This window comes from Acartia tonsa, chromosome 4, assembly GCF_053477335.1.
Source record: "Acartia tonsa isolate MP-2025a chromosome 4, ASM5347733v1, whole genome shotgun sequence".
Lineage (NCBI taxonomy): Eukaryota > Metazoa > Arthropoda > Copepoda > Calanoida > Acartiidae > Acartia > Acartia tonsa.
The window spans coordinates 7,806,937-7,951,115 of record NC_137263.1 but is presented as its reverse complement, the minus strand read 5'-3'; the positions used below and the strand labels follow the sequence as shown (position 1 = coordinate 7,951,115).

General features: G+C 33.5%; 5 protein-coding genes and 1 long non-coding RNA gene across 15 annotated transcripts; 4 read left to right on the top strand and 2 right to left on the bottom strand.

The window, feature by feature from the left end:
* Positions 1-45,929: 45,929 nt before the first annotated feature.
* Positions 45,930-70,358, bottom strand: LOC145315893 (serine protease 33-like). Of its 2 annotated transcripts, none has more exons than XM_080156031.1 (11): positions 70,208-70,358; positions 64,049-64,111; positions 58,170-58,249; positions 57,355-57,401; positions 56,666-56,810; positions 56,099-56,164; positions 53,504-53,593; positions 51,900-51,999; positions 50,749-50,842; positions 48,401-48,756; positions 45,930-48,242 (listed from the first exon to the last, which is right to left on the bottom strand). In XM_080156031.1, exons 1-11 carry the CDS (start codon positions 70,267-70,269, stop codon positions 48,176-48,178), a joined length of 1,170 nt encoding a protein of 389 aa, XP_080012157.1. In that variant the 5' UTR covers positions 70,270-70,358; the 3' UTR covers positions 45,930-48,175. The 2 variants fall into 2 exon arrangements, with proteins under 2 accessions (XP_080012157.1, XP_080012158.1); XM_080156032.1 differs by having other exon boundaries at positions 56,666-56,802; positions 57,356-57,401; positions 70,208-70,357.
* A 3,131-nt stretch (positions 70,359-73,489) lies between these two features.
* On the bottom strand, positions 73,490-104,574 carry shep (RNA binding motif single stranded interacting protein alan shepard). 2 transcript variants are annotated; one of them, XM_080156028.1, is made up of 11 exons: positions 104,472-104,574; positions 104,083-104,128; positions 103,518-103,753; positions 89,914-89,971; positions 89,053-89,130; positions 88,291-88,401; positions 86,208-86,269; positions 85,530-85,701; positions 83,721-83,967; positions 81,749-81,913; positions 73,490-77,733 (listed from the first exon to the last, which is right to left on the bottom strand). In XM_080156028.1, the coding sequence occupies exons 2-11, from the start codon at positions 104,089-104,091 to the stop codon at positions 77,471-77,473; spliced, it is 1,401 nt and encodes a 466-aa protein (XP_080012154.1). In that variant the 5' UTR covers positions 104,092-104,128; positions 104,472-104,574; the 3' UTR covers positions 73,490-77,470. The 2 variants fall into 2 exon arrangements, with proteins under 2 accessions (XP_080012154.1, XP_080012155.1); XM_080156029.1 differs by having other exon boundaries at positions 103,518-103,746.
* Positions 100,202-103,379, top strand: LOC145315892 (uncharacterized). 2 transcript variants are annotated; one of them, XR_013878172.1, is made up of 5 exons: positions 100,202-100,416; positions 100,793-100,876; positions 101,270-101,354; positions 101,541-101,606; positions 102,428-103,379. It is a non-coding gene; the product is annotated as an uncharacterized LOC145315892 (long non-coding RNA). The 2 variants fall into 2 exon arrangements; XR_013878171.1 differs by having other exon boundaries at positions 101,270-101,606.
* A 267-nt stretch (positions 104,575-104,841) lies between the features above and the next one.
* GatC (glutamyl-tRNA(Gln) amidotransferase subunit C, mitochondrial) lies at positions 104,842-109,652 on the top strand. The gene is made up of 4 exons (XM_080156027.1): positions 104,842-105,588; positions 106,686-106,852; positions 107,963-108,037; positions 109,324-109,652. Exons 1-4 carry the CDS (start codon positions 105,564-105,566, stop codon positions 109,474-109,476), a joined length of 420 nt encoding a protein of 139 aa, XP_080012153.1. The 5' UTR covers positions 104,842-105,563; the 3' UTR covers positions 109,477-109,652.
* schlank (ceramide synthase schlank) lies at positions 109,641-116,602 on the top strand. 7 transcript variants are annotated; one of them, XM_080156020.1, is made up of 10 exons: positions 109,641-109,769; positions 110,432-110,535; positions 111,257-111,392; positions 111,590-111,656; positions 112,037-112,194; positions 112,721-112,878; positions 113,655-113,777; positions 114,065-114,257; positions 114,704-114,769; positions 115,110-116,602. In XM_080156020.1, the coding sequence occupies exons 1-9, from the start codon at positions 109,698-109,700 to the stop codon at positions 114,755-114,757; spliced, it is 1,065 nt and encodes a 354-aa protein (XP_080012146.1). In that variant the 5' UTR covers positions 109,641-109,697; the 3' UTR covers positions 114,758-114,769; positions 115,110-116,602. The 7 variants fall into 7 exon arrangements, with proteins under 7 accessions (XP_080012146.1, XP_080012148.1, XP_080012152.1 ...); XM_080156022.1 differs by having other exon boundaries at positions 115,083-116,602; XM_080156026.1 differs by having other exon boundaries at positions 115,074-116,602.
* Positions 116,603-130,044: 13,442 nt separating this feature from the next.
* LOC145315886 (uncharacterized) lies at positions 130,045-138,238 on the top strand. The gene is made up of 4 exons (XM_080156017.1): positions 130,045-131,649; positions 134,470-134,628; positions 136,828-137,101; positions 137,630-138,238. Exons 1-4 carry the CDS (start codon positions 130,543-130,545, stop codon positions 137,866-137,868), a joined length of 1,779 nt encoding a protein of 592 aa, XP_080012143.1. The 5' UTR covers positions 130,045-130,542; the 3' UTR covers positions 137,869-138,238.
* Positions 138,239-144,179: the final 5,941 nt, after the last annotated feature.

The following is a 144,179-nucleotide window of genomic DNA, read 5'->3' as shown; positions in this document are numbered from 1 at the left end:
CCGATCGGGTCGAAGGTTTGGGCGGCGAACCTGTGGACCATCTTCTTTGTCAGATTCTCGTCCAAGGCGTCCTGGAGGTTGTACAAATCAGCATCCTCTTTCACCTTCTTTCCCTTGACTTTACCATCTTGGTTGACTCTTGTGGCGATGGACAACACATCGGTGGCTGGCTTCCATATCAGCCCGAGAACCTTGGTAGGCTGGCAATCATCTCCAGAATAAATGACTTGTTTGAAGGAAAAACTACCTTTGCCGATAATTCTGTCGGCCTCTTTCATCATCTCCTTGGCTTCTGGCTTCGATCCTGCTCCCGAAATAACGTCATCTATGAAGCTGTGCTTCTCAAGCTTGACTGCAACTGGAATCTGAGGTAACTTGAATTCCTCATCAGGGTAGGTAGGTATTTGTGGCTCCTTCCATAATTCAGGTTTAGCAACAATTTCACTACCGTTTATCTGCCCCTCTCCATACATCTCCTTGACCTCCGCTTCACTCTTTCCGCCGAACAGGCGGGACGTCAACTTCAGGGCTGTAACTGCCAAATTTCCCGCAGCTAACTCGCCAAAATTCACAACTTTAGTCAGGTAAATTTCAAGAGGACCGTCTGGCGTCGGGGAAAATAAAACTCTCTTCATCTGGCTGTCGAACTCTGTGGCCAGGATGGAGTTATAAAACTTGGAAATATCCGCGGTTATACCAACCTTGTAACCGCGGAAAAGCATCAAATGATAAAAAATCTTCTGCATTGGCGGCGGGCCTCCCAGCATTATGTTATTAAAACTGGTACCTTTGAACGTCAGAGAACTATTTGCACACAATCTCATGGGTGTGGAACTTGAATCCTCCTTGAAGGCAACCACTATTGATGAACAAGACTTAGGTCCTTCATACTGCAATTCTTCAGGCGTGGCTTTTTGAAATACGCCTCTTTTTATGGCGTCGTTGAATACCTCCACATACATTCCATAGGTACCTTCCTTGACCATCTTGGCACGATCCTTTTCAGCAATTTTGCGGGCTAAACTCTCATTGTAGGGTAGAGTGTGAGGATCTTCAATATAAGCATATTGACCTGTCCACTTGTTGGACTGCAAGTCTAGTGTTAAACCTGCCTCAATTATCCTCTGCCTCTCACGCTGGTCCCAGGTAGTGCCGTCGGCCATAGCCTTGCACTCTTGACAGGCAGTACATCCTGGACAAAGTGCCTGCGGCTGTACGCCAAACGATTCAGACGTCAGAAAGTCTGGCAAGGTGCCTCCACTGACACTGACAGCCTTATAAGCTGACTTTTGATCTCCAGCTCCACCGTCAGCACTCGTACAGATAAAACCACTACCAAAAATGGTTCGCCACAACATAGACTGGCCCACTTTCTGGTAGGTTGAAGGAAACACGTCAGGATGTGTATTTCCAATGATGATATCTAAGCCTCCACTAATATATGTAAACCTTTCTGGCGGCATTTTAAATATCTCGGCGGCAGTTTCGGGGTGGACCGAGCGCATCTCGTTGGCCCCGCCGAGGGTAGGCATGACAGCTGCCTCAAACTCCCTCAAATTGCCGTCCCTATCCTTCAGATAAAACACAACATTGCGGCAGGAAGACTCACTGCCGTCAGCTACAGAAATAGTTGTATATCTGCCGGTAGATTTCAGCTTCAACTTGTTGGATAATTTCTCAGACACAAGTGGCAAATTTGCCCCAGAGTCAAACATCACAGTGGCGTGGCAGGTGCCGCCGCCAGGTGCTACAACAGGAACTAACTGAAGTAAGAAGGTACAGGGACTGGGTGCAGAACTTGACTTGTAGACTGTATTCACACCAGCACTGGCCTCATGGAGTAACCTAGAATGGTATCTGTCGCAATTATTGGTACCACAAACACCAAGCTTATCCGATTTATTACACTTGTCAGCAGTATGGCCGTCACATAGGCAGAGTTCACATAACTTCTTCTGCTGGACAACTTTCTTTCGGTCAACCACATTCATTTTCTTAAACGTGAGGCAACGGAAAATCGGGTGTTTCTCCTTGCAGCTCTCCACAGGACATGTACTGTTCCACTTGGAAGCCTTGTCCTTTCCAGCCTTTCCATTCTTATTGTCGCTGCGGCCAGATACTTGCGCGGCGGCAGCTCTGTCACGATTTCTCTTGCCGGCGTGAGTGTCATAGGACATATCACCGGCCAACATGGCACCCCTGGTCCTCTCCAGCAGTTCTACAATCTTCTGGATGTCTGGTTGGTTCATGCTACCTAGCTCCATCATAATTTTGTCTCTCAAATTTTCAGGGCACTTGTCTTTAAAAATATGAATAAGAGTTAGGTGATTGTAATCCTTAGCTGCAGAACCAACGATGGTTTCTACTTCCTGCATCATGCTCTTGAAGGTAGCAATTGCGCTAACCACGTCCACAGGTTTATCCACAGGTTTCATCTTGTTCAGCTTAGTTAAAATCCTCATGAACCGGCGAGTGTTTGATAAAAACATCTGATCAAGAAACAACCATTGTTCATTATGATCTCTAATCGCTGACACTTGCTTGCGTAGTTCCGGGTTGGTTATCACCTTCTCCATACACAACATCAGACTTAACCTCTGGTCAGCAAATCCATAACCAGAGCATAGATCTTTAAAGACCTGTTTAAAGTTTGGGTAATCCGTGTCAGTACCGTCGAACGACGGCAACAAACTGTTGTCCCAGCGCCCATACTGCGGGTTGGAACTCCGAATATCCACGGCAGACATACTTCTGGAGAGCATGGCAGGTGTCCCACTCTCATCCAGGTTAGATGAACGACGTTCCATCTCTCTAAGCCTTCGGTACATATCACGTACTTCTTGGCGCAACTCCACGGAAATTTTAAGCACTCCCATGTCCATCTTCACCTTCTCAATGACGTCGAGGTTCCTGGCGACAGTGCTTGACCTCGCGTCGTCTGAATCATTGTCAAGCCAGTACAGAATTTTTGTACACTGCTCCAACGACGCATAAACTTTATCTGCAACAGTTTTCTGCTCACTAGCTTCATCCAAATCACGCTTGAACTCGCGCAGCTCACTAGTCTCCACGGCAGGTTTTAGACTTTTTATTAGGTCAGATTGGTCCTTGACCTCACTAAAAATGTCACGAATTGATTTTACATTCACATTTTCACATGAACTAAAACTTTGGCAGGCTTTTAGATTGTCATAAAACACTTTTAACTGTTCGTCAAACACTTCTAGCCTTTCACTGCCAATAGCGATAGCTCGCTCAATTTTCTGCTTTTTGGTTAGTGGCATAATGATTCACTAGGTACTTATTTCACAGAAAAATTGTCACAGTTTATTGCATCAATAATTCACTGGATGCTATTGATCTCTTGATGAATGCTAACGCCTATTCATCAGATACTTTGAAATTGTCTCAACCATGACACTTTGGTTGAGTTTGACTTCCGAATTAGCGGGAAGTTCTCGAGATCTGTTGGCGAACATACAAACCCCCAATACCAGGAACCATCAAGTTTCAACAGCAGGTTTGAATATAGATTTATTGATGAAATTATTTCAAAGTCCTGAAATTACAAAATCAATTAGTTCATAATTCCAGTTATTTATAACCACGTAATCTTAATTGTTTTTTAAAAATCATTTTTCTCTACGGTTAAGAATCTTTGGAAACTTTGGCTTTAAAAGAAAATTATTTGGTTTAATAAATCATTGTTAAATGCAAAAATAAAGGCACATAAAAATACTAAAACATATATTAATCATTATTAAGTTTCATGTTTAGCTGGCTAAAGCCTTTTTAAAACTACATATAATCGTTCTATACACCATTCTTCTTAATAAAAATAACAAATTCTACCTGAAGTTCTTATGGTTTCAAATCCCTGATATACTAGGGTCGTTCACACACTATGAGACCAATGATAGGCCCAATTTTGTTCTCCGAAATCTTCACACACTCATATCTCATTCAAAAGTAACGAACGTGCGCATCAAAATATACAAACAATCCATGCCGCGCCACATTATGAAAGGAAAGCCATAAAAAGACGACATTTGCGCTTAGTTTTAGGATAATGATAAGGAATTAATTTCGAACTTGATAAACACAAAGCTTCCTCGAAAAGAGGTTAAGACACCTAATTTGTAAAAAAAAAATGCTCTGTACAAAATAGGTCCCTGTATTAGCTCTCCATCGAAATATGACCGGCTTAAAAAAAAATACTACTCAGGATAGAGGATGCAGGTTAGGGGACCTTTTGAACATTTATCCTATTTGTAGCTCTAAAATTTTAAAACGGGGAACACGATTTTAGGCACTCTCCCGTAAAACTCATTTTGAAATATCCTAATAGCTAACAATCAATTTGTTACTTTTTATAAACAGGCATTAAGCTCGCCGCTTTCCCTCAATTTGCCTAGCAAGCACGTCACATCCCCCCCCCCCCTTGCTAATTTTTAAATAAATTAAAAATATGGGGGATGTGGGTAGTCTTTTTCTTGATTGCTAATATTTGCCCTACCCTTGCGGGACTTCCATGCACTAAATATATGAACTTAATCTAAAATAAAACAATAACACATCCCCCCCATTTTTAAAACTTTTCGAATTAAGGGGATTATGTGTTTGATCAGAAACTTTGAGAGAGACCGCTGAAATTTGTCGTTTTTGTTACTGTCATTCAAGTTTGAAATCTGATAAATAGCCAAACTCAATGCAAGAAACCAGGGGCGTCCAAGCTTTTTTTTGGGGGGGGGGTAAAAAATTTTAGGGGGGGGGGTAATTCGTGTTTGGGGGGGGTAAAATGGCGCGCGAAGCGCGCCGAAATTTTTTTTTACCCCCCCCAAAATTTTTACCCCCGGGGTAAAATTCGATTGGGGGGGGTAATTACCCCCCCCTAAAGTCTGTTGGGGGGGGGTAAATACTCCCCCCAAATCTGTTGGGGGGGGTAATTACCCCCCCTAAACTAATTTACCCCGGGGGTAAAATTTTTGGGGTGGTAATTTAATTATGTAAAAAAAGCACCTACCTAATCTATTAAGTTAATAAGTACTATCCTATAACATAAAGTAGTAAGTAAGGTTTATTTGACTATAGCTTCAGATTTCATTACTTTTAATACTGAGTTCTCCTTTTTAGGAAAGCTTCACATAGATCCCATGATGGTTCCACACTATTATAGGTCAATCCTTTGAGTGGTTTTAGGCTATTTTTCTCCTCCCTTTTTACCCTTTAGAAAACACGAGTTCTTAGATGCTAAGGGCGCCACTACTATTCAAATATATAGTAGTATCTCATTCTTTAGAACATAAAAATACAATAATTAACTCACTAACCAATGAACCAATATGATTATACTTTAAAGTGAAGCGTCTTATAGGACCTGGTAAGTTTTATAACTAGTTTTGAGACACCCTGACATCCTCCCAAAAGAAATCGCCTATAGAAATTCTTTTTCATTATTTAATGAAATATTTAATTTAGTTAGGTATCTATTTTATGGAATCTTCAGTGCTTTACAATTACATCATAGATCCCCGGGATGGTTTTAGCCCTTATAAAGGCCCAAGCAAATAAAACATGATCAAACTATTAAATTTTTTGTTATCATGGTTAAGAACTGTTTTAACTGGTTGGACTATATTGGGGTATAGTCCCTTTTGTGGCAACGCTCTTTAAGGGGCGTTTCTTCGTTTTTTTCACACAAGCTTCTCTCCTATTTCTAGCCCCTGCGGGGGGCCAATTGCTTAACCATGTGGGGCAATCACCTAAACCAATATAACCTATCCTAAAATTAACTATCAGTAAAAATTTTTTATAAAGAACATTCAATTTGGGGGGGGTAAATACCCCCCCCAAAACTTTTTTTTTAAAGAACATTTATTTTGGGGGGGGTAATTACCCCCCCCAAAATGGTTTGGGGGGGGGTAAATACCCCCCCCAAAATCGTTGGGGGTGCCTACGGCACCCCCAAGGTAGGGGTAATTTTTTTTTGGGGGGGGGTATTGTTCACAAAATTTTGGGGGTGCCAAATGGCCCATTACCCCCCCCCCTTGGACGCCTATGCGTCCAAGCTTTTTTATTTGGGGGGGGGGGTAATTTGGTTTTCGGGGGGAGGGGTAATCACCACTCCCCCCCCCCTTGGACGTCCTTGCAAGAAACATTTTTTATATTGAATATCAAATCTCACGTTTATGTTAAGATATTATTAATATTGATTTTACATTGATTAAGATTTTTATAAAAAAAAACATTGAAAGTTTTGAAAGGAAAATAAATATAAATAAAATATCTGATTTGTAATCCACAATTTTTTGCCCTTTTTCTAATCGTCAATAGACCTAATTAAAAAGTTTTCAAGAATCAACAGAAGAACTTATATATGAAATTTATATAAACTATGAGTAAAAACTTGATAACGCACAACACCCAATATTAAAATTAAAATTGTTAAGGCATGCCTTCCCTTTTTCACCTCTTGTTGACTGCTGTGCACGCCACTAGGTCCAACCATCTGACATTCATTTTTTTGAGAGGGGGTGTCAGTGGGGGATGACTATTAAAATAAAAGGTGTATTTTTGACAGCCTATTTTTTTATTGAGAATATCAGCAACCTGCAAAATTAAGAAATTTAGAAATGAATCATTTCAATAACAAAAACAAATTTGTTTTCAGGGATAAAGAAATAATGATTAATTTTGAAATGTTGTGTCAAATCAACCCTTACTGACAGACTTACTTAAATTTTCAAATCCTGATGATAGCCTAAATAAGGAATAATGTATTAAAGAGTAAATACGTATAGAGAAGCAACGTCAGCTGAAACGCAATTAAATCTTACTTATGTCTTTATTTATAGCAGAGTATCCTATTCAAAGACCTTAAGTATGAGAAAGCACAGGACAAAGATGTCCTAGATAATTCCTTTTAAATATCAACAATAGGGCCGTCCATAGGGAGGGGGGGGGGGGATAAAGATCAACACTTCCCTAACGTAATAGAAGGCTGGCACTAACTATTCTTTCCTCTCCCCTTCGCAAATCTTAATGAAAGCCCTTTTTAGCAGTGAAGCTACTCTATAATTCACTTTATGGGGAAAGCGTGATTTTCTCGGCTGCTATACAAGACACACAGCTAAAATTTTTAGTGAAGATTCCTATGACATATGCCCATCTAATGTATACATTGTTTTGTCCATCTGTCTGTTATTTGGGGTGCTAGATCGATTCCTAGATTTTCAAGTTTTCGTGATTTTCTCAATTCCTTTTCAAGATAGAGGGCTGAAAATTTCCGGGATTCAATATTGTTAAACCCCTCAAAATCTTATATGAAGACACTAATCACCAAAGAAGGACTAAGCTTATTTTTAAAGGGGGTGAAAATAATAGTTTCAAATGTTTGAGGTGGTTAAACTAATATATTTTTAAAATTTTCAGTGGGCAACTCATTTTACCTACTAATACGTTTTGATGTGCAAATTTTGGTAATTAAAAGCTTCATTTTTAATTAGAACTTTTAAGGGACAATAGTTAACTACACGAAATTATTTGTAAACTAGCAGCTATGACCCTAGAGGCGTCTGTAGCCACTTGAGGTAAAGGAAGCCGGTCCTCCCCCCCCCCTTTTAATTTTAGTTTTGAGATATTTTGAGGCAAACCCTCTCGAAGTTTTAGACTCAGCCCGATGTGGTTCTCCTTTATAGTGAAGCTTCTTGTCCAGAGATGGTTTTAGGCTAATTATTTTTAGACTCAGCCCGATGTGGTTCTCCTTTACAGTGAAGCTTCTTTAGAGGTCCTGAGATGGTTTTAGGCTCTTTATTTTTATAATTAAGTCTGGTTATGGTTTTAGGCTATTTTTTAGCTCTTCCATATCCATTCAAATATATAGCCCCTATATGCTAGGGGGCACAACCGCTAGTATTGTATAATGTATAGAATATAATGTATGTATGTATATTTAATAATGTGACTCTGGTGCAAAATTTATTATCTCCCCCGGGAGCAATGCTTTTCTACACAAATTAATACGTGTTCAACAGAGTCAACCATAGATACAATACACTTAGGATCAGATACACAAACAATAGTTTTATTCATATTCAGTCAACAGATATAGAAAATTCACCAAATGTTTGTGTTTTTTGCCCAAATGAGTCATACATGTTTATCTTTTACAATGAATCAAGTCAAAGCAAGGATGACAACATTTATAAAAGCGAATCTCTAAAATCAGGTGGTAGGATAAACGAACATTTACACTTGTAGAGTGTCAAACTTAAAAATATTCTAAATATTCTAAAAGCCTACTTTTTACACATAGAAATATTAGAGGATTTTGGTAATTTTAAAAAGATTCAATTCTAAACATTACTTTAAAAATTTACTATTAAGCTGAGGATTTTCTTTGATTTTTGATTTATTGAAACCATCAAAACGTTTTTTAGTAGCGAAGCTACTCTATACTTCACTTTGTCTGTCCTTTCGTCAGTCCAACTTTCAGATTGTCAGTCCGTAACGTGCTATGGGGGGAAATATGATATTATCGGTTGCTATTGAAGATGGACTGCTGATTTAAAAAAAAATATACTTCTTAGCATCAAATATACAACATACTGGATCAGCCTAATTAATACTTTACAATACATATATGTTATTTTACGGGTTGCGTGATTTTAAATTATGCATCGTGCATATTTCTTTCTTTCCTCTTATTCTTTTTATAAAAGCAAAGCTCAACAAATCAGACAATAGAACAAACGAACATATAGATTGTGCTATTAAAAAAGAAAAAAAGCTAAACAAAAATTCGATGTTTTCCTGAAAATTTATATAATCAGGATCCTTAATGTATAGGTACTTTAGTTGCATGACATTGTACCTTAGATTCATAGAAATCACCATGTCAAAAACAGAATCTATAATAAACTGTTAAGCCAAAACGCCGATAATAATAAAATTATTCAAAATGTACGTACAGCTATTCTGGTATTCATTTTAGAGTTTCCATGCTTCCAAGATCGATAGGACGATTCTAACGTAGAAAAAAAGCTTTTCTATAATGTAATGTAAAAGATTATAAACTGAAAAAAAGAATAATCTTAACAATTTAATTTTATTCCGAAACAAAGAATAAAACTTTTGCTAAGTGAGAGAAAAGGGTGGCAAAGGGGTAGAGTCAAATTCAACCAGGGACGAACATGGCACCCCAATAAAACTATTTTTCCTCCAACTTTTCCGTCTTAAGGTGGCAAAAATATTCGCATCATTTACAATAAACGTTTTTTTTCAAATAAAATTATGGAGTATAGTAAGAACGGTAATTGACGGTTGGGCATACTCTTATCGAGTAGCTGCACTACTAAAATTTGAGACAAAAGTTTATATCGTATTATAAACAGCTTTCAGTAGATAATAGAATGAAAAAAATTTAAAGAATGAAACCAGTTTTGTTAGCCAGGAGGGGCCGGAGGACGGGTTAGCAAAACTGTTAAGTTGTAATACAATCCAGGTGATATTAAACAGTTTCGAAGTCATACAGGAAAAAAATTCTTTCACTGTCATATCCTTTTCCCTGTATGAGACTGCCTGAAAATATTAATTTCTCAGTTTCAACTTTCGCGTTCTAGGAATTAAATTAAATGAATTTTGTGAAGAATTTATTAATACAAAATATAAATGCTGGAAGATGCTAGATATTTTGTTTTTATAAAAGCGAAGCTTTTCACCTCTTAAGGAAATGACAGAAAGTAAAAATCATTTAGCAATATTAAGTTAATATTTTTTACACAAGAAACCAAAGATATAGTATAACTGTATAAATATTTATATTTTTAAAATTGACTACAGGGTGTTTCAAGAGAAATGTCTTTTTTAAAAACTTAATTATGCATTGAAAATAAAACAATTATATAAAATGCTTCATATATTTTGAGAACTGATTCTGGTACATTTATGTTTCAAGTATTTAAAAACGATTATTTCAACAAATTATGCTGTAAAAACCGGTTTTTGCAAAGGCCTTATTTTTGAAGATTTATGGATTTAAAGGTTGTGGAAAAAATGCGCACATTTTTAAATTCGAATTGCACAGCTTGTATTTACATTAGAAAAATGTTATGCATACCGCTAGAATCGTCATAGGCCCAAGTTTTTAGAAATATGAGAACCATTTTTGTGCTATGTATAGTATAGGAGCTAAATGGTAAAATGTTCCAACTCACTTTAAACTTTTTAACCTTTTTCTCACATTTTTCAACGTAGCTCCTAAACTACAAAGAGCACAAAAATAGTACTTATATTTCCCAAAACTAGAGTTTATGACAATTCTAACGGTATGCATAACATTTTTCTACTATTAATACAAGCATAAATGTACCAGAACAGGTTTTCAAAATATATAAAGCATTTCATAAAATTCTTTTATTTTCTATGCATAATTAAGTTTTTAAAAAAGACATTTCTCTTGAAACACCTAGTAGAAAAATGTTTTAAAACAACGCATTCAATTCAAATTAGTTTACTTTTACTTGAATGAGTATACAATGCTAAAAGGCTTCTACATCAATCCTTTTCAAATAATTTTATGTAAAATATTATTTAGCATTTATCTCTTCTTCTGGACTATGGGCGCAGCATACATTCAACAACAACAAAAGCAATTAAGAGTCCAAATGAACCGCTGTGACTCAAGAATAAAGTATAGCTATAAAGCGAAATAAATCTAAAATACTTTAAATGCTACTAATTGTTGCCCCCCAACGGTAGCTGAAAATCACGAATAGGTTGTGTGATTTTTTTCAAATCAATTTCTTTGTTGGTATAAGCTGGGTGTGACATCTTGTTGCTCTATTTTAGTTTTGCCAATCCTATTTTCAATTAGAGAGCTAAGTAAACGTAATAATGTGCCTGGATATGTTTATACTGATCTTATCTAAATAAACCCATCAGCACCCCCCCCCCCCCCTCACAAGCCCCCTGATCCACCACATACACTTTATACTTAATTTATTGTATAGATCTACTTTTACAAAAATCAATATATTTTTATTATATCAGAAAAATCAACATACAAATCTTAAATGTTTTAGAAAATAAGAGTGCAATGAAGTTGCAATTTTGCAATTAAAAATTTTTTAGCTACCAAAGGTAGAATGTTTCATATAGGAATTGAGGGATGTGAGAAGGGTTAAATATTTTCCATTGTCCTATCCACTTTAAAATCCTAAAATTACATAAGCTGTTATAGGACACCTATCGAAAATTTTAAAAATTCTATTGTTTTTCTTTAAAGATGTTTTAATAAGATCACTTAGAAGTACATAAAAGATAAAATTTGAATTAAGAAAAATTACAAAATATCTTACAAATGAACAGTTACTGGAATTTTATGTAAAAATATTAACAATAGAAGATATTTTAATTTAAAAAAAAAAAAATTATAATCTCAATGAATTATTTAACCTCTAAATAAAACAAGAATAGATATAAGGGCTCGGCAGCCGTCTGTAAGCCTCAGGGAAAACAACTTTTTGCAATTTTAAAAATCAGCTTGAAGTATAAACCTAACCAAATATAGTAATCCCTCTTTTTTTTATTCAAAGCATCCAAACGGGGTTAAATTTGAGGTTTAGTCGCGGCGGACGTACGGCTGCCGAGCCCTGATAAATATTTGCATTAGTAGTGCAGAATAAAGGTATAAAAACAGATTAAAAGAAAATCAATAAATAATCATCATAATTATGCCTTTTGGCTTAGCGATTAAAAAATAGACTCTTATACTACATATGTTCAATCTAAGTACATCTCTTTTTAGCTAACGTGATACTAAACGAAAGGACATGTTTTATAGTAGCTGCGCTACAAACAAAAACGATACATAAAACACTGTGGACTGGTAAGATGTATAAGTATACATTATTCCATTTTATCTAACTTAACCTTAACTAAAAAGTATTTTTAAGTTACAATTCAAAGAATTTTTTTTAAATCAGGAGATATGTAAGTGTATTGCAATTAAACCTTATTTTTTGAGTCCCTTCTTACGTTTATCCAATCTCATTATAAATGTATCTATTTCTTTTCTGACAAATTACTAAACATTTAAAATTTTTCCATTTAAAAGAATGGATTGATGATTCAAATTGTTGTTATAATCGCACTGATATTATTTAGTTCATGTTCATATAGAACAATTAAGGTAGAAAATGTGACAGCACCAGGAGAGCAATGCAGCAGGTCTAGTTCCAGAATTCAGGTAGATAATGTGACAGCACCAGGAGAGTGTGCAGCAGGTCTAGTTCCAGAATTCAGGTAGATAATGTGATAGCACCAGGAGAGTTCCAGAATATACATGGAGTTAGGGTCCCGCAGCGGGTATTGTCAAGCAATAACAAAGTTTTAATAGCTGTCAATGCAAGACAAGTCCCGTCGCAAGATTACCTTTGCATCAACCCTTTCCCTCCTTCTCTAAGGGCCAACATTCAGATTGTTTCAATTTCTAGGTTTGGTCTTCACTCAGGGGAATCAACTTTGGTATTGTATTAACATGGGTATACAAAGATAGGTCAATGGAGTATAAATCAATATTGAGCACATTAGAAAACTATTTTTATATAAGAATGTTTATAATTATGAAGTTTTTGACAATTAGAACAAGGGGCAAGGGATACCGTTTTCATAAGTAACTATTAACAGCATGCAATTGTTCAATAAAAAGCTAAAAAAAATCATTTGAAACAATAATGTTAATTTTAGATAGACTAGATTTTTCGTCAAGTATCATACCAGTTGTTACTGATTAGTGTAATTAACATTTTTGGTTTTTACAATAAATTTGCAACATAGCAAAGTTTTTATCATATGTGAAATCAATCAGGGTAGGATATGGCAATGATTTATACATTAATCTTCTCATAATTATTATAAGCACATCCATGTCTCTTAAAGCTTCAAAATATTGATGGGGGTAGTTTGAAAGTATACAATGAGAAATAAATATTAATAACCAATAAAAAAGTGATACACATAAGTATTGGGACAAAGATTAATTTACTGTCAGTGTCACCCCTTAGCTTTGAAAACAATTATGTTTTGTTTTACTTTTCCAAAAGCAAATACAATGTTTTAAATAATTTTAGGAAATAATTTAAAAATATCTAAAAAAAATATTAAAAAGTTTAAAATGCCTCATGGTTAACTTTCTTCAACTGTAAATCCATTTCTGATCCATTCGTTCAGCAAGAAAAGAAAAGAAAAGGTCCTGAAAGAAAACAATAACAAGTTAAAATCTTATTTCATAACATGTTGTCTAAAAAAATACATTATGTATACATCCATGGATATTTTTGGTAGCGAAGCTTTTCTATTAGCCTACCTTTTCTGTTGGTCGGTATATATCATTGTATGATTGGTACAGGCACTAAAACATTGTAAAAAAAAATTATTGTATCATTGAGGAATAAATTAATATTGAATGAAAAAACTTATTAAACTGTCAAATTGATAAGACCTTCCCACTTTTTTATCATCTGTAGAGTTTTAGCATATAATTGGAACGCTACCAACTGATGTAATCGTCCTTGTTTATCCCCAAATAGATCCCCAGTTTCAATCTACTATAAATACCCTGCAAATATTTACAAGTTCTTTTATTCTCATATAAAAACTAAATCATAATAATAACTGGCGGAGGGGGATGGGGGGGGGGGGTACAACACCAGGAAGGGAGATGACAATTTGACAGTTAATTTAATTAAAACCATTCTTTTACCTGACAAGATGTCTTACAAGCAGAATTTCATGATAAAATATTGAATGGATAAATAATTTTCTCCCATGGTCCTGTCTCTGTTTCCCTGTGGTGTAAAAATGTTGTGTTTACGTCAAATGAAACTGATAAGGCAAGGCGTGAGTGTTTGTGGGCGTGTGTGTGTGTGTGTGTGTGTGTGTGTATGTGTGGGTGTATTGGTTGAAAGGAGCCGCTGGGCTAATCATCCTGTTTTGCCATTTCTACTCGTTTACTTTATATAATGTCTATTTTTGGAGGGGTTTCTATTGTAAAAACAGAGAAATTGAGGATATAGATAGTCACTGACACAAACACAATCTAATACACCCCTCACCCCTCCCCCCCCCCCTCTCCCTAAATGGATGACATAAAAATTTACGAGTTTATTTTTCAGGAAGGAAAAGGATAACACTAATATAAATTTTCCTTTTTATTTTTCATTATTTTTGGACCGCAAATTACAATAATAAAAACTGCCCTCCACCCCCTTCGCTTTGCTATTATAAAGAAACACTACATATGATTTATTTCATATTGTTTGTTAAGCCATTTTTGGCATTTTGCTGATATATTAATTGAAGAAAGTGATGATATTTATTTAGGTAACCTAGCTATGACTCATCTATAGTTGAATTGCTGATATGTCAGGTAAGTGACTAGGAGAAGAAGGACCTTTCTTGGAAAATTAGCGTGAAATTTTGAAATAGTTGTAAGGACTTTAAGGTGAGAGACGTGCTATGAAAGGGTGGATTTGTCCATAACAACAATACGTTATAAAATATAAAGTTTTCTTGTTTAATAACCTTTTTTTTTATAAAATTTACTGCGTCCCTAGCATCTAGGAGCTCTTTATCCAAAGGGATATGAGAGACAGAAAAATACCCTAAAACTACCCAAGGAAATATGTAAAGCTTCCCAGACATGAAAAACTCAATTTGGTCAGTGGTTATGGTGATCTTAGCGGACAAACAAAACTATTACTATTATTGTCTTTATACTCGGCTACTTTTACCATAATTGTCTTTATTTAATAAATTTCATATTAGTCTCTTCGTATAGAGATTTTACATCTACATTTGTGAGTGAAAACTCAATTTTATGTTATATCTATTGTTTATAACATTACTCAAAATATTTGATTGCAGTACCAACTAAAAAAACAGCATACATCGATAAAGATGAGAAATAAAATTACAGTTTCGCTTCATACGGATGAATTATTTCTTGTTTTGAAATAATCCACACAAAAAAAAATCCTTTCCTTGGCAAACATGGCCATTTATACACATTCAAATTTTCAGAGGTACCAAAATATTTTGCATAATATTATTTTGTCCTAGGGGTCGCCAGCTGCCAGGTAACCATACATAGTCTGCAATGATAGCAACGCTTTTGAACACTGTGAAATATATTGCAACTCGAACAACCCTTCATCTATAACCTATAAGTAGCTAGGCTGCAATGAATTTGCGGCAGACTGGCGGTTGCTAAGCCTTTCATTATTTTCTCCCTATTTTAAAAGAATTTTTAAAATAAGAAAAGCGCAATAAAGATTTGTTTTAGTAGATAGAGATTGATTAAAAAAGAAATAATTAAACTTTGTTTGAAAGATTATATTAAGGATTATTCAATAAAATAGGTTAAGGAAGCAAAAGGAAATAATTTTAGAATTAATAAACAACAATAAAAAATTAGTTTTTCTCCCTTAATATCAAGATCCATGAATAATTATTTACTTTACCCATTTACAATAAATAAACAAATATATTTGTTATGAAAATATTTTATCCAAGAAATAATTAACTTGATAATAATACTCACAAAGCTTTATGTACTGTAAAAAATCTCAATTTTAGACCTTTTTTTCAGTATTAGTCGCATAGCAACTCTATTCAAAGGATTTGTCCGTATGTCCATCTGTATCTCAGTAACGTTATAGAAAATGGCGTTTATTCGGCTACCAATTTAAATATAATCTAAAGCAGGCTTTATAATGGTCCTGCGATACTTTTTTAAAATCTTCCTTTCCTATGAGAATTTAGTCTATAGGAACATATTAACGCCACCTTAATTCATATTAGTTGGATATATCTATGGGGTTGTACTAATCTAACATAAATCAACCTTTTCTATTAGATAGTTATACCTAGATTGAATGTAATACCACCAATATAATATCAAAAATGTAATTAAAATTTCATACAATAAAATATATTCTTACAGTGCAGTGTAGCATAAAAACTAAGGTGAGAATATGAGTGTGTGTATATGTGTGGGTGTGTCTTTGTGAGTGAGGTGTGTGTGTGTGTGTTAGTGTGTGTGTGTGTGTGTGTGAGTGGGTGTGTAAAATGGTTTTGTATTACAGTTTGTTTGTTAATAAATGTGTTGTGAATTGTGTAAGATGATATAAATATTGGTTAATTATAGATTATACTCTACACACATAACTATACACCATCTCAAGTTTATTATCACTTAATAGTAGCGGAACTACTTTATAATTAGGGCCTGTTTTTCCGTACTTCCGTCACAATAGAAAAGCCCTCTTTCCTCTCTCTCTAACTCAAAAGATTTGTTCCTCTTTTTTTGTGTTACAATAAATTTGACTGAGTTTTTTTGTGCTACTTTTGGACAAATTAGCTCATGTTTATAGCTAAGGAATTGTATTCTGATAAATTTATGCAAACAATATTTTGATTAGATATATTTGTATGATTAGAAAATTTTTAAACAGTTTTAGAAATTTAATTAAAAAATTGTTAAGAGCCAATGTGCTACCTATGGTTTACAATTTTTGTTTTGTAGTTATAGATTGAACCAGCATAATAAATTTATTTTTATCTAATTAATAACTAATTTATGATCTTTAGTAATCTTTGATGCAATCATATAATAAATCTAAATATAATATAATATAATTCTAAATCTTAAAAATCTACAATTCAAAGTTTTAAGAAAAAGTACTTTTTTAAAATACCAATTTAAAGACAATTAATTCTTCAACTGTATCGTTAAGGATATGACTGATGAAATAATGAAAGATTTAATTTAACATCACTTTAACTTTAGTAATGCATTTGACAATTTTTCCCTTGCTTGAAATTTTATACAAGGAACGGGATATATGATACGAAATCGTAAAACCAAGTGTTTATTACAAATAGTACATCCTAGGCAGCTAACAAATCATATAGAGCTTTCTATAATTGAAAATAAATAAATATCTAAGAACATGTTATTTATTGACCCTTACAATATCATAACTCGTTATTTTTCATAATTTTATCCATTTATTAACATTTCAACTTATCTAAATTTCTAATTCCTGTTTATTGGGAAATTTACTCTTACTTTCTATCATAAAGCTTATAATGTTTTGATAATTATTTAAGCTGCGTCAGTATTAAAAATTCAAAGTGTATGAAATGGTAATTAATGAAAAAAATTAAGAAAATTAATTCTTATTTTAAACCTACGTCAATGACAAAGAATGACTTTTAACTAATAATTTAGAAAATTCAATTCCTACGTCAAAATATTAGAAAAAAATTAAAGGCAACTTAAATTTTCTTTTTGAAACGTTTTTAAATAGGGCTGCCACTTTATAAATAAGGTCCCGAAGCCCGTTTGTATAGAACAGAGAGAGAGTCGGGCACACTTAAGGCACAATCTAGCAATCAATTACACAAACAAGATATTCTAAAATTTGAAAACTTTTTATTCTGAGCTAGTTTTGAACATAATTTTTCTTGTTTTTATTATATAAACCCTATGTTTTATTTTTCACATTTATATTCAATTGTACAAGGGCATGCATAATAGTTAATTAGTGGGGGGGGGGGGGGGAAGGGAAGTTCAAAAGCAGGAAAAGTCTACATCCATAGAATATTTATAGGGGGTCAGGGCAGAGGGCGGTTGTTGTATACCCCCTTTTAGAAATTTTTCCAAGAAAGTGTACATAAACAAATTGTTGAATTAGTTAGATACAGTAAATGTCCCAACCTTCAACCAACCCCCCCCCCCCTCCCCATATGCACGCCTATATAAAATAAGACAAAGAATTGAAATCCTTGGAATCAACATTAAAATATATATATATACATGATACAACCTAATGATACAACAAGAATTTTAATAAAATTTCCCTTCTGCCCCCTCACTGAAAATTTATACACATACACACAAATTACTGTTTGTATTTGTATCCTCGTATAAAAGTAACAGGATCTGTTTCTGTATGTGTGTGTGTGCTGCTACCAACCAACGAACCGATATGGTTCTCTTTTACTGTGTAACATCTCAAAAGTCCTGGTAAGATTTTTAAATATTTTAAGGGAGGGTACCACCATCCTCCCAAGAGAAATCGCAACCCTCCACCCCTACAATTTTAATTTACTATAATTGGAAGTAGTGGGTGCTCGACTACACCACCCCCCCCCCCCCTCCTCAAATGCCCCTAGAAGCCTATAGGGGCGAAGTCGCTAGTTTATTATAAAAGAAAAGCTTTTTGTAGTGTCTGAAAACGAAACCTTCGTAGGAAAGATTCTTATTGAATTTTTCTAATATTCACAGCTCTATAACAAAAATAATTTTACTTTTATACAAAAGCCTCCCTTTATTTTATAAAAAAAAATATTTAAACAAAGGAGTTTCAATGTTTTAGCCTTTGCCATTTACCTCTAATCATTCATTTTAAGCTATTTTTAAAATCTTAAAAAATAAAATAATCTTTAAATTCTTAAATATCATTAAATTTAGTTTTTCATACATTTTTTCTGTAATTTAAAAAAGGTACATTAGCTTACAGCCGAAAAATTAAGCTAATTAAGCCCTTTCTTTCCACTTTTAATTTTAAAGCAGCTGTAAAATGACAAAAACTGAGCCCTAATATCTGGCGGCTGAGGTGATTATTTATCTTAATTTTGTTCTAAATTCTAAAATTATTAACCACAATTTTGCATTCAATGCCCGAAGTTTCTTAAAACTGAAAATGTAGCAATAAAAGTTGGAATTATAACAATTGCACTTATTTCCCCCTCTATTTGTAAAAAATGGTTTGACTCTATAAATGTAATTGGATTATTTGGACTATATATACATACATACATATACTCTACATCCATATACATTCTAAACAAGCAATAAAATTGTAATGATTTTATTAGTAAATTATGAATACACAACCTTTATATATTTGTATTTCTACAACTAAGGCTGAGATAAGCTTTGTAAACATTATTGATTACATGTAATTGATTGGTTTATATGAGCAATACACACGTAAATGTCCTAAACATATATATTTTTATCAATACACATATTTACACAAAAAAAGATAAACTAATTTCAGGGGGGGACGACAATGTAATAATAAACGCATGTTTTTCAATGCAAAGATTTTCTACATGAGAGTGTCTTAATTTGTTTGATCATACAGCTAGGTTTGGTAGAATCACCACATTTTTTAATGAGATTCCTGTAAAGATAAAGTATATTCTGAGAATTCGATACATCCACTATAAACATTTTAGCTTTTTAAATTTAAGCTATTTGACGCTAAAATCGTCAACTATTTTAAATTTGAAATGATAAATCCTATTGCAAAAAGGTACAAAGTCGCATACTTATCACCGATCAGTTCTAGTTAAAAACAAAGGCCAATAGGAGAATGAGAAAATGATAGTCTAAATTGACCAATGACTGAAATAAATTAAGATCACAGCAGATTGAAAGTTATTATTGATCTATGAAGTAGCTTTGCTACAAAAATACAAATATGTATTTTTTTAATCTGTACCCAATTTTTTACCAAGAAATGAGAATCTGCATGTTGTTTTTTTTTTGTGCTGTGATTGTGCTTGATATAATTGTGCTATGTGTAATTAAGTTGTTATAAGATTAGATGAATATATCTGCAGTGTGGGCGGGAAACAACTCACACATAGATACATTACAGCCATCACTTTTCTGTGGATTGCAATTCTATTATTTTAAATCCTTATATAAAAGTAACAGGATGTTTGTGAGTCTACGTGTATGTTTGTACTACAGGATCTTGCTAACCGCTGGACCAATATGGTTCTCCTTTACAGCGAGGTTTCCCATAGGGTAGGTTTATATCTGTTTTTGGGGGTACTACCACTCTCAAAAGATAAAACGTCCCCCCCCCCCACAAAAAATAACCTTAACCCATTTTTTTACTTTTTCTTTATAAACTAAAATTGGAAATGGGATGAGTCGACTTTCCTCCCCCATCTAAAGTGCTCCTAGAGGCAGTAGCTCCTAGTTTTATATAAAACGAAACAATTGTTTATTGTACCTTTCTGGCTTTTCAAGTTTTTGGCCATTGTTTAAAAATTAGTTCGACTTTGACAACCACTAATTTTTTGTGAGACATATGCTGGGAAATCTTGGTGACGTGATGCACCCTATACTAAGCCAATGCATCACCTTTTATTAAATGGCCAATTTCAAATATCAATAAATTATTTAAAACAAGATGTCTATTTCGAGTTTGTAGAAGCAGCGTGATTTTTTTTAAATTGGTGTACTTTGTCCAGAAGTACACTAGGTAATGATTTTTTTAAACTAGCGGCTTCTTTGCCCAAAAGGTTTGATCAAACCAATTTTTTGTATTTTATATTTAAAAGAAATTTTTTTCTTCTCATTTTTTTGAGGGGTTTTTGGTGTCCCACCTCTCAAGAAATTAGTTATAAACCTTCCCAGGACCTATGAGAATCTACCCTGTAAAGGAGAACCCGATCGGTTCAGCGGTTAGCGAGATCCTTCGCTACAACAAACAGACAAACAGACAGACAGACATCGTTCTACTTTGTATTTTAGATTAAGTATAATTTTCTAATTTTAAATATGGCATTTTGGTATAAACACCTTTAACTCTGCGTATAGTGAGAATAACTAAGGAAAGATGGGGTGAATGTATTATATTTTCATGAACAAGTGTCTTTATAACAAGCTAAACTAGAAACCCGAGAAGACTTAACTAGAAATCTTTTTGTACTAGAACATTTCTAACAGATAGGATCAATAGTTAAAATATTTAATAAACTTATAATATAAAATAGGGGATAATCTCGGAAATTGATGGTCAGAATTAGTTATACTTTTTAAGTAAACTTTTTAGATAGTTTTGGGGTGGTTTTAAGGCTTTGATCTATGTTTAAAGCACTGGGATATATCTATACCCTTGTATAGAACAATGGAAGATTATTCTTCCTCCAAATGTTCAAATTTGCTGCTACTCAAAATATTTTGTCTCGGTAGTTGATCATCGCAATGCCAAACAATTTGAAAGTAGTAAGTACACACAAACAATAAACTTAATAACTAAATTTAATCTAACCAAATAAAGAATGAAATTATAGTAGAGATATAAAATTAATATTCCAGTAGTCTAGGTATTAATCATAATTTCAATTTGTCACTTCATGCATTACGTGACTAGGAAATATGAATAATTCAAACAGGGATACAAAGAGATAATACTTTTAGGATACAAAGAGATAATAGTTTTAAGATACAAAAAGATAATATTTTTAGGATACAAATAGATAATACTTTTAGGATACAAAGAGATAATACTTTTAGGATACAAATAGATAATACTTTTAGGATGCAAAGAGATAATACTTTTAGGATACAAAGAGATAATAGTTTAAAGATACAAAAAGATAATATTTTCAGGATACAAAAAGATAATACTTTTAGGATACAAAGAGATAATAGTTTTAAGATACAAAAAGATAATATTTTCAGGATACAAAAAGATAATATTTTTAGGATACAAAGACATAATACTTTAAGGTTGCAAAAAGATAATACTTAGTAGATCCACCTTAATTCTTTTATTGAATTTCTATCTATTTTCTAAATTCTTAGGGAAAAAAGTTTGGTTGTGTTTAGTAATTCAGTAATTATTACAAAATATTGCCCTTACTGGAGACAAAATTTTATGAAAATATTTTAAAATCACGTTTCTATTTTATTTTTACTTGTAAATCAAATATATAACAGGATTATATAATTAATATTTGCCTATTTTTTTTTCTTTTCAAGAAGATTAAATGTGTATTTATTTGCACTTTGTTTTTTTCTATATGAAAAACTAAAAATTTATTTGAGATGGCCAACATTGACTTCCCCTAATCTAATGCTAGTGTAACATTATCCGTTTGACAACTCCCTCCCCCCCCCCCCCCCCCCATAATAAAATAAAATCTGTTTTCCCCTGGTTCTGTAACTTTTCAATGAACAGAAACAACATTAGCATACTTGCTAAATATGCAAAGTATCAGGGATACAGGGAAACAAAAAAGTGTATAAATATTATTTAATTGAGCAAAGATATAACACAGTTTTAATTTTTTTATCCTGGTTTCTAATAGTTTGAGCGAAGTTTAGCTTTGCAATAGTGTTTAAATGTGTGTTATTTATTAATTAGAATAGCATACAATTGGATTAACATATTTTAAACACTAAAAAGGGTGATAAATAATATGTTTGGAGCTATTTAAAAACAATAAGAAACCTACAATACTATATATGCCTTTATATTTTTAACAATCAAAGTACATGACATTAAAATAATGCACAATTAAAAATTTTGATTCTAAGAACTATTCAACTTATGATTCCTATTATAAGTTGCCCCTTTAATATTATTATATATATTTGGTAATGAGCGTTGTTCTGTTTAATTTAAATAACTTTTTGTTCAATCCCTGGATCCCTGGCAAAATATATTGTGTATGTATATAAAATGTATATTGCGACCACCGCCTCCACATGCTATTTCCTAGTTTAATTCATGGAAAACAGAAAAAATCACTTAGAGTGATTATATTTAGTGTCGCAATCATTTGTTTAACATTAATAAAGTGTGACACATGTTGGGGGGAAAGGGAATAGTAATAAAAGATAAGATAAAAGATTTAAAGGTATAAACAATGCATTTAACTTTATTTGCTTGCTATGCCCCTAAAAGTGATTCTTCCCCTGCTTAAATTATTTTAAGAACATTATTCAGATATTTTGCATGATTGCATATAACGCAGTCAAATAATTTTTTTAACAATATAAGAACCCGAAGTTTTATTTCCTTCTAGGATGAGATAGACATAGAAAAGGCTTATATTGTAGGAATCCTTATACGATTATCTAACACTCCTAAGTACAAGCAGGCAAAAATTCAATATGAGTATTACTTAAATAGCCCAAATTATGAAAGATTATCAAAATACAATCCTAGCACTTAAGTAATACTTCAAAAAAATCTTTTGATGTTTTATATAAGTAAAAAAAACTAAATAATTTATCATGTATTGTCAAATATCATCTTTTCATGTTTTCTGACTTTTTCCTAATCTTAAGCATCTACTCTGCAAAAGGACCAATATTATCTAACCCCACCTTCCAATCTCAAAAATAAAATCATCAAACATTCTGAGTTATGGATAAAACAAAGTGAACAAAACACTACAATTCGAAAAAAGGATAAATCAACGAGTTGATTTATAACTTTTATTAGAAATTATAATCATATAAGCAGCAAATCAAAGACTATATTCACATATAACTAAATCTTGAGATAAAGGTTATCTAAAACAATAGAAAGTATAAAAAAAACCTATGGAAATGCACCCATTTAACATTAAGGCCATTAGATATGCTAAAGTTATGTTATTTACAGTAAAGATTGGATAGCTAAGTTAGCCCGCACTCCCGCAGGGTTAAATAACCCCTTCATTGTCTAGGAGCATAGTTACAGTGGATTCACAGGGTAAAATTCACTCTGACGTCCTTATGGATCCATATAAATTCCATGGACTTTTCAGATAATTAAAAACATTAACTCTAAGATAACTTATACCCAAAGCTAGATTTTCAGTGCAAACATTCAAATAAAGAAATAAAGAAATTAATGATAAATTTTGTAATGACCTTTACACAAATTTTTATATGTACTTTGTAAATTGAGTTCTACTGGAATAAAACACATCTATTCATGGATACACAATACACATGCTTTATTAATATTCATGATATTCAAGTATTTCAAAAATGCTATGAACTGAATAAATAATATTATTTTTTTTTTGCAGAATTTAAATTTTACTAAGATAATTTAAGTTGATTCTAAAATTAGTATAAGATAGTCTTAATAAGTACAATTTAATATATCTTTTTAACCTGTACACTTTACTGTGACCAGGACTCGAATCTGCAGCCATCCATCCCAACAAGCACAAACTTAAGTCCATTCTGGCGCAGCTCTTCACACTGATTAACCATATTGTATGGTCTGACTTCAACTCTACAACATTATTATCATGTTGTGTGTGTGTGTGTGTGTGTGTGAGTGAGTGTGTGTGTAGTGGGTGGGTGGGTGACCACCCTCTCTGAAGCTCAGAGATGGTCTGTTTAATATTAAGAGGGGTATTTATGTGTATGTGTGTGTGTGTGTGTACCCGTAGAACAATCTGTTGGATTCCGTGTTGTTCCCCCTGTTGCTTCCCACCATCTTCTCACCTCTAATTCACTTACTCACTCCTGCACTTACATCCTATTCCATTCCTCTCGGAGGTTATACCAAGTGTGTGTGTGTGTGTGTGTGTGTGTGGAGGAGATATATTCTCTTATTTCTGTAATTATCCCGCCATATTTCCCCCTTCCCTTTCATTTATCCCTCTATTACCTTTCCCTAACTCAGCCTCTGTTCTCCCTTTCCCCCCCAAGCAACATACTCCTGGGATTAATATTCTAAACCATTTCAATTCTCTCTCTTTCTCTCCTTTCAATCTCTTTATCTCTCTCTAATACTCTCTTTAAAAAGCTCTAGTTTACCCTTTTCTCTTGCTCCAACCCCTTATTTTACACACTATAACACCCTTTAAATATAAGACTCACATACACAACATAACATACATTTTTAGTAGCGCACCTTCTCAATAACTTGGGTTTGTCAGACCAACCGACGGACCGACCGTGTAGTGAAAATGACCAGTTCATGACCATTTCTTTTCCAAAAAAAAAACATAGAAATTTTGTGTGGCACACTACATATAGACATAATTGTTCTTGTTAAAAGAAAACTTGTGTGTATCTTTGTGGTGGTTATGGGTTTCTTTAGAGGGGTGGTTCAGGTCAGAAAAAAGAGGTTAGTCAAGTAAACTAGGATAGCAAAAAGAAGGAAGGCAAGGGAAGGGAAGGGCAAGATAGTTTCTTAGTTTTAGTTGGGGATAGAGTTTTAAATTTAATTAGGGTCGGTCCGTTCGTCCGTAACGGTTAGCTCTTTTCGTTAATTTAGACATATTAGAATTGTCCTATCGATTTCAAACTTTGTATGATGATTTCACAACAGTAAGGTACAATTTAGAAAGCGTAGCAAGTCCGTACGTCCATTTAAAACATGCTGATTTTTTACTTATTCGACAACAAATTTTTATACGTTATAAGTATCCTATTCATCTTATTTTTGAAATATCGATTCCTATTACAACAAGGTACAACGTTGTAAGCTAGGCATCTCTGTAATCAAGTCTTAAAAATGTAAGTATGTTTTTTAACAGTATCATGTTATCAAGCAAATTTGCAACAAATTTACTTACAATTTTGTTTGGATTTATGCATTAATATTCTGCTTTTTCAGATCTGACTCTCTTCAAAAGTTAATGTTCGTTTGTCCTTCCACTTCAGAGCTTCGTCTTCTTTGGATGTTGTCATCCTTGTTATTACAGGAATTCAACATTAATTGTATTGTTCCTGAAAAAAAATTGAAGTAATGTTCTTCATTGTTTTATAAGTAGAATTTATTTCAGGATAACAATTTAAATTCTTTTCTTATCATGGAAAATAACAAGAATGTGCTCGATCAAGACATACAAATTTATGATATCCTCTTTCCCTAAATTCCAGCTTTCTAAATTAAGCAAAAAAGTATGTAAAGAGCATTTTAAAATCTTAAACATTTTTTCTCCAGGACAAGAACACTTAAAATTAAAGCTCGAATAACTAATTTACCTAATTACTAGTTGCTATGTCCTCTAGCGATTGTGCCTTTTAGGGTATTGGCTAACAATATTTCAATATATATATACTAGCTGCTTCGCCCCTAGCCTCTAGAGGCTTTGCCCCAAGAGGTATAATTACATCTTCTATTACTTACCCAGCAAAACGGATCGCAAATTTTCGCACCTACCCAGCAGGAAAACATTTTCTAGATTAAATAACGAATTCGCAAAATTCGTAAAAAAAATAGTCTAATGTGTTCTCAAGAAAATTACTACTGGTGCTGCTCATAGTCTAATGTGTTCTCAAGAAATTTTTTTTTGGGGGGGGGATAAATTTTCATTTTTTGGGGGGTTGGGGGTGTCCCACCCCCCAAGAAAATAGCTTAAAACCACCACAGGACCAATAGGTAGATACCCTGAATAGTAGAATCCGATCGGTTTAGTGGTTACCAAGATCTTAAGGGACAGACAGACAGACGGACAGACGGTCAGACGGACAGACAGACATCGTTCTACTTTGTATTATAGATATAACGGCTCCAAATACCACCAAATCGGCTTAGTAATTAACATAAAACAAAAAATCCTTACTACTTATTGTTCGCTAATATCATCTAGGAACTCTGTATTCGACGGAAGAGAGGAAATTCAAAACATTTAGTCTACTTTGATTTATATAAAAAAAATTGCGAATCAAGTCAGGCAGAGTGTGCCAAACACAACAAGTAAAGCAAAGTGTGCCAAACACAACAAGTAAAGCAGAGTGTGCTAATATAAGTAAAGCTTCCATTATTTCATCAAGTAAAAATCGTCCCTAAAATGGTAAACTCAATCGATATATTTGTCTAGAAAGGTTAATGGACAAGAATAGTTATTTCTCGTATCGTATTATAAACGGCTTTCCGCGGATATAGAATGTACAATTATAAGATTAAAACTAGTTTTTTTAGCCCCGAGGTGCCGTTAATTTAAACTGGTTAGAATCGTCCTATCGATTCCAAACTTTGCATGATGATTCCTGTAGTAATTAGGTACAATTTAGAAAGCGTAGCAACTCTATAAGCAATACCAGAATGTCCGTGCGTCCATTTGAAACATGTCGACTTTTTAACTTTTTTGACAACAAATTTTTGTTACAAAGTTACAAATATCCGATTCTTCTGATTTTTTGAAAACTGATTCCTATTACAACAAGGTATATTGTTTTAAGCAAAACATCTCTATAAACAAGTCCCAAAAATGTAAGTATGTCCTTAAACAGTATCATCTATTTATGCAGTTTTGCAATAAAATTTACTTAAAATATTGTTTGTACTGATGCATTAATATTCTGCTAATTCAGTTCTGACAATCTTTAAATGTTAATGTTCGTTTGTCCTTCCATTTCAGAGCTTCGCTTTTATGGATGTTGTCATCCTTGTTTATACTACAAGTTTGTACAACCCAATCAATGTGAATAAATCCTTAATAGATTTAAGCCAAAAAATGAGAGATGAAGTAAAACTTTGGGTACAAGAATGAATTTATATACACCTCTCCTCCCCTCCCACCTGATAAAACTTTTAAAAATAAAGATTGTTTAAACAGTCTGTGATTAAGAAAGTGTCTCAATTTGACCAAAACAATTTTTTGCCTAAGAAGAGGGCCGAAATAAGACATAACTGCTCCTGATAAGAATAACTGCAAAAATAAATTTTATACGTTTTTTATGATTAAAAAGAATTGAAGTGACGAATTCATGCAACATTCAACATCATTTTTTCTAGATGCAAAATTGCCCCAATTGTAAATATTTTTAAAAAACACATTGATCAAATAACATTGGTTCATCTTATAAAAGATTTTAAGATAAATGAACTAATATTTTTACTGTTTTCAAATAAAAATAATATAGAGGATAAATAAAAAAAATATTAATGATTTCCACTAAAATATTATGTGTTTGTTTGTGTTGACAAAATTTTCGTATCGCATCATAATAATGGAGATATCAGTTGGGGGTAATCTCATTTAATGGGACCAGGCTCTTAAACACAGCATCGAATGTATGCGATGGATGAGAGGGGGGGAGAGGGGGGGGGGGTAACCCTTTCTAAAAGCAGATACAATTGTAATCTGAAAACAGAATTATAGGTAGATACACACAGAGAGAGAGAGAGAGAGAGAGAGAGAGAGTCCATTATGTAATTAAACTAAATGCTGGATTGGAAAATACTAGGCTGATATCAATATAGTCATCGATAATAGATCTATTTAACTCATAGAATCAGTTTTAGTTGCGACGCTACTCCATAACTCGTAACAATCCCACTGTCTGTCTATTCGTCCTTATATACTTTGCAAGGATTTAAATGTGATTTTTATCTGCCTGTCCATCTTTAAATGTGTAGCCGTTGGCGTGGCTGTAGCCGTGGCCGTAGTCATGGCTGTAGTTGTGGTTGTAGTTTAGCAACGCTTTAGCCACGCTAACGGACTGTGGTCACTTTTAGCGTGGTTAACCACGCTACGACTACGACCACGCGTTGCCAATATGATTTAAAGATCGCATTTTTTTTGTGGCCACGGCAACGCGTGGTTAATATGATTTAAAGATCGCTATTAGGTTGGTGGCTGTAACTCTGACCACGACTACGGCAACAGCTACGCTTTTAAAGATCCAGCTCTGATTTGCTGTGTTTTCATCCTTGTTTGTATCTTTTCTCGACATCCGTTAAAGTTATTTATTTAAAATAAGACTACTTAAAATAAATATAGGATGATATTGATAGGGGAACATTTGTCGTCAATTTAGATTGCTAATATGGACATCATTTATTGGTCAGTTGGTTTATCAAGTAGTAGGGGAGGGGATGGAGCAAAGGGAGTTGATGGGGATTATCGTTATTTTAGCCACCTGCGAGCATTACTTTATCGGAGTACATAAAACATCCATATCGGTGCAACATCCAAGTAAAAAAATATTGATTCTACTTAACTTCTTTAGAGATATAATATTTTAAAATACAATGTGTCTTTAAATCATTTTAATATTTTTTTTTCAATTACTTTAGATAAACTTTGTTGAATGTCTAGGAAACTGAACATATGTACATAAATATACCTTAATTTAAGAGTAGTTATGCTACTAAAAATAAGAATGTTACCTTACCTGGCTTAGACATTTATAACCACTTGAAATGGCAAAGCATCAATCATTTGATACATTGAATATGAATCAACAATCTCGAAGAAAACTGTCTTAAACTATTTTCTCGTATTAATTCGAATCCGGTGGATAGGAACCGGTTCTCATCCATACGAAAAAACTATGTCTAGCATCGTATTATATCCAGCTTTCTACAAATATAAAAATGTACAATCATAAGATTAAAACCAGTTTTTTTTAGCTGGTGCCTTCGGCACCTCGGGCCTAAAAAAACTAGTTTTAATCTCATAATTGTACATTCTATATCCGCGGAAAGCCGTTTATAATACGATGCGAGAAATAACTATTATGACACTTTAAGGATTCATATGAAGAGAAGAAATAAAAAATACTGAATTGTAAAAAATAATAATAAAAAATGCACAGGTGAGGTTAGTTTACAGTTAAACAGTTGGCAGTGGAATAACATTTCTTATTTATAATTAGTATTTGCATATCTAGGTTCTAGGAGCTCTGCAGTAGAGGGGGCAGTAAGAACATATTAAACCATGCAGTAATACTTCAATTAATAAATAAATTGTCTAAACCTTCCTGGGACTTAATTGATTACCTCGTTGGTGTGAGGTTATCCTTCGATTTTAAGACATCTATGTACCCCAAGAATCCGCTTGAAATTGGATGCGATACACTAACGCTAATACAAACAACCTTTCTCGGTAGTGAGTTCCGCCTATTTGTGGGCCAAGGTCCCCCTACTGACATTTTTGGTGTTAAGCGCCTGACATAGCAGCTAACGTTAACATTATTAACGTCTTTAGTATTATACCATGTTGTCCAGAATCAAACCTGCTACCTCCAAACGCTGCATGCACGTCATAATTTTCGCGGGCTATGCTTGTGTGGTAATACGGCAGCATACGGACGGGCATTCTACAGAGTTGCTACGCAGTGGCTTATCAAGTCAAGCCTTCTGCACTAATCCTATTATATCACCATTCACCTCATGACCGCAGATGACCCCACCGGCAGCGGTCAGATTGGACTGGCTAAATGGGGGAGGGACACGGCCACTGAGCAACCCCGCGCCCCTCAGGCAACTATCCTACCGGGAGGTGGTGCCTTCCCCTTTACTGCAGCTTACCCCACAGATGCCTACCGCCGCGGGCTACGCCCTTGTCTCCCACACCCCCTTCAAACCTAACTCATTGTTATCATCTATTTTTGTATATATAGTAATCACCCATTGTAAATGTATTCAGTTTTAAATATAATTTCTGTATGAGTAAATCCTGCTAGTTTGTTATTGGTAGAATACTTCAAGGCTAGGGGCTCGTTGGATTCGAACTCGCAACCGGTAAGCTGAAACGCTTCGGCTTACCACAACTTGGTGTCAGCGTGTTTCAATCGAGCCCTGCAGAAACTAGCCAATTCTACCCCTGATTGGACCCTTTTGCAAGTAAGGGGACAGTCAGCCGCCAATTAAGAAGCCAACTGACCCGCGAGACGGCCTTTTTAGTTCGATTTTCCATCATTTTGAACGCATTATGTAGGCCTCTGGCCTACGGCAAGCAGATTTAGCCTGCTAAAAGCGCCAGTTTACGGCGTTTTTCCGTACCGTGCGGGAGTAGCGCTAGGTGCGCAGCCACGGTAATCGGATAATTTAGCTCAGACGGCTACAGAACTGAGTCTAATTTGGCAAGTGTAGCTGGGACAAGCCCCAGGACACCCAGGCCAAACCTACGAGACGGACAGCTGCGTAGCTGGTCTCCCTGAGAAGGCAATGTGTGGCTGCGAAGCTTCAGCACACAAGTAAGGCCTACCACTGCGACGGATAGCAGAATTTGAGCCCAAGGTGCGGCAGGACAGGACATTCCCTGCCGTTACCCCCAGGATTCGAACCCGCGGCGCTGCAGGACGGGCCATTCCCTGCCGCCACCCTTCGGGATTCGAACCCGCGGCGCTGCAGGACGGGACATTCCCTGCCGCCGCCACCCATCGACGCTTGCAGGACGGACATTCCCTGCTGCCATTGCTTCCAGAATCACACTTAGAGCTCCTAGAACTACACATAAGTGTTTATAAATGTCAACCAAGTGATAAAATTGTTGACCCAGTGATAATTGATAAGCTCTAGTGATTCGAAGCTACAGTGTAAGCCACCACCAAAGGTTTACACACACTATGGTAGGCGATAGCACCATAGCTGCGGTTCTGCCACCGCCGAAATTTCGCCCGACCCCAGCCGAGCGGGAGGCCCCCTTGTCTCAAGGGCAGGACCTCCACTTCCCCTGCCATATCAGGGTGAGGTTCCCTACTCCTGACCCTGCCCAGCACGTACAGGTTGATGCCATGGTAGATTCTGGCAACCGTGTACCAGGGTCCGCTGTTATTTCTGAGCACCTCATGCACGCAATGGGCGTGCAGAGGATGTTGGTTCCAGACAACACCCAAATCCTGACTGCTAATGAGGAAGGGCAGCCCCTTCAGGTAATTGGAAAGTTATATGAATTAAATATGGCAGTCTCACACACTCTTATACTCCATCTGTACCACATGACCGTGGTACGGAACCTCTCACACCCCCTGAACTTAGGGGGGTACTTTCTCAAGGAGTTCGGAACTAGGCTCTGTTTTGACATGCAACCCCCCTGCTTGTGGGTGCGTGGGGAGTTTATCCCACTCCGTGGCGTCCCCATAGACCGGGAGACAGCCGAGAGAGAGTTGAGCTACGAGGGGCCTCTGCCAGGCCCACTGCCGGAGCAGCCGCGCGTAGTCGAGAAAGGCACGCACTGGGTGGATGCTGCGCTGAACACCCACCAGGGGGACCAACCTGCTAGCCATGGGAGTGCCCCCAGTGCCCAAGGTGCCTCTGGAGAGCCTGCCAACGACGTTCCCCGAGATTTCAAGCCCTCCAGAGCCTATCTTCTCCGCCGATACCTTTATCAACGGCCAGCCGTGTCCACCTGGCCCTCTCTACCTGGGCCCCCCAGCAATCCAACCTGCCAAGTCCGAGACCAGGCCCGTCAAGTCGCGGTCTGATGCACTCGGAGCCGCGCCCAGCACCCAGGATTCAGCCTCTCCCGGCGCCGTGCCCGTCAAGTCGTGGCCGCACGCCCCCGGAGCCAAGGCTGGCCCCGACACCCCGGCCTCTCCTAGCGCCGAGCCCGTCAAGTCGTGGCCGGACGCCCTCGGAGCCACGCATGGCTCCAATACCTCAGCCTCTCCCGGCGCCGAGCCCGTCAAATCGCGGCCGAACGTCCCCGGAGCCAAAGCTGGCCCCGACAACCCAGCCTCTCCTAGCGCCGAGCCCGTCAAGTCGTGGCCGGACGCCCTCGGAGCCACGCATGGCTCCGATACCTCAGCCTCTCCCGGCGCCGAGCCCGTCAAATCGCGGCCGGTTGCTCCCGGAGCCAAAGCTGACTCTGTGCCAGCCACTTACAGGCTAAGTGCTGTCACTCCAACAAATGGCCAACCACCCCAACTCCGTACGGCCAAGCGGGTGGTCTTGCCTGGACGCGGCGTCATGGCTGTCCCTGTTGAGCTAGTGGGACACCGCACCAAGGATGCCATCCAGCTGTCTGCCCCAGAACAGAGGTTTGGGGAGTATCTTGTCATACCAGAAGGCCTGTATGCGCACAGGCCTGGCTCCGCCAGCGTGTTCCGAGTGCTGGTGGTAAATGAGGGGGAGATGCCTCTCCTGCTGAACGCCGGCCTCCCCGTGGCTGGGGAGCTGGTGAAGCCCGACATTCTGGAGGTCTCCGACAAGCCTCCCCCTCGCATCCATTCCTTCCAAGAGCCTGTTGAGCCCCCAGATATGCAGCAGCTGTGGGCAGATCTTGAGATGGAGGAGAACGAATTTCTGCGCAAGGACCCCCTGCTCAAGAAGGAGGTCTGGACCCTGCTGTCGGAGTACAGGAACATCTTCTCCAACTCCACCCCAGGCTGCACTGACGTAGTAGAGCTACAGCTGCGCCTCAAGCCAGGGACCCAGCCGATCCGCCAGAAATTTAGTGATTTGAACCCACGGCAGGAGGCCGAGCTGGAAAAGCAGCTGGACACATGGTTGAAGGAAGGAGTCATAGAGCCTTCGGACTCAGCTTGGAGCAGCCCCCTGGTGCCCATCAAGAAGAAAGACGGGAGCACCCGCTGGGCAGTCGACTACAGGGCCCTCAACAAGTGTCTTGAGCTGGACAGCTACCCCTTGCCCAGAATCCAGCAGCTGGTAGAACGAGCTGGGGGACACTGCGTCTACAGTGCCTTAGACGCGGTGGCTGCGTACTACACCATCTGAGTGTCCGAGGATAGCCGGCCCTGCACCGCCTTCACCACCCCCAGGGGCTTGTACCAATGGAAAAGGATGCCCTTTGGCCTAGCCACCGCACCGTCTGTCTACTCCAGATTCATTGCAGGGGTCCTGAACCCATTGGGCACGGCCAACCTCCAGTCATATCTTGATGACGTCCTGACCTTCCACCACGACACCTGGGCCCACCTGGCTAGGCTCCGGGAAGTCTTGGAAGCCCACCGCAGGGGAGGAATCCGCCTCAAGCCCTCCAAGACCAAGCTGTTCCGAGCCAAGGTAGACTATCTGGGCCACACCCTCAGCCGTGAGGGGATAGCCATGCAAGAGGATTATATTGACCGCATCCTTGACTGGCCGGCCCCCATCACCCCCAAGGACCTGTTGGCGCTCCTGGGGTTCTTTGGCTACTACCGTTTGTTCATCCCGGAGTATGCCGACCTCACCTACGAGATGAATCGGCAGAAAACGGCCAGGACACTGACCTGGACAGCCGAGATGGAAGCCCAGCTGGTACAGCTCAAGGACAAGTTTCGCCAAGCCCCATCCCAGTTTGTTATTGGTAGAATACTTCAAGGCTAGGGGCTCGTTGGATTCGAACTCGCAACCGGTAAGCTGAAACGCTTCGGCTTACCACACTTGGACTTAATGGAGAACCCCAAATTATACACTTTGTTTTTTATTTTGATAGCTTACGGTTAATGGATTGAGGAAAAGATTTAAAGAGGAAAAAAGAAGCAATAATAATTCCTAAGTCAATACGGAACAACTTTATATTTGATGCATCTCTACTATAATCATATCTTGGAAAAAAAGCAAGTCCTGTTTAAATTCTATATTCAAGCAATTTTTTGATATTTCGAATAATATTGAATTTTTTAACAGACTTAAAAATGATATTCCGTTTCTACAAATCTAGAAATGGTGTTATTCTATTTTGCCGTTTGTCTGACGGTTTGGTTGTTGAGATTTGCTATTTTGATGTTATGATCCTTGTTTTTGTAGTAAATTATTTTTGCTAAATATTTTATTTTAAAGATTTTATTATTCTTAAGAGAACTAATATTGTATCACTTACCTAACTATTACAGGAATAAAACATATTTTTTTCGCTTGTACAAATGTATAACTACAATGAAAATAAATAGACAATAGAAAACAGAAAGTTTAAAAGCGAAGCTTTTCTATAATTAGGGTCGGTCCGTCCGTACGTCCGTCCGAGATAGATAGCTTTTATTCGTTAATTTAGGCATGTTAGAATAGTCCTATCGATTTCAAACTTTGCATGATGATTCCTGTAGTAGTTAGGTACGATTTAGAAAGCGTAGCAACTCTATAATCATTACCATAATGTCCGTATGTCCATTTTAAACATGTTGATTTTTCTACTTATTTAACAACAAATTTTTATGTGATTTAATTATCCGATTGATCTGATTTTTGGTATATTGATTCCTGGGACAACAAAGAACAATATTATAAGCGAAGCAACTCTATAATCAAGTCCTAAAAATGTAAATATGTCCATAAGCATTATCCTGTATCAAGCAGTTTTTCAACAAATTTTCTTACAATTTTGCTTCAACTCTTATACTTTTATATTCTGATTATTCAGTTTAGACACTATACAAGTGTTAATGTCCGTTTGTCCTACCGTTTCAATGCTTCGCTTTTATGGATGTTGTCATCCTTGTTACATGTAGAAAATAATCTAATGAATTTAATATATGATTATAACTTATAAGGGTTCATTTGAATTTTCTATATAGCAAAGTAATATTCGATTCCCATATTGCTCCAAAGCCCTAAGCCCATGCGGGGTGATTAGCCCCAACTTAAGTCAATCTCTATGACTAACACGGCCCAATACAAACTAAAGTAAATTTTAGCTAACAAAAGTAAACATATATAATCTTTATAATAAAGTAACAGGATGTCTATCTGTCTGTTTGTACCGAAGGATCTCGTTAACCGCTAAACCGATATGGTTCTCTTTTACATAGACAAAAATACCACCCCCCCCCCCCCCGATAAAAAAAAAGTTTTAAATGGGTTGGGGGAACGCCCCTCCCCCAATAATGTACCGTTCTGACACTGATATGTTTTTTATATCAAATTATCTCTGAGATGTCTAGTATAATTAAGAAGTGTTTTTTGGGACAGTCTTTATAGGTCTTTGGGTGGTTTTAGGTCATTTTTCTCAGGTTCGAAGCTATTTGCGCAGCCGCTAGTCTTATTTTTATAAATGGACGACTCACAGAAACAAAGATAAAGATGGTAATAAAATTTATAATCAATTATTTGTTTTATGTAAGATTTGTGTATAGAATTAGCAGGTGCACACCACCACACCACAGGCAAATATGAAAGTAAGCACACTCTGAAAATCGATTGTCCCGCATTAGAGGGAGAAAAATGTTTTGTTGTTGAAACAAATATTTTCTACAATTGTGGCTTAACATTTTTATGGACACCGGTATTGCAAGCTGAAGTTCAAAATTCAAAATATAAAACATAAGGAGAAAAAATGTAAGCAACTATAAAGATAAAATATTTTCTCGTGTTCATTCGAATCTGGTGAATAGGAACCGGTTCTGATCCATACGAAAAAACTAAGTCTAGCATCGTTCTATATCCAGCTTTCTACGAATACAAAAATGTACAATCATACCCCATGCCTTCGGCACCTCGGAGCTAAAAAAACTGGTTTTAATCTTGTAATTGTACATTCTACATCCGCGGAAAGTTGTTTATAATACGATGCAAGAAATAACTATTATTGTTTTATACAACTTTACAGCATTGGCGTGTAGAGGGTTTTGCCATATCAATTTCAATTACGGGGGGTGTAGACACCCTATCTGCATTCGTTTTAAAGATAGTTTTTCGTTTTGTAATATTCAGGGAAGGCAGGGGAAATTGCATTGAAAACTTAACTGGTCCCAAAAGTTTCATAAATAAGTCCCCTTTCTCGTTGGCCTAAAAACCATATTAGATTTAGATTTTGTTCTAGTGATCTTAATCTACTCAAGGGATAATAGAGCAATAATTTGAAATGAACATTAAGTTATCTTCCATTGTCTGATCTCTTAAAGTCCCTGATAATAGCAAATCATAATTGTACTTTATGTCTAAACTAGCGGCTTCGCCACTAGCCTCTAGGGGCTTTGCCCCAAGATAAAAAAATGATGATAAAAAAAGTTAAGGTGAAATTAGTAAAAAAAAAAAAGAAGAACCAAGGAAATCTCCTACAAAAAAAGGACCAAGAATATCTCCTACAAAAAAAATGGGGGGGGCTTTTTTGTTTTTGGAAGGGTTGGGGGTGTCCCACCCCCCAAGAAAATAGCCTAAAACCACCACAGGACCAGTAGGTATATTCCCTGAAGAGTAGAATCCGATTGGTTCTGTGGTTACCGAGATCTTAAGCTTTAGACGGACGGACAGACATCATTCTACTTTGTATTATAGATAAACTTGGATAGGACAATTCACGTTAAATTTATGGTTACATATTCTGCATTTGTAAGTATGATATGCCTATCATTGACCTCTCCCTCCCTAGTAAATTAGCCAGCAGAATTAGAGTCGGCACCTGTGCAGTATTGTGTCCCATCACTTCCCCATAAAACCACAGAAATATTAATATTGCAGAATAGCCAATTATTAATTTGCTAAGTTTAATAAAAGCCACAAGCTACAAATAGAAAATGATTAAAAGCTAAAAAAAATTCATTATAGCCAAATATCGAGATAATTTTTATTTGGTAACATTTTTATATAATCATATGCTTATCTAATTTTTTTTAAACGTCCTCTATTATTTTATGACCCTGGATTTAGTATCGCAGCTACTTTAAACAGGGCTTGGCAACTGCGCGTCACCCGCTACAAAGACTCAAATTTGAATTTTTGGATTTCCATATTTAAATCAGTTTTAGCCTTTATCTGATTTTCCTCAGGCTTACAGGTGACTGCCGGGACCTGCTTTAAAACTAGATTTTTGTCAGTAAACTCATTGAACATCTTTTAAAATCAAATTTTGTTGTAAATGGTGCATTATTTGCCAAATGTACCACTTTTCTGCACTACCTCTCCGATTTTGTTAATACTCTATATTTTGGTCCGTTGGGTCATTCAAGGATGCTGGATAGCCAAAAAAAAGTTTCAGAGTCCCTGGATGTCTAGATATCTAGCTATCTATGAAGGTAGGTAACAAAAATGTAAAAAACACCCATTCTTTCACAATTTTAAAAATTAATTTTTTCATCAATCTTACATCCAATCTATACATTTTATACACCAAAATGATCGTTTATTCATGTAAAAAGCGCACATAATGCTATTTTGGTCAAAACTCTAATTTTACAGGGACCAAAATATAGAGTATTAACAAAATCGGAGAGGTAGTGCAGAAAAGTGGTACATTTGGCAAATAATGCACCAAATGCATCTTTACTTTCTTATCAACCATTTATATCTATGTTACATTACTGTCCCATGATAATGATTGTAGTGTTGCTACGCTTTTGTGTTTAACTTGATTGTTTTAGTAAATCACCCTGGATGTTTAGAAGTGACCGTAGAGGTTGATATGCATATTGATTATCTCTTTTATATAATTAATGAATCGTATCAATGTAATTATTAGAATGTATTGAATGGCTTCTAAAAGGAAATAAAAGAATCCAAAGTAAATCTGGATGTCAATGTAAACAGAAATATTGCTCAACAAACAATAAGTTCACAAATAATTATTTTTGTAAAATTTTAACCCTTTTTAATTATTTCACGTAAATTTTTCCGTTATCATTTTTAGGCCATTTTTTATACTTGATTTCCACCTATTTTAAAGAACATCCAGTAGAACAAGATTGTTATTTCTAAAGGGCAAACCGTACTATAATACTAATAGTTAAAATTTAATTTTTATTAGAAAAAAACGTATTGAATATGTACTGTGCAAAATAAGACCCCAATTTTTTATAATCTAAAAGTATAAAATTTTCTAATACTTCAACCTTAATGTATATTCCTTGATATTGCGTTGATAGAATTAAGTTCCTGTTTTGTTAAATGAAGCCTTGATTTTAATTATTTTTGGCTTCTTTTTATATTCATACACAAATGTGTATTTTTCCTCTCTAGTAATTTTTCTGTAAGTTTGATACATCAAATACTTTTGAGGGTTCTATGTCGTCAATTTGTGAGAAAAAAAATTTCTTAGGATTCTTTAAAGACTTAAAATCTGACGGAAAATTTATATATGTATAAAAACGTCTATTAAATCGAATCACAAAAAAATTCGCTTTCGAAAGTAATATGCCAAGATGATTTAACTTTAAATATCCTAATTTATAATTTGCCGCTGATATGAACAAAACATGCGTCTCCTTTGTCACGACATCCAATAATACGCTCGTTTTTTTATAAAGTGGCTTACAGTGTATAATTTAGTATAAGATTTTACAGAATATTTTGTATTTCTTTTTTTCCAAAAAGTATTTATGGGTAATGCAATTTGAAATTTTGCATATTGTAGCCGATTTTTATCAAATGTTTAATTCTTATTTTAATCAGATATCTTATTTGGCATAAAATATTAAAATCAAGCTGTTCAATGCAGTAGTTGGATATCTATCTACCAAATCAAAAAAGGATGTATGAGTGTTTGTCTTTATGATATTTTGCATATCTTGGCCATTTTCAACAGATTGAATGTTCTCGGAAACTATTCTTATAATTACATTTCATAAATTTTGACGAGAGCATCCATATATTTATAAATCTATTAAAACCTGAATATTTACTCTTTTATATCTAGCACATCAATGAGAATACTTTATTTATTTTCCATACTTCTAGCTGCTTCATTAGATACTTGAAGGTTGAAAGCTATGAAACTGCTCATAGGCGTCCAAGGGGGGGGTAATGGGGCGATTACCCCCCCCCCCCATTCAAAATTTACCCCTACCCTGGGGATGCCGTAGGCACCCCCAACCATTTAGAAGGGGGTATTTATCCCCCCCAAACAATTTTTGGGGGGTAAATACCCCCCCCAAAATAAATTTTGGGGGGGGTAAAAAAAAATTGCGGCGCGCTTCGCGCGCCATTTTACCCCCCCCCCCCTAAAAAATTTTAACCCCCCCCAAAATAAAAAGCTTGGACGCCCCTGAAGCTGCTGAACAATGCTTAAATTGTTTATATTATTGCATATGTTGAAATACATCTATCTTACATTTCCACTAGCGGCTTCCCCCTTAGCCTATTTGGCAAACCTCCCATTTGTTTTGACGAGAAATAAATATTTTTTTTCGGAAAGAAATGTCCCACCCTAAAGAAAACAGCTTAAAACCAGCATAGGTCTTTAAGTACATTCTCTGAAAAAAAACAATACAATATAACAACCAATAGGTCATGTGAAATGGGAAAATTACACGTCTGTAGTATATACCTACCTGTATCCGTTTCCCAATGAACCCGGTCAGAAAAGTTAAGTTTTCAAAGGAGTGAAATTAAAAAGTTATCTATACACACGTATAAACATCAAACAATTGTTCTCAATGGTGTTCTAACAAAAATATTTTTAATATTTGTTTATTGAGGTAATCCAATCCAACTTTATTATGAGAAAGAAAGCTTTGGGGCTTGTTTTGAAGATTTCCCTCAATAAGAATTGGAAGATTTCATTTAAAGCAAAGCCAAAAATAAACTTTCATATAACTAGACATAGTTAGGGATACGAATCTTTTCATTACAAGCTATGCGTGATAATAAGCATATTGACACTTAACTTGTACTTTCTAAAATCTTAAAAGTACAACTGAAAATTATGAAATTTCAACGACTGAAGTTTAAAAATGAAGCATTTATTTGCATAAAACTTTCATTTAATAACTTCATAATGTGTTTCATACAAGTGCTTAATATTTATCTTTTTTGAAAATCAAACGTTTAGACTGCTTAGATAAATCCCTAAAACTCCTTAAATAGTAAGATTACTTCCTATCGTATATGATTTCAGTTCACGGTAAAATGTTAGTGAAATCGAAAATAAAAACAACTAAGAACTTTAACGCCTGCTAGAGGCCAACTTCAATGTTCAATAATGCTCATCTCGCAGCGAACATAAATGCGCGTAAAAATTAATTTACGCGTTTTATGTCTAGTTAGGACCTCCACATATGTACATTAATGAATATGGCCAGCAGCAGCCTTAAAAGTTCAGCGATTATTGGAAATGTTCGATTCGAGCATCTAATACCAAAGGTACCAGATCCTAATAATCTTAACAGACATAAAAGAAGTGAAATTGAACAACCTACAAATGAATCATTTACTTTTAGAGCACCTTCGATATTAATTTTTATGACTATTAGAAACATTAATTATAAATTCTTAGATTTTATTCTTCATATCTCCCCTTCAACAACCTGTATCCAGTTTCTGTATACAACAAGGATGAGAACATTCAAGGAACTTGAAACATAATGCATACAGCTGACGAGAAAATTATAATTTCCCCACAAAATTTTGTCTCTCTTGTCGGTTATATGGACAAAGTGAGTTATAGAGTAGAAGTTCATCAGTAAGAGAAATCTTTTTAAGAACTTACTTTTTGTTTCAATAGTAACCGAATTGAGTAAAATCAACATGTCCTATTAAAAAAGTAATGCTCCCTAAAGCATTAATAATTAACTGCTATGAATTTGGTTTCCTCAAATATGACCCATGATGATTGATGGGGACTAGAAAAATCCGAGCTCTAGCGTCAATTGCAGCTGACTGAGTAAATCTCTTTTTCCCAATAGCGTTGGAGACAGACTTAGTGAATTTTAAAGTGACTTCGATGCTAAAAAGCTACTGAGAAAAACATATTTGAGGGACGGACAATTGAAGGTATAGAGTATTCTTTCTGCTTTAAAAAATGGAAAATTACGAGGCATTGGCATTATATAATGTGTCATTAAGTGAATATAATTGTAGGAAACACTACATTATGCTCCACACTATACCATACAATATATAAGTAGACTTTGTAATTAAACCCCAGGCTCAACACAGGGGGCTGGGGGTGAGGGGGGGATCTATATAACAACTACACAGCTGGAAATAATAATACACAATATCTCTCTCTCTCTTTTACCCTTTCCTATAAAGATATTTTATCTTAATGTAATATGATATTAATATAATAATTTTCTACTGATCGCATAATTGAAAGATTATCGTGATAAAAATGAAGATAATTGTGTTTACTTATCACAGCTTTTAACCTCGCATAAACAGAGAGATTAGTTTGCTGGACTTTGCCCCCCACCCTCACCCCTTTCCCTCCTTAGGGATTGAGGATCGCTTTTTTTTGAATAAGCGAAATTATAATATAACAAGGATGACAACATCCATAAAAGCGAAGCTCTGAAACGGTATGACAGACGAACATTAACTCTTGTGAAGTGTCAGAACTGAATATACAAAATATAAATACATATGTTTTGACAAAATTATACGTAAATTTGTTGAGAAACTTCTTAAATACCGAATTCTGTTTAAGGACATACTGACATTTTTAGGACTAGATTATAGAGATGCTTCGCTTATAATATTGTACCTTATTGTAATAGGAATCAGTTCTCCAAAAATCAGATCAATCGGACGATTATAACCCATAAAAAATTGTTGTTGATAAATATAAAAAATTAACATGTTTAAAATGGACGTACGGACATTATGGTAACGATTATAGAGTTGCTACGCTTTCTAAATCGTACCTAACTACTGCAGGAATCATCATGCAAAGTTTGAAGTCGATAAAACAATTCTAACATGCCTTAATTAACGAAAAAAGGTATCCGTTACGGACGGACGGACGGACCGACCATAATTATAGAAAAGCTTCGCTTTTAAAAATTAAGGCTATGATATAAAAACTTCTATTAGTTAGATTCCCTAAATTTTTCTCCTAAAGGCATATTGTGTTGTAGATAAAATTCTTTTCAAAGCTTAGCTGACAGCGCGACCTTCTTACTCTCTTCCGATTCTTACTTAACCTACCCTAAAAAAAAAATTAAAAGTGTGTTTCTCTTTTTTTAAATTATGCATTTCCTTAAAAGTTAGAGCTACGTCGGTTTTTAATAAACCATTATTGAAATGCAGCTTCGAGGTTTGAGTGTGGTTCGAACCCGATACCATATCGAAAATTCAAAGCTTTATTGCAAATATGAAAAAAAAAACAATAGTTTACTATATTACATCAATTTTGATTCTAAAGTGTAAATTTAATTATGTATATCTTTAGTAATAAAACAATTACATAATTTCTAAGGGTAAAATATATACTTGTATTACAGCTATTAAAACAATAAATGCCAATTAACAGCAAAACTTAATTAATTACGTTACATGATATGTAAAAATGAAAAACAATGCTATAGTGACAAGGATAACAACATCCATAAAAGAGAAGCTTTGAAACGGAAGGACAAAAGAACATTAACACTTGTAGAGTATCTAAACTGAAAAAGCAGAATATAAATGTATGAGGCAGTGAAAACAAAATTTTAAGTAAATTTGTTGAAAAAGGGTATAAATACAGGATAAGGACACACTTGCATTGTTAGTTCTTGATATAGAGATGCTTCGCTAAAAACATTGTATCTTGGTGTAATAGGAATCAGTATTCCAAATATAAGATAAATAGGATAATTATATCACATAAAAAATTGTCGTTAAAAGATTACAAGACAACATGTTTTAAATGGATATACGGACTTTCTGGTAACGATTGTAGAGTTGCTACGCTTTCTAAATCGTACCTAACTGTTATAGGAATCATGCAAAGTTTAAAATCGATAGGACAATTTTAACATGACTAAATTAACAACAAGAGCTAACTGTTCCGGACGGACATACGAACGGATAACCTACCCTAATTATAGAAAAGCTTCGCTTTTAAAAAGATAAAAAGTGCAGGTATTATGATTATAAAATCAATAAAATTGATCTGTATACCCTGTGTAGAATTATGTATACATACATTGTCAAAATATAATACACATGTTTTTAAAAACGAAGATTTTCTATAATTAAGGTTGAAATTTGATGAAATTTTTACATATTTTTTTTGCTCAGCTTTTTCAGAAAAAAACTTACATTATGTTAAGACTTAAATATACAAATAAAATGGTCTTAAAACATTTATGGGACCTATGTGAACTTCTTTAAAATGGAGAACAAATTACTTTATTGCGAGATCTTAAAATAGTAATATGAAATGCAGGAAGCAATGATCAATGAACGTGTGTCTGTCTGATTTCTTAAGGTATGCTTCAATGAAGGTTATCATACTTGTTATTAGATTTACTTGATATCAGTTTACACACCCGCACACAATATAAACATTCCTTTAAAAAGCGATGCTACTCAAACTTTTGTTGGGGTCGAAAATACATAATCATCTAAAGATGAGATATTTGAGTTTAAAGTGTGGTATCTAAATTATCTCAAATAAAAAAAATCATTTTGAAGAGTGCTTTAACTGACATGGCTCAACAAGGCCACAGCCACCAACAGACAAGCGGCTTTGTTCACCACCAATTAAGCATCTCTGTCAGCTGTTTAACTATCTCAGCCACCAAAATTTCAAATAAGCAACTATCATCAGCCTCAACCACACTTACCTTGATTTAGTCTCAGTAACACTCAGCCGCACCATACAGCTTAGACCAAAAATATTAACAACCCTAAGCCACAGCAACCATAATCTACATAACTAGCGGCTACGCCCCTAGAGGCTTCTAGTGGCACCCTCCCCTAAAATAGTTATAAACCTTCCCGGGACCTAAGAGAAGCTACCCTGTTAAGGAGAACCCGATCGGTTCAACGGTCAGCGAGATCCTTCGGTACAAACATAAAAACACACAGACAAATAGACAGACAGACATCCTGTTACTTTAGTATAAGGATTACTTGTTCTTTAGTTCTAAATTATTGTTTTAAAAGTTTCGATTTTGCTTTTGCGAACCAACCAATCAATATTAAATAAAAGAACTTTGAGTTTTTAACTGAATTCAATATTTTCTGAATACAGTTTTATTATTAGATAAATTATTTGTATCTTACATATGTAGGTGTGTGTTTTTGTTTAATACACTGAAAACTGAATGACCCAAGACTAGTACAGGACATGTTTACTATCTTTTCTATGAATTTATATGAGGGAAATAGAAAAATAAAACACAAATTTGAACAAAAATAAATTAATACAGAAAGATTGGGGAATATTCTTTAAAATGTAAAAGAAATAGAAAATGGTAAAAACTTTTTTTAAAAGTAATGCTATGTCATTAGCCTATGATAAGCTAAGTTAATTTAATAATTAGTCGTCAAACAGAATTATATTTTATTTGAACAAAGGTTGAGTGATTTTCAACAAAAAAGGCTTTTTGAAGAATAAGGTATAAATCAGGGGTCGGCAGCCGCGCCTTCAGCCACGTAGATACGACTAAAAATGTAGACAAATTGTTGCTGTGGCTCTGGCTGGGGCAAAAAGTTGGGTGGCTGCAGTTAGACTGCCCATCTTTCTAAAACCACGAAGTTTGTTGCGACTTCGACTCCAGCTTCTAAAAAGCCCTGTGGACGAGGGAGGCAGTGACTGAGAGTGAGGCATTGCAAGTGGCTCAGAGAGCTGCGTGGCCGACACTAACACAGTAATAGTGTCTGACTGATTATGACGTAACAAAAAAAATTAGCCAATGAGAGGCCGTTATTGACCAACGGTAAAATTTATAGTGGCCTCTCATTGGCTAATTTTTTTTGTTACGTCATAATCAGTCAGACACTATTACTGTGTTCGCCGACACTACATCTTATTATAAACTGTGCAGCTTATTAAGTTGCTTAAGATTTGCTGAATTGCTTAACTGTGTGATTTCTGTGGGTGTCTGTTGCACTGGTATAAATCAACAATCAAACGGAGAAATATTCTTATTACAATAAACTTTCTTTTAAACAGGGAAAGAAGTAAGAAATTCAAAAGGAGCTAATTTCCTTTGATTATGTGTATGCTTGTAATTTTCAAGATATTGTAAAGAAAGGTTTTACTGTGAAAATTTGTGTTTACTGTTATGAATATTTACATTATTAATAAACTATGATTAAACTATGTATATAGGAAGGGATGTTTTATCTGAAGAAAAACTATTTGTCGGCAGTTGGGAAAACAATTTGCACGTCAATTCACCTTGGACACCTTGTGGAGTGTATCCATCCCTGGCATTAATATAACCTCCCTCTTGTTGTCTGAATGACACCCCCTATATTTTGAGTATCAAAAATGTTAAGGAAGCCTTATTAAGTTCCAAAAAATCACCCCCTGTGACGTCATAAAAATTAGGGATGAGAGAGGAGAAGTAAGAAAGAAAACCCCTAAAAAAGAGATAGATAATCCCTATTTTTTTTAATGATGTCACATGGCTGATTTTTAGACACTTTTGCACTTCGCGCATTCCCTAACCAGAAAAAAAACCGTAAACACTGTTTGGACTTCTTGCTTCTAAAAAACCTTTGATAAACCTCCAAAAACGACAAATAAAGCTTAGTCAAACTGAACATTTTATGTACCTTATGTATTATTTTTAAAACAATGTAAATTAATAGAACATTTAATAAAATAAAAAGTAATATTTCATTTATATTTCATTTTATTCCTTAAATTAAATTAAATTTATCCGACTTTAAAATAAAGCTTTTTCTAACAAATAATCATAAAGTATTTTTAGCAGGGCTCGGCAGCCGTGCGACATCCGTAACTAAGCCTCAAATTTAAACCCATTTGGATATTTTTTTATTGCCATATTTGGGTCAGATTCCGATTTTTTGTAAAAAGTTGATTTTCCTGAGACTTACAGGCGGCTGAAGCGCGGCTGCCGAGCGCTGATATTTAGGATAAGGTAGTTTCTAAGAGCTGCGCTGCTAAGGACTGAATTTAGCATAATAACAAGGTTCAGTAGAGCTAATGAAACACGTACTGTGTGTATAGAGAGCGTATTCTATGAAAATAAAAATTTTAATATTTTATTATAAGAGAAATCTAGTACATTTAATTATAACTAATTTCTTCCAATAATCAAGATGTTTTTCAACAAGTTTTTGACGTCATAATTATAAAGGGTGTTTAAATAAAAACTTCTTTTTGTGTTGGTTACCCCTAAAATATTTTTATTAATTGAAAGCATTATCGATAAGGCTCTTATGTCCTCCTATAATAATGATAGTAAACAGAAATATTATCCATTCCTGCCAGGCGTAGACTTCCAGAACTAGAGGGAAGTGGAGGGGTTGCTACCCCCATCAAACCTTTCATTTTACCACACTCCAAAGTCATTAGATTACTTCCTCAAAAAAATCTTGGACGTCCTTGCTGCCAGGTTTCTAGCTGTGGAAGTCAATGAAGGAAAACATGTATAACTCATCCCTTATCAAGGTAGGTATATATTTCCTTTTATTTAAGCACAAACTTGGTGATTTTAGGTAAATATTCGACTAAAATTTTTAAAATTACTCTCTCTATATTTCCAGTGACAGTTCATTAGCTGAATTGTAGTATTTACAATAGAAAAAAAACTAAAAAGCATGTTAACAAAAACAAAACAATATAAATCAAAACCGTTACATAAATCTGAAAATATACCTTAAAAAATTTTAAATTTAGTTTTTTCAATGGTAAAAAAGTTCCAAATGAAAAACTGTATACACATAGGAAGACAAGTTGATATTGATTTGTGTTGCAATTCAATAGCTAATCATTGAAGCTCTTTGTAGTGCATATAAAAAATGTCGTCATACAATACAAATGAAAAATTATATGCCGGATACACAGACTAAATTACAAATGACAGGCCAATATACTTTTTAATGACCATTGGTAGGCCAGTACAACTTCATTTTTATCGGCACTATAAAAAGCTTCTAATAATTATTTACAATTTTTATATAAATACAAATTTTTAATAATGGTGTGTTATAGTTTCCACCAAAATGTAATAAAAATGACATAAAAATAATGCCTTACTTTATACATTGATTTTAAAACATCCATATTAAACTACGGAAAAGATAATTTTCACTAATATTTTACAATAATGTGCATGATATTTTTACATTTATGATGGTGTGCTGGTAAGTTTTATATATTTTTGACTAGTTCAATTGATAGCCCAAATCACGAATAAGAGTTTTTTAGGGTTAGGTTTGATATAAACACCAGAAATGACACTGGCAAAAAATATTTTCGAATATTTATATATTTTACAAGTTGTGTCTTTGGATAAATATAATAGATTGAAATTTAAATAAATATTTAAATTAAGAATAAGCTTATGGTAAAACATAACATATTAACATAAATAAATAAGACAAATTAATAACAAAAAATAACTTATAGCTTATGAAAGCTCTATTTCAAAAAATGCCCCAACAGTATAAAATTTGATTTTATATCATAATGCTCATAAATTTAAATTTACAATATTAAAATAATGCCCTTCGAATTCTATCATTTATATTAAAACATACAAATGACGAATTTTAATTTGATCCATTTTTCTTTTATGATAAGAGTAAGATAATGGCTGAGAGTATTTTAAAATACATTATTAAAATAAAGTTTAACTAAGAATAGTTATTTCTCGTATCGTATTATAAACGGCTTTCCGCGGATATAGAATGTACAATTATAGGATTAAAACTAGTTTTTTTAGCCCCGAGGTGCCGGAGGCACCGGCTAAAAAACTGGTTTTAATCTTATGATTGTACATTTCTTTATTCGTAGAAAACTGGATATAAAACGATGCTAGACATAGTTTTTTCGTATGGATGAGAACCGGTTCCTATCCACCGGATTCGAATGAATACGAGAAATTAGTTTATCCTCTCCCAGGTTGAAAACCTCCATTTACAAGAAAAGATATCCAGGCGGCTGTGTGAGATATTCTAAATATAAAAATAATATGAAAATTTAATAAAATGTCTGTTTTTCTGTAGGAAAAAATATTTTTACTTATTAGCAAGGTATTTTTAAAAAAATCAAAATGTCCATTTAAAAAGAAAAATTCAAAAATGTTATTTATAGTTTCTTATCTTTTTATTACCTGTGATAAATTCCCGGCTGTCCCGGTTGTCCACAACTGAAGCCAGCAGAAACCAGCCCCACCAGCACCCACCTTCCATCCTTCTGTCTGACCATCAGCGGGCCTCCACTATCTCCCTTGCACGAATCCTTCCCTCCATAGGCATACCCTGCACACAACATCTCTGGATACAAGACGACATTTATCCCTCGCTTCTTGTGCAAGTTTTCACATTCCTGGTTTTCTATCAATGGCACATCCACGACCTGCAGCACCTTGGGCCGTTTTTGTTCCTTGGGTACGAGGAAGGCCAGTGGTCCAAGTTTCTCGTCAGGTATGATGGCACCCCAGCCTGCTGCATATGCTATTGTGCCAGCCTAAATAATGTACACTTTTGATATCTAGGTATTAATTATTTCTTTTACTAAATTTTAAAACACTTTTTACATTTTCAACAGTTATAAATCTATCTCAACCATAACATTTAAATTAGTAACTACTACTACTTTATAACGAAATATATTTCAACAAAAATCTTCATTATCAATCGCATCTCTTAATGAAGTGAATCAAGCAAATTGAGCTTGGTCAGTTTACATTTTCACACCAGTCCTGATCAATAAGAAAAGTCAATTTTCATTAAAATCAATAAAAATGCAGAAGTTACCTTATACAAATAAGGATTTATTAAAAGTGTATTTTCTCAATATGAAACGCCTAAAAACATCGGGTTTTTAAATCTAATAATTTTTGTAATAAGTTGTACTAAAACATTAGCTTTAGGTCTTATTAGAATACAAATAACGAAAAACTGCGACAAATCTACGTTTTAGAAATTGTCGCCAATAAAGAAAGAAATATTTAAATAAAAAAAAATTAATGTAGGTTAAAACGTGTTCTACAATTAGTCTCATATTCAATAACTTTCAAAAAAAATTATACTAAATACAAAAAAACAAGGATGACAACATCCATAAGTAGCGAAGCTCAAAAATTATGAATAGACATCTGGGGAAAATGATCTATAGAGTTTATTTATAAAAAACTTCAATAATAAAAATCACGAAACCTTTTAAAATTCCACCCGTTTATCTTGAACAGGAGTTAAGAAATTTACAAAAACTTTAAAAACTAGGAATCGATCTAGCACCCCAACTAATAAGGGTATCGTAATAAAACTTGATGGAAATATGTAGAGTTTAAACTTATTCAATCCCTGAAATTTTCAGCTGTCTACATTGTATAGGAATCGAAAAAATCAAGAAAACCTAAAAATCTAGGAATCGATCTAGCACCCCAACCAATAAAGGCATCTTAATAAAACTTGATGGAAATATGTAGAATTTGAATTTATTTAATACCTGAAATTTCCAGCCATTCATCTTAAACAGGAATTGAGAAAATTGCAAAAAAGTAAAAATCTAGGAATCGATCTAGCACCCCATTTAGTAGACAGATGGACAAAATAATGTATAGATTAGATGCGCACATGTCATAGTAATCTTCACTAAAAATTTCAGCTGTCTATCTCTAATAGAAGCCGAGAAAATCACGTTTCCCCCATAGCGTTACTGACTGACTGACGGACAGACAAAGTGAATTATAGAGTAGCTTCGCTTCTAATAATATTACATCAAAATAGATCAGCTCCAAATGGATTTCCTATTCTAGCCCTAGTTTCCTAAAGTGTACAGCAGATAACCCAATTATTGCAGACCCTTTTTTCAGCTACTCCGGAAATTTGTGAAAACAAAGCGATGTATACATTATACATTCAAAATTTTAATGTTTAAAATTTTAATTTTTTTTGGAAGTTTGAAGCTTTTTTAGCTAATAGCAAATTTCGAGATAGGACGCGGACGCTAGGTACACTTTCGGAAACTAAATTGGAGTTCATCTCAAAATAACTATATTGTTTATAAATGAACCAGGAATAAAGGCTAAGGTAAATCTTTAATTTTTTCACTTTAATAATTTTGCAGTATGAATTAGCTTTCCTCAAAGATTGTAATTTTACAGAAATATATTTTAATCCTTTTTTCTTCATACATTTATCCCTGGTGATTTATATTTTATATCATTGTTTTTAAAATTTAGCAGACGAAAGCTGGTATAAGACATTCTTAATTGGGGAAGATAAGATGAAAGAAAAGTGTGATTTAATATCAATTTGATATAATAAAATATTTTTTTAATTATGAATTATTATTTAACTGTCTTTAATAAAGTTTCTGCAATATCATTCCAAGGAATAAAAAATATTGACTGCACCTACTGATCAATCTTGTTTAATTCAGAGGGGTTAGACCTTAATATATTTATTTAAATCATGATATGGGTGTTGTAAAAATGACTTTGATGAAACTAACCTCTGGATCCAATCCTGCCCTTGGAAGACAAATAGGAGCAATGTGAGGCTCATAGTACACAGGTCTCTCCAACCTCAACACAGCCACATCATACCTACAAAACAAGATAATTGGCGGTTTCCCTCAAAGTGCCTAGTCGAACACAGAATCCTACTTATTTTGAAATAAATTGAAAATATTCTTAGCTACTTGGCAGCCCAAGAGTGAGATCACCGTGGGTATAGATCTACTGGGTTATAGAAAAAATATACCCCATTAATTCCATTTTTTAAAATAAGGGGCTCAATACTCGATAGGCAAATCAAGAACCTCAACACAGCAACATATACATATACATGCTAGATTGGCCAAAGACTATGATACACAAATCCAGTGGCTGCGTGCTATTTTAAATAATTTCTACCAATTGATTATTACAAAGTATATTATGTTGTTGTTTCGGTAAAAACATTTGAAACCATCCAACACTTATCTTATAACAAACAGTTATTTTGTGTACACAGGATATTTTTTTGTGTGATTTCCCTTATTTAAAAGTTTTGGGTTTTTTTCTGGCAATATACATCAATTTGCCTTAAAGCTCACACAACTGTACATTCCCTTAAAAATAAAATAAAACCAATCTTGTTGTGTAAAATACCCTACCCTTGATTTTGATTTAAAGGGATGACAAAAATTTGGTGGTTGGTGGTTTTATACAATTTTTAAAACAATATATAAATTGGTCATTTTACATAAAAAATGTGCGTTTCCCCCACTTTCAAAAAAAGGGGAAACTTTCCTTCTGTTGAGATCCTGTACCCTATCCCTTCTCAAAAAAAAGGTGGTGAAAAGGTATATTTTCTGTAGTTATTTTTGCATGATGAATTTTTAGTTACTATCAACTCCAGTCAATAGAGATAAGAAGAAGCCTAAAATCAAGTAACCCAATCCCCTTAAAACTCCCTGATTTAGAATTTTTATAGAAAATCAAAATATTCAATCAATCCCCCCCCCCCCCAAGACAAAGTGTTTTTCACCCCACTGAATAAATCCGTTTTGCCTAAAACTTTTTTGCTAGTCTAAATAACCTCTGAGAAATACTCTCTCAATCAGTATTTCCAATCTAAAGGCACTTCCAAGCTGGACCCGTCTACCATATAAATGCGTACCTGTCAGCTGCTGGACTAAATTGAAAATGTGGATGCACAGCATACTCTTCAATATTGTATGTTGAACTTGGTAAGAACTCAACTGCTGCAAGATTCTCACCTGTAAGAATATTAACAGGGAAATATTGGCTTTTAAGTATTTTTAAAAATTCTAACAAGATTTGGGGTGGAGTATTTAAAATCTACATGTTTATTTCTAAATGTATAGATAATTTTGGAAATCTAATTAAAAAAATAACATAATAGTAATAAAGTTAAAGTATCTTTTTAAAAAGCTGCTCAACAAAATTTTGTATTGAATATAATCCAAAACTCATACAACACTGACTTAAATGCGGATAAAGAAAAATCGCATAATGACCAAGCATCAAAACACTAAAAGATACATTTTAAAGAATAACTAATAAAAGTCCCTGAAATACCCTTTTTACGTAATAGATCATAGAAAATGATAAATAGTGAACAGCTGTAATTCAAAATTATAAATTAATTTTTAAATTTGAAGCAAAAAAAGCATTTAATTGATATACCTTTGTCTCCAAGTCAATTAAGTTAAGAGAAGAAGTCATTAATCAAAAGTTAAATAACAAATTAGCAAGATCGTTTACTCGGCTACCGTTTCAATTCATATCAAATTGTAATTTACAAACAAACAAACGAACACAGTGACTCACACACAAACAAACATACGCATACACACACACACACACACACACACACACACACACACACAAAAGCGTACAGACGCAATACTTATTGAGAAAATAACTGAAATGAACCGCTAATCAAATGAAAAGATTGGACCATGCCATGATTTACTTTATTATGTATGTAATTGATAATCATTTTATTATATCACAAGCATAAATATAATATAATAAAGATTGGGACGTATGTAAATCAGAAAGAATTAAATCAGAGAAAGTTAGATATTAATAATTTAAAAGCGAAGCTTTTCTATAATAAGAGTAAGGGTCATCTTTTATCGCCAATTTAAATTTAGAATTGTCCTATCGATTTTAAGCTTGCCATGGTGATTACTGTTACAATTAAGTTGGATACCCTCTTTTAGTTAGGCTTGGTCAACTAATTACAGGATTATTTTTACCATCTAGTCTACTATTGTATATTAAGATATATAAGTTTTCCGGAATTTTAAAGTTAGGGGGAGATTTGAAATCTGCATCAATTTTGAGGATTTTTTATAAAATTCGTTTTTTCTATAATTCTTTATCTAAAAGCGGAAATGCAATTTAAGTTAATTAATTTTGGCATCTGTGATTGGTGGATTTAAAAAATCTGCGCTCTGATTGGATGGCGTACATCATTCAACCAATTAGAGCGCAGGTAGTTTAAAATCCACCTATCCTATTAGTCAAAATTAATTAACTTAAAATGCATTTCCTCTTTTAGATAAAGAATTATACAAAAAACGAATTTTATAAAAAATCCTTAAAATTTGATGCAGATTTCAAATCTCCCCCTAACATTAAAATTCCGGAAAACTTATATTTATATCTTATTGTATATGCTCTGTAAAACATACGTTAAACAACAGACAGACAGAATAAATCATAGCGAAGCTACTCTACAAAAATGATTACCTATATGATACTCTCCTAGGGTGACGTTGATGGTATGTTTTTCTTTATTTTTCACACAATGTCCGGCGGTTATAACGTGCTGGTGGTTTACTGGGCAGTTTTCATTTCTTCACATTATGAATATGCAGACAAGTGTTTTCAAAGAAGCTTAATCTAATCATGGTTCTTACGTGGAGGGGTATAATTCAACTTAAGTTTTTTTAAGGAAATTTAGTCCTATTATATTAGGAAGGCTTACAATTGTTTGTCAGTTATAAGGTATAGCTTACCACTGAACATATTGCGTTTTTCATTTTAGGAAAGCCTCACATAGATTAATGGATAGTTTTAGGCTATTTTACCGTCCTCTCACTCTTCCTTTTTGTTGAACATAGCCCTGGATGCTAGAGGCCCAGCCTTTATTCAAAAGAAAATAATTCTTATTTTAAAAGATTTCAGAGGCTGTGCAAAAAAAATTAAAGAAATCAAGGGGACATTTAACTTTATCATACTTGAAAATGATGATTTTTTTTAATGAAGAACATAGAACACTAAAAAGATTGATAATAAAAAGACTAAATCTAAATAACTAGATTATATAATGAGCGTGAATGTTAATTATATTAGTATTACTGATTGTATCAATATAAATCTAATTAAACATTAACAGAACATAATATATACACTACCACACTATAATCAAATTTATATAAATTAACAAGGATGATAACAGTCATAAGAGCAAATTAAACAAACAGAAAACCGAAAACAAAAAAAGTATGGATATAATGAAAAATAGTCACTTATTGCATCGTATTATATATAGACAGCGTCTCGAGAAATTTATTTGAAAAATTATAAAATTGATTTTAATTTGAATATTTGTGGAAAATTGTCTTTAATTCGATGCTATACATGATTTTTCAGTATGGCTGAGAACTGGTTCTAATCCACCGGATATTATTTGGTTTCGAAGCCATACTGGAAAAAATAAATGTTGATGTTATATTGTTTAAAATGTAAAATGCTTAATTGTATTATCTTAGATTTACTTGAAAATATGTGTAAATTTGCCTTTTGATTATGGCTTTATAGTTGAAATCTTTCGTTATTATACTTTATCGTTACAGGCATTAAGTATTTTAAATTAATGGACTATTTTGTTAAATTAACTATAAGATTTATTACGCACGGACGAATATGTAGGCGGACATATCCTAATTGTAGAAAATATTCTATTTTACCAAAGCATATTGATTACTATTCCAGTATGACTTCAAAACCGATTAATATCATCAAGTGGATTAAAACCTGTTCTCAGCCATACTGAAAAAATCATGTATATAATCAATATTCGGCTCCTCGGTGTTAATCTTATAATTTTTCATCTTAATATCCACGGAAATCTGTTTATAATACGATATGATAAATAACTATTATAATTCCAGTTAAAAAGGATACATAAAACAAGTATTTTTCTCGTATTCATTCGAATCCGGTGGATAGGAACCGGTTCTCATCCATACGAAAAAACTATTTCTAGCATCGTATTATATCCAGCTTTCTACGAATATAGAAATGTACAGTCATAAGATTAAAACTAGTTTTTTTAGCCCCGAGGTGCCGTTTATAATACGATGCGAGAAATAACTATTATCTAGTAGTCTAACTATCCACAAAATATGTATTCCTATAATTAGGGATGCAGCAGCCACCCAAAAAAGTTGCCTGTTTAGAGTTGTTTACTTTCTAGACGCTGCTGCTCTCAGATGAAACAATTGCTAGCTAGCTGCGGCTAAGTGTGGATTCACTGCTGCGTCTGCTAAGCCATCGAACAGTTATTGTTTTATAAGTCAACTATAGATGCTGTTCTATAAAAAAAATTGTGAGTGAAATAAACTTTGTGTGAGTGCTTATCCTTAAAATCTCGACTGTTAGACCGTAATGTAAGGATGGGGGTGAAGCCAATTATATTATGTTTTTAAGATGATTAACACATTTAACTGAATACTCATACATACACACCTACACACACACACACACACACACGAACACAACAATAGTGTTAAAATGTACAAACAACAATAGCTTGTCAGAAAATATTTTTGAAAGAAAATGTAACGGACCAACTTTATACCGAGTGATTCTCTCCATATCTCTACAGAAAATCTCAGTTGATAAAAGTCTCATTCAATTAAAAATTTTTGCTCCGTTGATTTTTATAATTTATACCGCAATTCTTTTCAGAGGGTCTGCAGAAGAACGGCAGTAAGATTTTCGAATAAAAGCAAATCACAAAAAATCTGAACAATTTTTTTTATTAAAGCCAAAGTGAAAAATGGAGAGGTCGTCAATCTTACTATATGTTGCCCCCGAACACCAGCAGAAAACAACGTATAGGTTTCGTGATTTTTTAAAAATTAGGCTATAATTGGTATAAGCTTGAATAAACCCTTGAAATTGAATATCTATAGAATGCCAGTTTTGACAGAGGGTTGCTTTATTGGTTTATTTTAAGACCAGGCCCTGAGATTGTACAATTAAAAAAAACCATTAAATTTTAGAATATTAATTAAATGATTAAAAAAAATAAAAGAATGAAGAAATAAATATTGCCTAGAACACCACCACATTTGGCTTTTCCAATTCTCACTAGAGCCTGCCACGGAAAAGTTCCAAATCCTGAAGAAAAAAAAATATCATAAATATCGGATAATTTGTTTGTTGAGAAGGTACTCTTTATGTGTTCCTATCTGTATTTCACTTTCTTTCCCTTTTTTTCTAAAGGATTCAGATGCACACAGAGATTAATTGTGCGAATCCTTTGGTCAATTGGTAGATTGGTAAGCTTCGCGCACAGCTGACCCGCAATATTCGTGGAAGGTTTTTTTTCATTCATTCTGCGTATTAACTTATCATTAATCTTTTATTTTATATAACTTTGCTACAGAGGCAAACATAATCGTCCTTGTTTTATCTGCAAGGCGCCCTGTCGGTAGTCTGGATATTAAATATCCCAAATTAACAGAATAGCAAAAAAATCGGATTGTTTCAGACTAGAGTAGAGTGTAAGAAAGATTAAATTTTCTACTTTAGTAATAAGTTTGATTTTCTGATAGCATTGGGTAATATCTTTGATTATCTAAAGAAAGTGATTAGGGCGTGAAAAAAATGAGTTCCTACCTGCGTCTGACCCATCTATGACCCGCCTATTAGATGACGGTCTCCTGCCACAGTGAGGATCATTGATGACCTTGCTGTGTGTGGGTTGTTGCTGGGTAGCCTGGCCGGGCACTCTGTTCAGATGGTCATGATGTCTGCGCCAACTCACACAAACAATTATTTACACTCCGTACGACCGGTTCACCCAAGCGCTTAGTTTGGTAGTAACAAACAAAAATTAAATAAAAAGTAAATATAGGTATTTTTCTTTTGCAAACCATTTGGGGAGTGCTTACTCTGGCAGGACTTCCAATTACCCAAAATAACCTAACCTAAGGTGACCTATGGTAATTAACAAAAAAAAACAATTAAATTTTACAAAATTATTTTAAACATTGGGTGGTGAATTCAACACCTGACAAGGGAAACTAGATGTCTTTCTGATTGTACCAAAGGATCTCGCTACCCGCTAAACCGATCTGGTTCTCTTTTGCTGGGTAGCTTCTCATAGGTCCTGGGAAGGTTTATAACTATTTTGGGTTAGGGTACCACTCAATTATTTTTTCTTTTTAAATCTAAATTAAAAATTGGGTTATCGAATACATCTCCCCTCTCCTCAAGTGCCCCTAGAGGGGCGTAGCCGAAAGTTTCTATATAAACACCTGTTTTCTTGTATATTGTCATAATTGAATGTAATCATTATTTTTCCTGTTATCACTGATTAATCGATTAACTGTTGACGCTTTCAAACAACAAACTTAAAAAAAAAATTTTTAAATTACTACCTATAATTATTGTAATAAATATGTAATTATTGAGAGTGTAATTATGTGTGTTTTATAATTATTATGTTCGTAGTTATTAATTACTCTTCTAAAGTGATAAATTTATTATATAAAAACACAACCATAAAAAATGTTAAATATAAGAACTTTACTTGGATAATTGGCTAATATAATATTTCTAAATAATATTTTTATGTTTGCTATTTTGAGTCTGCGGTAATATTTAACAAATGCAATTTTTATGTTGGAGATTTTAATTTAAAAACTTAAGTATATGGGTTTTGGAATGAAAATAATATACGTGGATATTCTGATATGGGAAATTTGATCGTTAATTTAGTCTTACTTTGCCCTCTTTTATTGGTCAGTACTCTCCAGTAGGTGGGGAGTGGATGGGTTAAAGGGTTGGATAGTGTAAATCGTTATATAAGACAGCTTAATAGACTATTATATTTACAGTTCCAGCACACAGAAAAATTTAACTGGAATAATGAAGTTCTTATTTTTCTTTTAGGAAATAATCGATTCAAGCAACATCAACGTGAAACTGTAAACTTTACAAAATAAAAAAGATGTACTACCTATTTATAAAACAGATATGCATATCTACTACATATGAACGAAAAGAAATTCAGTATCATCCAAACCCAGTTTTCTAATTTTCCATCTAAACTCTTACACCTCTTACAGAAAAATTAAGTTGCTGAATTTAAGTTATCTGACTTTAAATATACGGTTACCTGAAAAAAGTCCCCCACAGGATGAGGCGGCGATTCCCATAGAAATCAAACAGTTGAACACGGGCTCACAGTTACCACCACTGAAATATAAACACAATTAATTATTTTGGTGCTTTCCCACACGTGGCCGATTTTGCATTGATTCCACCCCCCCCCCCCCCCTGCTTATTTTCTTATTTAAAATAATTACAATAAAAGAAAAACTACTTTATTTCAAAATATGGGGGAAGGGGTATCTGTATTCGGGAGGGGACTTTGTTATAAGCATTGGAGCAAACAGATTTTGTTCATTTATCTTGAACAAAATGTAAATTCAAAGTTTCCGAGAGCAATGTGAAGCACTACTTCAGGTTTCAAACCGCTTCCCGTAGCCGCTGAACCCATATGATGGTCGCCGTTTCCTTTACATTCATTACATTATCTTATACTAGTGGCTACGCCCCATGAGAAGCTACGCTGTAAAGGAGAACCATATTGGTTCAGCGGTTAACGAGATCCTTCGGTACAGAAGACAGATAGACATCCTGTTACTTTCATACATATAAGGTTAAAGGAAAAAGCTAGACAGCTCTTTACACAATATTGCCAGGTATTATTTACATAAGTCTAAATTTATAAAAGCTTTGAAAACGTTTGGGATGGTTCAAGCTATTTTTCAACCACCCTCCCTATCCCTCTCTTTCCCCAGCAGCCTAGTAGCAAAGGGGCTAGATATAAGAAGAATTTTTCTCGTATTCATTCGAATCCGGTGGATAGGAACCGGTTCTCATCCATACGAAAAAACTATGTCTAGCATCGTATTACACCAGTTTTCTACGAATATACATTCTATATCCGCGGAAAGCCGTTTATAATACGATACGAGAAATAACTATATCTCGTATTTATTTGAATCCGGTGGATAGGAACCGGTTCTCATCCATACGAAAAAACTATGTCTAGCATCGTATTATATCCAGCTTTCTACGAATATAAAAATGTACAAACATAAGATTAAAACCAGGTTTTTTTAGCCCGTGCCTTCGGCACCTCGGGGCTAAAAAACTGGTTTTAATCTTATAATTGTACATGCTATATCCGCGGAAAGCTGTTTATAATACGATGCGAGAAATAACTATTAACACTTAACAAATAAACTTATGTAATGATTAGCCACAGTTTATAAAAAAAAATGAACACAGTTGACATTAAATAATTTCCATCTGTATCTAATGAACATATTATGATAGAAAAATAAAATGTTTACTGTGTTCATGCTTTGATAGCTTTAATCTTTAACAGCGCAGCTACTCTATAATTACTGTATATCAGTACGCTCTTCCGTCCATACGTGATATCATAATTCAGCTATTACGTCATTGTAATTTACTTTTGATATTTAAAAATCCTGAGAATTAAATATATTGCATTCTTTAAAATGTCATATTCTATGATTTTTTATAGTATCTGTCATAAGCTCCCTTTTCTATAATTCTGATTATATAATTGCATATATATTTTACTGTTCTTTTTTATTGGAAAAGCTCCGCTTTTAATTAACAAAATTGTCCCTGATGTTATTACATCATGTAACAACATAATTATACCATTTTATATGACGATGGTCGCCAAAAAAGTTTGCTTGGGGGTTTTAACTTGGTTTTACATAAGAATTGAAAAGCAAATAAATAATGTTTTTTTCTACCCGTATTTTTCATTAAAGATCTAATGTACTTTAATTTTCTTCTAAATATTTCTTTAAGAGAATAAAACAATAATTTTTCTTTCTCATAAATCAAAGGCTACAGTAGAGCAAGTGCAACTTTGACGAAGCCGCGGCCATTTTTTTTTCAAAACTTTATCTGCTGCAGTATGTTAAGAAAAGGGTTTTTGATATTTAGGCATTTATTTTATTATATAAAGTAGTAAGGTATTTTGTTTGAACCTTAAAATTTCAATAACTATTGAGCTGATTGTGTTCTACCTTTTTGGGGAAGCTTCACATATGTGACGGATTAGTTGTCTGTCTTATTCTTAAATTTAAATCATTGGATTGTTTTTTGCTTTTTTTCTGACCTTTTCTTAACCTTTTTTATTTTAAAGCCCTTAAATTCAAGGGGCTCGACCACTAGTATTTCCCTAGCAAACAAGAGTTAATGCGCAGCTTTGGAGTTGTAGTAGCTCAGCGCAATTTTAGTCTCAGCCGCAAAGACAATTGTGTATCTGCAAAATGTTAAATCCATTTTTTTATTTAAAAAGTATTTGAATAATATTTAAATGAACTTTTTTGTTTGCCAACCTGTCAAATTTATATTTAGACTAGTTCAGTTATTTCCTAAATTAACTCTTATAAATAGATATAGAATGTACGTGTAAAAATTGTCGTCAATTTAGGTTGCTTTGCTAACATGGACATCATTTATTGGTCAGTTAGCTCATCCATTAGAAGGGAGGGGGATGGGTTAGAGGAGGAGGATGGCGGGCAACTGTATTTTAGCCAGCTACAAGTTTCACTTTTTTAGAGTACATGATAATCTGGTGTAAAATCCAAGTAATAATAATACATCCATTCTCTTATAACAGTTGACTTGATCGAGCAAGATGAAGGTATTTAAAGAGTAACAAAAAAATTGGTCTTGACTTGATGAACAATCCCTTGATTAGTCCCAATACTAACTCAATCAGGGATGTTCAAGGGGGGGGGGGGAGCTTTAAATGGGTGAACACCCATCCCACACAATTAGAAATTATATTGTCCAAAAACTGTGTAACTCGTATTATTGGATTCAATCATTTATGACTAAATATTTTTTTCTGGTATTTTTTCTGTACCTGGAAACCTTAAGTCTTTGCAGGAAAGACCTTCATCTCGATGAGAACAAATATATCAACCTGAAGTTTCTTATAATTCAGCTTGACTGTAATTAAATTGTTTGTTATTAAAAGCTGTTTTACCTCTACCTTATTTTTAAAATAAATTAAAAATTAAAGAGGGAAATTTTTGCCCCTTATGCCTAATCAAAATGTGGCCTAGATTTGTAGTGCCCTAAACCTGCTGGGCTGCCCAGTAACCAATATAACCTAAGTTCTGTGCTCGAAAACCTACCCCTTTTACGTTCACTTTATTTTTAAAAATAAATGGGTGATGGTGGTTCTGTGCTTTACAAAGCACTTTGAGTGAAAGTCTTGATAACTTTGCCTGTTTCTGAGATATTAAGTAAGACATGTTTACTTACTTAGAAAGGATATTACATATTTTGACAAAATACATCTGCACTTCAGTGGTAGGATGTTTCATTGGTGTTCAATCATTCTCGCAAAGATTACATTTAAATTTTGTACTTATCGCTAGTTTTGTTGCAGCTAAATAAACTCTTTAAAAGTCATATATATAAAAGTTAAATTTAAGGAATTTATAATGGAAGGTGTTTTAACTGGCATAATGCAATGAATATTTATGACTCAATAATATGACTTATTTCAAATGTATGCTAAAGTAAAAATCAGGCTTATTTGCGGAAAATATTGCCATTATAGCATAACCATTTAATTTTTGCTATTCTGTTGAGTTTAAACATAAGAGGGTTGCACACAGTACATAGAGTTGGGGTTGCCACATCAACTTGTCAGGTTCATAAAGGTATTGCAAATTTTCGCAACCTGCAGTATTTTCCAGAGAATGCTGTTTTTGTCATGAAGTGGATCAAGAACACTGTTAGTATTTGGAACACCCAAACTCCTAGATAAAGTACTTTTAAGTTTCCAAAGACAAAAAGCTCTTAGAAAATTTACCCATATTTTAAGGTGTCCAATCTTTAGAGTGCAACAATTTTATGGTGGTGGTGAGGGGGTGGAATTAGAATCTAATATATTTCTAAATTTCTTGTTGGTGGCTACAGCAACCACAAAATCTTTTTTTTTTGGGGGGGGGGAGTAATTACTTCTTAACCTCCCACCCCTACTTGTGCATCCATGAAAAATGTTCAAAAAGATTTATATGTCAAGCACCAAAATGGCGTTAGTAAATCATCAGAAGGATGTATATAACAGTATAACCATGAAAATAGTTTAGACAACGTTTACTTTTAAGAAAAAGCATAAAATTTCATGGTTGCCAACAGAAAGCACTAAAATATGGCAGCCGTGATTGTGTAAAACTTGTGAATGTCAAGTCCGCATAGCAAAGCATAGGAGAGGGAGGAGGAGGGATTATAATATTGCGGAAGGAATTAATATACTGCTAGTGTGAATTATCAAATTGTGCACACACACACACACACACAAATATATGACTCCATTCTTTGTTGTGTCATACTTCGTGTGCCTCTAAGAAGTGTGTGTGTGTGTAAAATATATCCTAATGCCCATTTTGCATGCGCAAATCAAAAGATTCATACACTGTACATATCTTTGCTAGATAAAAATATAATAGCAATGGAATATTTTACTTAAAATTTAAGTAACTAAATAAATTATATAATGCAATAATTCATTTCATAATGACAATAAAGGATTTATGAATTAATTCTTATTTTATTGATGCAACTTTTCTATTTAATTGTATATTTATCTCATTAAGACGAAATGTGTATGTTTGTTTGTGTGTGTGTGTTTGTGTGTGAAATGTGTTTGTGTATTTATAAAAGTGTGTTAGAATAAAGATGTGTGTGTGTGTGTGTGTATGTTTGTGTCCACCTAACCGTAAATCCTTCATTTTTATGACAGTTCTATTCTTCTAAGATTTAAAGAGGGCAATGTTCTCTTCATGTTACTTCAACAAGGAATAATAGATTCACAAGTAGCGCAGCAATAACAAGCTAAAATAAAAGCGCGGTATGTCAAAAAAAAAGCTAAACTAAAGTAACAAAATAACAGATACTATTGAACAAATTACTGCGCCATAAATAAAAGTTATATATTTAATATTTTTTTCATGTATTGTCAATAATATTTATAACATCTTTATATTCGTTGTAGTTGAGGTAATTCTGTTTTGAAGTCTTTCAATTCAATTTTGTTTGCAGATTCTGTGCCGTGCGAACAAACGGACATTCCCATATTAATCAGTGGATGCAATAATAACGACGCAACATTTACTGTAATAGTTGGTTGTACAATAACAAATCTTAGTGTACGTACTATTTTAATATTAAGGGTCTTTACATTTTGCCCAGGGACAAGGGACTAGGATTCTGACAAACAATTACAAGAGAAATATTTCTTTCAAGCAATGACATAGTATGTCCCAAATTTTAAAAATTTCTTTAATCTCAGGTTAAATTAAATTGTTAAATCACAACTCCTGCATTTTGATATCTTAAATTTCACTTGAGATTGACATCTGAAATTCTTTGAGAAGATTTCCCTAATTATGGGTATAACTGTGTTTATGACAACATCATCATTGTAAAATTGTCTCGTTATTATGTCAACATATGTTTGTAGTTATAATGACATAATATTATCGACATGTCGATATTATGTCAGTCATGATCACTTTTTATTAAAGTAAAGCCTTATAATCTTTTTTATTTTATCCTCTGCTGGTGACCTAAAATGAATTACAGTCTAACCTATATAGTTCTATTAAATAAAGAAATAGTTTTTTAGAGAACCTAGATGTTAGAAGCGCAGCCAATACTATTCTGATATAATTAGACAGGATGTCTGTCTTTAGCTTAAGATCTCTCGAACTTCTGGAAGGTTATGATTCCCCTTTAAAGTAAAGCTTCTAATAGGTCCATGGAAGGTTTACAACTATTTTAGGGAAAAATGTCTTTATAAATATTTTAGGGTGGTTTTAGGCTGTTTACCTGACCTCCCCCTAACTCTACAAGAGAATGGGGGCGAAGCAACTAATGAATTTTAAAAAAAATTCTATTAAACATTGTAGATATTACCTGGAAGCGCAGGCTGACCGGCGGATTGGATCAGAGAAAAATGAGCTGACCGCCTGGTCCCCTATAGCAGTCATTGTAACCATAGAAATAATAATTATAACAAACTCACAAGAGGCCTCTGGTGGCATTTTCAAAGTTCTTTATTCTCACTTCTTTTTACTTTCACCATTTCTTCATTTTATTTTATTTTTGTTCGCAAAAGCATCGTTTCTTAGACGTGATTAATAAGCTATTTCTTTTTTTAAAACTTAAATGCTATCTTTTCCTTTGCTTCGACCTGCGACTCAAGTGCAGAACGTAGCACATCGATGTCAAAGAGGCGAAGATTCAAACCTTCATGAAAATAGTTATTTTATCTACAGAATTCGATTTTCTTTCAAAGCTCTACCTATTCCTGATAGCCAAGAAAGTTGCATTTACCTTATAGAAAAAACGGATCATTTGAAGTAAATGAAGTTGCGGGTTTCGTCATATTTTCACAGTAGCTTTTTTCCTATATCTAGACCCCGCGGGTGGGCTCCAACCCAGTGGGGCATATTTTCTAACCCTGCGGGGCAATAACTAACAATTACCAAACCTAACCTAACCTAAAATAACCTTAAAAAGCTACTGTGAAAATACGACGAAACCCTCAACTTCTTTTCCTTTACATGACCCGAAAAACATTGGTGGTATTATTAAATGAATGCCGGTCAGTTATACACACATATTGAGGTCGAGGAAATTTTAATCATAGAGTAACTTCGCTGCAAAAGTAATCTCTTGCTAGTTGAAGTTTATAATTACGTGGTCAAAAATCCAACAGTCAACCAACCTTTTTTATATTTCCTTTTTTATAGGCCAAGCTTTTCTATTATTGGGGTCTGTACGTCAGTCGATATGTAACTTTTGGTTAATTTAGGCATGTTAGAATTGTTCTATCTATATCAGACTTTGGATGATTATTCCTATAACAGTTAGGTTCGATTCCAAAAACAACAAAGTACAATATTTAAAGCGAAACATCTCTATAATTAAGTCATAAAAAAGGTAATTAAACAGAATCCTGTATTTTCGCAATTATAATTATAATTTTTAGTTTATCTTTAAATCAATATTCTGCTTATTTTATGTTTTGACAATCTTCAAGTATTCATGTTCGGTTTTTCTACTGTTTGGTTTCAGAACTTCCCTTTTATGGAGTTTTTCATCCTTATATGAGAATTACATACAATAAATTCACATAAACAAGTTGCAACGTTACACTTTAAGATCTTTTGAACAGACGAACAAAAGTCTAATGATTTTTAGATTCGCTCATTTTGGTGTAAGAGTATATGAAAAGATACGCTAATGGCGGATAAATAGATTCTTAACCAAATAATGTATATATTCGTCTATTTACTTATTGGAAATCAAAGCATTTTTTCATTCCATATAATTTTTTTAAGCGAGGCTTTTCTACAATTAGGCTGTACCCGTAGGTCCATAACGGGTAGCTCTGGTCTTACATTTACAGTTATATCCAACCAATTTCAAACTTTTTATAAGGATTCCTTATCAATAATTTTTAAAGTAGCATCATGATTCCGAAGCTAGTAAAAAATTAACAGCTTAGAATGGACATGTTGACTTTGATGCGTTTTCTAACTTGTACCCAATTGTTACAGGAATCATGGAAGCTAGTAAAAGTAGCGGCACAGAATATGACGTCAAAAAATTAACCAATGAGAGGCCAGTATACACTGTAATTGACCAATGTGAAAATTTACAGTGGCCTCTCTTAGGTTAATTTTTTTTGACGTCATAATCGGTGCCGCCACTTTTACTAGCTTCCATGAGAGGCCAGTATACACAGTAATTGACCACTGGTAAAATTTATAGTGGCCTCTCATAGGTAAATTTTTTTGACGTCATAATCTGTGCCGCCACTTTTACTAGCTTCCATGATTCCTGTAAAAATTAGAAATTAGGTACAAGTTAGAAAACGCATTAAAGTCAACATGTCCATTCTAAGCTGTTAATTTTTTTTTATATTTTAGCATTAATTTTAAATTAATGTTGTGGTCATCTTTCTATTATGTTTAAAATATTGATTCTTCGGACGATTGGGCTACAAATACTTTACATGGTGTCTGTACAATATCTGATTGCAATGTATTAAACAATTTCTTTAATATTAAAAGCACTTTGTTTGTAAATGTTTCGCTTTCATAGATATTGTCATCCTTGTTTGTTATTTCCTTTTCTTATTGACTTGCTGGGCTTCGACTTAATGGATGATTTCATCCTCTTTTACAAATTCTTATCCTATGCCATAGAGCTTAGAGTCAATGACATTTAGAAACACTACTCTGTTAATCACAACTTCTTATTACAATCACCTAAGGGGATAATATCATATTTTTAATAGGTAGATAGACTATATTGCCTTCTGGACTTAATTTTACAACAATATTCAATTAAAATAGTACTTTCAACCCCATAAGCGTGCAGAGGGGAGGAAGGGGTGGGGGTCAACACCCTTTTTAAAAGCGAAGCTTTTCTATAATTAGGGTCGGTCCGTCCGTCCGTCCGTCCGTCCGTCCGTAACGGATAGCTTTTATTCGTTAATTTAGGCATGTTAGAATTGTCCTATCGATTTCAAACTTTGCATGGTGATTACTGTAGTAATTAGGTACGATTTAGAAAGCGTAGCAACTCTATAATCATTACCAGAATGTCCGTACGTCTATTTTAAACATGTTGATTTTTCTACTTTTTTAACAACAAATTTTTATGTGATCTAATTATCCGTTTGATCTGATTTTTGGTATATTGATTCCTGGGACAACAAAGAACAATATTTTAAGTGAAGCAAATATATAATCAAGTCCTAAAGATGTAAGTATGTCCTTAAACATTATCCTGTATCAAGCAGTTTTTCAACAAATTTACTTACAATTTTGCTTCGAATCTTATACTTTTATATTTTGATTATTCAGTTCAGACACTATACAAGTGTTAATGTCCGTTTTTCCTACAGTTTCAGTGCTTCGCTTTTATGGATGTTGTCATCCTTGTTATAATAAAAATTTGAAAGGCTTCTTTTTTTGGCCCCCTTTTAGGATAACACCCCTTGGGAAAATCATGTGCACGCCGCTGCTTCTAAAATTAATGATATTATTTGGATTGGTCAATGGAAGTTAACTGAGTCATTCTTCCACCAAAAGATCCATTCAGCAATTCGAGTAAGTTTCAAGTTAATGAAATAGTCCTATCTATATTTGAAGCTACAATGTTAGGTTCATTATTTAAGCAACTTACAAAGCTTTTTTTCAAAGCAAAGCTTTTCTGCATTAAGAACAGCTCGTTCATTTAGTTATGTTTAGGGAATCATACCATCTATTTAAAACTTGGCATAATGAATCCTGTAAGTATTAGGTACAATTTAGAAAGCGTAGCTACTCTCTAATCGATACCAGAAAGTCCCTATGATTATAGACTTTTGTAATATAGATTCCTAGAATTATTTGTCATAATGTTATAAGCAAAGCATCTCTACAATCAGGTTATAAAATGTAAGTATGTCCATATTAATCATCTAACATTGCAGTAATTTTGGGATAGAATTATAAGGAAATTTCGTTTTTACAAATTTGAATGTTAATTATTTTAATAAAATTAATGTTTGTTTTCTGGCAGTCTGTTTGCTGAGCCTCGTTCTAATGGATATCATCATCCTTGTTTCAATCAAGATTTATATGGTCTTTTCATTCCATACGTCACTATCCGTGTAACTTTTATAATTTCAGCATATCGTCTCGTTCTAGCTTGTTGGAAAATTTAAAAAATTTAAATGTTTAGTAAAATATACTTACTTAATAAGCTCTTACTGTATAAAAGTAGTTACTTTTTAATCTGTATTGTTGTTAATGTTTGAAGAAGCACAATAATAATCTTAAGATGTGCGAAAAATGTACAACAACAAACATATACATGTTTTTCATGTTTTCAGAAGATTTTTCTTAAATATGGTGGCAAAAAGAGATTTACGAAATCAAATAGTAAAAGCATCTCCTTCAGACGTTTTAATTCAAAGGATATGAAGTAATATCTTGATTTTTTTTTGGGTGGGGTGGGGTTGACCCCCTCAAAAAGGCATTCCTGCCTTACTGATTTGTAAATTATTATATCACTGTTTAAAGTTTAATTCATTTGCTTAGAGTGGAAGGGTCGTGAGAAATAGCCTAAAACCTTACAAAAAATTTACTTAAACTATAAATACTCAAACGATTTTTATTCAAGTTACGTTACTATCTTATTCCATTTTACTTGTAGTTAATATTATCTGTTAAATGCACATTATTTAATAACATAAGGAAAATTTAATACAGTTTTCATAGAATTTAACGGTACTAATCAAGTTTATGACAATAGCGCCTGTATCAAATTATATTAAAGAAAAAATATTGTTCATCTATACCGTTGGTCATAACTTTTTAATTAGTTTTGCAACGAGAATTCTCTACAATAAGATTATGACAGTCCTTTTAAAGTCGTTGTTTTAGGCTTATTAGTGGGGGGGGGGGGGGAAGGTTGCCCACTTCGGTTCGCAAGCACCAGCTCCCAAGACTTATATATGTGAGGATAAGTAAATGAACCAAATTTCTCACATAGCCTGGTTGATCATATGATTTATAGCATCATATTATATAGACACTTGACAAAAAGCAAAATGAAATTGTCAACATAACGATATGAAACCTAATTTTTCACAATTGCTCAGGACCGGTTATAATTCACCAAAAAATAATAGGATTCAAAGCCACACTCCTGAAATCTACTAATAAATTTCTGTTACTATTTGATTATGTAAGAAACATGGACATTTTCGATTTATTGAAACATGTATGACACCATCCAGAAAATATCACTTTTCTAGAAGTTTATGAATACCTAAGAGGCGTACAGAGTGGGGTTGTATCTATCTTCTGGCAAAATTAATGGGATTGGATACACCCACCACCTAGGTGTCAAACCCCTACACCCCCTTTAACAAGATGCTACACCCTCCCAAATACAGCCGAATAGGTGTCAGGGAAAAAATCACAAACCCCTTGAACTTAAGGGGGAATTTTAAAAAAACTTCGCACTTCGCGCGTCAATTTACAATTCCAGGGAAGCTTTTTTATAACCATCCCCTGCCACTAAGTATACACCCCTCTTAGCTTACTTTAAGCATTCTGATTATAAAGTATGGGAATAATCCTTTATATCGATAGAAAAACATCAAGAACTCTTCTGTCCAAATATTATAAACAGAAAAGAATTTGAATGTTTTGTTAGTTAAAGTAGGAAAAAGAAAATTCAAGAAGCTCTTTATAGTGTCTATAAAAATGACGTCATACAATACAAATGACAAATGATAGGTCAATACACAGACTAAATTACCAATGGCTGGCCATTATACATTTTAATTGACCAATTGTAGGCCAGTATGACGTCATTTTTTATAGGCACTATAAAAAAACCTTCAAATTCCAGGATTATACCCCATCATCCTCCTCTCTCACAGAAGGTTAGAAATAGGGGCGTTTAATGACAGTCTGCTGTCGATAAAATTGACTGTGCTGTATAAGAAGTGCAAGATTCCAAGAACCCAATCACCAATTCAAACATTATTTCCTTTTTTTCTTAATATTATAAAATATGAAAAATGCATATAGCATGGACAAATTTATCCATAGTACAATAAACTAAAAGATAAAAAGAACCATTAACTGTGAAACAGAAAAAATGGAGCATATACTCTTGATAGTGCCAAAAGACTTTTTTCTTCAAGATCATTAAATGGTGCTCCAATAAGAATTGGAAAAACACAATAATGGACAAAGTGCCCAATTTTCAGAACAAGAATACATGCAGACACATCTTAATTACAGAGAAGCTGCGCTTTCAAAACTTGCACTAGCAGATATGTTGAGCATAATCACTTTTTCACAATATTTTGCAATAATCTTGCAAACAATATTTTTATGCATCTTTAATCTTCCTTATACCTTAATACAACATTTTTTAAAAGAAATATCTCCTTTTTTAACACACATACAAGCATTTATTTTTTTTCATAATTTATTCACTTTTTAATATCACTACTAAAATGGGGGCATGTTTTTATTATTATTTCTATGGTTTCCTGAAGTAACAATGATGGCAAAAAGAGAAATATATGCAGGGTGGCTCCTCGACCACATGTTCATGTGATTCCATGCACCCGACTGACAATGCACACGTACAAACGCACAAACCGACTCTGGCGTCAACAGAAACGACGACTACTAGGGTATTGCTATCTCCTTCTGCTTATGGTTTAAGTACACCGCGTGCGTATAACATATATATATATGCTGCTATTCCTTCTTTCCCTCTTTACGCATTGTTCAAGATTTGCGTCACGCGTATGTGTGTGATGTAATAACGCAACCAAGTTCACATACGCACACGCAATATCAAACATACAAAAAAAGCAATAAAAAGTGATAGCAGTTTTTTCCTTTAGTATTTAGAATCGCTTTTTGGCTAAAAACACTTTTTAAGCATAGTTCTTTTGATGAATTAGATCTATAACATTTAAATTATTTTCATATATAAAGAGATGAATAGTTTGTATAATAGCTCTAGATGAAATAATACTGTATCCCAAATGCAGATAACGGTATAAATCTGTGCTTGTTAGTGCCACTGTTTAATTTTTTTTTGTTCCGCATAGATTAATTCCAGATTATTAAATACTAGCGCAATTAGTTACAAGAAATATCAAATATATTAAAGTATTTGATAATTTTGTGGATTTTTAAATATTGTTGGCGATTGGACATTTTTATTTTTAATAGCATAGCTACTTTATATATACGTATGTATTTGTCTGTCCATCCTAAATGTTAAAGGTGTAACTGGTAGATCTCGTATGTCGTTGTTTTTGATAAAATGAACAAAGTACATAGATTTTTATTAAAGAATAAGTCATTTGCTTTATACCAAAAGTATACCCCCCCCCCCCCTCTCTCTCTCACGGTATATAATTTCTGTAAAAAGGGACGGCGAATCCTACAACAACATTAGTAGCACGAGATCTTAGTGGACATACATCTAGCTACTGTAGATATAGAATATTAGAATTATTAAGTAAAATTTCCTTCACTAAAGGAAACTATTTAAAACAAAATATTTATGTCTTTTTAATTATTTTATTTAGTAAACCTGGAGGCAAACCTCCAACCTTCCCTATTTTAATTCTTAAAATAAGGGACCGCTGAGGATGGCTGAATTAAAATTTGATGGCTGAGGGTAACTAAGGATGTGCGCAGTGGCTGACTAAGGCTCCCAGTAGCTTAATTAGAATTTGAAGACTGCGACCAAGTTTGGATGATTAAAGTTCTTCCTCCAAGCTGTTCAGTTAATATAGATTTGTTTAAGCTGTTTTATTGAGTATTACAGCAGCTACATGTGCTAAAAGGACGCTTGATGAGGGTCGGTGCATGGTTGAAGCTTATGGTGGCTACGTCTGAGTGTGGATAATGGAACACAGTAATAGTGTCTGACTGATTATGACGTTACAAAAAAATAGCCAATGAGAGGGCGTTATTGACCAATGGTAAAATTTATAGTGGCCTCTCATTGGCTAATTTTTTTTGTTACGTCATAATCAGTCAGACACTATTACTGTGTTCTGGATAATGATGTACTAGGCTTATGGTTGTTGATATAAAATTTTAATGGCAGTTACTTGCTGGGTGGCTTAGTTGACCGTGCGGCTGACGGTAAGGCTGATTTTGTGGCATATAAAGCCGACTGGCCGAGAGTGAGTTACGAGTGAGTGGGTTACAAAGCCGCGCGGCTGATGTTGGCTGAAGCTACTGATTCCTGCTCCTGGGGCATATAACTTACCAGGTCTAGCAGTCAGTCGGTAATGCTGTAGTAGATACGTTTTTTTTATTGGAGATTTAAGGTGTATTTGTTAAAATCAAGAACCGCGAAACATTTCTCAGGTATATACCATTTATATATTGTTTTAATATTCATATTTTTTTGGCATTACTGACAGACCAACAGACTAAGTAAATTCAGGAATAAGGTATAATCAACAAGCAAAATAAATCTAAAATAATATTTGGGGGGCAAATGGAGAGGTCGTCAATTTTACGATGTGTTGCCCCCCAACGATAGCTGAAAAACACGTATAGGTTTCGTGATTTTTCCCCAAATGAATTTTGTTATTGGTACAAGTTGAAGTAAATTTCATACTAGATGCTCATTGTATAGGAAATCTTCACAAAAAAATCAACTGTCTATCTTGATTAACAGCTGAGAAAATAAAATTCCCGCCATAGTGTTATGACTAACGGACAGACAAAAAAAGGAATGAGTATGGTGTTCTGTGTTGAGGAGGGGAGGGGTGGATTACCATCCCCTGGAGAAAAATTACCCACAATCAGAAAAAAGGGTATATCCTCTTAGAAATTTTTTTTTCAAAAAGCTATGAACTCTGGTGCTCGGTACCTTTGCCAGTCAAGCCGCAGCGCGCGCCAGGCCCCCTAGCCTGCATAGCTGCAGCACTCGGCCCCTTAAACTCGGTCGCCCGGCCCCCTGGCCTGTAACCTAACCTAATTGTAAAAAAAAATGTTGTTCTCTGCAAGAGTCATAGATCTGTGGGGGAGGTATCATTTTCAAAAAACATCCAGTATACAACTTACTTGGTATTATCCTCTTAGAAATATTTTTTTCAATTTTGAAAATTTTTAAAGATGATTAAAGTCCCTCCACAGATTATGACGTCATATGATAAAATAGCTTATGAGAGGCCAGCATAAATTTTACCATTAATCAATTACAGTGTATACTGGCCACTCTTTGGCTATTCTATCGTATGACGTCATAATCTGTGGAGGGACTTTAATCATTTTCAAAATTGAAAAAAAATTCTAAGAGGATAATACCAAGTAAGTTGTATACTGAATGCTTTTTAAAAATGATACCTTGACAAAAATACCTATAAATCAATCTATCTCCAATTTTAGCAGAGAAAACAATATTATGTGAAAATTAAAAACTTGTCCTTTCATCGATGGAAACAAATTTCGTAGAACTACTGAAAATTTAATTTTGATACCCACAAAAAAAATTTAGGATCAGACCAAAGATTTGTTGTAATCAGTAAAATAAAGTAAAAGCAGCTAAAAAGCTGCTTTAATGAATGGGACTGCTATGATACTTTATTAAAATCATAGGTCTAGCTTAAATAGCAGAGGAGTAAAATCTCTTTACCCCAATGGAGTTACTGACTGACACAGTGAAATATAAAGTAGCTTCGTTACTAATAATAGAAAATATTGTACTTACTCTCAAAGTTACTATTGAACACTTAACCCCTCCCGAGTCCCCATCCTCATTTAATCAAACTACGTAATAAAAAAAACAAAATTTACAAAAATAACATTGCTTTATTTACTAAACTGTGTTCACAGTTGTGTAGAACATGTCTGCAGATGAAATAATGAATGCTTAATCATCATAATGTTAATAAAACAGAACTTGATTACCCAGCAAATAATGAAATCATTAGCACTGGTAAAATAATCTTAAACTAAACAAGGCTGTAAATAATTCATGATTACAATGCAATGCAATGGGTGCAGAGCTACATTTAATTTTGATGTTTTAGTCTCGTTTTCTTCATTTAATTTTGTTGTTAAAGCCTTGTTTTATTGATTTTTTCTTATTTTTCCAGCAAATAATCAAACATTTTAGAATAAATCACATTAAAAAAGACAATCAAAGCTTTGTGGCCCTCTTAAAGTCACAATAAATTTACTATTTGCATAAGAACAGCATCCTGTGGACTGAGCGTAACAACTAAATCTTTGTCAAAACATCTAATGATGTCTTTTACATTGTAAATATCTTTAGTTACCTTACTTTACTGGTTGAAATTATGATCACATAATTAACTTTTGTATTATACATATAAGAAAAATTTAGTTTTTTTTTCTTTCTACAGAACAAGTTAACTACAACAAAACAAAAGGAACATTGCAAACATGTTTGAAGAAAAATAAGTTATATTCTCTGAATTAATTTAATATAGTTTTTCTCTTTTGTATTAAAAATAAAGAATCTGTGGTTCTGACTTTTAGTTAAAATTATTCCCTTAATTACATAAGCAGTACCCAATATAACAGTTTTCTGTATATTACACAGTCCACATTATCCAACATAGTTTTTTTTTAAAAAAGATTCAAGCATCTCATGTTACAATATCACAGTGACACAATATACATCTAGGAGCAAAGCAGTTTCACACATTCAGACCTTAGTAAAACATTCAAAAACAATCAAAGCAACAAAAGTATTCTGGGTTAAATTTATTCGTGTTTTAGCATTATTCTTCATTGATTTGGTTAATCTTTAGACTTGAAAGTGTCTGAGAAAGGTAAAAACAAAGGAACACATTACATATATGCAAACATCTCTGAACTGGTGTGATTTAATGAAGCCAAACAATTTACACATCAATTTGAAAAGACATTGAATATTTTCAAGGACGTCCAAGGGGGGGGAGGGGATAAAGGGGTGATTACCCCCCACCCTAAACGAATTTGGGAGTGGCGTAGGCAACCCCAAAATATTTTTCATTTTACCCCCCCCCCCCTTAAACAAATTTTATCCTCCCCCCCCCCCCAAATAAAAAAGCTTGGACGCCCCTGAATATTTTCATGAATAAGGATAATGTGGACTATATAAACCTAAATTCACAACTACAAATCCATTACCATTCAAATTTTCAATACATATTTTAATAATCAAATTAAAATAATACATAATCTTACATATCCTTTACAAGATTAAAATTATTTTATTGGGAACTGTTTTTGTGAGAAAAAGAATCTAAAGGTAGTTTATCACACTAAGAAGCAAGGTACAGTCAATTGTTTACTCATTAGAATAAATTTTGTTGTGTCTAATTAGTCAGTTAAATAGACAATATACTTTCAGAGTGAAGGTTTTATTTTGATATATTACAAAAATAAACAAAAATATTCTAAAGAATAAACATTTGATGCTTAAATCAAAATATCTAAAATTTACATTAATAAATCTCTCTATATATAAAACAGAATTTATAGGAAAACAATTATATAATTGGTTAAATTTTGACACTATATTTGCCTTAAAAATTATTTTGAGCGCAAACTGAATTGAGTTAGAACAGTGGTAAATCTATCTGCGGCATGTATTTTAAAGATGTGTTTTCATTAGGTCCTTAATGAATGAAAGCTGTCTATATATACAAATTAATGAATCTTTCTAGTAATTTCATTTGTCAATGAAGTTTTTTATAGAATTTAAAACTGAAAGTAACTGGAACTAAATTTTCTGAAAGAACAAAGTCCTGTATCTTTCTGAAATTGAATCATTTACAAAATAAATTTAGCTTCATAGCAAATTATTTTCTTTAAATCGGTTTCATTCATAAAAACATATTGACTTGATTTTATTGAAAAACTGTTTTTAATAGGAAAGGTTAGATACCTTTCCCGGTATTCTATACCATCTAATTGTTGTAGACAACAGTCAACATGATAACTATGTGAAGTCTAAAGACATTTGATAAAAAAATAACATTAATAAATGGTATAGAACAGAACAAAATGGCAAATTGTTGGTTATAACCATCAAATAAAACAAATATTCATTTACTTTCTTTGTTGTCATATTTTCTCTATTTTGTATTATCTAAGCTTGTTAATTTAAGGCAGAATTAACATAGAACACTGTTCATAAAGTTACAACTCTAAGTTCTAAGTTTATATCAGGACAAGTTTTTTTACAAGAACCAAAAAAAGATGCAAATGAATCTCAGCATCACTTTTTCAAGTATTATATCATATTTAATACCTACATATGTAAGCATGATAAGGTTTTGAACAACAGTTCTCAGGCAATGTTCTTTTAAATGCCTGTCACAAAAAAATTATCTGAAAGTGTTAAAAAATTTATTCAGATAAACATTTGACTTTACTTGAAAAAGTTATCATTTGATTTCATTCACAAAAATGTTTGATAGGAGATGGAAGACTTTGGATCAAGTTGTCTTTCCCCCTTATCAAAATAAATTATTAAATTTCAGATAGATAATAACAACCACAACTAACATGAAGTATTTTTCATACAAAGCAAGGGCAGTATTAGTCACTGTAAATTATTTATTAGAGGTATCTTTCAATGTTGCTAGATTTCTAATACCATATCAAAATTGCATCAAGAGAGCAAGTGATGCGAAATCTATGAAAAAATCCCTTCATGCTATGTGCAAATTTAATAAATCATTGTACAAAAATAGAATTTCTATGTTATTTGAATACTTCATTCTAAAAAAATATTTATCCTCTTACATTTAAAGTAGATTTACAAGAAATCACAAGAAATAGTTTCATTCATACCACTACTACAGGCAAATTTAGAATTAGAGTGTTATTTTCACCCTTTCTTTTAATGTGTGAAATTCATCTACAAAAAGAATAAAGGGTTTATTAAATTTAATTAAAACAAGAAGTTAGTAGTAATTGTATGTCAGAAATTATATTACTTGATAACTTACAAATATTTCAGGCTAACATTATTAACCTTGCATTCATTCATCTAAGAATTGTACAGTTTGTATGGCTATTTTTAAATCAAACAGCAATCAAAAAAATTAAAAAACATAGGAATTTTAATGGATTTAATACATAAACAAAATATTTAAAAATAAAGCTTTTGACCTATGTATGCTATTGATGTTCACCTGCGAAATTCTACATACAAATCTTACTTCTAACATAAATGGAGAGAACCTAAACACATTTTTTACTAGTATGTTGTAATCTCCAATTGTAAAATGATTTAATATTAAAACCAAGTCATAGCAACTGTTTAAGGTATCTTTTTTAAAATGTCAACTTAGCTTCATTTGGTTTGTTTTGAAACTATCAAAAAGAAAATTGTTAAAGTATTTCATTGAAATTCTGATGTATAATTGATAGAAACATAGATTGCATCAACTAATTAATCCATAAACAATAATGTTTAAAATCAAAAATAATTCTGTATTAGAATAATCTCTTGTAGATCACGTTATATGATAATAAAAGACTGGTCTATAGATGCATGTGCATATTCAAGGGCAGATGCTCCTTGAATAGACTTTACATTCAATTCAATTTGGGAGGGAAGCATCAAAAGAGAACAAAACACCTAGAACCAGTCTTATATCTGAATGTATTATTCACAGATGGAGTTGTTATTCCTGAAACTATGTTTGTAGATATACAAGACTTATAATTGAACATTTCCCCTCCCTATCCTGATCTTGTCAAACCTTGTTTCTCCATCAATTTTATAATTTCAGATAGACATGTTCATTTAATTTCCTGATTCCTGCTGTCCCTGATCTCCAGTATTGACTCTGGTAGAAGGGTGAGAAAGTGGCTGTGCAGTGGCTACTTGTGCTGTTCCCTGAACTGGAGCTGCAGGAGTTGGGTTGTTATCTTCAGAAGCGATAGTAGTAAGTGCACTAGGTAGGGACGCTGGACCAACAACTGACTGGGTGACAGCAGAAGATTGAGCTTGTTGCTCATACTGTGCAAGAGTTGGATTACTATTACCAGCTTGTGGTACAGGAACACCTGAAATATGTTATTTTAGTATTCAGGTACATAAACACAATATGAACATAATTCACAACAAGATTAGGTATTTTTTTTAAATTGATGCATATTTGAAATAAAAAAAAGGTTACTATCCTTAAGTGCAAAGACATAATAAATTTTTACAAGCTATTAAATAAACTATTCTTCTATCTCTGTTTTACCCCCCCCCCCCCTTAATTATTATTTATTACACTCCTTACATATACCTTAAACATATTATATATTATAAGTAAATCTACATCTATTTCTTTAAATAAGCTGGAATTGAAGTTTGATACGTACAGAGCACAAAATACCAACTGTAAATATCCGTTATTAAAGAGTAGAATAATGCAAGCACTTTCCTTTTAGGGTGTAAGAATGAATGAATAGACAATTTTTGGGGGATCATCGTTTTAGAGGTCCCAAAGACAATACAAATGATGAGAGAGCATTGACAAGAAAAATTTGAATTGGTGGAAGAAGTAAATACTAGTTGTCTTTTTCAAAAGTTATAAAAAATAATAAGAATAGGTTTTTTTAAAGATATTGGCTTACTGGAACATTTCTGTAAGGATTTCATTCAAAGAATAAGTAAGATATTAATATTATAAAAACAATTTTACTCCCCCTCCCCCTATAAAAAATATTAATTGTTCATAGCATGACGTCCTTTCTGCCCAAAATAAGCTTTTAATTTTGTTTCCAGGCAACAATACTAAATATTTAAATTACTATCACGAGTAATAGAAAATTTTCAAAATTTATATTTCTAAAATGTCATTTTAAAATGCCAATCTTTTTTAAATTGAAGCTGAAGGCTTCAAATTTGGGGTATTACAAAACCCTCTATGAAAACTACCAAAAGAGCCTTCAATTATTTTAGAAATTAGAAAATGAAAAGCTTTGACAAAAAGAAGAGTTTAAAAATACCTTACACAACAAGACATCCCAAGGGTTTGCCAAGGGGTCTAATACAGATCAGATGCAACTAATAATTGAAATTATTTCTATCTAGATCTAATCTTATAAAGAAGGTGTCTTAACTTTTTAAATTTTTATTTTAAATAGCTAGTCGGTGTTTTTAGTAAATAGTAGATGTAAAATTTTCCATAGAATTTAGATATGCAATCGTTTTTTTTTGTAGACCTCTTATTTTTTAAGTAATTTAGGTTTTTAAAAAGAATAATTATTTAGGTTTTAAGGTACTGAAACACAACAAAAAAAAAGAAAATTGCCATTGTGAACAGAAATAGTAAGATCTTTAATTTGACATCTTACTTTTTGAATTCTGTCAGGTAAATATTGAAAAAATCAATTTTTTAAAACCTCAATTTAATCAAAACTTTGAACATAAATATATCCTAACACAGGCATAAAAAATATGGGTTCATATATACCTTTAAAATCAGAATAATATTACGAATCCATTGTAAGCAAAATTTTAAAAAAGTAAAAAAATTTAAATAAAAAATGGCCTAACATATAAGGTATATTAAACAGGCAACACTTACTTTACCCCCTCTTTACCCCCTTCCCATTTTTACTATCAAAACAAGGATTTAAGATAATTGCCTGTATAATATTTTCATATAATTTCTTTTATTGTAGTTTATTTACTATTTTGTAAACTTTTTATTTCAATTTTGCTTAGAATAGATTCAAAATATTTTTCTCATTCTAAAAGTATATATAAACAACTATTTCTTATGCCTGTTTAATGATATATTTAAGTTCAAAGTTTTAATCTCCTGGATTCAAAGAAAAATAGATTTTCTCAATAATTAATCAAAAGAATTTAAAAAGTAAGGTGTCAAATTAAAGATCTTACTATTTTTTTTCATAATGGCAATTTTCTTCTTTTTTGTTGCGTTTAGTACCTTAAAACCCACTTAATTATTTTTTTAAAAACTTAAATTACTTAAAAAGTAAGAGGTCTACAAAAAAAAATCAATTGCATATCTAAATTCTATGGAAAATTTTACATATACTACTTACTAAAAACACTGACTAAATATTTAAAATAAAAATTTAAAAAGTTAAGACGCCTTCTTTATCATAATACTTTAAACATATTATCTACTGTTAGTGTATTTCATCTAAAATAACCAGAATCCAGTGGGGTCAAAAGCTGAACTAAATATACTTAGCTTAAAAATTTTTGGTATATTAACTTCCATGTTTTAAAAAGCGAAGATTTCCTATAATTGGTTGGTCAGTCTTAAACAGATAGTTCTCAAAATTAATTTAGGCATGTTAGAATTGTCTTATTTGCATATTGATTTTTAAATCATTTAGGTACAATTTAGATAGCATAACAACTATCGTATCATTATCAAAAGTACAGAAGGTTTGTTGAAAACATGTCAATATTTAACCATTTAACAATTTTTGTAGATTCCTAGAACAACAGGTATAATGTTGTAACTAAAGAATCATCATTATCAAGTCATTCGGTCTTTTTGCAAAATATTTATATACAATTTTGTTTAAACTTATAAATTCTGACATAAATTTTTTCTGTCCTACCCTCTGGTTTGAGAGCTTTGCTTTTTAAAAGCGAAGCTTTTCTATAATTAGGGTCGGTCCGTCCGTACGTCCGTCCGTCACAAACGGATAGCTTTTTTCATTAAATTAGGCATGTTAGAACTGTCCTAAAGATTTCAAACTTTGCGTGGTGATTCCTTTAGTAGTTAGGTACAATTCAGAAAGCGTAGCAATTCTATAATCATTACCAAAATGTCCTTATGTCCATTTTTAACATGTTGATTTTTTTACTTTTTTAACAACAAATTTTTATGTGATCTAATCATCCGATTGATCTGATTTTTGGTATGTTGATTCCTTGGACAACAAAGTATTATGTTATAAGCAAAGCAACTCTATAATCAAGTCCTAAATATGTAAGTATGTCCATAAACATTATCCTGTATCAAGTAGTTTTTCAACAAATTTACTTACAATTTTGCTCCGATTTTTATTCATTTATATTCTGATTATTCAGTTCTGACACTATATAAGTGTTAATGTCCGTTTGTCCTACCGTTTTAGTGCTTCGCTTTTATGGATGTTGTCATCCTTGTTATGGATGTTGTTACCATGATCAAGTAAATACTTAATATAAAATTTTGTTTTACATTATCTCTAAGAAGATAATATACGCCAGGAAATTTTCTCCCTACCTTCCTACCCAAATTTTATTTTCTTTAACTGCGAATTAATAAATTTTGGACAATGCCTCTAGAGGACACAATACAATCTTTCCCGATTTTGTATTAATTTTGCGGAACATGATTCCAGTTATGTCATATTTTCCTTTCCTGAAAAAGGGAAGGGGGGAAGAAAAAAAGAGATGGGAGAAAAGGGGGTTTTCCCCATCTCTTTTGAAGAGATTTTCTTCCCCCCTTCCCTTTTTCGGGAAAGAAAAATATGACGTAACTGGAATCATGTTCCACAAAATTAATACAAAATCGGGAAAGATTGTATTGTGTCCCTCTAGAGGCTATGGGCAAAGCCACTTGTAACACAGGAAAAAAATCAATCAGTATTTTTTCCTTATTCTAACCTTTTTGAGTAATAATTTGTCATCATTTAAAAGTAATTACATAATTATCACAAAAAACTTAAGATAAAATAAAACAGAAAATACTTGACTGTACACGTAGCAAGTTTCCAAAACTGCATTAACATATAATAAGTGTCAATTGGATTATGAACTAATCTGTCAAAATATAAAATAAGTGTGACAGACACAGACAAATGTTTTAGAGAGACCAATGCTTTAGAGATCCTTGTGGCTATAATACAAACAACAAGAAATCATTACAAAAATGTAAAAAGGTAAAATCTACATAAATAGCATTTGATCTCATTCATTTCATTAGAACTTATTCAAATTTAATAAAAAGAAATAGTACAAATATTGATTCCTTTAATTCCCGCTTTAAAAATAAAGAGATAAAGTTACAGACAAATCCTAGTTATGGAGTGGCTGTGCTACTAATTAACAAACCTATGATTTGGTATCCTGCATATGGGTGGAACATTTGCGCTGGTTGCATATTTTGTGGAAGGCTTGGTGGACCAGATGAACCTGAACCTGCGGCACCTGGATATACTGAACTTGGAGACACAACCAGCCCTTGCATTCCACCAACAATGCAATTGTATGGATCCACTAAAAAGAAATAATAGTTATTTCTCGCATCGTATTATAAACGGCTTTCCGCGGATATAGAATATACAGATTGACCCTCGAAAAAGTATTTTTTAGCATCTGCAGCCCTTATTTCTCAAAGAATTATTTAAAAATGTATATATCTGTGTTTTCTGTACATTTCCACACAAGCATATATAAAAATTTTAATTTTACCTTCATTAACACTGGAGATTTTTAGAGCTAAAGTTTTGAAAAAGTGACTGAGAAAAAGAATTTTTTTTTGTTTCTCATAATTTTTGGATGGTTAAATTATGTTTTTCTGGCAACTGAATAATGATACACACAAAAAAAACAAGTTAACTAATTATTTCTTTTTTATTCCACCAAAAAAATCAATTTTTAATGGCAAAAAATACTACTGAATGAATTGATTATTTGCAAATTTTAGGTTATTTATTTACCCTTATTTTTGAAAAGGATTAATTATGACAGTTGCTCCGCCCCCTTTTCTGACATCTCAATCATTTAATAGGGGGTTAATTAATTTTTTTAGACTAAATAATCATTATGTTTTAATTTTATTTTCTTTATAACTTTTTTGTTATTAAAGTTAGGATTATGAAACAAAAACAATTTTCCTGCTATATTCATAAAGATTTATTTGGTTTTTTAATCTAAAACAATTTTGCCTAAGAGGTACCTAAGTTTTTCAAAATATCATTAAACTAAAAAGACTCAAAAAATATGTGTAAAAAAATTCTTTTTACTCAAAACCTAAATTTTTTGTATATCTTGTATAAAGTTTCTGCTAGTAACAAAAATAAAAGGACTTCTACCTTAATTTTGCAAAAAAAAGTTGTTTCGTGTTAAAAGTTACTTTTTCCTCAGTCACTTTTTCAAAACTTTAGCTCTAAAAATCTCCGTTGTTAATGGAGGTAAAAAAAATATTTTTATATCTACTTATGTGGAAATCTATAGAGAACAAGGACATATACATTTTTTAGTAATTCATTAAGAAATAAGGACTGCAGTTGCTAAAAAATACTTTTTCGAGAATCATACTGTACAATTATGAGATTAAAACTAGTTTTTTTAGCCCCGAGATGACGAAGTCACCGGCTAAAAAACTAGTTTTAATCTTATGATTGTACATTTCTATATTCGTAGAAAGCTGGATATAATACGATGCTAGACATAGTTTTTTCGTATGGATGAGAACCGGTTCCTATCCACCGGATTCGAATGAATACGAGAATAATAGTTAATTTATCTTCTGAAGAGAGTGTTGGTGGAAAGAGATTTAAGTTTCTCCCTATATGAATTAAACACATTAGAGCAATTTACCCCCCCCCCCCTTTTTCCCCCCAAATTTAGATAAAAGTTTAAAACCTGTCTGGCGCAACTAAAATGATTCCCTAAAATTGTTAGCACAGAGGTCAACCATTTATTATATCTTTCTATAAATATGATTCATGCATGAACCTTCACCAAGATTTTTCTCCAGTTACTTCGCCGCGCACATAGAGTGGTTGTTACAACTTTGTTCGAGATCTTAACAGGAATAAAACTTATCCAAATTACAGATTGTTAGCGAAGCAGTTTAGTATTTGATTAAAATGTAAAAAGATATACCCATTAAATACTAAAAAACTAACACAAAATGAAATTATAATCTTTTTTTACTATTGTAATATTACACAAATATTGAAATTATACGTTTTGACACTTTTGCTCTCTCATACCTTTTTAAGTTCTTGGATGAGTAGCACAAATAAAGCAAATATATAATTTCTTCTCAGGGACAGACAAGGATTTAAAGTTTTACCTGGTGAAGACAGGGAAAACATTTCCATTTGATTGGCAGTGGGAGACAGAATGAAGCCACCAGCAGAAGTTGGAATATAGGAAGTAGGTCCTGATGCTGCCATGAAAGGGACACCTGCTGCAGTGGCTGCTCCACCATTGGTCACCATAAACGGAATATGCCTGGGAGGATAACTCATTGGATGACCAGCCAATCCAAGTGGTCCAGAACCATTGCTATGTCTTGATTCAGGGCTCAGAGCATTATCCTAAATACAGATAAGTATGATTAATTCACATAAAATAGATATGTTCATACTCAAAACATACCTAAAATTTCTTTCTATAAAATATACTAGTGCCTGTGACCCTAGGATTTATGGGATCCGTATTCGAAGGGTAAGGAAAGACAATTACCTAAAACCATCCAGGGGCTAATTAAAGGGTGTTGAAAAAAAGCAATTGCTTCACTTTTTTCAATATTAACCTTACAGTTTGTCCAAAACTAATAAAAAATAATACAATTCATGCTTAAGCAATGACAATGAGAAAAATTGAATTTTGATTTTTCCAGCTCTCCAGAGCACTAAGGCTTGAAACCTAGCCCTTGAGGAGAAATTTGCTCTACAAGGAAGGAATAATCCGTCTTAAGTACTTGAAATCTTGTAGATAGATCCCATAATGTTAGTAGTTTTTGATGGGGCATGTAAAGACCTTTCTATAGACACCTTAACCAGATTTCTAACACATTTGCAGCCTATTTGGCATAATAAAGAAAGACCCAGCAAACATCAAGAACTAGAAATAGACAGAGCAATCATGTCTCAATGTTGAATGGGTCTGTCTTTTTTTATGCCAAATTAGCACACAGTGCGTATGAAGGTGCTTTGACTTTTGTGTTAGAACCTAAATTGGGACATAGTGCATTTCATTACCCTAGGTAAGGTAACTTCATTTCACTTTTCAATAAAATCTAAAATGCAGCCGTTTTTTAAAAAATTAGATTTGAAAATTTCAAGTTCAATTTTCATCCACTAGGAGTTACCACATAATCATGACAAGAAAAGCAAAGATTTTATGAGGTTTTTTAAAGAGGTTTTATGACAGACTTTATAAAAGCAAAGTTGTTCAAAAATTTAAATAAATAACCTTTGCTTTTCTTGTCATGATTATGCGGTAACTCCTAGTGGATGAAAATTAAACTTGAAATTTTCAAATCTAATTTTCTCAAAAACGGCTGCATTTTAGATTTTATTGAAAAGTGAAATGAAGTTACCTTACCTAGGGTAATGAAATGCACTATGTCCCAATTTAGGTTCTGACATTTTAGATTTTAATGAAAAGTGAAAAGTCAAAGCACCTTCATACGCACTGTGAGCAAGGATTGAGTAAGAAATCTGGTTAAGGTGTCTATAGAAGGTTTTTAAATGCCCCATCATAAACTTTAAACATTATAGGGTCTATCTCCAAGATTTGAAGTACATTAGAGGGTTCAAATTGTGAGCGATTGGTTTTTTTTAAAACACCCTTTAAGATTCCATTAAATGGAGAAATTAAATAGTTCAGTAATTATTAAAATCTTAAGCTACAAACGAATATATCCTTACTACTCTATATAATAGGATAGGTGTTTGTTTTTGATAAAGGTATTTGTTGGAAGATAAGGCCTCATTTTAATTATTCATTTAATTTTATATATTGCAAGCAAAAATAAATTCAGAATGTGTACCTATGAAAACGCCACAAGGAGCCTAATCATTTTCTTTGTTGCTTGGTCCCTAAAATCCCCTCTCTTCCCTGAACCCTAGGGTAAAATTAAGCTTAAACTTACACTGCCATCTGTGCTTGTATGGCCACTGTACATTTCAGGGCTGGCAACATTGGTCTTCCTCTTGCTTGATCCCCCATCAGCAAATTTAACAACTAATGCTTGGCTTGAATTAGGGAGCGCCCGACCATTGTATGCAGATATAATCTGTTCACACTCCTCACGACTATCCATTCTGAATTATAAATTTTATTGATTTTCTAAAACATGTTGTGTTTCAGTTGGATTGAAACTTATAGAAGACAAAAAATATAAGTAGATAAACATTTAAAAAAAAAGATATTTAAAAAGAAAACTGCCCTTTCATGTACAAAAATTTACAAAAACCATCTTTTTATCTTAAAAAGTAGCTAAGAAAATCATATCTTAATTTAGTGTAGCTAAATTACAAAAAAATTGACATAGGGGCATTTGGAATCATAGAGTTACTTTGCTGAAAATATGCAAAACTTAAAAATCTGTTTCTGTTACACACACAGGTAGAAATTTTTTTGGGATATTGTATTGGATGTATGTGTGGGGGGGGGGGGGGAGGGACTGGTTTAAAAATTACGATAAAGCATTACATACGTCTATTATTGACAAATAGGGAAACGTTTAAATAGAGTATATTTTCTACATTTAAATACTCATGAACTATGCATTGTTTGTGCAATGCAAAAATATCAGTTATTTTTTTACCTTGCAAACCCAACGCCCCTGCTCTGCTGGTTTGGATCTCTTAAAATTCTAGTTGACACAACCTGTAATAAAATACATTTTGTTAGATCGACACTTTACTATACATAGGGATTTGGTATTATTAAAGAGAAGAAAAAAAACGTAAGGAGGAAGTAGTTAAACACAGTAATATTGTCTGACAGATTATGACGTAACAAAAAAAATTAGCCAATGAGAGGCCGTTATTGACCAATGGTAAAATTTATAGTGGCCTCTCATTGGCTAATTTATTTTGCTACGTCATAATCAGTCAGACACTATTACTGTGTTTAAGTAGTTTCTTTAAAAACTAGCGGATACGCACTTGGGCACTTGAGGAGAGGGAAGTTGAATTCGATAAACTAATTTTATCTTTTTTTTTCTAAGGGCGATTTCTCTTGGGAGGGAGGAGGTACCCTCCCCCAAAATAGTTATAAAAACCTTCCAAGGAAGCTACCCTGTAAAGGATAATCATAACGGTTTAGCGGTTAGCGAGATCCTTTGGTACAGACAGACATACATACATCCAGACAGACAGACAAAGATCCTGTTACTTTATAATAAGGATTGTATTGAAAAAAATATATTAATGTACTTTGTATGTATATAGCATAAATTATATAAGAGTTACAATCTTATGAAATTTAACATGTGGTTACATTTTCTTAATAACTTTGTCATTTATAATCTATTGTGGTTAAAATCAACCTTGAAAAAATTGGTGAACATAAATTTTGCCCAAATGGCATTACACTTATTTAACAATATAGCTATTACCGAGATATAGTTCAGTTACTAATATAGAAACATTTTGTTATTTACAAATGTTAAATAAAAATAGCCAAATTGTGTTCAAAACTTTAGAAAAGATTAAATGATAATGATAGAAAGTTTAACCCTTAACAGTCGGGCCCCTGGCCGCACCTTAATAGGTCGGGGGGGAGGGAGGCGTTCAACGCCCCCCCCCCCTATTATCTCAGTGCCTATTTGAGCTAGAGGGCTAAAAAAATGTGTGCAAGTCCCCTGTTTGATAATGAATTTCCGACCTTAAGTAAGTCAAAGTCAATTTTCGCTTCCTTCACCCTTTTATTTAACAACCTTTGTTTTAAGGTCCTTTTTTATTTAAAAATTTCAAACGGCTGTAATTTTCTTATTTTTGAAGATAGAAGAAAATTTTTTTTTGCAGAAAATGTTTATCTTTATGTAGATTTTATATTAGAAATATCAAATATAAATTTCAACGGCCGCAGCTGTACTTGGCAGCTGCCAGCCGCCGCAGTCGGCAGTCGGCTGGATAACGGCGGCGGATCTTTATGCAATTCTAATACGTTATGTAGACATATAAGAAAAGCTTAAGTTTAAAATTTGAAGTCTCTAAGTCAAAAATTGCGGCCACAGGAGCCTTTGAAAGATTTCTGGAGACCTGAAGGATCAGGACATGCAGGATCATACCTGGAACCTGAAATTGACTTGAACACCTGTATTTCATATGAGGATGTTCTACTAGAAGATATTTTAGTATTTTGGCAATATAAAATGCTTTGTTTAAGTCAAAAAATATTTTTGCTCTTTACCTGGATGACCCTGCCAGGTTTGCTGGCATCCTGTGCCCGCCAGGATGGAAATATTCAAAAAATTCCAACTCTTAGTTATGTGTCATACCCATACTTATAAAGTCAAGCAGTTTGAGCTCTTTATCTTTCACACACAGAAAATGAGATAGAAAAAACCGGAGGGGGTGCTTTCAACGCCCCCCCCCCCTCCGACCGTTAAGGGTTAAGGACAAATTATGTAAGATAATTTTATATCTATTTAAGATGTATCGAGACCAGTATAATAATCATTATAACAATATTTATAACAATAATTAGTTATACGCCATCTTTTGTTAGAAATCTAATGATTAATTTTTATTAAATCAGATCATTTTACTTTAACTCATATTTTAGGTACAATATGCCCTTTGTTTTCAAATAATTGCTACTTATATTCCTTTTAAAATCTTTTCATTTAAACAAATTATATTTTTTACAGCACCTTCCAGAAATTATAACAAAAAACTTACCCGTCCATATTGAGAAAACATATTCTCTAGGTCGTTTTCCTTTATAGTGTGGGGCAGGTTGGCTATGTATAGATTAGTTGGATCCTGTTCTGCCTGGCGTGCCATCTGGGCCTTAAAAGATAATAATTTTAAAGATCATACCTACCTACTTTATTTACAAAATGTGTCGCAAATTTTTTTAATGAAACTATTTTTAAATAATGATAATAAATTGCAGAGCTCGGAGGCTGCAGCCACTATCAGCCGCGCAGCTTTCAAAAACACCCAATAAGCGGCAGCTACACCCGCCCGTTTTTCTTTGCCACCGAAAAAACCTACTGTTAGTACAGTCTTATCCACACGCAGGCACCCTCAATAACGCGCCTTTTTTAAAAGCAATTATCAAACCACACTCAATCATGCAACTTAAACATCGCAACAACTAGTAACGTCCAAAGGGGGGGGGGGGATGGCTTAAAAATGAACCAGAACTGGTGATTATATAATGTCTTTACTACTTTAGTGAACCAAGAATCAAGTTCTAAAAACTCAAGTTTAATCATATACAGTAGTGGTAGATGTAAACTTAATTAGCCTTATTCCAAAGTATTTGTACTTTAATTAACAATGCATTAAAATAAATTTGCAAATTTTAATATCGAATTAATTCCCAATTGTATAAATATTTTTCAAGCTATCTTACATGTAAAGCTCTTTGGGCTAAGCTAGAACCTATTATCTCCCACACAACATGTAGTTCCAGGTATTGTATACAAATTTTACCTGATATCCCTGAGTCTGCAGCTCATTAACTGCAGCACTGGCACTGTTTGGAGACTCAAAATCAACAAAGCCATATCCCTAGGATAATCAAAACAAGATGAGTTTTTATTATTATTTTTTTAACTGAAAAAAAGATTACCCTTTTTGTGTAGACATACAAACTACCGAGAATGTCTAGAACTTATTGTTAATAAAAAAAATTGCTAATTTTTATAGACAGACTGACACACATTCATCCCATTTCTTTAGCAGATAGGAATCCTAATATTGTATAAGACAACTGAAATAGTTATTGATCCCATCGTATTACATGCAGCTTTCCGCGGATATAAAAATGTACAAATTTAAGATGCCGCAGGCACGGGCTCAAAAAACTAGTTTTAAACTTATAATTGTACATTTTTATATTCGTAGAAAACTAGATAAAATACTATGCTATACATAGTTTTTCGGTATGTTTCAGAACCGGTTCCAATCAACCGGATATTAATTGGTTTCGAAGCGACACTAGAATAGTTATTTCTCGCATCGTATTATAAACGGCTCTCCGCGGATATAGAATGTACAATTAAAAGTTTAAAACTAGTTTTTTTTAGCCCCGAGGTGCCGGAGGCACCGGCTAAAAAAAACTGGTTTTAATCTTTTGATTGTACATTTTTATATTCGTAGAAAGCTGGATATAATACGATGCTAGACATAGTTTTTTCGTATGGATGAGAACCGGTTCCTATCCACCGGATTCGAATGAATACGAGAAAATACATTCTAATGCTTTAGGAAAAAAATAAAAGATCATTTTGATGTGTTTCAATAAAATTATTTATGTATTGTTAAATACTCTTAAATGTTCATCTTTTTTACCTTGCATCTATTCGTAGTCTTGTCCAAAATAGCCTTTGTAGAACTAATAGCGCCAAACCTTAACAAAAAATAATTTTCATCAAATATAAAATGATCTGTGACCAAATTAAGAAGCAGCTTATAGTGCCTAAAATAATGACGTCATACAATACAAATGACCAATGATAACGCATACATTTTACCATTGGCAAATTAAAAATTATACTGGCATCCATTAGTCATTTGTATTGTATGACGTCATTTTTTTATAGGCACTATAAGCTGCTTTCCAAATAAATAAATCCAAACTTTTGAGCAGCGTTATAGAGTCGCACTTTTATTGATGATTTAATTAGATTTTCCAACGTTCTAATGGATTTTTGTGTTCGTAGATGAAAAGACAAGTAACTTATTTTTAAATTTTCTCTGATGCAATCGATCCATTAATGATTTTTTTGTTAAGGTACCTCTTTTCAAAGAGCATCTTATATACAACTTACTTGCTCTGTCAGTCCGTCATTCATACAAAAACATATATTTATATATTTTGGGATTTTTTATCAATCTTAATGTTTTCTTTTTACATGCAATTCTCGCTTTGACTCTAATAAAGTTTAAAATATGTACAATTCTATAATTTTTGGAAAATTAATTTTACTACTTTTACTAAAAAAAATTTTTAAATCAACACTAAAAATATGTGCAGATTAAAAGCAGCTGAAAAGCTTCTAAAAAGCAGTCTGACAGCCAAGAACATCCAAGCTTTTTTTTATTTGGGGGGGGGGGGGATTATAATATCCAAAAATAAAAATCTAATTAAAAACCTTAGGTTTACCAACGTTAGTTAACTTGAAATATTTATAATGATATCTTATCATTAAACTCTATTATATGTATTAGATTAATAAAATTGTATTATTGTTATATAAACTTTGATAAAAAATCAAATTACAAATCATTAGGTAAGTTTTTATTGCCAGAAAATTAAAATAATCATTAAAATGGGTTATCCTATTGATTTGCGAGTAGTCCTAATGTGAATGGATAAAATATTAGAGTAACAAAGCTCCTTTAAAATTGTAAATGTCTGTCCATGCTTCTTTTCTTTTGTTCACATTTATGCAAAAAGTCAATCTATTTTATTTCCTTTAACTACATCTTATCATAGGCGTGCGAACCAAAAAGGGCATTTGCTCCCCCCCCCCCCACCCCTCTAGCCAACGTTCCCCTAATTCATGAAAATTCCCCTTTTTGACCTCTCCCCCTCCTATTGTCAACTAATTTGACCCATTTTACTCCGGGAGCAAAACTTCTTTAATAAACTATTGCATAAAAATGTGACAATATTTATATAGCAAACCAGGTAAATTGAATATGTTTTTGTTGTAGAAAGAAACATTATTTTTGAGCGATTTTATTTACAAAGAAAATAAATTAATAGAATATGTTTCTTACTAAAAAAAAATTTGCGCTTCGCACTATTTCAAATAGTTTCTTCCAAATTTTTACATCTTATATTTTGTTTTTATTCCAACAAAAACATTTGTAATGATATGATAGTTTTATTTTCTTAACAAAAGTAATGTCTTTTTCACTTTAAAAAGATGGATACTTAAATATTTCATTTTAGTCATTCAAATTCAAGTTTTTTAGAATTATCTATCTTTATTTGTTTTCATATCCTTAGGTTGTTAAGAAATTTTTTAGTAGCAAAACTATTGTATAATTCATAATTGTTTGTCAGTCAGTAAGATATACCACTGGAAATTTTGAGCAGATTCCCTATAACAATGAGCACCCAAAATATAATAAACTTCGTCCTTCAATCTTTCAAAAGGCCAATACATATTCTAATGATTTTTACTATCTAGGTAACAGATCTAATTCATTACATCCGTTGATCAAACAACAATTTTTTGTGCTTTGCTACTTATTAATGCTGGAATCCTTGTTTATGTGATATAGACAGACTTACATAAGTTAATGATAGAGTAGACTTAATGTTCAATTCAAAATGCAAACAGATTTTTAAGTATTTATTATATTGGATTAAATGCAGTTTTTGAGTAAATAAGATTATATATTGATACTATATTTAGAAATGATTAAATATGTTAATAAGTCAAAACTACTGATTATTCAAAGCTGGATAGTTCTGAAGTAGCAGGATGTCTGTCTGTATATCAGGACACCAATCAACAGGATGACTGTCTGTTTAATTAATACAATGTATTAATTAACTATGCACTTTGAAGGGGTAGAATATCTGCCTATACAAACTATCTAAAGTAGTAGGATGTCTGTGAATAGCTGTATTGGTCTTAATAAAGACTCGAACCCAAACCAGATAATGTTCTGTGTTAGGACTCTCAATATCAACTAACTTAAATATATTTTCTCTTTATTCTTTCTGAGAGCAATTAAAGAGCAATTAAGAGTAACAACTAACATATGTCTGCAAGCTTAAATATATGACATCATAACATAAATATATGACATTTACCCCCTTCTGAAACCATCCAGCTAAGCATGGTTTCACCATCCATCAGGTTGATCCAATAAACTAGGATCAATGTCTTCACTGGGTGAACCTACATCGAAATTAACCCCGGCCTCCAGTCCTTCCTCTCCTTCACCCACTGGAGGAGGAGTGTTCAGCGCCCCTCCACCAACCTCAGCCGAAACACCCACTGTTGCCGCCATGACAGCATTACTCGCTGCAGCAGTTACGGGCCCTCCTACAGCAACCATCACAGCATCATTTACCGCTGAGGCGGTATCGTTCGCAACAGCCACCTCTGCAGCAACCGCTGGCCCATCTGCCGGTATTGCCACCTCCATCTCAACGCCACCAGTGACCTGAACACCTCCCGAGACCATCATCACTCCGTTGTTAGCCCCAGCACCGCCAGAAGTTCCAGCCTGTTGCAACTGCCAATATGCCGCCGCCGGTAAGTCATTGTTTATTCTGCGCCGGATCTCGCTAAGCTCACTAAAAATATTGGACAGGTGCCTTTGCACTTCAGCCTCTTTTTGCGCCATCTCAGAAATAGCCTCTTGAACCTTAGTTCCCTGCCCTGCCAAAACACTTTCCACCTGTTGGCCCACCTGCTGTCCCAACTTGGTTGAACTACTTTCCCAATTATCAGTCATTGCTGTCTGTACACTTTGTACCATATAAGAAGTCTTTTGCTGTGCAGTAGTAGCCACCATTTGCTGCATCTCTGTATCTACCTTCCTTATACAGTCCATTAGATCCCTCTTATGCGAGGCCAACATATCTTTAATCCGATTATGACTGTCCGTCTGCCAAAGTTTCTGTGCAGTGTTCAAACTTTTGACTGATTCTCTTACAGCTTCACGAATTTTTTCCTCAATCATAGGCTTTAGAGTCACAGCAACAGAATTACTGATTTTACCTATATCTTCATCACTGAGCGGCGCCAAGCCACGTTTGTCATTCTTGCGCTCAGCCTTATTTCTCTCAACCTCAGCACGTAAATCTGGTAACTCCCTCTTTTGTTTAGGCCCAAGAGAATCTGCCCCAGCAGGCCGCTTGACCACGCCCCTTCTGGAAGTACCTTCCCCAGCATCATTATAAGCCTTGCTGGCTCCCCTTCTGGAAGTACCTTCCCCAGCATCATCATAAGCCTTGCTGGCTCCCTTAGTCCTGACCGACCCAGCAGCCTGATTTGGCACAAACTTACCAAATCTGCGCCGTCCCTCACCAGAACCAGTATCTGCCACCTTTTCAGGCTTGTCCGTTGGAGGCTCAATCCAACTGTCCAACTCCGAACCACTCTGTTCACTAGGCAGACGATCCCTGGAATCAAGCTCAACTTCAAGACTCACGTTGCCAACATCGTCCTCATCATCATATCCAGGCTCATACCTGGGCGATTCTACATCATACTGCCTCCTATCATCTCTTCTATACACAACATGCCGCCGATTAGATCTACCAGCATCCAACATCTCAACAGACGGTTCACGCTCCTCCCGCCGACCAGACACCCGCTGATACCGCCTTTCGTTTCCGTCTCCATTTCCTGATAATAATCAATAATTAAATATTAACATTTTAATATTTTAATATTTTAACATTTTTCATATATAAGACGACATTCAAAACGAAATACTTTACATAAATTATATTTATCAGGGATGCCAAATTTTAATTACTGTTTTCCCGATAACGCGAAAATTTAACGCAGTTACACAGTCTGCCTAAACAACCAACACACAGCAATCCAATAACCACCCCAGCAGCACCCATCACAGCCATAACAAAATGCTGCCAACTATTAGTCAACCAATCAATTGAAGAATTATACAAATGTACAAACCAATCTTCTGTCACCTCTACAACAAACGCATTTGAATTAGCAGCCAATTCCGAAAGTTTAGCCTCTTCCACAGACTCCAACACCTGTTCTTTCTCTCCCTTATCCAGCAGATGCTCAAAATTCAATGGTACCTTCAACCAACTATCCTCCAGCCGTTTAGTCTGAACCAGCTGCATTCCTGCCCCCTTGTTGCCTAGATATAATCCAGGTTTAACTCTCACAAATACTGGATTAAAACAAAGAAAAATGACCAAGATAACACGGCAAATTTGCTCCTATAGTCACATTCAACCATCTTTTTTTACATACAGACACAAGTTCCATCTCCCCTAGATGTTGTACCAACAAATTTCCGACTTGTTTGATGTTGGAATGAAACAAATTATTCTCCCAACACCCCTGTTCTGCCTGCAAAATCCTTTCCACCTGATGATATGAAGAAGTTAACTGTAATAATAAAGCACCATCCTCCTCCTTTTTTCGCATCCAAGGAAAAAAATTCTTTTTAGCAGTTGTAATCCACAAAAATACATCAGGAACGTTGGTATGAAAGTAATGCAAGTCAGTCAGAAAGTCAGAAAACTCCACTTTTTTCCCCAGTTTCAATCCCAACGAAAACTGTGGAGAAATCGCCAACCAACTTCGGCCACCCTGATTATTAGCATCATCCGCCATATTAGAAAATGTAAACAAAGTTAAATTTACAATTTCAACAGTCCGAAAATAACTAAAATAACGTCTATCTTCCTGTGATTTATTGTGAACTATCACTCGATCAAGCCCAAGCCGCAGATCAGACTCCAGACAATGTGCACCAATGAACTGATCCTCAAGAAAACAACTGTTATCAGGTAACATTGAAATTTGTATATTTTTCAAATAACTTGTAATCTGAACTTCTTGAAAAGTATTAGGCACAAATGTATTATTTAAATAAATACCATCCCCTCTGCACTGAGGGTCAATCCCATACGTCATCATATCATCATACAGGATGGTACCATTTATGAAATAAGTCAGTGACCGGTCATAAAACGCTACAGGCAACCGTCGTCCATCTATGTCTAACACCCTCTGTTCCTCCATCCTTTTACAATCTTCACTAGAAATTAACTCATCACTACTAACAACAGCTGGTGCCCCTAAATGTAGGTGGCTATATTTGCCACAATACCAGGTGTGAACCGTTCTGTCGACGTGACATTGTACCGCGGGCAAAAATCTCACTCCCACTTTTTTTAACAGATGACCGCTGATTGTTCCATTAAACTCATGCTGACCAAATACTGTACATTCTGAAGCCCTCAACTCAGGACCGTCGCCAACACACTCCTTTACTAGCACAGGTATCACATCAGCCCCACAGGGTATCAAACACAATCCCCAAATTAAAAAATATTTACCTGATTTGAATTTATTATTATGACCAGACATTATTAGCTGATAACTGTTCACCAATTCACCCGCAAATATCAACTGATTTAGCCTTTCATTGCAGGACAACTTTCTACCTACTAGCTTTGTCAGCACATATTTGTTATTAAAATAATCAAATAACAATTCATGAACTCTTATTATAATATATTTTTTAAATATTTATATGTATTTATATAATATTTTTTTTCAAAAATAATTATTATCAGCTCCCCTTTCCCTACTTTCTCCGTCCTCGAGTTCCTATCTGAACATGTACCACAGGACCCCCTACCTGAGATCTTAACCTCCTCCCAGTGTCCCATAAATATTTCGCCACCCGTGATCCACTTTTCTTAATTGTAACTAATCTTTCAGGTGAAGATTGCGGCGGCGCCGTAGTCAAAAACGACTGTTCCGATGGAAGCTCAACCTCGTCAAAATTACCCTCAACTACAGGAGCAGGCACCACAGATTCATCTGTCACTCCCACCTCTACTCCTTCACCTACAGGTATAATTTCTCTATTTCCATCCCCTGAAACTCTGTCATTATCAACCTCAACCTCACTCTCCTTCTCCTGAACCTCGTCACTCTGTCTTTCCTCTGCCAATTCAAAACCATCATTTTCAGATGACAAATACACAACATCTTCACTCTCTCTCTCCTCTACAGTTTCTCTCTCTACAGGCATATTGTCAACCTCCAAAAATATCTCATCGGACGGACAAATTTCAGGTAAAGGAAAAACGTTAAAATTAACCTCCTCCCCTAAAACTTCCGTTCGAGCATGAATTTTTCGAATTTTATCCCTAGCCACAACCTGATTTTTCTTGATAGGATTATTCCCAAAAGGTGCCAACTCATACAATGCATCCGAAAATTTCTTAACTACAATAAAAGGCCCTCCATAGAAAGACTGTAATTTCTTGGACACATCAGTTTTCACAATATTAAAGAAAGCATAACAAACATCTGTCACTCTTAATGCTTCCCTCTGTACTCTGTGCTTATTTTGAACCTCTAAATATAACTTGGATTTTGTAGAAATTCTCTTAATTACATCCTCCATATTTTTCAGAAATTCCAAATACGACCGCGAGGATGAAGATTCAACAGACGGGACTGGTGATAGAAAATCGAGGGGAATACGTGGCTGCCGACCAAAAACTAGAAAAAATGGAGAATATCCAGTTCTAGTACTCTTGGAGCAGTTAATCACCAACGTAGCCAAAGGTAATTTTTTAGCCCAATCCTTTGTTCCATGATTTTCATCTACTTTCAAAGCAGCATACAAACTTTGATTTTGCCTCTCTACAGGATTCGAATTTGGATTCCTGGGGGGAATTAGGACAGTATCCACCCCCAATCCTTTCATCACGCCTTTAAACACACTGCTTGTAAAATTTGTACCTCTATCCGATCTCAAAGCTCTAAATAAACCATAGGTAGGTACAAAATTTTCCAATATAGCCTTTACAGTTGTTTCAGTTTTAGCATCAACCAACGGACATGTAAAAACATATCTAGAAAATAGACAAACCATGATTAAGACAAATTTAACCGTCTGTCCCTGATGATAACATGGAGTCCAAGGTCCAACTAGATCCACTGACATATTAGCAAAAACTTCACTACTTTGAACAGAATGAGTTATAGGTGAAACATGTTTAGGATTACTTCCAGCCTTTTTCAAACATGTAATACAACTTCGTATTCTCGATTCCACAAACTTGTTCACGCCAGGCATAAAAAATCTCTCATTTATCTTACATATTGTCTCCTGCACACCTCTATGTCCAGAACCATATCCACCATGAGCTGAATCAAATATATCATTGTATAAAGAAAGAGGCACTACAGGCCTCTCGACAAAACCCCCTTCGGCCAAAGGCTGTCTGAAAATTACAACCCCCTCTAGCACATACATATGACCAATAAGATTGTACAATAGTTCTTTTCTGCCCGATAGCTCCGCCCTCTCATAAGACGACAACTGTCTCCTTTCCAATATCCATAACCTTATTTCATTTAGGATCTCGTCCTGCTGAAGACTACTTTGCCAGACAAACTCAACATCCGCCTCATCCTCTGCAGAATGTACCTGCATAATAGAATAGATTTGATCCAGAAATGGTGAATCATCCAGGTAAGGATCCAAAATTTTATTATCTGTCTCTCTACACTCCTGACAATCCTTCAGTCGATGGTCCTTACAATCTAACTCAGTTCTCGACAAATAATCTACATTCACATGCTTAGTCCCCTGTCGATGGATAACTGTAAAGTCAAAACTTTGCAAGAAAGTTATCCATCGATAGGTGACACCGTTTATTGATCCTTTAGCCCAACGTTTATAATGCACTAGTGAAATACTGTCTGTCCGAACCAAAAATTCACGAAACCTACAAAAGTGTAAAAAATTCTTTAATGCATATACTAATGCACCTAATTCTCCTTTATAGGAAGGATAATTTTGTTCTGCAGCATTACACTTTTTACTACAGACACCAAACACTCTCTCTACACCATCCTGTTCTTGCGAAATAATCCCTGCAAAATACTGAGAACTATAATCTACATCCACGATAAAAAGATTAGGATTATCCCATTGAGGATAGCCTTTACACATCTCAGTCTTGAACATTTCCATAAATTCAGTCCATACTCTGTTCAATTCTTCTGTCCACTTTATTATAGTGTCATTCCTGTGACTATCCAACATGCACGACCTCTTGGCATAATCAGCAAAATATCCTCTGTAATAATTAGTAAATCCCAAAAATTTCTGCAACTCCTTCCCTGTTCTAGGCTTGCCCCAATCCTTAATCCGTTCCAAATATGCAGGATTCATTTTCAATCCATCGGCACTAATAATATGCCCCAAATAATGGCATTCTCTAGTCAATAAATCACACTTATCTAAATTCAATTTCAGGTTGACCTGCCTAAGAACTTGAAACAGTGCCTGCAGATGCTCTACATGTTCCTCTGGACTTGATGAAAACACGATCAGATCGTCCAAGTAACTGATACAGAATCCATACATACCTGGCAGGATAGACAGCACCTTATCCATCAGAGCACAGAACAGGCTGGGTGCATTACACAACCCAAATGGCAACCTGTTAAACAAATACATCCTGTTTGCTGCACTAAAAGCTGTCAACGGTTTAGAGTCTTCATCCATAGTCATCGAATGGTAGGCAGCTGTCAAATCAAGAGTACTGAACACCTTGCCAGAACCCAGCTTCGTCAGATTATCCGAGATCAGTGGCAGCGGCCACGCCACCCGCTTAGTCACGTTGTTCAGATTGCGGAAATCGATGACAAACCTCAACTTAGCCTCTGCTCCAGGTGCAGCCTTCTTTTTCACAGCAAAAATAGGACTAGACCAATCCGAGAAACCCTCCTCAATAATGCCAGCATCCAGCCATTTGGTTAACTGTTCCTTCAATTTAGCATCGTACTCTGGATTCAAAGGAATATTTCTGGCCTTCACAGGTTTAGCTCCAGGTAACAATTCTATATTATATGTCATTAATCTACAATCACCAATATCTGAATCATTCATTGAAAAGATATCAAAATTTTCCAAACAAATTTTAATAATCCTGGGTTTCAATTCTGGATTTTCCTTAATCATCTGGTTTTCATCTAACTTCAATTTTTGAATAATAAACTGTACCCGTTCATGCATTTTTTGCCCCGACAACTTTTCTGGCTTATCCAATTCATTAATTGTTTTATTACAGGTGACATCTTGATTATCCATGATGAAACAATGCCCCATCTTCACATTTCTCAGCAAGGTAATAGGTTTTATTGACGCATTAACCACATTAACCACGCAGGACCCATCTTTCCGTGGCTGATACACCCCCTCAATAATCATAATCCCATTGCCACTTGTCATCTTAGAAGAATTAGGGGACACGTACCAAAGCCCATCATTCTTTAATCCAGTCACATGCACCACAGCGGTAGATCCTCCAGGATAAAAAATAGTTTTATCCAGCAACTTCACATTATACTTCGTTGAATATAACTCTCCAAACCCACCCCCCTCCTTTATCCCTGGCAAGGTAGGTTTAGATGGAATTTCAGAATTCATTCGTCCGGACAAAATAGGAATTTTCTGTATCTCCGCCACCACCTGTTTCTGTAAACAGGAATTAATAGGAACAGATTCCCCACAAAATTCAAACTTATCTTCATCCAAACAAATATTAATTTTATTCTTTTTCAGGAAATCAGATCCAAGATTTACCAACCTACTCGTCACCTCAGGTACATAAAATATCTCCGTAAACACAGCTTGAGTTCCAGCAAATCTAAATTTCAACTCAACATATCCAATAATATTAACTTTCTTTAAATCTACTGAATACGCTGATAATTTAGCAGGACAAAACTCAATTCCATGTTTATCAAGAATTTCTCTAGATATCAAAGAATTAAAATTATTTCCTGTATCAATAATTCCTAACTCCTTCACCGGAATATCAGCCCCAGGCACAAGAAATTCTAAATCCGCACAAATAGGCATTTTCGTTATCTTCAAAAACTTCACAATCTCTTGAAAACACTAGTCATTATAATTAATTAATATATCCATATATTTTAGATTTACATCATTCCACTACACAGCAGTCAGCCCCCCATCTGTCACCAGCCGCCAACATACTGTTCAATTTATGAAATCCTGTACATCTCCCAGACTACCAGCATCACACAGCTACACTCCAAGCCTTTTCTTATACAAGTAAGTACCTCTCGAAGTATTCTACCTTGCATAGGTACCTATCAAAATATAATATATAGTAAATATATATATATATAAATATATATATATAATGTTTTCATTAACACGATCACACCTTGACTGAAGAATAAACAAGACGGTAATACTTTATAAAGTTGAGAGCAATAATGTGAATACAAAACAGCAAAATTAACTATTTACAGTACTATAGCCTATATAATGAATATGAATAAAAGAACGATCTATAAATTTCATCCTAAAATGAGATGTATACATCGAATCAATCATATCCATTACATAGGATATTGCTGAAAATTGTTTCTGGCTATGTCAGCAATCATAGCCTCATACTGTTTCTCATCTCTGCTCTTTTCAGAATCCACAACAGGCCCCACCTGATTGCCCCACCTATCCACAACAGGCCCCACCTGATTGACTGTCTTCTTCAGAAACTGCTCAGGTATTACCCTATTATTAGGCACTCCAGGACCCTCTTTCTTTTCGCTACCGGCTGAAAAAAACTTAGCTTTGGTCTTTCCTATGCGAGAATCAGGAGCTGGCGGCTTGCCGTCTCTCTTCTGCCAGCAACTAGCCACTACATGACCTTTTTTCCCACAATACCAACAAATCATAGTTTTAGCCTTCGAATTCAGAGCCCCAATCACGTTCTCAACCTGATCCCAAGGAATATCATCATCCCCTTCAATCCACGCATTATTATCGCCAATCTCAGTCCTGCCTTCCATATCAGATACATGCACTTCACTGATTACAGGCCTAGCTTTTACCTCCCTAGAATCCTCTAGCCTCAACCCTTCCATAGCCTGAGAATAACAGGACGTTACATTTTCAGGTGAAACGTGTCCAGAACGAGCCCAGCTTATATAATGCTGACCTCTGCGAATCAAATAAGTCAAGAAAGCACTGTAATCTTCCAGGTAATGCATAGATTCAATGAAATTAGCCATATCTCTAGCTAAATCAGAAAACAGCAAATTCTTAGCCACATTATTGTAGAAATCACGCCAAGATTGTCTAGAAATTTGACCAGGATGCATAAGCCTAAACAGACGCAATTTAGCATTGAAAAACACATCCACATTCTGACCACTCTTTTGTTTCAGGGCGTAAAAGAATTCGGTAGCCGACTCTGTATCAGCAAAGGGTATCACCAACCTTCTTATCAACAGGTAATAACCTAAAGCACTTAGGGAAGCATTAGCTTCCGGCGTAATAAGCCTCCCCATCTTCTTCCCTTTGCACTCAAAAATCCTATTGTACAGGACGTCCTTGAAAAGCATAGGATCCTCCAACTTTGCGAACCTAGCAACCCTCCATAAGGATAAGAAATAATCCTCAAAATCAATGTTTCCATCCCAAAATGGAGCATCCCGCACAAAATCACTATCCCACTTGACTCCTCTTACAAGACAAAACTCCTTAACCTGTTCCTCTACAGTCTGTTGGCTTACACTACTGCCGGCCACCTTTTTATAGGCCTTAAGCACTTCAGCCCTTTCCTCAATTAAAGGAAATATATCCAACAATTGATTCTCATATTCAGTCAGACAACTCTCACGAACATTCATCCAATTTCCATTCCCAACAGGACCCAAAAACTCAATCTGCGAAAACTTCAAATGTCCAGGAGCACTTTTCACCCTTTTAGCCTCAAAATTTGTAGAATCCAATTTAGCCTCCACACTCAAACGATTAATGAAAGATGTATTAAACGAATCATCTCCCGTCGCTTTGACTGCAGATACACTAGCCCCCATACTTGTCTCATACAAAAAACCGCTAATATCCCCATCCGCTGGCAATTGCGCCACCTTTTTCTTAATAGTAGCCAAATCAACATCATAACCTAACTTCTTATGCTCATCAGAGTTCTTAAACTCTTTCACCTTATTCTCCAGCCGTTTATTCGCCGCCGTTAACTTATCCACCTGACCTTTGACAGTCGTATGCTCCTGCAACATTGCCCTAACATATTTTTTTATGCTTTCAGGCACAACGTCATTCTCCACCTCGCCCAACGCCAACTCCACATTCGCATTGGCACCTGCACCAGCATCCTCAGCTGCAGCATCCTCCTCCTCCCAATTTTCGGGAGTTCCATCATCATCCTGACTGTCATTCTCCCGAGGACGTTTAGGCGGCCGTCCACGCTTGCCTTCATTTTTACCCCGCTCTCCTTTTTCTCCATCAGCCATATCCGAGCACTGGAACTAGATCCGCCGTGAAATTTAGATCAAAAGAGTTAAAGAATGAAATTCCACAGAAACCTGAAATATAAATCAAGTTAGAAATATAAAAATTAAAACAAAACTGTGAAAAATCCGAGATAAAAAAATATCTCAAAAAGTGATTGACTTCAAATTAAACACCACTTCCCCCACCTTTAACTCAGCAGCAGGTCTAAATAACACGTAGCACAATAAGACTGCGCCAAATGTGATATAGACAGACTTACATAAGTTAATGATAGAGTAGACTTAATGTTCAATTCAAAATGCAAACAGATTTTTAAGTATTTATTATATTGGATTAAATGCAGTTTTTGAGTAAATAAGATTATATATTGATACTATATTTAGAAATGATTAAATATGTTAATAAGTCAAAACTACTGATTATTCAAAGCTGGATAGTTCTGAAGTAGCAGGATGTCTGTCTGTATATCAGGACACCAATCAACAGGATGACTGTCTGTTTAATTAATACAATGTATTAATTAACTATGCACTTTGAAGGGGTAGAATATCTGCCTATACAAACTATCTAAAGTAGTAGGATGTCTGTGAATAGCTGTATTGGTCTTAATAAAGACTCGAACCCAAACCAGATAATGTTCTGTGTTAGGACTCTCAATATCAACTAACTTAAATATATTTTCTCTTTATTCTTTCTGAGAGCAATTAAAGAGCAATTAAGAGTAACAACTAACATATGTCTGCAAGCTTAAATATATGACATCATAACATAAATATATGACATTTATATATTATCCTTGGTTTAAATTGATAATTTTAGGTTTACTATGTTACAAGAATTTTAAGATATAATGCAATATATTTAAAGTTAATTTATATACTTACTTTTGACAGAGCAGAACAAGGTCCTTGTCAGTTGTATGGGGAGCCAATCCACGGATATATAGATTGGTGCGTGACAGAGTTTCAACAATGCCTGATCTTGCCATGGAAGATGGTGGAGGAGATGATATAGGATGCATCATTGGTGGCGCTCTGTAGCCTCCCCAGAAAGCTGGCTGTGTGGATGGAAGCATGGGCTTGTTCATCATGCCTACAGGCTGTCCCCCCGGCCCTGGGGGCTAAAGATTATTAATTGCTATGGATATTTTTACATTTCTGTAAAATTCATATTCATAGGTACAAACAAATAAAATGTAATTTTGATTTATTTTATATTTTAATTAGGTAAATGAGATAAATATTTGTTAAAGCACTATTTTTTTAAAAAACATTTTCCTTGAAAGAAATAGTAGGTATTGTATATCATACTAAGTTAGCATAATATTATTATACTGTATCTAGGTATTATAGTTAATTATCAAAAAAGACAGGAGAAATTTCATTTTAATGTTCCATTTTTTAGGTGTACTTTAATCAAATATGCATGACATTAGTAAATTACACTTACCACAGCCATGATGAATGGTAGGATGAAGTGGCCAATCAATTAGAACCTTCAAGAAAATGAAAATTCTGTCAAATGTCAACTAGATCTTTATGATATCACAAAGAAAATGAAAGTTAGAAATTATTGAAAAAATCATATGACATAAAAATCATTCAATTTTATTAAAGCTGTATAGTATTATTATTCCATTAAAATAAAAGGTTAAATTGAACTATTTTATTATGTATTTAAGGCAGTTTTAACTAAGAAAGTTTATATATATGTCTAACTGCACAAGGAAAACAAAGAGAAAAAAGTCATTAGAAATAATGACATTCTCTGAATTATATAAAATTTGTAAAAATGTGAACAAATGATAATGCATTCCATGAAATAGTTATGAAATTTACCTTTTTTAGTAGGATTTTAGGTTTTTTTCAATTTAAGGAAGGACCCCTGAACTCTAATTTTCGGCCATCTTAACTTATACCCAAAATTCTGCGATGAATAGAATGCTCAAACTAGGTTTGTTTAAAGTAAATGTCGTCTTTTATAAAAATCATTATTTTAAAATCTTAAAAAGTAAGGAATAAAATGAAAATCTTTTTTTCTGCTTTGATAAAAAATTAAAAAACTTAACTTTCTTTATTTTCTTACTTGTAAATTGCTTTATTTGTGAATAAGAAGAATTCTTTGAGAATAAGATATGAACTTGGCAACACGTCGCAGAACTATTGTTCCTATATTATCTGTCAAGCAAAGAAAAAGGGATGACAAGGTTCATAGTGTATATATCCACAGCTACCTAGCTGCCCCCTTATTCAATAAACAAAGAATAACAAAATTGCAGTAAAATTTTGACCAGATTTTGGACATTTTGGTGTATATAATTCAAGAAGTAAGGACAATTTATTTATTTTATACTACTTTTCATCATTAAATGGATAAATCGTGAATTATCTGCACTCTAAAATGTGAAATCAAATATGTCCTATAATGCAATTTATAAAAAAAAATGCATTTCTTTTCCAGCTATTATAGTACAATAAAAAAATGTTTTCTCAGAATTTTGTGAAAAATTTATAATTTTATTGTTTTATCTTTTTTTTAATTGATATTATACTTGTAAGATATAGAAAGGTAGTGACAATCATAATCATATCCTACCTCTCTAACTTTGGAATGCAGTTTCCCCTCTACATTAATTTACTCCTTCTAGTGCAAGGTAAAATGGAAAATAAGCTTTCAGAATAGGGCTAGGAGAAAATTTGTATTGAGTCGCGCTCTCCAATATTTGTTTTTATTTATTGACAAGTTTGGAGTTGTCTGCTGTGTGGAGTAGAGAAGAAGCACAACACACACACACTCAAGACACACACACCATAATAAACCGACACTCACACACACACTCATACTTGATAAGTGAGTTACTGCACTACACAGGTGCTGCAACCAGGGACAGGGTGTGACTGGTTTGAAGTAGTTTAACTCAAATCAGCCAAATGTTATTACGTTTCAGACAAAAAGGTAAAACATGCAGAACTTTAACAATTAGTTTCTTTGCGAAGTTACGTATTTATGGTTATTTTTTTTAATGAAAATAAATTGAAATATTTATTTTCATTATACTGCAGTATGTTATTATTGGCAAAATAATTAATTGTGTTCTGATATTTTTTGTTTTACTTTAGTGCAGGTGAAATAATATCCAAACTAGTATATTAATATGTACTATTAACGAAGCTCAGGATTGTTAAACAATTTACTTTCATAAAAAATGTTAATGACAAAAGTTTTTTTATTGAATAAAGCAGAAAAGTATTTTTGAATATTATATATTTCTACTTAACATTCCAAGTTTCTTGTTTATTAGTCATGTTTATTGATTTCTAGATATTTATCAAAGACATGCAATGTTAACACTATTCTATAAAGGGTTTTCTTATCAGTTGAGTACAGAAACTATATTAGTTTGTCCGTCTGTCTGTACGTCCGAGTCTGAATATCATTGCATGCATCATATTTAGCATTTCAGTAATGCCTTAAAATGTGTGTCATATCATCATTTGTTACATGGACTTTGTGTAATTGCTAAGAATATTTTTTAGTAATGGCAAATCACTAATTACAGTGTTACTTATAAATAAATGGCTTTGAATTTTTTTTCCATTTCATTTATTTTTAAAACAATTCAATTTAAATTCAATCCACATAGATAAAATTATATGATCACTTTTCTAAGTTGCTGAACTTCTTAGATCCTCTATGTGGAAGTATCCCCATTGTAAGCTTATTAATTCAGTTCTTCTTATGAACATATTTCTTTAATAAATTATTTGTTTTTGGGGAGGGAGGAGACATTTGGCTGTTTAATAGTTAACATAGTTTTATAATAACGTTTTCTTATTCGTTGGCTTAAAAACTTACGGACTTTTCTTAAATTTTTATAGCTTTGTTCTATTAGTTAAATGTCTAAACGTTTCAAACACTGATTTTAGTCTACAGAAGGGGTAATTTTTAATATCATCATTAGGGATGTACATTAATTTATCGGTCAATGTCTTATTCCATTAGATCGCTGATTTGATGTAGAATGACATATTTTTACTTTTTTTTATTTTTAGGTATTAACCTTTACCGGTGGTACCACTCAGCTATACCTACAGAGCTTGTGAAACCTCGTATAGAGACAGCAACAAATCAAGTTAAAATAGACTTGGAAACAATTCAGCTATTAGAAAGACTTTCTCTCGTCGATTTTGCAAACGTTAATGGGCTTCAAAGATTAGAGGTATGTAATGTAGCGGGTTTTTTTTGTAAAGCAAATCTTTTCTATATTTAAGGTCTGTCCGTCAATACGAAACGGGTAGTTCTTATTCTTAACTTCAGTATGTTAAAAATCATCCTATCGATTTCTAACCTTGTACGATTTACTAGGCGTTACAACCATATAATCTTTACTAGAAAGTACAAACGTCATTTTGATAGTTCATTCAGAAACGTTTGTTGTTGTCATGCTACATTTAGATATACATATCTTTGCTTTTAATTTTTGTCTGATTTAAGGGTTGTTTTCAGATTTTTAATATTTTTTGTCACTTATAAAATAATATACGGCTTGGTATTGTTGAGATATCGATTTAATTATTAATATTTCCCTCCTATGAGCTTGTTTTATTATGAGTCTAATAGATAGGTATGTTATTTATTTTATTAATATTTCACCTTTGATAAAGGGAGAGGTAGGTTTCGGGTAAAATCCGTAAAGGTTATGTGTAATAAGTTAAAAACAGTAGTTATTTATGTTAACTTTTTTTTTAAAAAATTGTCTAAAGTTCTTTTTAATAAGAAATACACATATTTAGTGAATATTATCGTTCTACTACTATTTTTAAGCCTTAAAACACACCTTTACGGATTTTACCCGAAACCTACCTCTCCCTTTAATGTAGAAACTTTATATGTGAAATAACTCTACATTTGGGTTACTTCAGATTACTTTAAGAAAGTTTGGCCTTCAAATTCCATCTTGTACATAGTTAGACAGTTTATATTTTTACATTAAAATTGTACATCGGCGGATACGCTACAAGCTACCAAGGGCTCTGCATTAAAAGTTATAAGAAATGGGGGGGAAATAGCCCGAAACCATCCCAAGGCTTAAAATTAGATAGTTTAAATGTTGAGCTAAGGGTAAACTTAATCAGTTCAGTAGTTTTTTAAACCAAACTACTTTTTATAATAGGATAGTCATAATATCAAAAGACAGTTAAGGTAAGATGAAGTTTTGTTCGATGAGACGAGCCAAACTTTGTAAAGCGAATACATTTTTATAGGTAATTTGTAAATTCAAGGTATAATACTACATACTATTATGGAATTTATGAAAATATTTGTTTAGTCTGCGATACAACTAGCTGATTCTTTGAAAAATATTGATACAAAATCTGTTGAACCACTCTACACAGTTCTGGAGGTAATTAGAGTTATTTTAATTGTTTGTATGATGATTCCTGGGACAAGTAAAGTACCATTTAGCAACTTTATAATCATTAACAGAATATCCATATGTCTTTTTTTATTAAGCATGTGATTTTTAGGCTATTTATAAGAAAAAAGTTTTGTTATATAATCATCCAGTCTATTAAATTAACAGGGTGATTTCATGGATATTTGGTACAGTACTAAATATAAGCGAAATATCTCTATAATCAAGTCATGAATGTAAGTACATCCATATTAAGCATATTAAGTAGGTAGGTAATTTTGGACATGTTAACTTAAAATTTTTGTCATCCTAGTAAAGAACTAGTTTTCATTTTGATGACCTTCGCTCCTTTGCCTTGTAAATGCTGACTCTTTGTTTCACATTAGTTTTATCAACAAAGCATTGTTTCAATATTAAATAATGTTCTGTTTATTCATATATTATATTTATACATATACCAAGAATGTTTTTATTGTTAATTTTTATTGAAGTTTTGGTTGGTTAAATTAAAGCTTAAAAAATACATTATCTTTAGGTATAGAACTTGTAGCTAAGTTTTAGTGGAACATACCTAGTGATTGATTACTTCGTACGTGCGGGATTGCAGTTCAGGACCTTATCGACTTGATGTACTGTCCAGGTCCTGGTCCAGCAATCCAGGAGAACTAAGGATGACTGTAACGCACCCTTCTCTGTCCAAACACCCAAGGATATTAGGCTAAGTAACATCCATCAGACAACCAACTCTCTGTGATGCACGACCTTTTGTCTGAGAAGTCCCAACTGTGCATGGTAACGAGTTGCGCCTGTTTTGGGCCAAGGCATTCCCCCTACTCTAACTATTTATGTCGCGCATCTAACATAGCAGCAGTAGGAACCATTTTTAACGTCTTTAGTTATGACGCGGTGTCGGCCCGAGATTCGAACCTATCACCTTCCCGACGACGAGCGGATGCGCTACGTGTTGAGCCACGGTCGCGGGTAACATACCTAGTGATAAAGGGAGAGGTAGGTTTCGGGTAAAATCTGTAAAGGTGTGTGTTTTAAGGCTTAAAAATAGTAGTAGAACGATAATATTCACTAAATATTTGTATTTCTTATTGAAAAGAACTATAGACAAATTTTTTTTTTTTTTAAGTTAACATAAATTTTTATCGTTCTACTACTGTTTTTTAACTTATAACACATAACCTTTACGGATTTTACCCGAAACCTACATTAGAAAAAACATCGAATAATTCTTAAGTTCGTTCTTTATTCTTATTTTCTTTTAGAATGAGAAACTGTATCTACGTGAGGATATTGCTGTAGAACCAAATAACAGACAGAAACTAATGGCACTGGCTAGCAGAACAGAAGAGGGTTATTATCAGACCCCAGAAGGAAATATACCTCTCAATACTACGCAAACTTATGACAGAGAATAATGTTCTTTTCTTTGGTTTGTACTAGATGTAGAGTAGCTAATCATATTTTAAAGGACCTTTTCTGATGAATTTTCAATATCAGGGCCTTTTTAATAACTATGTCCGTATGTGGCTGTGAACTTCTAGAATTTATTATTATTTCAGTTTTAGACTATTGATTATTTTGTTATTTCAGACTTTATTATGCACAAATTTTGATACATAAAACTAGTTTTGTAAAAATGAAAGAAATGGGGTTCGTTGATTTTTTCTGGAAGGAGTCTGTGTGGCTGCCCCCTAACATGACTTGGAAGGTACCATTCATTTACCTAACCATTTCATTTATTTGGTGTGTAGTCAGAGAAAGGTATTAACAATTTAATGGTTCTAAAGTACGCAGCGTTATCTTCATAATAGTTTACCTATAAGCAGTGTTGCGGAGCCGGGAGCCATGGAGCCGCCATTTTTTGCCGGAGCCGTAATTTTCGGTAAAAAAACAACTCCGGCTCCGGACTAGATAAACAAAGATATTTTTTTATTTTATAAATTATAATTTGGTAACTCTGTTTTGTCATGTGCAAATGTCCCTTTTAGTTTTTCAAGTCCATTTTTATCAAAAATTTAACTTTTAAAACCTTCAAAAGTCAAAAATAGACGTGGGGGAAAAAAATATGTCGAGTTTTTCTTGATTTTAGGTCGGAGCCGGAGCCGCCATCATCACAGACGGCTCCGCGGAGCCGAAGCCGCACCAAAATCAAACGGCTCTGCAACGCTGCCTTTAGGGGATGGCAACCAAAGTTCGCATCCAAATCCACTTTGGATTATTCTGCCAGATTTAAGCTCGTGTTTTCAAAGAAAAATTGTATATGGGAAATGCGTATTAGAAAATCCCCAAGATTCTAAACCATATTTATTAAAAATTGATGATACCTTTTATTATTATATACCTACCTAATTCTTTTTAACTCTTTTCCAGGATGTACAGCCAACGAAAGAGGGCATATACACTGAATTTTCTGATCTGTTGTATCCCATCCCACTTGCTGTCATCATTCTTATTCTTAAACACTTCTGTGAAAAGTAAGTTGTTTTCAAACCATAGGCTAATGAATTCAGAAAATCGTTTGAGGGTCAAATGTTGTAAGTTCCTGGAGGCATTTATTTTACGGAAATTTGTCATTGCAAATAAATAGGGAAGTTAGAATGAAATGGAAAAATTAAGGAAGTAGATTTGAAGAAATATATTAACCGTGAAATGGTTTGTTTTAATCCTTAGGTGAATTCTTTTATAAAATTTTGCCCCACTAAAATTTTAGTGAGGTAAAATTATCCCCTCTAAATTTCTAGTTTGCCTCACTGATTTTAGTGGGGCAAACTGATTTTAGTAGGGCAAAAGTTTTTTAAGAATTCACCTCAGGTTTCTTGTCTTTGCCTTTCTTCAAAAAAGTCAGATACATATTTGTTCTTTTCAACCTTAGCAACATCTAATAAAACTCATAAAAAATTCTTTTATAGTCGTCTGTTGATTAAACCTTTTACCTTAGATCCTTAAGAAAAAATGATACTTATTAAATAAATCAAAAGCGGTTAATGCATATTGCACACTAACGATTTTATTAAGATTACCTTCATAATAGTTAGGTACTTTATTTAATACATGATTTTTAATTGAAGAAGCATTTAAATATTTTGATAAAATTGACTATTTTTTCACTTGAGATCTTAAAGTATTTTTATATCAATCAACAATGATAATTAATTATTTAACCGTTTTTCATATTAATCGATTTTATAATTTTAGGAATTTATTTAAGCCGCTTGGAATGGCCTTTGGTATCAAAGATTCCAAGCACCTGAAGCCCTCTACAAATGATGTTTTGGAGAAAGAATTTCATGCAATGGAGAAATCTCGTGATTATAGTTCTAATTTTAGTCAGGTAACGTTTCAAAAATCGTTTAATATTATTCTTGTAGGGAAAAGATAAAATGAATCTTATGCGGCATCCCCCTTCCGCCGTTTGCTATTTCTCAATAAACTTTACGATTGAAATACAAGAACTCAGCATCTGATCATATTGTCTGTCCACCGCTATATTACCGTACACTTAAATAATGATTATAAATTATATTATAGTTGTCAAGACAGTTAAATATGACAGAAAGACAGATTCAATATTGGCTGAAGAGAAGAAAACTTTATGGTAAGCTTTTCAAACTCAGCAAGTTTGTTGGCAAGTTGTAAAGTTCACTAAAGTTCGATTTGTTAATGGTTCCACAAATTAATATTTTGAACTGCCCCTTTGCCTTAAATTTTTCGCATTAGGTTGTAATAAAGTAGGACACCTGTCATGATCAGGGAATGTAAGAAAATGTACTCTCTTTGTTATTTGTAGATTGTTATCTTTTCATCCGTTTCTCATTAAATTCAGAGCGTAAAAAGTAGGACACGTGCCAAAATCAGACAAAGCAATGCATGTCAGAAAATGTACCTACCGTAATATTTTCACCCTTTGTTCCCATTCTAATTCCGAGTATTATATTTATCGAATGTAATGAGAGACACATAAAAAATCTAATTTAGGTAAACCATCAACCCTAACAAAATTTTGTGAAAGCGGTTGGCGTTGGTTGTACTATTCTTTGGCCTTTGTGTATGGATTAGTTTGTCTGTGGGACGAGGCTTGGTTCAATAATATTCGCCACTGTTGGTATAATTATCCTCATCATGATGTACCAAAGGTGAGTTTTCCTTCTTTATTTGTTACTTGCTGCTACGCCATTAGATGCATCTAGAGTCACTTGAGGAGGGGGAAGTCGACCACCCATCCCCCTATTATTAAATTTAGTTTAAAAAAAAAATATTTTTTGGTGGGGTGGGGTATTTTTTCTAGGGGCAATTTCTCTTAGAAAGGTGGTGGTACCCTATCCCAAAATAGTTATAAACCTTCTCAGGACCTATGAAAAGCTACCCTGTAAAGGAGAACCATATCGGTTTAGCGGTTAGCGAGATCCTTCGATACTAACAGACAGACGGAAAAAGAAACATACATCCTGGTACTTTATTATAAGGATTTTTTCATAATTTTATCAGTGCTCAACACGCAAATATCGTTAGTAATGTGAGAATGTTTTATTTCTTTGTTGGCAGCATTCTATTGGACATAAAGGATCAGATAAATAGTTTTGACTAGCGGATGAGTTGTTGAATAAAAAAAAGTTTTGTGTTTTTTTGAATGTTCTTTACTGATCCATTTTTTTTTTGCAGGAGATTTGGTGGTACTATATGATAGAACTGGGATTCTATTGGTCTCTTTTCATTTCTCAATTTTCTGATGTGAAGAGAAAAGATTTTGTTGAGATGTTTATTCATCACACCATTACTATTTCTCTGCTCTGTTGTTCATGGACTTGTAATCTTCATAGGTAAGTTACACGTGAAAAATATTTAGAATTCATACTTAATGTGTGTGTGTGTGTAGCCATTGTTTCTTAGTGTTTGGACCTAATTAGTCATGGAGAAGGACGAGACACTTTTGTATAGCCACTAGGGCCATCAAGCTCCACGCCCAAGTACATTATGTCTTGACCCACTGTCTCAAGGGAGCTACTCTTTATTACCTCACCTACGCCGAGTATGGCAGGTGTCCCAAATTAGGTCAGCGTAATGAATGACGCTCTCCGCATAGGAGCTTGGGATAAGGGTTGTACAGATATTAAGTACGTGACTATTAAGTATCCAAACCACTTAATAATTTCCCTTCTTACACAACCAGGGGAAGTTTTGTGAATGTATTCAACTGAGAATTTCGAGTTGCCACATGGGGACTTGAACTCAAACTTTCATCACAGTAACTCAGTGCGATACCACTGAGCTACGACGCCCCTTATTACTTACTGATATTATAATAATAAATTTTCAAACTACCTTTTTTTATCATGTTATTAAGGTTAAGTTTGACAGATTCACTTTTTTAAACCACTTTAAATATGATTCTACAGAAGAATAATTTTATTAGAAATCAGGAAGGTTTAATAAGGAGGGTGTTTGATTAAATAAAATTGGGGTTATTGAGAGTTGCTCCTATATATACTTGACTGATAGATTTTGAAATTGGGGAAATATTGAGAATCCCAAAACCCTTTATTATAATTTATCACCCTGTAAAAGACCTCAGATCAACTTTAATTAAACAATTTAGGGCTGGATCACTGGTGCTCGTTATCCATGATTTTGCTGACATATTCCTGGAGTTCGCGAAGATGGCCCACTACACCAAGTTGACCACTCTCTGTGACTGCATCTTTGTTTTCTTCACAATCAGGTTTGAAAATCATTCTGCGGTTGAACATTTTGTCGTCATTTCGCATTTGGACTAAAATCTGTTTCACGTCGCATCATGTCAGACTCATGCTATCAATATTTAAGATGGGGGCAATTTATTTTCCAATAAAATTATAAAAGTTCTTTTCCATGCATCGAAAATAGCCTAAATCCTGCTCGACATACCTCATATGTTTTTATTTATATTGTATAAATATTTGTATATGTATATATATATCATTATAAATATAAATGATGCGTTTAAATTTAATTTTTGTTTACATTTAGCTGGATTGTGACTCGTCTCGCAATATTTCCTTCCTGGATCCTATACAGCGCCATTGTTGAGGCTCCCCAGCTTGTCCAGATGTTCCCAGCCTACTATATATTCAATGCTTTGCTCTCTGTCCTCCTTGTTCTCCATGTTATCTGGACCTACTATATTCTCAAGATTCCTTACAAGAGCTTTGTTGTCAAAGAGGTTGGTATATTAGATTTTTTTCACTTTTGTGCTATTTCTTTTACTCTTTAACCTGATTAGGGGCAAGGGAAAGCTCATCTGAAGGTAAACTATTTTACAACAACTTTACACAAATTTTCACCAGTAAAATTTTTAAAATAATTATTATAAAATAATTTGTTTGTCAGCATAATGTGAAGCATATGACAAAACATGTTTAACAAGTCAGTTATTATTTTAGTTTCTTATCTAGGAAAAATCTAGCTTTTGGGAAATATCGTCGAAAATTTTCGGCCTTCTATTATTGGAATGAACCATATATAAAAATAAATAAGCAAAATGAATTGTCTGCTAGGAATTTTTAAATTTGACGGATTATGGTGCAAATTGACTATCTATATCTTCTATATCATTAGGTCAACATGATAACAAACCTTCAAAGTTTAACTCGGATTTTTATTTTTTAGAAAATCAAGGATTCCAGATCAGATTCTGATTTAACAGAGAGTGAAGATACATAACTGATGTATTAGGTTAGGTAATAAACAACATAATTCACGCTGCACTTTCATGCAATAAAGTCTTTTACATGATACTCAATCTTATTGAACTCTAAACTTTTTATATTTCCAAACTTGTTTGTAGTGAATCTACTCAATAACTTTTTCTGTCCCTTGGTCCAAAACACTAAGGGGGTGTATTAGATTTACTTGGCTTGTTTTTAATATAGAAAGCTTATTTTATAACTAAAAAAATATTTTTGAGATTATTATTATTGTTATATGTATTTTAAAACCTAATTGGTCTGCTTTTAGTCATAGTTGCATGTAAGTACAGCGTTTTAAGTTGTTTTATTGTATTATGCAATTCTAGTTCTAATTTGTATTTAAAATGGAGGAAAGTATATTTTAAATCTTTTCTTGAGACTTAAAATAAAAAATCTTAAAATGAAGAATATCTAAAAATATCATGATCTTTAATTTTTTAAGTATTAAAATGGAATCTAAGCTTTTACTCCTCATTGGAATTTAAAGTAAACTAATATATCAAAAATTACGCCTTTTATGTTTATATCTTAAAAGTCTATAAAATGTTTATTTGTATTTATATGTTATTGTATGCATTTAATTTATTTCATGAAATGAGACATTTAACTTTATGTATTTTATGCATCTATTTTAATATAAATTGTTTGAATTATTTGCACGCTCCACGCCTCCCAACACTAAGTGTCAAATACAAAGTGTCAATGCCTAATAAACGCCAATTTTAAAAATTAGTAGCGGTTTTATCAAAAATTATTAACATGTTCTGCCAATAAAATGAGGAGATTTTGTCCAAATTCTGCATATCAATTTTAAAACTTAAATCTAAAATATACAAAATAAAATTTTGTTATTGCATTTTTGCTCAAAAGATATTTTTGAATCTTACACTGAAAACAGACATTGAGCAGTAAAAAATTCTGTTACCGTCATCGTTAAGGAGCTAATTTTAATTTTACTATTAAATCAAAACAAATGATCAAAAAAAGTATAAAATCTATATAAAAAATAAAAAAAGCATCTTGCTTAAAAAATAAATTGAGACGCCTAAAAAAAGCATGACTTGCAGGGTTATAATTTTATTTTCTTCCACGCGGCAAATAAGCCGCATTAATGAGAATTTTATTGTAAAGGGGGATGTGCAGAAACACTAATTGAGCGAAGGGGAGAGGGGGGGATGAGTGGAAGGTGATGGACGAAAAATATAATTTTCTGAAGTAGTTTATATCACTCAATTTCTTTAGAATACTTTATAATCTTAGGTCAAAAATAATCCTAAAAGTTTTTAAAGTCTCCCTCCCGTCCCCCCTTTGCTCAAATGGTGTTGCCGCCTACCCTCTCTATGCTTGTAACAAACTATGTATGAACCTATGTGAAATTACTGCACGCACAATCATTGAAAAAAAGCCTAAAAAGAGAAATCTTTATGCACAGAATGTGATTTTATTAGCTACTCCAGTGAACTAGTAATACTCTTGTATTTTATGAAATTATATTAAACTTTTGTTATACTATTAGTATTTGAAAATGTTTATGTATTTTAAATTTTATATTGCATGTTTTAACCATTTCTGAATTAGTAAATATTATTTAAGTAACTATACAAAATAGGTTGTACTTACAGTTTGTAAAGATTTACTTTTTGTATCTCAATTTGTCAAATTACTGAATACTCAACATTCCATTCAAAAGTATTTATATTTTTAAAATAAGGTGGGGCAGAAGAAAATGAAGATATATTATGTGATTCCTGAAAATCATTACGTATTTACAATGTGCAAAATATACCTAATAGAAATTGGGTTTTTCTAAGATGATTTTGATGATTTTTAAATAAATAAAAACAAGGATGACAACATCCATAAGTAGCGAAGCATAAACAATTAAATAAGAATTTAGATATTGGTTGACAAAAGCATGCACATTAGGAAAAAATTCACGAAACCTTTTCAACATTTGTTAATTTCTTAATATTTATTTATATTTCAGTACTATGACTAACAGACTGACGGTCAAAGTAAATTACATACTGGATGCTTAGAACAACGGGAAATTTAATTTTGATATTTTTAACTACAAAAATTAAAAAAAAAACGGACCATAAACACCAAAGATATGAAGAAAAATGTGAAAAATATAAAAATAGCCAAAAACCTGCAAAAAGGCAGTCTGACCGCCATTGATGTGTTCTTGAAACGAAAGGAAATTTTATTTTGATATCTATAACTGAAAAACTTTGGAAATTGGGCCATAAACACCAAAGGTATGGAGAAAAATGTGAAAAATTGAAAAATAGCCTAAAACCTGCTTAAAGGCAGTCTGACCGTCATAGTTGTTTTCTTGAAACGACAGGAAATTCAATTTTGATTATATAACTGAAAAAATTTTGGAAATCGGACCATAAACACCAAAGATATGGAGAAAAATGTGAAAAATACAAAAATAGCCTAAAACCTGCTAAAAAGCGATCCTATCGACATTGATGTTTTATAGTTAATTGTGCTCCTTGATAATGGGAATGTTGTCAAAAAATTTCAGCCTTTTATCTTTTATAGGAGCCGAGAAAATCACGTTTCCCCCAAACTAAGACGGACATACGGACAGACGGACATACGGACATACGGACAGACGGACAGACGGACATTTCAAATTATAGAGTAGCTTCGCTACTAAAAATAGGCTTAACCCACCTTTTTGATTCATTCAATTTTTTTTAAGTAACGCGAAACAAATGTGATCAGTTAAATGTAGTTAAGACTGTTTCTTACCAGTGCAGTGTTAGAGGGATATGACAAGGGATAAAAATAATAAACTTTCTATTTATGGGTCCTGCTTTTAACGGGAATTCGATTGGGAAATAATAATTTATCTTCTGTTGTCATTTTCCTGCCTGGTTTCTGCATAAACCAATGAGGTACTCTGTCTTAACTGCACAATAATCAGTAGAGAATTATAAATAAACAAAATATTATCTTCGCCCAGTTAAACTGTTTATGAACATGAGATAACAACGTTATCAACGCGTTTCATAGTAAATTGTCCACCCGCAGGGAGTAAAAACTTAAGGCGATAAGTTTTTAATTTGACCTTTCCACAGCCAGTTAATTGTAAACCGTGTTAGTAAATATATATTTTGTGTTATAGAATAAGAATATTTATCTGTAATCACTCTATGTATGTACATGTAGCTTATAAGATTTTAATTTTTTGTTATTTACATTTACAAATGATAATTTTACTGTACAATCAATTGATAATGATATATTGATTTTTAAAAGCGAAGCTTTTCTATAATTAGGGTCGGTCCGTCCGTCCGAGATAGATAGCTTTTATTCGTTAATTAAGGCATGTTAGAATTGTCCTATCGATTTCAAACTTTGCATGATGATTCCTGTAGTAGTTAAGTACGATTTAGAAAGCGTAGCAACTCTATAATCATTACCAGAATGTCCGTACGTCCATTTTAAACATGTTGATTTTTCTACTTTTTTAACAACAAATTTTTATGTGATCTAATTATCCGTTTGATCTGATTTTTGGTATATTGATTCCTGGGGCAACAATAAACAATATTATAAGCGAAGCAACTCTATAATCAAGTCCTAAGAATGTAAGTATGTCCATAAACATTATCCTGTATCAAGCAGTTTTTCAACAAATTTACTTACAATTTTGCGTCGACTCTTATACTTTTATATTCTGATTATTCAGTTCAGACACTATACAAATGTTTTTGTCCGTTTGTCCTACCGTTTCAGTGCTTCGCTTTTATGGATGTTGTCATCCTTGTTTTTTATAAACTTTACATAAGAAAATGTTAGTTTTAAAAGATAAATTATAAAGAAAAAAATCGTATGCTTAATTTAAAATAAAACCAAATAATCATTTTAATTAAAAGACACTGTAATAGTTATAATAGGCATTTGATGGGTTAACTTTATCATTGACAATAACTGAGTTTCCTTTACGGGATAGTTCTATGAAGAGTATTTTAGAAATAGCTTAAGAATATTTTAATTAGTTATTTGCCGAATACTTTCTAATTTGAAAAAGTTAAATCTTTCACAAGGAATAAATAAACAATAAATTTAATCATCTTCATGCACCCTTCCCATAATTTGTATATTGTAAATTTTTTATATTGTGCAAAAATAAAAAAAATCTTAAATTATAAAATAGGTAACTTAGAAATGTCACATATACATAAATATACTCTATACATAATTAAGACAGACTAAGTTTATATTTCTGTAAAATCTATAATACAAAGTAGAACGATGTCTGTCTGTCCGTCTGAAGCTTAAGATCTCAGTAACCACTGAACCGATTGGGCTCTACTCTTCAGGGAATATACCTACTGGTCCTGTGATGGTTTTAAGCTATTTTCTTGGGGGGTGGGACACCCCCAACCCCCCCCCCCCCAAAAAAAAATGAAAAATACCCCCTTCCCCCCGAAAAAAATTTTTTTTTTTACTTTTTCTTTTTAAATCTAAAATACGAAAAATTAGGTTGATCAAACCTCTTGGGGTAAGCCCCTAGAGGCTAGGGGCGAAGCCGCTAGTATATAATAAAGAAATAAAAGAAGATGGGATAGTCACATGACCTGTGAAATGAAACGAAGCTTATCTGAAAATAACAGTTATCTGTGCTTCGGTATTCATATTTATATACATTATAGGTTGATTAAATAAAGATTAATTTTATTTTTGTACATTAATATTAATTTAATCTATCATTTGCCTATGTTTCTGTATTTGTTTCATATGCTATTAGCACTCAATAAAATTTAATATAAAAACTTAAAGAACTCTCTTGATTTATTTTACTCTCGTAGAAGCCGCTGCGTCGAGTCTTAAAGAATATTTTACAGCAGCTGAACGGCTCATTTTTTCAGCTGGAAAACTTTATAAAATTATTTTTTAAACCCCCATTCAGACTTTTTGTTGCAGCAGATTTGCTTTTTTTTATTGCCAGGGGGGAGGGAAGGGGACATTCAGCTGTTTATTATACGAGTCCCCAAAGTTTTGTAATAACGTGTTCTTAGTCGTTGGCTTAACATTTTGAGTACTGTTGGCGAATTTTGATTGGTTGGTTCATTTAGATGAGTGTTAAAACATTTAAACCACTAATTGTAATCAACAGAAAAGATAATTTTGTTTGTCACCAATATAATGGGTATGTACATAAATTTATAGGTCATTATCGTATCCCTTTAGTTCCCTGATTTTTTTTGCGGGCTAGAAAATTTTTGTTATTATTTTATGATAAATATTTTTGTCTTGATTCCGCAAATATTAAATTGCATATCAAAATATAATTTTGCAATTTAAATTTAAGAATTTGGCAAGTCAGGGGATTGGAACATCTCTTTGATAAGGCTGATTTAAAATCGTGCAAAATATTTAATTCGAGTTTTATAAATCCGTAATTCCATCACCCGTATTTTATTAGAACTACTTAAACATAAGATTTCATTTAAGTGATTGCGGACTTACATACACCCTTTTCAATCTTTTTCACAAAAAAATGTACCTAGAATTTGACCATTACAAATCCGCTGTGATGATTATATGCTATTTGCACATCTTCCTTGCTTTCAAACTATGCAAATTTATTTCGCTCAGCTACTCATTAAGTCGTCCAGTTATTTGGTATGTAAATCTGTAATGTCAATGTCATTTTGTCCATGCATGATTAACGCATTTCTTTTATTAATTTCTCTAACGTTTTAATACGATCATTGCTTTTCCCTGTTTCCCATTTGTGTGATTTGAGTTTTCTGTTGTCCTAATTCGATTTTTAAAAGCGAAGCTTTTCTATAATTAGGGTCGGTCCGTCCGTCCGTCCGTCCGTCCGTAACGGATAGCTTTTTTCGTTAATTTAGGCAGGTTAGAATTGTCCTATCGATTTCAAATTTTGCATGGTGATTCCTTTAGTAGTTAGGTACAATTTAGAAAGCGTAGCAACTCTATAATCATTACCGAAATGTCCGTACGTCCATTTTAAACATGTTGATTTTTTACTTTTTTAACATCAAATTTTTATTTGATCTAATCATCAGATTGATCTGATTTTTGGTATATTGATTCCTTGGACAACAAAGTATAATGTTATAAGCGAAGCAACTCTATAATCAAGTCCTAAAAATGTAAGTATGTCCATAAACATTATCCTGTATAAAGGAGTTTTTCAACAAATTTACTTAAAATTTTGCATCGACTCTTACACATTCATATTCTGATTATTCAGTTCTGACACTGTGTAAGTGTTAATGTCCGATTGTCCTACCGTTTCAGTGCTTCGCTTTTATGGATGTTGTCATCCTTGTTTCATTATATTTTGCCAAATCCTATTATTTTTTGGACTTCCCTAAGAATTATGATTTCACATGTCTTGCATATTCGTTTATGTCTTTGTTGTAAGTTTAAGGATTCGGGAAATTTTATAGGATTCGACCTAAATTGTTCTAAATTGATATAAAAAAATTGTTCATTGTTGAAAGGGCAATTATCCCAAATGAAATATTGGTACATGCATCTTACGGACAGAGCCTAATTATAGGACATCGCATTTACAAATGGATATAGAATACATGGATATATTGACAGGGGAAAATTTGTCGTCAATTTATGTTGCTAATATGAACCTTACTTATTGGTCAGTTCGTTAATCTATTAGGAGGGGATGGGAAGTATCGTTATTTTAGCCACCTGATTGTATCACCCTATAAAATCTGGCGCAACATCCAAGTAATTACAACTGTATTGCAGCAACATTTGTTTTTTAATGTTATACTACGTACCAGTCACCCAAACTCAACCATATGTCTTTTATTTACTCATTTGGGTTTTTCAACGTTGTACTTCTTAAGCTGTTACATAAACAAGGATGTCAAACATACATAAAATCGAAGTTCAACACAGAAAATAATAAACACACTGGCAATGTATGAAAATCAACACTTTTCAGAAAATGTAAAAACTGTTTTGTTGTTAATTTACGTACATGTAATTGAACAGACTTACTTTTTATAGGATTGGAGATAGCTTTTTAAAAGAGCATGCAAAAAATATATGTATAAGTAATTATTGTCAAAAACTACTAATAAAGAAAAAAGTAAATATATTAAGAGTGGTTTAAAAATTTGGTTACATGGAGCAGTGGATCCACTTTTTAAAAAAGTATTGTAATTAAGTTTCTTGGGTATTTTTAAAGAGCGAAGATTTTACACATTATGGGTCAGTTAGCCCGTATCAGATAACTCAGATTGTAAATTTATGTACGTAATTTTTCTTTCAGTTTTAAAATTTGGATGCTGTTTTCTGAAGTAATGTGGTACAAATTATAAATTAGATAAAACTTAATTAGATAATGATTACTAAAGGAATCTTAAGGGATAAGATAATGGACGATAAATTGATCTGCACCCTAATAAATGACAGTCAATGTTAACTCTTCTGTAGTTAAGATTATTAGTAGAAAAGTTTGACGACTTGGTACAATGCAGAATTATCTCACCACCCAAGTCTTCAAAATATAAGTATATCAGCAATTATGGATGTTTTTTCAGACTTCTGAATAAATATTCTGCTTCTCAAGTGCTGACACTACATAAGTGGAAGCTAGTAAAAGTGGCTGACTCAGATTATGATCAAAAATTAACCAATGAGAGGCCAGTAAACACTGTACTTGACCAGTGTTAAAATTTATAGTGGCCTCTCATTGGTTAATTTTTTTTACGTCATAATCTGAGTCAGCCACTTTTACTAGCTTCCATAAGTGGTTAATTTTTTTTACGTCATAATCTGAGTCAGCCACTTTTACTAGCTTCCATAAGTGATCAAATTCAATTCTCCTACTTTCTGAGCTACAGAGCTTCGCTATTGTCATCCTTGTAGAAATCACATAATTGCTGTATAGTTGTAATTTAAGAATCATCCCTAAAAATGCTCGCAGGTAAAATTTTTGTTGAATCAAACTTGATTTTAAATCAGGTTAACAGCATGACCTGCTAGATTAATCCACACCCTATATTGCATGTTCCACCATGAAAATTATCAAAGGCTCGCCAAAAACTAAAAACTTTATTTTTCCATTTTTTTGTAATAAAAGAATTGTCTGATTGTGATGCAACCTGAAACACATTGTTTAATCTATATCTTATGCTGGAGCTTTTTAAAAATTTGGTCTTTTTGTTGGCTTCGCTTTAATGTAGTCATATTTGTTAAAAATCAGGAACAAGGGATGGACCGCTTAAAGGAAAAGTAGGGAATAGTCACTTTCGTGGCAACGCCCCTTAAGGGGCGATTCGTCGATTTTATTAAAATGGCTTTTTATACATAGGTTAGGGTTAGGTTAGGTTATAGTGGGTTAGGTGATTGCCCCACAGGGTTAGGCAATTAGCCCCGCAGGGTTAGAGCCCCCCGCAAGGGCTAGAAATAGGAGAAAACCTACTGTGAAAAATACGAAGAATCGCCCCTTACGGTGCGTTGCCACGAAAGGGACTATACCCGAAAGCTATTGTACCCAAACATTTATGTAAATTTTTCACCAACATCAACCAGTACAATATGATCACAATAGATTTAAGCGGGTTACAAAGTCGTTACATTTAAAAGTCACAAAAAATTTTTATGTTTTTTTTATTTTTAACACAAACATTTAGTTGATAACATTAGAGAATTTAAAAAAAAAATGCTAAGCTTTTGATGATTTTTTAGTGACAAAAACCCAGTAATAAGGTATAACCAACAAGCAAAATAAATCTAAGATAATATTTGGGGGGCAAATGTAGAGGTCGTCAATTTTACGATGTGTTGCCCCACAACGACAGCTGATAAACACGTAAAGGTTTCGTGATTTTTTTCCGAATTAATTACGTTATTGGGAGAGGCTGACAAAAACCCTAACCAACAAAACCAATTGTAGACGCTAATTGGAGGTTTAATAAAAACAGGATTCCCCCTTAGTTGGATTCTTAACAATTTTCTTATTCACACATATTTAGACAAGTAAACAATTATAGAGTAGCTTTGGTCTTGGAAGTAAATTTGGTATACAGAAGACACAGCTGGAGGAATATATATGGCTAGCAGGAAATCGTGTGCCCATATATATATCATATGTTATCTATTATCTATATACCAGAAGCATTTTTTTATTACCCAGAACTCAACAATATACTGTTGCTCACATCGACCCCATCCCCCCCTCTTACTTTTCATCATTCCATGCCCGAACAAATATAGAAGGAAATAGATATATGGTTCATGTTATACTCGTTCTCTTGAATATGCTGCACTTTAGCCCACAAACACGATTTTATTGCAATCGTGCTCTTGAAAATGAAAGCATGTAAATAATAAGTGCGCCTTCATAACAGCCACGACGAGACAGCCCCACTGTGCTTCTTGTGTAACACGCTGTCCCTAACTGTAAACAAGACATTTTGACATGATAACCAACAGAGATAATTCTGGCATTAATCAGGCTTTACAAGCGGGATTGAATAGGGGGAGGGTTCTTATGAGGTGTAAAACCTCACTAAAAAAAATTTTTCGCTTTTTTTCACCCACTCAAGGCTTACACCTCCATGAAAAAAACCCTGTGCATTCTACTGTTAAAAAGGATTTTTAACAAAAAAAAATATATTCAAACTCTATTTTTAATGTTTTAATCAGTAGTTTCTACAAATTTTAATATTTTTTAGGTATAAAAAAGTTCTAAATTGTCAATATCGAATTTATATAAGGCGATACTTGCTTTATAAAATGCTATTTTTAAAACAATTCAAATAAAACATGTACATTAGTGAAAATATAGAAGTCTGTTTTATGTGCTATTTCAAAATGTTTTGATTTTATTGAAGAGTGTAGTGGGCGTGTAGTTCACCGCGCCATAACTATTGTACATATTTGTGTGTGTGTGTGTTCATACACATATGTACTTGCTTTTGCTATGATATTTTCCGTAATAACTGCGGAAGTGAATTGAATTAAATCTGGACTTCTCTAATCCACCCTCTCCATCTCTCCATACTTGATTGCGTCTGCATCACATATCATTGCGTTTTTATAAGCTTCTCTCTGATCCCATCACATTTAATATCAATATTTTTTTATCATCATGCAAAATATTTCAGCCTTTCAAAAAATTTCATCTTTCTTCAATGATTACTTGAAATATATCTTTTTAAATAACTAGTGTTACAACATCCAAAAAAAGGAAAATAATAGATTACAAAATTAATGGTTACCTAACTAGCTGTTGGATTACATTCTTACAGTTACTTCAAAATCTTATAATTAACATAGCAAAAAGTGAAATAAATTATAGTTTGTTATTGTGTTGTCAAGGACTACACTATTAATTTACCATACACCCCCCCCCAAAAAAAAAAAATGTCTATCGTTCTAGGTAAAAAAAAGCATAAAAAGTACATATTATACATGATATAATGACGTCCAAACCATTTTGAAAATATATGTGGCAGGTGGCTATATTGCATGATGTGTTAAAAATCAAGACATTGATAATTACACAAAGTTCAAAAAATCTTCTGTGCTAATATTGCAATATATATAACCCAAAAGCCCCTATTGTACTGACGTATAGACAGGAATTATAGAAAAGTTGCTCCACTATAAAAGTTGATACAATGATTAGCAAAAACAACTTCATTAAATGTATTAAATTAACCAGACAATAAAAATAGTTTTTATGTTTTATGTTGGTAATAAGGAAAACATATTTTTTTAATTGATTGAATATTTTCATTAAGTGGAAGTTTTTTAAAAGTAGCGAAGTTACTCTATTTTTCACCTTGTCTGTCCGTCCGTCCGTAACGTATGATAGAAATAGTATTTTCTCGTCTACTATTAAAGATAGTTTTTTTGATTTTTGTGAAGATATCCTATACCAAAGACCTTCCGGTATGTAATAAAACATGACCACTGAAAATCTGCTCTATAGACCACTTGGATCTACTGCAGTTCACGGTAAAGTATTGCTGGTAAGCAATATTTCTAAAAATCTATGAATTTTAAAGGCTGGTAGCTGCCAAACGGCTGAACGTACAAATCATACCCGCACACCATTTTAAGCGGCATAAGAAGGTCTACAAATAATCTGGAATAACCAAGACCCAATTATGCACAGGGAGGGAAAGCTTCACTGAAGAAAACACGCGTAAAATAGTTCTTTTTTTGCGCATTTCTCTGCACTGCGATATAATTATGCATTATTGATTTATGACTATTCCAGATTATTTGTAGGCCTTGTTATGCCGCTTAAAACAGTGTGCGGGCATGATCTGTATGTTCAGCCGTTTGGCAGCTAGCAGCCTTTAAAATTCATAGATTTTTGGAAATATTGCTTACCTGGAAATAACTGCAGTAGATCCGACCACTTTGTTCATCCATAGTTTTTGTGCTTCGCCATTAATGGATGTTGTCATCCTTGTTGAGTTTTAAGTAATTGTTGATTGTTTGAGAGAAATATGTGTTTTACTTGGCTGCTATAATAGATATACCTGTTAATTTAAAAAAAAAGCATTTTCCTTGGTCATTTTGTCTCTACTTATTAATACATTCTGTTCTATGAACTATTTGACTTTATTTTCCTAAAATGCTGAACTGCTAATGAACCAATTGTCATCCTTGTTCAAAATTATTCTGTTGAAATTTGTCAATCTTGTCAGAATAAATTTTACTGCCAGAAATTGTATTAAATTGTTGTTATTTTTACATGTAACAATTAGAATTAATGAATGAAATATGGTTTTTATATAGTTTTGATAATAACCAACCACCCCCCTCCAATAAAAAAATAAATAAGCATTTATTAACTACTACGTTAATTGCAGAATAGGCTTGAATTAAGGAATTGCTTTAATCTAAAACTAGAATGACAGGATTTATAAAAGCGAAGCTCATGAAATCTAGAAGATCATTAATTCACCAAAAACCTGATGAACTAGTCAATAAAAGCGAAGCACAACAAATCAGATGCTTTAGCCAAACAAACATTGTCACAGAATTTGATATGAATGGAGTTGCTATTTTGTTCTCTCTGGATAATACCTTATTGTTACAAAATCAAAGTTTGAAATGGACAGGGTAATTCTGAAATGCCTAAATTAACGAACTCAGCTATTCATAACGGACAAACCTTAATCGTAAAAAAGCTTCGCTTTTAAACAGTAATGACAAGTAGAAACTATATTTTACATTTCTAAATTAAATTTCTAGGATAGCTCAGATTCATTTCTCATGAAACAAAACCAGTTCTTTGTGACATAGAAGAATATACAAATTTAAATATATCTAACTTAATTTCTATTATTCACTGTTATCTTATTTAATTTCATACACGCGGGTACCCTAGCATCTAGGGGCACTGTATTTAGAGGGGATTGAGGAGGGAAAAGAATTGCATAGAAATATATAAAAAATAAATAAATTGCCTTGTTCCATCCAAGAACCTGTATAAAGTTTCCCTGTATTTAAGAACTCAATGGGTCATTCATTTAATAAAATTTGTGAAAATTAATCATTTTTTAATTTAATAAGTAAATCAAATTTTATTAATCAATCTCGTATGCTGCACATATGATTGTAATTGGTTTGCTATGCTCTAAACAAATCTCCATATACTAACAAGGATGACAACATCCATAAAAGCAAAGCTCTGAAACGATAGGACACACTGACATTTTCACTTGTATAGTGTCAGAACTGAATAATCAGAATATAAATGAATAAGAGTCAAAGCAAAAAGTGAGTAAATTTGTTGAAAAACTTCTTGATACAGGATAATGTTTATGGACATATTTACATTTTTAGGACTTGATTATAGAGTTGCTTTGCTTATAATATTGTACTTTGTTGTCCCATGGATCAGTATACCTAAAATCAGAACATTCGGATAAATAAATCACATAAAAAATTTTGGTAAAAAAGTAAAAAAAATCAACATGTTTAAAATGGACGTACGGACATTCTAGTAATGATTATAGAGTTGCTACGCTTTATAAATCATACCTAACTACTACAGGAATCACCATGCAAAGTTTGAATCGATAGGACAATTCTAACATGCCTAAATTAACGAAAAAAGCTATCTGTCTCAGACGAACGGACGGACGGACGTGCGGACCGACCCTAATTATAGAAAAGCTTCGCTTTTAATAATTAAAACACATTTAATTAGATCTATAACGAGATGATAACCGATTAAGATCCGTTATTTAATGCTAATGAAATTTTATTTTATCTAACCGATACGGTTTACATTCATGGATTGGGGATTTTTCAACAAAAATCTAAAAAAAACAAAAAAGTTACAGCCCAACTAAAAAACAAAAGATGGTTTTCATGAGAGTAGGATTTAATTGGCACATTTATAATTGCGTTTATTTACTAAAAATCGATTGATATATTGTATCTTGTGTAATAATAGTGTGTAAATAAATTGTTGATAATTTTTTTTTATAAATATAATTTAAAACTTTCTTTAAGTTCAAAAGAAAATGTTTGTTTGACATATAGTAAAACAAGGATGACAACATCCATAAAAGCGAAGCACTGAAACGGTAGGGCAAACGGACATTGACACTTGTATAGTGTCTGAACTGAATAATCAGAATATAAATGTATAAGAGTCAAAGCAAAATTGCGCAAAATTAAAACCTTTTACTGGCCCCCCTCCTCCTTATTTTCTGTTCAGGGATACATCAATTACTAAAATCAGTCAATAAATAAGGAAATTATGCCCCAAAACATGAATATCCCTGTAATAAGGTTTCCCCTCTGGTATACTGGATTTACTTGATTTACCTCACTCAACTTTCTGGCGTGTTGTACAGTGAAAAAACTACCCCCCCCTTATTTTTGATTTTCTTCAAAATTAAGGGGGGGGGGTCTTTGCCTTGCTGAGCACTTTTCCTCCTTGCCGTTTTCCAGACATTAAAAAACTACCCCCCCCCCCCTTATTTTTGATTTTTGTCAAAACTAAGCGGGGGGGGGGGGGTTTCGGTGCTCCAGTCTACCACATGTAAGCAAGTACCGTAAATTTATTGAAAAACTGCTTGATACAGGATAATGTTTATGGACATACTTACATTTTTCGGACTTGATTATAGAGTTGCTTCGCTTATACTATTGTTCTTTGTTGTCCCAGGAATTAATAGACCAAAAATCAGATCAAACGGATAATTAAATCACATAAAAATTTGTTGTTAAAAAAGTAGAAAAATTAACATGTTTAAAATGGACGTACTGACATTCTAGTAACTATTATAGAGTTGCTACGCTTTCTAAATCGTACCTAACTACTAAACGAATCATCATGCAAAGTTTGAAATCGATAGGACAATTCTAACATGCCTAAATTAACGAATAAAAGCTATCTATCTCGGACGAACGTACGGACGGACGTACGGACCGACCCTAATTATAGAAAAGCTTCGCTTTTAAAAATATTAATTATAATCTTAATTGTAAGTTACATGATTTATGCCTCTTTGTATGTCCTATAGGATCTCGAATACGGTCGGACCTCTGGTTCCGCCATTTTCAGCGAATTTGTTTGTTAACAAACCTCTCCTTTCTTGAATAGTAGCCCACTAAATGCTATGGACAAAGCCATTATTAAAGTACAAATTGTTTACTTTTACATTAGTTATTTTGGTTTGTTTTAAATCATGTTAAATGGTATAAATACAATGTTTCATGTCAAGACAAGAATAACAATAATCATAAAAGCAAAGCTAAATAAATCTCACATGAGTTCAAACGAATGTCAACAATTTTAGAGTAATTATAAAAATGTAATATTATTTATATAAATAGGTTACACATAACATATTATACCTAATTATTACAGAAATCACTAATCAAGATTATAAGTCGATACGACAATTCTAACATGAATAGATTTACGGAAAGGTGTATCCAATATGGAAGTTCGGGCTGACGTACGAACACAACATTTTTTGTAAAGTAGATCTGCTTTTAAAAATTGTTGATCAATATATTATGCATGTAAACTATTATCGCTGTGTTCTCAAGTGGGAAGTAGTTTTCAAAACTCGGAACTGATGCTTTTAAGTGTGCTAGTATGTCTGTTTGTACTGTGTGGGTGTGTTTATGTGTGTCTGTGTGTTCGTGTGTTTGTCCGTGTTGTTGAGGAGAGTTCAACGAAACTGTGTAGTGAACGGGGTAGGACATAGATAAGGGGATGGGTTGGGAGGTACCCCCCGGGGGGAATAACGGAGGAAGAAATGTGCTGCTGTCAATTTTTATAAATACCCGGGACTGGGAGGGGGGTGGGGAGTTGTGAGGATAGAGAAGTAATGTTCAAATGTCCGAGTGTTGTTGCGGTGCAGTGGTGGGGAGATGAGGGCTCGTTGTTGAACCAACAACACCACCACCTCTGTGGATGTTGTTCACTGTTGTCGTTCCACAACAGTTGAAAACTTGAGGTGTGACCGTGAACTTGCAAAGTGCAGATAGTTTTTTTTCACTCACTGAACACATACACTTCCCTTAGAAGCTCTAGTGTCATGTTTGATCATCTGTGAAAATAATGTTGGTTGTTAAGGATTATTGGATTCATGTTTTAATTAGTTCAATTAATTACTACAATGATATATTTTTAACCAAAAGATATTTAGCCGCAAAAAGTTTCTAACCTTATTTACGCCTGGCCTCTGCCCGCCTTGGCGGAGGCCGCACAATGTCACGGCGACATTTTGTGATAAAATGATGCGCGCAACATTGGCCATCCTTGTGCTGGCTACGACAATAATATGGCCTGTAGCACACTCATCAGCTTATGTGATAGCCCCGCCATGGGCGGATGCAAAAAAGAACCCCTGTAGTGCTCGCAGCTGGCAGTTGGTATTCTGGCCGCCAAACCAGCAATGCTACAAGATATTTACGCGCGGCCCATGTCCAGCAACTCAGGAGTTAAGCTATCAGTCAGACAGCCAGGTTGCCGTTTGCAGGTGTCCAGAAAACCTGCCGCTGTTGTGGAAAGAAACAGAAAGGTGCTACTCCAGGTATAGTCGGGGGCCTTGTCAAGTAAATGAATATATAGACACTGTCGCTGGCCCAGGCGGGTCTAGCCTGCCTCCGATATGCAGAGAGAGGCAGCGCTGTGAACCTGGCTGGATATTCTGGCCACCTGATGGCAAGTGTCATGAGATGTATACACAGGGGCCTTGTCATAAAGGAGACCTACTGATTGTTAATCCCGAAACAACTGAACCATTTTGTGGCTGTGATCATATCTTGTTAAATCAATACTACCACCCCACTCTGCACCTGTGTTATGAACTGATGACTCGGGGTCCATGTGAGAACGGGTTACTGTACACGTACAACCACACCCTGGATACCACACAGTGCTCTTGCTCTCCGGATCTGGCCCCACATTACTCTCCTGCATTGGGCCAGTGTTTTGAACTTGAAACCAAGGGTCCATGTGGAAAGGGCCAGGTTTTCTCATTTGACACCAAAATTGGTCTCTCGCGCTGCCGATGCAAAGATGAGTATGTTTACTGGCCCGGCACAGACTCGTGCTATCGTGAGTACACTCCGGGACCCTGCAGAGAGTCACAGTTTCTGGTGCCGGCAGGTCAAGGTGGTCAGGTTGGTGTCTGTGTAGATAATCCTTGTCCCTCCACTGACCTTTTCTTTCCCTCAGAAGAGAGTGTCGAAGGGGAGGTTCGCGGAGTGTGCCATAAAGTCGGAGCCAGAGGACCCTGTCCCAGCGGTCAGCTTGTAATTTTCGAGGCTTATTCTGGTAAAAGTTTCAAGGGCAACTGTGGCTGTAGTCCAGGCTACAATCAAAATTATTGGCCAAAGGAATAAAGATGTTTTCATTTTAATTAAATTTCGATTTGTCCTTAGATATTATATAAGCATATGAGTTTTTGATAAGACGCGTAGCCACTACATTTGAGGGTATTTTCGTTGGTATAAGATAGTTAATACATTCCTTACGACGTTTCCCAACTTAAATAACGCAAAAACGCTTCACAGTGCAAATGAAGATGCTTTGACTTTTGTGTCAGAACCTAAATTGGGACATAGTGCATTTCATTACCCTAGGTTAGGTAACTTCATTTCACTTTTCAATAAAATCTAAAATGCAGCGGGTTTTGAGAAAATTAGATTTGAACATTTCAAGTTCAATTTTCACCCACTAGGAGTTACCGCATAATCATGACAAGAAAACAAAGATTATTTATTTAAAATTTTGAACAACTTTGCTTTTATAAAGTTCTTCATAAAACCACTTCTTAAGTGAGTTGATTCATGGCCATTTTTATCAATTGCTTTGCTAAGGTCACGGAAATTCAGCCTTAAATAAATCATATATAGAGAGGTTTTATGACTGACTTTATAAAAGCAAAGTTGTTCAAAATCTAAAATAAAAAATCTTTGCTTTTCTTGTCATGATTTTGCGGTAACTCCTAGTGGGTGAAAATTGAACTTGAAATTTTTAAATCTAATTTTCTCAAAAACCGCTGCATTTTAGATTTTATTGAAAAGTGAAATGAAGTTACCTAACCTAGGGTAATGAAATGCACTATGTCCCAATTTAGGTTCTGACACTAAAGTCAAAGCACCTTCGAAGGCACTGTGGCTTGCAACAGAGATAATCTGATAATGATATAGCATGTATAAAAACCTTAACTTAATGTTGTTGTTCATCTTTATATTTTTAAAATATCTTTTTACTGTCTTACAATTTACTGTTTTTTTTAATCAAAAGTATTGTGAGCTTGGTGTTACTGCACTGTCTGTTGATAAAATTGTTCTTATTTATCCAACCACCAAAGCAAACAATGCTTATGTAATCAAATTATTTGCCTGCATAAATTATGAAACTGGTTTTTAATGCACAATATGTTTGCTTGCAATAAGGCGAAACAAAGTAATAAATGTATCAGGATAGGTTGAAATGAATTGTAACAATTTCATAGGAGTTTAATTGTAATAATGTTTTATGCAAAATGTGAGATTTTTTTTGAAATAGTAATAATCCAAAATTTAATTTCATTATTTAATTTTGCTGATAAAATATAATATAACTAACTGCTGCGCCCCTAGCAGCTAGGGGCTCCTCTTCAAATTAGAAGGGCACGGTAAAGAAATGGCTGAAAACCATCCCATGACTTTATTCTAAAGAAGAAAATAGCCTAAAACCATCCCGGGGACCTAAGTAAAGGTTTCCTAAAATAGAGAACACAATCGGTACAGTAGATATAGAAATCTTAAGCTACAGACAATAAACCTTAGTACTTTATATAATAGGATATTGCATCAAAAAGATTAGATAACTAAATTGTTAACAGGGAGGAATATAGTGGCGTGCACAGAGATATGCCGGGAGGGGGGTTTGGGCATAAATTTGAGGGGTAAAGAAGAGGGGAATAAGTCATAGTCACACTAACTTTCATTTTAAGGGGGTGTTAGCACCACCACACAGCAGGCATGAAATATAGTCCTGGGTTGATTTAAGATATTGAACCCCCCCCCCCCCAAAAAAAAAATGAGTATTCTAATGTTGCATTCTTGTCACTAATATCAAGTCTGATGGTTTATGCTATGCTTTTGTGTGTTATTTGCTGCGCCCAAAATAAACTTATTGTCCTTGTTTCACTTGCCTTTTTTTTGCACAAACTTTAAGGGAGTGTCAAGTATCTAAATTGAAATATTTTAAAGTTAGTATGTTTTTCAACCTATTTTTAAAAAATTACACTATTCTAAGACATGAAGATATATTTCGATTTTAGCAATCATTTTCAATTCATTTTGTCTAAAAAAATATAGGTATGAGACATTAGATAACAGCAAATATGACACCATGGAAACTGTCCCAATTTTGTATAACTTTTGCGGAACATGTTCCAGTTACGTCATATTTTTCTTTCCCGAAAAAGAGAAGGGGGAAGAAAATCTCTTCAAAAGAGATGGGGAAAACCCCCTTTTCTCCCATCTCTTTTTTCTTCCCCCCTTCCCTTTTTTTTCTTTCCCCCTTCTCTTTTTCGGGAAAGAAAAATATGACGTAACTGGAACATGTTCCGCAAAAGTTATACAAAATTGGGACAGTTTCCATGGTGTCAGCAAATATAATCAAAGATATTAAACATACATTTATATAAAACAATGTCACAAATTATTTTGAATCATAGGTATCACCATAAAATACAGATGACAACTGAAAAAGTTTGAAAAAAAAGATTGTAGATTTGGATTTTGAAATCTGTTTAAAAAAATGGGTGGAGTTATTCTTGAGATGGGAAAAATGTTAATCTAAATTTAAAAAATTTTTTTTTTTATTTTTTGCGATAATCAAGATACTTTATAATATTCTGATAAAATTAAAAGGGTCAGGCCGTAAGTAACAACATTAAGATGTACGGTCCGAGCTAGTAACTTTATTGACAAACTTTTTGAAAAATTACCAAGAAAAATCATACACATAAGGAGTCCAGATATAAAAAAGAGAATAAATCTAACTTTACTGACGTGCAAACGGACGGATATGCTTCAATTCTAGAGATGCTTCGCTACTTAAAACTTAAGCACATAGAATGTTTGAAATATAATTTGTTCTGTCAAAACTATTTGAATTTAAAAAATTATAAAAATGAAATCACTGAACCTGAGTTGTAGAACGGACAATGCTATGAATGGTACAGCAAGGGTCCCTGCCAGGACAACTTCTACTTCAAATACAACAGAGAAACAAAGCGAACAGAGTGTACATGTGACACCTCGGCTGGATATGTTTTTTGGAACGAGACAAATGGTTGTTATGTGCCCTTTACTCAGGTATTGTACTTTAAACGGCACGACTACCTAGACCTCATTTTTAAAAACGAAGCTACGCGATAATTCACTTTGTCAGTCAGTCAGTCCCTAACGTTTTTGATTTTTTTTATTGAAAGCTGTTAGTTTAGAATATACTAATTAAGAAATCTTTCTCAAACATCTTCTTATAATTCTTGATCATGGTAATGATATCTATAGCGTTGAAAATATATTTCACAAAAAAAATAAACTTTTATTGTCAATAGCATAAACAGTTAAGCTTCGCATACTTTTTTTTTTACAAGGACAATTTCAAAATTTTGCATTTTGAGTATATTTTATATAACTTCCTTCAATTCAACCAAAAAGTTTAATTTTATTTTTGTTGCTTGAAATTTTTAGTTCTGCCTTTTTACCGCTGCCACTCTATATATAAGTATATGGTTTTCTCATTTCTGTATGTACTGTGAGTTTATTAATATTGTCTGTAATTTAGTTGAAAAGTCACTTCATTTTTATCTATGTACTTGTGGTCAACTGTTTAGAAAACCTTCAAACAAGAAATATTTTATTATTAAATAATAGTTATTTTTTACAGTATGGCTTCCAAACTGATTGATATCCACAGGTTAGGACCAGTACTCAACCATACTGAAAAATCATGTTTAGCATCGTATTTTAGACAATTTTCAACGAAAGCTAAACTAAACTGTTTTTTTTTTATTTTAATATCCACGGAAAGCTGTTATAATAAGATATGTTAAAAAAATATTATAACATTGTCTTTTCTGTTAGCAGCGTAGTTACTCTATAAAATGGTTATGGTTGTTATATTTTGTTCTGTAAAAATCAGTGTAAGCAAATATCGAAAAGTAGCATGTTCTGAAAAATAAATATTATGGGTATAGTCCCTTTCGTTGCAACGACCCCTAAGGGGCGATTCGTCGTATTTTTAAAATGGCTTTTGATAGGTTAGGTTAGGTTAGGTTAGGTTATATTGGGTTGGGTGATTGCTTCGCAGGGTTAGGCAATTGGCTCCGCAGGGTTAGACCCCCCTCGCAGGGGCTAGAAATGGGAGAAAAGCTACTGTGAAAATACGAAGAAAAAGGTGCGTTGCCACGAAAAGGACTATACCCATATTTTTGCTGTAATGTGTGATAAGATTGGTGCAACCTTGCAATTCATTCCTAAAATTTATAATTTTGCGACTGCCTGACTGACAGACTGACTGACAGTACATAATTTGACCTGGTGACAAATATACCAGGGATATAGTCATGGGTATAATGTCTATGGGCGGAAGAAATGGTTCTTCAGAAAGGATTTGCGACGAACAATCAATTTATTTGGTGACATTGGCTTTGATCGCGATAACAAAAATAAATAATTCTACAATTGTTTTTTAAAGAAAATAATAACGCGGAGGTTGTATGCAAAAACGTAGAATTAATAATTTAAGCAGATTTAATTATCATTTCATATGGTATGGTATTTAAAAATACAAAATTAATGACTTTTTGTTTAAGTACAGTTCAGGAAAAATATTGACTGGCTACTAGCAAACAAACGGCTAATTTATTTTCACATCGTTATTACAATACAAAAGATAGGCAATACTATACAATTTACATGATGTGCCTGGCTAGATAAAACACGAGTGAAATAATTTTTTTTTGTGCTGCGAGATATTTGTACATTATTGAGTCTCGGTTATTCTTTATTATTTGTAGGTATTCTCGTGTAAAAACAACATTTTATCGTAAACTGTACTACAAGGTGCCCCCATTTTTTTTAAAAATTTTACCTCACCCATTTAAAATTTACCCCTATGTTGGGGGTGCCTTAGCGACCCCCAACCATTTAGTATGGGGTATTTAGTATTCACCCCCCCAAAATAAAAAATCCATAACAAATTTTTTTGCACGCTTTGCGCCATTTAACCACCCCCCCCCCCCCAAAAAAAAAAAACTAACCCTCTCCCTCCCCCTCCAAATAAAAAAGCTTGAACGCCCCTGCTGTACTAGATTATGCTTTTTTTATTTTGAAGCTCTTTACAGTGACTATAAAAAGGGGGATAAAAATAAAAAAACTGATGGACACAGTTTCATATTACAGTAATGTATCATTCTAAAGTGACGTTATTCGCGATACATTGTCCAAAAGTTTTCAAATTATCCCCTTTTTTATAGGCAATATAAAGAGCTTTTTTATTTTATTTAGGGTCCATGTCCAGCAAACTCGTGGCTCATACCCACCGACTCAGCCACTCTACAGCTGACACAACAAGACAACAATGTACATGCAAACCAGCACAAGAACATTCATTCAGAGGAATATGATGATGATATTGATGATGATGATGATGCCACTGATGACACACATGAGCATAGTAGACCTCATGTTGAACAGGAGATCTATTGTGAGTGCCGGGACGGATTCCATTTCTCAGAGGATAATTATTCTTGTGAACCTATTCCTGTTATAAAAGTTTCAGGTACAGTTTTCATTTCTTCTCTAACTGAGGGGAATTGTTGATGCTGTGAGTATTGGTGCAAAAAATGGGGACATGATTCCAGTGATGTCATATTTTTCATTCCCGAAAAAGGGAAGGGGGGGAGAAAAAAAGAGATGGGAGAAAAGGGGGTTTTCCCCATCTCTTTTGAAGAGATTTTCTTCCCCCCTTCCCTTTTTCGGGAAAGAAAAATATGACGTCACTGGAATAATGTCCCCATTTTTTGCACCAATACTCACAGCATCGAATTGTTTCATATATGTATTGTTGTTGTAAATTTTAGAAATAATCTTTTCAAGTCAAGTCATCGGCCAATACGCATAATACTTTTTTAGACATTATGCTTTTGCTGAAAAACTATAACCATTTCATTGAGAGGGGATCCATTGATTCGTTTTATAACATGCCTTTAAGTTAGTGTTTACATTATGACATCTTATTTGAAGCTCTAGAGCAAGAATCCATTTATTTCAAATAACTATAACACGAAACTTATCATTGAATGTTTAGGTCACAAGTTTGAGTCTTTGTGGAGCAACGTAGCAGAATACTTACGCCGAACTCACGGCGTTGACATGTTGGCATCATCGCCGCCGTTAAAACCCGGCAAGTCGGGTGGTGGTGGGGCCAACAAAAAACTGCCAGGCCCGACAACTATATCCACGGCGGAGAATACGAGTGTCGTGGGTAAAGGCCGGGTTAAATTACAGACTCAATTTATGAGGAGACAACAGGATAGGGACAATTAAACTTTATAAACAACATTTTAGCTTTTTTAAAAGTGTGATTTAGGTGAAAAAGAAACAAATATAAAATACACAGATATTGTGAATTTTAAGTCAAATTAGTCATGTTTTTTAGTAGCGAAGCTACTCTATAATTTGACATGTCCGTCCGTTTGGATCGGTTTGGGGAAACGTGATTTTCTCGGCTTCTTTTAAGTTAGCTGCCTGAAATTTCAGAGATTAAATAAGTTCCCACTTTTCATATTTTCACCAAGTTTCTTTAAGATTCGTCAATTGGTTGGGGTGTTAGATCGATTCCTACATTTTAAGTTTTTATGATTTTACCGATTCCTTTTCAAGATTTTTCAGGGATTAAACTGTTTTTAAACTATTTTTGAATGGGGGGTCAAAAATATACTAGGACACCTATAGAATCAGACTGCAGAGCCCAAATTTGAATTAAGTCCCCAATAAACTTTTTTTGGGGGATTTAAAAATTAATTTTTACTGTTGCCCTGGTCATTTTTACCAGATCAAAGGGTCTTTTTTTACTTCGTGTAATATTGTAACTTAGTGAACAATTTTATATAATTCACTTTATACTGATACAATAAAAAAAAACATTACTCTGTTCAATGGAAATAATTTTTTTTCTAAAACAATTAATTTCATTGAAAAATCTGACATAATACAATAAAAAACATAATGCTGAATTTAAACCAATTAGAAATTAGAATTTCCGAAAGAGTGTTTTCACAAAGTGACTTATTTCTAACGTAGTTAAATAGTTTTATTTAATAAAAATGAAAAGAATGAAAACCCTACTCATAAAAGATACATACTTTTTAAAAATATCTTTAAAAATATGTTTGAATAATCTTATTTTATATCATATTTGTATATGTGACAAAAATAAATTTGTTGTATTGCATAAACATTTGTTGTCATCTTAATTTATTTAACCCTTTACAGCCAATTTTTATGTGTTTTAATGTATAATAAACATGAAACATTTTTATGTTAATTCATTGATTTATTGTAAAGAATTAATTTTTAATTAATATTGATAGATAAAATCAAAAGACCTAACTTTACTGTATACTAGCATACAATATTTACGAAGCAAGACACTCTAAAAGCTGAGTATTTTACCTACAAAGGGAAGAAACATCACGTTTCAGTAAAAATTATTTAATCCATAGTAAAAAATAAACTTTAAAATCCTAATAAAAATTGACGTGGGCAATTGTTCTCATTTTTGGCTTTGCAGTATGATTCTACAGATGTCAAAGTATATTTTTAATATACCTTTTAAAAATAGTTTAAAAACAGTTTAAGTAAGTTCACATTATACATATTCCCACAAAGTTTCATTAAGATTTGCTTATTCGTTGGGGTGCTAGATCGATTCCTAGATTTTTACATTATAAATTATAAAGGTTTGGTGATTTATTTTAGTTTATTTTTTATAGCGCTGATCTAAAGTTCATTTTCCGGATGTCCATCGATAATTTTTGAGCTTTGCTACTTATGGATGTTGTCATCCTTGTTTTTTTTATATTTAAACATTATTTTAGTTATACTAAAGCTTTCCTGTGATTATATTGGGGTTCTTAAATCCCATTCTGATTTTGTAAAATATTATCTTGTATGTAAATATGTATTATTGCTTTTTAAAGTGCTTTAAATAGTTAATTCTAGTCTTTGAATTATGGGCATTTTATTAGTGTGCTTAAAAATATATGTTTGTAATAAATATAATCATCAAAACATTTTTTTAATTTAAAAATTTTATTATCTTATAGTTGTTGCGCTGTTATATGAATAAAAAAATTTGTTAGAATCATTTTTAATACTTTGCTTTTTGTGCTTAAAATTACACGTTTTTGTTTGTAATAAAATAGCGACAACTACTACGTACCACCGCTTGAGGATTAGGACACCCCCAACTTCCCCCCCTCCCCCCCCCCAAAAAATAAAAAAATGTCCCCTAAAAAATAATAAACCATAGAAAAAAAATCTTTTTAAAACTAAAATTTAAAAAGTATAAAGCATTATTTAAGAATATATCGCCTAAAAAATAACCATCAGATATTTCTTAGTTGCAGAGTACCTCTGCCATAAAAAGTAAAATATTTCTAAAAAAATTCGTATATATTTACAAATTTAGTTTGTAATTAATTATCCTATTTAATAATTGTATATGTCTTAAATACCAAAATATGATAACTTAATCTAGCGTAACTAAAATATGTTTGTAGACAGTACTTATGTTGTGGTTCGTGGTGTAACTAATATTTCAGTTTGATACACGAATGGTTTCACAGGTTTTGGTTGAGGTCAGTGATATGAACAATGATTCACTTATTCGCTTAGGAGGTGAGAAGCCTTTAGGAGATGAAAACAGGGGGAAGGCAGCTATAACTAGTAACTAGTTTTAGGGAGTGGAAAAAAAACAACCTTCCGATTGTCTCAGATAGAGGTGATATACTTTTCAAAAAAAAATATCATTGTTTTTTTTTATCTTATTATAGACTAAGATTCTTGGTTTGTCTAACTGCTTAATCAAAATGGTTCTTCTTTACAGTGAAATTTCATATATTTGGAAAGAGGGTAGTGAGTACTACACCCTCACCAGACAATTCATCTCTAGAAAAAAAATCAACTCCGCTAAATTAAAATCTAAATTGTTGTGTTGACCACAATCTCTCATAAAATGCCCCAAGAGGTCTCTAGGGGAGTAATCTATAGCTTAAACATAAGGTAGCATTAAGTGTACATAATTTACTATTGTTCACTTACCAGTGATAATGGTTAGATAGCAGAATTAATTAAAGATACAAAAAACAAGGATGACAACATCCATAAAAGCTAAGCACTGAAATGGTAGGACAAACAGACATTAACACTTATATAGTGTCAGAACTAAATAATCAGAATATAAATGTATAAGACAAGGTGGGGAAAAACCCAGGGTGTTTTTAAAAAGCCAAGCCCAACCCAACCCAAAAACCCTTAAAAACCCAGGGTTTTAAGGGTTTTTATGGGGGTTTTATTGGGTTTTTAAAAAAAAACCCTGGGTGGGTTTTTTGTATGCCCACCCTGGTATAAGAGTCAAAGCAGAATTGTAAGTAGATTTGTTGAAAAAACGCTTGATACAGGATAATATTTATGGACATACTTACATTTTTAGGACTTGATTATAGAGTTGCTTCGCTTATAACATTATATTTTGTTGTCGGACGGACGGAAGTACGGACCGACCCTAATTATAGAAAAGCTTCGCTTTTAAAAAATATAGTTTTTTTTTGTGAATTATAAACATTTTACTCAACCAAGATCTATAGAAGTCAATAGTACATTTTGATAAATAGATTACTATTTATGCATCTAACTCTTATAAAAAATAAATATAGTTGCCACAATAGTCCAGTTGGAACACAACACCTGGCCTTAAATTCTAAAAAAATAGATAAAAATAGGATTTGATTACCCTATTGTAAATAGCGAAGCTTTTCTATATTTAGGGTTTGTTAGCTCTTTTCTTGCATGTTAGAACTATTCATCTGATTTTTGGAACAATGATTCCTAGGACAACAAGGCACAATAATTTAAGCGAAGCATCTCTGTAATAATGTCATAAAAATGTCCTTAAACAGAACTCTTTTTCACGCAGTTCAAATATTATTGTGTTTATAACTTTGAATTAATAATCTGCTTATTGAGTTTTGAACTCTACTACAATTATCCATGCTCATTTGTTAAATTCAGAACTTCTCTTTTATGGATGTTGCCATTTTTGTTGACATAGGAAAATATACATACAGCGAGATACGTGAGGCTGATATGGATAGAACATACATTTGTTGATTATTTTTTTATTCGATTTAGCTAAAAAAATTTAAAAAAATAATAGTTAACTGTGTATTTTACAAGAATAGATACCAACCCTGATAAGAAATCTTAATTATCCTATCCTAATAAAATGAAACCATTATGATACGAATTACAGATGGTTGTTGCATCACTTCCTCGTTCCTCATCAAACTTTATTTATTATGTGTTTTTATTTATATTTGTTCGTGAGTGTGTGTGAGTGTGGTTAAGTGTGTGAGGGTGTGTAGTTGCAAAAAGGATTAAGAATGACAAGGATGACAACATCTTCATAAGCAGCGAAGCTACTTATATAAAAAAACAAAAGTTTTATAACAAATAAACTAAACACACCAAGTAATTGATAGGGTAACGCTAATTTATCAGTTTAACCTTTCCGACAAAATTAAGATGCAAAATAAACATTTCCCCTGAAGAAAATAATGTCCTAGCTACACCGACGGACCAAGAAAGTTATAGAGAAGATGACTAATAGCCAGCAACATCTTGACAAAACAGAAAGCGTATAGAAGTGTGGGGGAGTGGGGTGAAATAAAAGTCCGTCTGTCCTTTAAGATTTCGGTAACCTCTGAACCGATCGGATTCTACTCTTCAGGGAATATATACCTACTGGTCCTATGGTGGTTTTAGGCTATTTTATTGGGGCGTGGGAAACCCCCAGCCCCTCCAAAAATAAAAAAAATTCCACCTCATTTTTTTGATGATGGAGATGACGAAGATGAAGATCCTCAATTTTTTTTGGATGGAGGGTCGGACCTCCACGTGGTCCAAGCGGGAACATCCATCCGGATGGCTAACCGACCAGGAGGCCAGAGGAGACAAAACTGTAATGTACAGGGCAACCTGGAACCTGCAGCCGTCTTTTTTTGGCAACGGAGGGAGAGATCAGTAGCCGAGTTCTCTCTCTCCTTAAAAACATGTAGGCCAGACACTGTTAGTGCAAACGCACGAGCAGTAGGCAGTGTACTATCGGTACAGAACGCCCTAGAAGAAGAAGAAGATGGAGATGACGAAGATGAAGATCCTCAATTTTTTTTTATTATGATGCAGATGATGTAGATGAAGATCTACCACATGTACTCCATTTTTTTATTACCTCTTGGGGCAAAGCCCCTAGATTTTAGGGGCGAAGCCGCTAGACTAATAATACAGTGTTTTTTTTTATGAGAACTTTTTTGAAAGCAATTTTACCCCACTTATAGTTATCAGAATTTAATGATTAATGGCTTATTTTCTTCGTTTTTTAATGCAATTAATAGAACATTAAAAAAATAATACAGTTTTTGTTTAAAAAGTGCAGAAAAATGTAAAACTTAAAACTTAGGTGTCAACATCTAAAAATGGTTTCAGCGCATTTTTCTTATGTTTAAATCTTCTACCTTTTGCAAGAATGGCTGCAAAACGCTTCAAAGTTGAGATCTAGAGCTAAAAATTGATACAGATACTATTGGGGACATGTACTAGAATATATTAAAGTTTGCAGGTCATATCTCAATCAGGGAGGGAGTACTGGCCCCCAAAAGTACACTACTGAAAATCCATTTTTTTTCTTGCAAAGGTAGAAGATTTGAGCATAAGAAAAATGCGCTAAAACCATTTTGATGTTGTCACCTAAGTTTTAAATTTTAGATTTTACTGTACTTTTTAATTAAAAAACTGAAATATTTTTTTAATGTTCTATTAATTGCATTAAAAAACGAAGAAAATAAGCCATTAATCAATAAATTCTAATAACTATAAGTAGGGTAAAATTGCTTTCATAAAAGTTCTCATAAAAAAAACACACTGTATAAAGTAGTAAGGTTTTTTTTGTCTGAAGCTTAAATTAAGATCATAGAAAGCGCTAGTTGTATTTTTGAGGGAAGCTTTATAAATGTCTTGGGGTGGTTTTAGACTGTTTTACTGAACTCTGCCCTCTACCCCTGAGGATAGGGGCGAGGCAACTGGTATCATACAAAAAACATGAGTTTATAATCATATTTGGACGTACGAACTACCCAGCAAGACATTTCTCCGTGGAGTCGCCTACGAGCTCGTGCAATATATGTACCGAGTCCTATGCTACCTCGAATCCCATTCGCCATGAATTAAGTCTCACAATAGTAGCACAAATTAAAAATGCGCCAAAGGAGATCTCGACGGCGACTCGAAACATTTCTCATACGAACTCTTACATGCTCGAATCAAAGCACATATAGGGAGGGGTAGGGGCAACTAGGCCATTTTTAGGAAGTGGGGCAAATTATTTGAGTCCCTAGTGGCAAAATTATAAACTATATTTCTCTTCTATCAATTTTGATCCTGGGTTGATTGTGTGTTTGTTTGTAAATGTTTGTTAACTATATAAAATGCTACATTTAAGCGACATCGCGTTTTATCTTCAGCTAGTATTTACGAGATCGTCAATGTTAGCAGAAAAGCAATAAATTATGAGGTATTAA

What these genes read in the sequence shown, in the direction of transcription:
- LOC145315893 (XM_080156031.1), bottom strand. Translation starts at nt 70,269, where the DNA reads ATGAACATGTGGTCGAGGAGCCACCCTGCATATATTTCTCTTTTTGCC. An exon ending in TTTGCCATCATTGTTACTTC is followed by an intron (nt 64,112 to 70,207) that starts AGGAAACCATAG and finishes AATGACTGCTAT; the next exon opens with AGGGGACCAGGCGGTCAGCT. An exon ending in ATCGATTAATCAGTGATAAC is followed by an intron (nt 56,811 to 57,354) that starts AGGAAAAATAAT and finishes ATTGTTTGTGTG; the next exon opens with AGTTGGCGCAGACATCATGA.
- shep (XM_080156028.1), bottom strand. An exon ending in TGTTTTCTCAATATGGACGG is followed by an intron (nt 86,270 to 88,290) that starts GTAAGTTTTTTG and finishes ATTTTATTACAG; the next exon opens with GTTGTGTCAACTAGAATTTT. An exon ending in ATACAAGCACAGATGGCAGT is followed by an intron (nt 83,968 to 85,529) that starts GTAAGTTTAAGC and finishes ATCTGTATTTAG; the next exon opens with GATAATGCTCTGAGCCCTGA.
- GatC (XM_080156027.1), top strand. Translation starts at nt 105,564, where the DNA reads ATGTTATTACGTTTCAGACAAAAAG. An exon ending in ATTACGTTTCAGACAAAAAG is followed by an intron (nt 105,589 to 106,685) that starts GTAAAACATGCA and finishes TTTTATTTTTAG; the next exon opens with GTATTAACCTTTACCGGTGG. An exon ending in CACTCTACACAGTTCTGGAG is followed by an intron (nt 108,038 to 109,323) that starts GTAATTAGAGTT and finishes ATTTTCTTTTAG; the next exon opens with AATGAGAAACTGTATCTACG.
- schlank (XM_080156020.1), top strand. Translation starts at nt 109,698, where the DNA reads ATGAAAGAAATGGGGTTCGTTGATTTTTTCTGGAAGGAGTCTGTGTGG. An exon ending in CCCCTAACATGACTTGGAAG is followed by an intron (nt 109,770 to 110,431) that starts GTACCATTCATT and finishes ACTCTTTTCCAG; the next exon opens with GATGTACAGCCAACGAAAGA. An exon ending in TTTGTTTTCTTCACAATCAG is followed by an intron (nt 113,778 to 114,064) that starts GTTTGAAAATCA and finishes GTTTACATTTAG; the next exon opens with CTGGATTGTGACTCGTCTCG.
- LOC145315886 (XM_080156017.1), top strand. Translation starts at nt 130,543, where the DNA reads ATGATGCGCGCAACATTGGCCATCCTTGTGCTGGCTACGACAATAATA. An exon ending in GTTATGTGCCCTTTACTCAG is followed by an intron (nt 134,629 to 136,827) that starts GTATTGTACTTT and finishes TATTTTATTTAG; the next exon opens with GGTCCATGTCCAGCAAACTC. An exon ending in TCCTGTTATAAAAGTTTCAG is followed by an intron (nt 137,102 to 137,629) that starts GTACAGTTTTCA and finishes TTGAATGTTTAG; the next exon opens with GTCACAAGTTTGAGTCTTTG.